General features: G+C 41.7%; 2 protein-coding genes across 3 annotated transcripts; one reads left to right on the forward strand and one right to left on the reverse strand.

Annotated features, from left to right (window-relative positions):
- The first annotated feature begins 12421 nt into the window (after window positions 1-12421).
- On the forward strand, window positions 12422-26530 carry Mettl21a (methyltransferase 21A, HSPA lysine). Its single transcript, XM_059278413.1, has 4 exons — window positions 12422-12849; window positions 13542-13722; window positions 15067-15178; window positions 24584-26530. Exons 2-4 carry the CDS (start codon window positions 13576-13578, stop codon window positions 24979-24981), a joined length of 657 nt encoding a protein of 218 aa, XP_059134396.1. The 5' UTR covers window positions 12422-12849; window positions 13542-13575; the 3' UTR covers window positions 24982-26530.
- A 4379-nt stretch (window positions 26531-30909) lies between these two features.
- Window positions 30910-93688, reverse strand: Creb1 (cAMP responsive element binding protein 1). 2 transcript variants are annotated; one of them, XM_059278857.1, is made up of 9 exons: window positions 93447-93688; window positions 75484-75605; window positions 69031-69177; window positions 68294-68335; window positions 61493-61593; window positions 56813-56955; window positions 51629-51811; window positions 49585-49735; window positions 30910-36826 (listed from the first exon to the last, which is right to left on the reverse strand). In XM_059278857.1, the coding sequence occupies exons 2-9, from the start codon at window positions 75595-75597 to the stop codon at window positions 36682-36684; spliced, it is 1026 nt and encodes a 341-aa protein (XP_059134840.1). In that variant the 5' UTR covers window positions 75598-75605; window positions 93447-93688; the 3' UTR covers window positions 30910-36681. The 2 variants fall into 2 exon arrangements, with proteins under 2 accessions (XP_059134840.1, XP_059134841.1); XM_059278858.1 differs by lacking the exon at window positions 68294-68335 and having other exon boundaries at window positions 93447-93687.
- Between the last annotated feature and the right edge of the window lie 50491 nt (window positions 93689-144179).

The following is a 144179-nucleotide window of genomic DNA, read 5'->3' on the forward strand; positions in this document are numbered from 1 at the left end:
TGCTCTATACTCCTTTGGGGTCTGATTCCTTCTTTTTGTTCTAGAGATTTCATGTGTGCTGTCAAGTTACTAGTATGAAATCTCTACAATTTTTTTTTAATGTAGGCACTTAGTGCTATGAACTTGCCTCTCCAAACCTCCTTCTTCATTGTGTCCCATAAGTTTGGTATGTTGTGTATTCATTTTCATTCAATTTTAGAAAGTCTTTCATTTCTTAATTTCTGCCTTGACCCATTTTTCATTCATTAGTGAGTTTTCCATAAGTTTATAAACTTTTTGTTGTTTCTGTTGTTGTTAATACCTAGCTTTAATCCATGGTGGTCAGATAGGATGCAGGGTGTTATTTCCATTTTCTTGTATCTGTTGAGACTTGCTTTGTGTCTGAGTATGTGGTCAGTCTTGGAGAACATTACATGAGGTGCTAAGAAGAAGGTCTATTCTCTTGTGTTTGGGTGGAATGTTCTGTAGATACCTGTTAGGTCCATGTGGTTTATGATATCAGTTAGCTCCAGCATTGCTCTTTTTAGTTTTTGTCTGAATGACCTGTCTATTGGTGAAAGTGTGGTATTGAAGGCTCCCATTATCATTGTGAGAGTCAATATGTGATTTAAATTGTAGTAGTGTTTCTTTTATGAATTTGGGTGCCCTTGTGTTTTTGGTGTATAGATGTTGAAATTGCAATGTAATCTTGGTGAATTTTTCCTTCAATGAGTATTTAGTCTCCTTCCCTATCACTTTTGATTAGTTTTGGTTTGAAGTCTATTTTGTCAGGTACTAAAATAGCGACACCAGGTTGCATCTTAGATCCATTTGCTAGGAGTGCCTTTTTCCATTTTTTTACCCTGAGGTGATGTCTATCCTTGATGTCAAGGTGTGTTTCTTGGATGTGGCAGAAGGATGGATACTGTTTTGACATCTATTCTGTTATTCTGTGTCTTTTTATTGGGGAATTGAGGCCATTGATGTTGAGAGATATCAGTGAGCATTTTTTGGTGATTCATGGTATTTGTCATTTTTGTGGAGTGTGTGTGTGTGCTCCTCTTTAGATTTGCTGGTCTAGGATTATTTATTCATTTTGTTTGCTTGGGTGAGGACAACCTCTTTATGTTGGAGTTTTCCTTCTAGTGTCTTCTGTAGTGCTGGATTTTTTTTTTTATCATAGAATGTGTTGTTTTCTACATGTTATAACTGAAAATTATATTTTGTGGGTATAGTAGTCTGAGTTGGCATCTGTGGCCTCTTAGAGTCTGTAGAACATCTGTCCAGTCCCTTCTGGCTTTTAGAGTCTCCACTGAGAAGTCAGATTATTCTAAAAGGTCTGACTTTATATGTTACTTGGTCTATTTCCCTTGCAGGCTCTAATATTCTTTCTTCTGTATGTTTAGTGCTGTGGTTATTGTGTGGAGGGGACTTTCTTTTCTGGTCCAGTCTATTTAGTGTTCTGTAAGCTTCTTTTGCCTTGACAGTCATCTCCTTCATTAGGTTGGGGACATTTTCTTCTATGGTTTTGTTGAAAATATTTTCTGTGCCTCTGACCTGGGTTTCTTCTCTTTCCTCTGTTTCTATTATTCTTAGTTTTGGTCTTTTCATAGTGTCCCAGATTTCCTGGTGGTTTCATGCCAAGATGATTATTACTATTATTTAGATTTAACATTTTCTTTGACAGATGTATGTGCTACAGAACTGGGGGTGAGAATGGGAAATTAAATTTGGGGAAATGGAGGGAGAGGTGAAGGTCTTCAATTAGCCTGTGTCCTTGGTCTGAGTGGCCTTTGGACTCCCAGGCAGTTCTTGTTGGAGTCAGGGGCTGGGATAAAATGATGAGTGGGAGGAGGGAATTTGAGAGGCGAAGATCTGTGTGATCCATCTGAGTTGAGGGTAATGGAGGAGGGGAGGTCAAGCATGTATTCTGCTACAGAGCTAGGGGTGAGTCTGGGGAACTGGATTTGGAGGAGAAGAGGGAGAGGTGAAGACCTGAAGTTAGCACACCTGCCCAATGTAGACATGTGCTTGTTAATGCTGTGTGTTTGTGTTTGTGTGTGTGTGTGTGTGTGTGTGTGTGTGTGTGTATAGGCATGTGACCCTGCACCTGTGCACATGCATGTGGTGGCCAGAGCTGGACATCTGTTTTCTTCTCTGTTGCTTCCCACCTTATTGCCTTGAAGCATTTTTCTCACAGGACCAGAAGTTTGCCAACTAAGCATCAAGTAGCATGGGTTACAGTTTGGAAACACCAGCAACTCAAAGATGTCTCCTCACTTTTCTGTGTGTTGGAGATTCATAGCCTAACCAACTTACCTGGGCTTGCACTAATGAAATTTTACCACAGACTAAATTTTCTGGTAACAAAACTAATTTTTGACTGTATACTCTGTAAACAGAGCACACACACAGACATACAGACACACATTGGTTTAAGTAAATTTTTTTCTTATAGCCCACTACAGAAACTTATCACAGCAATGTGATATTTATAATCATGTGACCTTAACATAGAAAGTAAGCTATGGGCTACGGATGCAAAGGATACAGTTTACAAAATGACAGCTAAGATTTGCCCAAGTACACCACAGTGCTTGATTAGGGTTTGATAACAAGGGATTTATTTAAAGTATTCTAAAGTATTTTTAAAGTTCTGACTCTAGAAGACTAAAAACAAACAAAACAAAGCAGTAAGTCAGCATTACCCACTATTGCTGTGAGTTAATATCAGCAAAGTCCAGTGGAGTAAGGAATTGCGGTGGGTAGGTGCTGTGTGGCAACTGACATGTTTTATCTGGTTTGCCCTTACTTGCCAATTCTCCGATCATGGAGATGTTACTGTCATGTTTTACAAATGTGAAGAAGTTGATCTTGAAGATTTAAACCCAGGCACTGGCCCACCCTGTTTACAGTATAAAATTGCGGGGTTCAAACAAATGCATATTTTATGAATATTTTCATCAAATTGTTGTCCTTATTCATCTGTCTTTGCAGTTTGGGTTACTGGCTAGTTTGTCTCCTGGCCTCATGGAGAAGAGTTGAAGTCCTAAGCACCCTGTATCAGTTACTTTTCTGTGGCTGTGACAAAGTATCATGACCAAAAGCATCTTACGGGAGAAAGAGATTATTTGGCTTATGGTTCCAGAGGGAGAGTCCAGGGTGGGGGCGGGGGGAGATGGGACAGCATAGCTGCAGGCAGCCAGAGGAGGAAGCTGACAGAGAACATCTCAGTCACAGACAGGAAGCAGAGAAACCAGACAGGAAGCAGGGCAAGGCTGTAAGCTCACAAAGCCAGCCTCCAGTGGCACAGGTGGCATACTTCCTCCAGCGGGGCTGGACCTCCTGAAGGTTCCAGAAGCTCCCCACACAGCACTGACTGGAGACCAAGTGTTTCAACACCTGAGCCTACTGGGAGTGTTTCTTATTCAAACCACCACACACCCTGATCTGGGAATGTGGCAGTGTCTGCAAATACAGATGTTCCTTAACGTATGGGATTGGCTCCCTATAAATCAATCATAAGTTGAAAATGTTTTAAGTCAAGCATGCATTGAAGAGATGACATGGTGTTACAGGCCTAGAATTCTAGCTACATGAGAGGTTGGGGCAGGAGGGCAGCCTGGACTTACAGAATCAGTCTAAGGCTAACTCTAGGCAACTTAGCGAAGCCCTGTTTCCAAGTCTCCGAAAAGTAAAAAGAGGGCTGGGATATTGCTCAGCGGAGTGCTTGCCTTGCATGCTTGAAGCCACAAGGTTAATCTCTAGGACCAGGAAACAGGGAGGCGCTGAATAGTACTCAGCCTACGGAACATCGCAGCTGAGCAGTATGGTACATGGTGGTGTGTGTATTGCTTCTCCCTAAGATCAAGAGGTTGACTGTGAGATGCTGGCCAGCATCTCGAGTTACTTACCCAACACTGCTAGCCCAGGAAAGGGGGGCAAACAAACTTGGAAGTGCAGTTTCTACTGAACACACACACTGCTTTTCCTACTGCTTCACCGATCCACTGTAAGTCAGGCACCATCTAGACTTATTTGCAGATATAATAAAATAAAGATGAGGTAGTATGGGGTTAGGGTAGGTCCAAAACCCAGTAACTGATGTCCTATGAAAAGAGGGAGCTCACACACAGGGAGAAGATGCCATGTGAAGGTGGCAATAGCCTGGCCTTGTCCTATAGCCAAGGAACATATCCACGGCCACCAGAGGCAAAGGAGGATCCTTTCCTGGCACCTATGGAGGGAACATGGCCCTGCTGATTTGTGACTTCCAAAATTCTTTGTATGTACATGGGCATATTTTAAGCTAACTAGCTTGTTGTCGTGGCAGCCCTGGGAATGAATATAGTGGCTTGCTGGCCTGGAGCCAGTTGAATGTAAAATCTGTAGAATGGGGTCATGACCCTGTCCTGCTGTGGCAGGCACAAGTGGATTCTTCTGGAGAGATGGTCATGGAAAGAGCAGTAGCTAGAATGAACTGAACTCATAATGTGATGCTGTATGACTTTACTGGGGGAGATGTAAACACTCAGGATAGTGTACTGGCAACAGGCTTAAGCCTGCCTGCACCCCTCTAGTGTAGTGAAACGGTGAGTTATTGGGGTCACTTACAGGAGCATGGATGACTCAGAGGCAGCTGCAGCCCTCAAAAGCCCACCCCAGCCTGAGTGGTGAGTCATGAAAGCCACATTCTCAGAGCCTGCTGCCCCGCTTAAAGGCAGCTCTGTGATGTGAGGAGAGAGACTCCTCTCCTGAGAGATTCTTACCGCCTTTGTAACCTTGAGAAGGGGCCGTTATGAACACTGATTTGTTTACTTTTTGAGTCTTCCCCAGTCCCAAGAGGGAATGTTCTAATTTGGAGGAAAGAGCTGCTCAGCATCCGGTCCTGACTCTGAGCAGATTTTAATGGTCTAGTTATGGGGTGAGGTCATTGAGAATGGAGCAATGAGATACTGCCTCAGGTATTTGCTGGTGTAAGGTAAGGAGTGGTATATTAAATTCGACACAATAAGCTTCAAGGCAACGAGGGGCGCTTGAAAACACAGCGGTAGGGATGATGCACAGGCAACAGGGAGCGGTAGGGTCGGGGATGTGGCGGGGCAGTGGTTGTTCCAAGGAGAGGACCACAGAGGAGGTGACCTGGAGGGAAGACCTAGAGAGGAGGAGCACTGACCAATGGTTACGACTCCCTGTGATGCCCCAAGAGCTGAGGATTTGCCCCCTCAGTCACCACAGGACAGTGTTAGCCTGGCCACCCCAGCTGCTGCTGCTGCTGGCACACAGATGTGGCCGGTCTAGAAATAATAGTGTTTGCCTCAGAGGGGGAAGATGGCTTCAGGGAGGAGCAAGAAGACTTCGGCCATGCACGAAGGACCCAGTTCAGACGAAGAAGCCGAGAGTTGGCCAGTGGTTTAAGCCCTTCACAGGACTTTCAGGACGCCATAGCCAGGGCTGCACGAGGCACCAAGGTAAAGGGAGATGGAAGAAGCATGGGCTTCTTTCCTGGGGGCGGCTCTGGCGAGAGTCCCATTGAGGACGGAGGCCACCTGGGATTACAGAAGCTCTCACTAAGCAGATGCAAAATGTTGACACTTGAGAGGCAAGAATGGGTGAAGTGTGACTCTCTCGGGTTACAAATCCGATTTTCTGGGGGAAAGCTGGCCCAGCAGCCAAGGGTGGGGACAGGAGGGACATGGATGCTTATCACATGCTGGGCACTTTCCCAGTCTCCGAGCATGTGCAGATCACCTTCCTCCTCATGTGCCATCAGTACTTGTCCCCACTCTGCAGATGAGGAAAATGACATACAGAAATGCTAAGTCCCCAAAGGTGCACAAAGAGAAAGACAGCCAGTTGTTTAACCGTGGTGCCTTAATTCTTGTTGCTGTCTGAATTAGGATTAGTACATGCTGCACTGCCCAGTGGGCTTTTTCATACAGTACAGGATGGACCTCATCACTAACCCCCATACAGTGCAGGACGGACCTCATCACTAACCCCACACAGTGCAGGATGGACCTCATCACTAACCCCCATACAGTGCAGGACGGACCTCATCACTAACCCCACACAGTGCAGGACGGACCTCATCACTAACCCCATACAGTGCAGGACGGACCTCATCACTAACCCCATACAGTGCAGGATGGACCTCATCACTAACCCCATACAGTACAGGATGGATCTCATCACTAACCCCATACAGTACAGGATGGATCTCATCACTAACCCCATACAGTACAGGATGGACCTCATCACTAACCCCATACAGTACAGGATGGACCTCATCACTAACCCCATACAGTACAGGATGGATCTCATCACTAACCCCATACAGTACAGGATGGATCTCATCACTAACCCCATACAGTACAGGATGGACCTCATCACTAACCCCATACAGTACAGGATAGACCTCATCACTAACCCCATACAGTACAGGATGGATCTCATCACTAACCCCATACAGTACAAGATGGACCTCATCACTAACCCCATACAGTACAGGATGGACCTCATCACTAACCCCATACAGTACAGGATGGACCTCATCACTAACCCCATACAGTACAGGATGGACCTCATCACTAACCCCATACAGTACAGGATGGACCTCATCACTAACCCCATACAGTACAGGATGGATCTCATCACTAACCCCCATACAGTACAGGACGGACCTCATCACTAACCCCCATACATACAGTACAGGACAGATCTCATCACTAACCCCATACAGTACAGGATGGACCTCATCACTAACCCCATATAGTACAGGATGGACCTCATCACTAGCTCCCCTCTACAGAACAGGATGGACTTCATCACTAGCCCCCCTCTACAGTACAGGACGGACCTCATCACTAACCCCCATACAGTACAGGACGGACCTCATCACTAACCCCCATACAGTACAGGACAGACCTCATCACTAACCCCCATACAGTACAGGATGGACCTCATCACTAGCCCCCCTCTACAGAACAGGAAACACCGAGTTTTAGTGAACTCCACCAAGGTTGCTCTATTAGAGAACAGCAGACGTTCAAGCCCTATCATAGCAAATTCTCCGTTCTTTCCATGGCATCACTCTGGTTGCTGCAGAGGACTTGGCTTGTTTTAAGAGGTACCTTTGAATAAATTAGACTTGAGTAAAGTGGCCAAGTCCGCAGGGTTGTAGGAAAAAAATGAAAAGCGAGCTTCCTGGGGAGCAGCAGCCTAGGGAAAGCCTAGAGGCAGTGTTGAGGAAGTAGGACAAAGGCAAGACCAGAGATAGTTGCTCCAAATGTCCCACAAGAAAGCTGTGAGGCCAGAAGGGCCCCTTTGAGTGCTGTAGGAAAGTCTGAGGGTGACGGAGGATGAGGCAGGGCCAGGATCTGGGGGATGGCCGGGTTTGGTCCAGTGGCTCAAGGAAAATATCTTCGCCGTGTTCAGAGAGCAGAGGTAGGGGATCAGGCCACAAGAACTCTGAGGCAAGTCGGGGCCACTTACAATCCTGACCATGTTGGAAAGGAAAAGAGAAGAGCAGAGAGAAGGCTGAGCCTTAAGAGCCTTAAGGGAACAGGAGACAGTTGGTGTGTGCTTCCTTGGGACCAGGGAGGAGACCAGGCTGGACCAGTCTCTAGGGCATTTGCGCTAGTGTACTATTTTGTCCTAGAATGGATGTGCTTCATGCCACAGTTTTGTTTTTTGTTTTGTTTTGTTTTGTTTTGAGACACTGTCTCACTGTATATGTGAGAACTGACAGGTCTGAACTTACTATGTAGACAGAGATCCACCTCTCTGAGTTCTGGGATTAAAGGTGTGAACCATCACACCTGGCCTGCCATGCCATAAATATTTATGGAGCCTATTCTAACCCGAGCCATTTGCTGACTGTGTGGTAGGAACCGGATGTCTGTTAACACACAGTTCAGACTAGCCTTCATCTATCAGGACAAGGTTGCTCTGGCAAATGTGATGACCAGTTAGCATCACTAAGTCATGTATGAGGAACTTACAGAATGTTTGTGTTCTGTCTACATGACTTACTAAAACACAAGAACAAAATCCAAACTACAATTCACCTATTCATTAGGATCCTGGGCTGTATGTATCAGATACTCAAGCAACATTAAGCATAAAGGATACTTTACCCCATTACTCTGGTACCCACGGAGTCCCCGGAGTCCACATGTATCCAGGAAGGGCTTAGTACTAGAAATACTTGGAAGCCTAGCAGCTCTGCCCCTGGGTTTCTGCAGGCATCTGCTTCTCCATTTCCACAGCACTCTGACAATCATGAGCTTGAATTTTTTTTAGCATGATTTTTTATCTTCTTTGTTCAAGGGATCAGCCAGACTGAATATTTTCCTTCTACAGAAAAACAACACCAAAAAAACATCTCAAAGGGCGTAATCTAATTAAAGAATTTAATGGCTCACATAATGGAAAATTCTAGGCTGACTGGATCCAGGTGGTCAGAGGGCAGTAACAGAAACCACCTCTCCCTCTATCAGGACCATTCCCTACTGGTTCAGTTCTCTTGGGAGCAGAGACTGGACCACTTGAAGCTTCCCTCCTTCACCTGATTATCTGAGTGGGCCAAGCCTTAGGATGGGCTCTGATCAAGCCTCGCTTTATCCACATGTTCACTTCTAATGCATGTGTGTTTCAGATGGAAGGAATGTGCCCAACGGCCAGGCCTGGGACCTGTGCCTGGTCATAGAATTGGGTCCCAGGATAGTACACCCCAAATATAGAGCAGGAACAGCAACTACTACATGTGGTGTCCTGTTTAGGGAAACAGTTCTCAGTAGGAACTCAGTACCTTCCTCATTTTTTAATTCAGTCATCTCATGATTCTTATTTTATATACGGAAAACTGAGACATAAGCCCTCACAGCTAATACAATTCTCAACTTGTAATAATTTGACCTTACATCACTGTAAACATGATGTGCATTTAATAGAAACCATACTTTGAGCTTGGCGCTTTTCCCAGGCTGGTGATATACGCAGCACGAACCTCCCTAGGGATGCTGAACAGGGCAGCAAGGTGCAGCTTCCAGTCAGCCGCATGGTCACAAGGAGAAACAATGGACTGTCTGCAGCATTCTGTGTTCCCAAGGTGTATGATGTTAGGTTCAGGGTAGTCTGTGCATTTTCAATGCCCGGTATTTTTGATTGACAATGGGCTTATCTGAGTGGAACCACTTGGTAAGTAGAGGGGCATCTGTAAGGTGTAGACTGGGGGCTGACGCAGAACTTGGATCCCAGAAGCGGGGTTCTGACCATTAGCAGGAGAACTGCTCCAGGAAAACAGGAAATAGACGCTGGGCAGGCAACAACAGCAGATGCCCACAGCAGTTCTGAAGTCTACATAAAGCCTCGGGTTAGGCTCCCACTTGGTGGGAGGTGAGAGGAATAAGTAACCAAGTTGTAGCAAGGTGACTGCTGCTTCTGTGACCTCAAACACGGAAGAACTCCAGAAAACAGGAAGGACAATAGAAGCATCCTCCTGGATTCTTCTTGGAGATGCTGCATGATGGGAGTAGGCAGTTTTTGTTTGGCTGATAAAAACAAGAGGGTGTTGCAGAGCTAGGGGGATGGTTCCGTGGGTAGGGCCTGAATTTGGATCCCCAGGACCACTAAGGCCACGTGTCTGTAATCCCAGTGTTCCTACAGTGACACAGAGAAGCCAGGAGGACTCCCAGAAGCTTGCAGGCCAGCTAACATGGCACCTGCTGCTGCGGACAGTGCCATCCTGTCCCAGACGAGGAAAGTGAAGACTATACACACAAAGGTGCTTTCCTTCCACAAACGTGCCATGGCACACATGCCATGTGTACACACACACACACACACACACACACACACACACACACACACACAGAGCTACTGCAGCATGGAGGGATCTTTCCACTTACCTATCTCTGAAGGTTTAATAATCGTGTCTTTGAGTGCATTGACTGCAGACAGACTGAGAAGAAAAGGCAATTCTATTATATGCAGGGTGAAGCAGAGGAAAGGAAAGTGAATACCTTTAAGCCTCTGAGATCTGGAAACTTAGAGGACCCTGGACTACAGAAAGCAACAGGAACGTGGGCCTTCTTGGGGAAGGCGCTGATACAAGCTGTGAGAGGGAGAAGGGGAAAACAGAGGGGCATAAATACCTTGTTAGGAACAAAAGCTCTCAAGTAATGAAAGCTGTCTCAGGGAGGCCCTGTCAGAAGAGCGGACTCTGTTGTGATGGAGGCCATCTGAGCAAGACAATGACCTCCTGGGGTTCTGTCCTCCCTAGCTGAGGCACTTGCCAGCAGAGGGGATCCATGACCAGTGTTTTCTGTTTTGGAAGAGTTGTCCAAGGAGAAGAAGGACACTCCAGAGAAAGCCCCTAGTAACCTCAGTAGAAAATAGCATCCCCAGCCTTTCCACTTCAGGGTGGCATTCCCCGAACTCCTTCACTCTCAACTAATGGCCTCTGCCGTATCTGAACGCTAGTCTACCCTGAGTGTGCAGGAAGGTGGCCACCCACCATCCTGTGGAGGTGCACAGGGAGGCTGCCCATCTGGAGGAGGCACCAAGCATGTTCCCTGTCTGGTTCTAATGTCCCACAAAGACCACAGACATGAGCCCAAGCCATCTTCCTAGAAGGAAAACACAATTCTATGGATCATTATATTTAAATGCACTTTAGAATCATCCCCAGACAACACAAAGAGTAGACCCTTTTGCATATCCCCAACAAGACTGAAAGTAAGGCCCCCAGTATGGTGGCTCACACATATGATACCAGCATTCAGCAAGCTGAGGCAGGAGGATTGTCATGAGTTCCAGAAAAGGCCAGGCTATAGAGGGAGAGCCTGCCTGAAACAAAACTAAACAATCACGTATTTGGCATTTTCTTTGGGCTGACAACCAAAGACAACCAATAAAGACATGGAGACTTATCGTGATGCTGGGCCTTAGCATAAGCTTATCCCACTAGCTCTTTTAACTTAATTTAACCTGTTTCTATTCATCTACATTTTGCCTCCGGGCTGTTTACCTTCCTTTCATTCGTATATCCTACTTTCTTGTTTCCTCTGTGTCTGGCTGGCTGGCCCCTGGTGTCTCCCTGGCCTCTCCTTTTCTCCCCGCCCCCACCTTAAGTTCCTCCTCCTCCTTACTCTCCCTGTCTATACTTTCTCCCTTGCTATTGGCCGGTCAGCTCTATATTAGACCAATCAGGTGCCTTAGGCAGGCAAGGTAAAACAGCAACACATCTTTACACAGTTAAACAAATAATGGGCAACACAACCAAAACCCAATCAAATGAGGCTGTCAGTGAAGTGCTTTCTCAGTTCTTAGAATTGCAGTTTAATTAATGAGTCCTCCTCTGATGCTGACACTGAGAGTCAAGTGGACAACCCAGAAGTTCTTATATGCCTGGAGAGTCTCCCAAAAGAATTCCTACCTTGCCAAACAGCTCAACACCCACACTCAAACATTTACTTCATTTACACTTCTTTTGTATGCCATTTTTTATTGTGTATGACTCTTTTGACTGTACATATATATGTGCACCATATGCGTGCTTGGGGTCAGAAGAGGGCACTGGGCCCCTGGAACTGGAGTCTTGGGTGTTTGTGAGCCATTAGGTGGGTGCTGGGTACTGAACCTGCGTCCTCTGCAAGAGCAACAGGTGCTCTCAAAGCTCTAAGTCGTCACTCCAGGCCCCTGTACCTCACTTTTGAAGTCTCCTAGCTTGCTCACACCCCTGTTCTCCTGCCCCTAAGTTATGCTGCAACATCCCCAGATGGGCACAATTACAGCAAAGGTTTCTATCTCACTTCTGCTCCAACTGGGGACCTTGTGCTAAAGAGCTCCTGAGTGTAAGACCCAAGTCCTTTAAGTATTCACTTAATAAATCGGAGTAATTAACATTTCTCCCAGCGGAAAAACAGTGTGATTTAAAAATAAGGAAACGAAAGAGGGAAGCTGAGAGGCTGAGACAACACAGACCCATGGAGCAAGTAAGGAGAAGACGTACTAAGAGAAAAATGGAGAGGAAAAAAAATGACCCAGACAGAAAACTCAGTAACTTGAGGAAAGGGATCTTACTGGCTTACTGGTTTCCACAGTTTACTCCAAGTCACCTGTCCCTAGTCCTGCGCGGGCTGGTGCTGGAAATGCGGAGGTCAGGCACGCCGCCTGCCGGCTGGGCGGGGCTAAGCACCCGGAGACCCTCGGGTGGCGGGGTCGGGGACCGGGGTTTGCAGCCGAGGCCGTAGGGCAGAATCTAGAAAGGTGGCCATGTCGGCCGGCTGGGTGTCACAGAGCGAGGCGAGCGCCCGAGCCGGCTGCACGTGGTCCGGCTCCAAACCCGGCCGGGACGCCGCACGGCCACTCCTCCCCACCCAACCCGCGCCCTAGTAAAGAGATGCCCGGCGTGACTTTCCCACTTTCACGGCCACAAAACCGACAGTGACTTCGCTTCGTACCCTACTTGGCCACGCGTCCCCGGGAACCAACTTCACCACGACCTGTCCACTTTGTAAAACAAGACCGGCCCAAGAGCGCAGCCGGTGCAGAGCACCCCACGCCCCTGCGCACTCGCCCTCCCTTCCTGGCGCCCCCCAAAACCGTGGGGCCCTACGAAAAGAGGAACGAAAGAACCGGGCTCAACCCAGTGCAGCGCCATGAAAGTGACGGACCGGAAGCCCGAGCCTACCTTCCCGGAAGCCGCTCCCGCCCGCCTCCTGTCCACCGGCCCTTTTAAGGCGGAGCTTGGCACGCGAGGGAAGGCTAGTGCGCTTGCGCGGCTCGGGGAACCCTCCGGGAAGAGTATCAGCCTTGAGTCGCCGCGGGGTGGCTTGCGAGCTCCGTCTCCTCCCTCCCGCCAAGGTCCCGAAGGTCCCAGAGGGCGGGGTGGATCGCCCCGCCGAGTCCTCTTTCCACCCGCGGCGGGCTCTCGGGACCCTGTCGCGGGCGTGAGGACGGCGCATCTGTGGTCCAGAGGTGGCGGGCGGGACCGGGGTGGGGGAGCCTGCAGATGTGCAGCTTTGCTCAGCGCGGATTTCCGCCAGCGTGGTCGACTCCAGCCTTCAGAGTGACTGTCCACCGCCATAGCGAGCCAGCGGGGATCAAAAGTCAGGGCGGACCGTTAAGATTCAGCCTAAATATCCATTCGGCTCCATTGTCCCAGCTAGACGTGGGGATGTAGGCGGGAAGACCAAGAAAATACCAAAAATATGGAAGTCGGGAAGTGGTGTTCTGTCGTGTCGGGACAGGTCAGATGCCCAGGGCTGTCACTTGGCACTTCTTGCACCTTTATGGAGCTCCAAACCCATGCAGAGTAGCAGGAGCCTGTAGGGCGTCCCTCACGGAGTTGGCGAGGTCTGGGTGTTTTCCCCCAGAGGTATCAGTTGACAGGAACTCAAAGCCAAATTTCATTCCCCCGTAAGACTCAGGAAAAGTTGTCGAAGAAATTGGATGTACTTCAACCTGTTTCTTACTTTGAATTTGTAGAATAGCTTCCATAGCTTTTTAAAGTTACTTAAGATACGACGTCACTCAGGATTCTTTTTGCATGACAGGTCTCAGCAAGTTGCGGAGTTAGACTCAGGAGAAATGGCCCTGGTGCCCTATGAGGAGAGCGCGGCCATAGGACTCCAGAAGTTCCACAAGCCTCTTGCCACTTTCTCTTTTGCAAACCACACCATCCAGATCCGTCAGGACTGGAGGCAACTGGGAGTCGCAGCAGTGGTTTGGGATGCGGTAAGTCAGCTCTGGAGGGCCTCTGGAAATGTCCACCATCGTAAGACTAGACTATATTTTAAAAAGAAAATTGATTGCTTTATTGAGATCGAATTCACATATGCTCTCCGCCAATGTGAAGTATGCAAAAATCACTGGGTTGTTCAGTATGTTCATGGCAGTGCACCCATTACTACCCCAGTTTACAAGCTTTTCATCATTCCTGTGTCCTCTTACACACATCGAATTTTGAAAGCTGAGGGAAGTGAAATGACAGACCAGTGATTGCCCAGTGAATATCAGAAAACTGACAGGAAAGCAGGAGCCTCTTTGTCCTGGTCACTCATTAAGTTAGTTTCTGAAATATCACACAAAGAACGTGTGGAGACAGAGCCCGACAACATCATGCTTTAAGTTTTCCATGGTTCAAAGAGATTCTTGCTTTTCTGCTTCTGATAGTTCTGTCTTTGGCTGCTAAATAAATGATCGGCATGAAGACACTTCCATTATACGCCTAGTATATAGTTGTGAGGGGAAAAAGAGTAAAAAGTATGGGATTGTAAGCAAATGCTCACTGAACATGTGGAATTCTAAAACTTTTGGTAGAAACCTACCTTCTGATGCCCAGAACGTGACCAGGGTCTCTGCTGGGCAGTGACCCAGCAGCAGGGCCCAGAGAACCGTGGGTGTTATAATGCTTCTTTTAGTTTGGCTCAGGAACCCGATATTGCCTTGAAGAAAAGCAAAGATCATTCAAGTCATTTCTTCCAGAATGGTTTCTAAACCTCACGAAATGTGCTGTGACACATAAAACATTAAGCTTTTTAGATGTAGAGCTGTTCACTGGTTAGCATGTACTCTACATAAGGAGTGCTGGGCACACTGTGCCTGTGTCTGCTCTAATAGGTTACCTTATAGCAGCAGGTAAGGTCCTGTTCTTGAGGAATTATACTTTGCAGGCAGGGAGGGAGGGAGAAAGGAGAGAGAAGGGGGGGGGAGAAAGAGAGAGAGAGAGAGAGAGAGAGAGAGAGAGAGAGAGAGAGAGAGAGAGAATATGGATATGGATACGTTTGGTCATTGTTCTTCCTGACAGCATTTGGCATCTTGAAGCCGTATCAGCTCTTTTTTTTTTTTTTTTTTTAAAGATTTATTTATTATGTATACAGTGTTCTGCCTGCATGCCAGAAGAGGGTGTCAGATCTCATTACAGATGGTTGTGAGCCACCATGTGGTTGCTGGGAATTGAACTCAGGACCTCTGCAAGAACAGCCAGTGCTCTTAACCTCTGAGCCATCTCTCCAGCCCCGTATCAGCTCTTTGTGACTGGCTGACCTTAATCATAATCCCATTGTGTTTTTGACTCAGGCCATTGTCCTTTCCACGTATCTGGAGATGGGTGCCGTGGAGCTCAGAGGCCGCTCTGCTGTGGAGCTGGGTGCTGGCACAGGGCTGGTGGGCATAGTGGCTGCCCTGCTGGGTGAGTGCAATGGGCCAGCTCACTCCCTCGTGAGCAGAGCTCACTGAGAGGTACGCTTGCTGTTCCCTGACTGTGTTAACTTCTTCCTCCCACGCTTATGAGTTGTGGGCCACCTGCCGGTGCTCTCCGCCCTGGGGGCTGACAGTAATTTCTTCTCCTGTCATCCTCTTGTTCATACTTCTACTGAGAGGTCACCCTGTTCTCTGATTGTATGATGCAAACAGTAGAACTGGACAACAACCCTGTGCACAGTTTCTTTGGCTTAAAGTGCTAAGTCCATAGACTACTAGACCCGATCCTGTGAGGTAAGGGAACAATCGTTGTCCTTCGTTGTTGAGAAAGTAGCTGGTTTTTCCCTCCTAGGGAGGATGGGTCCCTCAAGTGTACACTGACATCTAATTTTAAGAAATTATATTCATGGTCTGTAATTCTTAGTTGATACCAACCTATCTATCACTCTTCATCTGATATGGGACCGCTGGCCAGGCTGGCCTTGAATTTGTAAGCCTCCAAAGTAGCTGGGATTATAGGCATGTTGTGCCACTGTGCTTGGCTGCTTAGAACATTATTTATTTTTGGGCTAGAACATTTTAAAGTTTCATTTTTTTTTAAACTCGCTGTTGACTTCTTTCTACAACTTCTGACTCATTGTTCAAGTTAACCAGTGATAAAGACACACTAACTTCTAGGGTTTCATCTGTCGTATCAGCCACCTAAGTATTGTCACCTGAGCCTCTTCTTACAGGGTGGTTTCTGGTTCATGGCTTGGGAGGGGGATTCAAGAGTTTGCATTTGTAAAAAGCTCCCAGGCTAATAATCCCAACGCTACTGGTTCCTGGGGGAAACTGACCTGGGGGAGGGGGGATTGTAGTTAGAGTTTTCCTGCCTGGCCCACAGTCAGGACAAATCTCTCTCACCTGCCAGTCCCACAGCCTCTCAGACCCGACCAAGTAAACACACACAGAGACTTATATTGCTTTTATACTGTATGGCCGTGGCAGGCTTCTTGCTAACTGTTCTTACAGTTTAAATTAATCTATTTCCTTTAATCTATACCTTGCCACATGGCTCGTGGCTTACCGGCATCTTCACATGCTGTTTCTCATCATGGTGGCTGGCAGTGTCTCTCTGACTCAGCCTTCCACTTCCCAGCTTTATTCTCCTACTTGCCCCGCCTATACTTCCTGCCTAGCCAACGGCCAATCAGTGTTTTATTGATTAATCAGCAACACATTTGCCATACATAACACAGCACTTCCCCCCCCTTTTTTTTTTTCAAAAAGGAAGGTTTTAACCTTAACAAAGTAAAATTACATATAATTTGGGAATTTGGGCATAGCTTCTCTTACTACTTCCTGCTGGAAGGGGGTGCTGTATCTTATGGGGAAACAAAGAAAATTTTAGAATCATGGAATAGTCCATGAGGCTGTATCGTCTGAGCCAGATGCCTTCAAACCATTCTGGATGTTGGATCATCTGGGCCATGGTGTCATCGGAGACCTTCAGGGGGTCTTGACTGGTCAAACCTGATGTATCTTAATCTTGAACAAATCCATAGCCTCTGGCTTTCTGTGGGAACAAAAGCAGAGACTCTTTTCCAAAGCAACATATCCTTATATCCAAATTTTGAAGTCAAGGTATCTTTAAAATATATATATTGGTTTAACTCAACAGCTTTTACAATCAAATGTTTTTCTGCAGTTAAAAATCTCAAAGACAACACAATCCAGATTCTCTGTGTAATATTCATCTTTATGTGGCTTATTTTTATATTAATTTTACTGTCTCTTTAAAGACTTTATTTTTTAAAACTATGTATTTGTTTCTATAACTCTATATATCACCTTTTTTGTCTCTTTCAAGCCTACGTATCTTTTACACACATTGTAAACTATTACATCTGAATCTGTCTTATTGTGAATCTATTGCTTTAAACTGCAGCAGCTGTGGCTGCTGGCTCTGCCCACCTCAGCTTCCCAACATGGCTATGTTTACCACCAGCTCTGGGAGCTATTGTGGGTCTATGCTTTTATCCAAACAGTGTGTAGTCCAGAAACCTCTTTTTTTTGTTTTGTACCTGCAAAGGCTAAATCCACCATGCAGCTTAATGTGCCACTTGCAGAGGCCTCATTCCTGCCATACTGCAGGTCGAGCACTAGGAACCCACCAGTAGCTCAAACCCACAGCTGCCGCTCATTTGAGAGAGACAATTAGGAACTGTTTTTAGCTCCGTTTTAGAATCTTTTTTCTCAGTTTTTAGGTGGAAACTTTTGCCACCACGTTGGATGCCATTTGTAGCTAGAGTTTTCCTGCCTGGCCCACAGTCAGGACAAATCTCTCTCACCTGCCAGTCCCACAGCCTCTCAGACCCGACCAAGTAAACACATACAGAGACTTATATTGCTTTTATACTGTATGGCCGTGGCAGGCTTCTTGCTAACTGTTCTTACAGTTTAAATTAATCTATTTCCTTTAATCTATACCTTGCCACATGGCTCGTGGCTTACTGGCATCTTCACATGCTGTTTCTCATCGTGGTGGCTGGCAGTGTCTCTCTGACTCAGCCTTCCACTTCCCAGCTTTATTCTCCTACTTGCCCCGCCTATACTTCCTGCCTAGCCAACGGCCAATCAGTGTTTTATTGATTAATCAGCAACACATTTGCCATACATCCCACAGCAGGGGATCATCTGAAGTTGCAGAACATTGAATTATTTGTACTCTATGGGTATTTTAGGCCCAAGCTAAGCCCCTCTTTTCCCACCCTTTTCTCTGATGACTTCTTATTTTTCAGTATTCTCTTTTCTGTTTCCGGTCTACAAGTCTGTATTGTTTTCTTCAGTCTTGATTGGAGAGCAGTGGCGGGGTTAGTGGGTAAAAGTACCCATAGAGGCTAGGAACGGCTCAGAAGTTAAGAACACTGGCTGCTCTTCAGAGGACCTGGGTTGGATTCCAAGTGCCCCCGTGGCTGTCCACAGAAGCCTATGACCTCAGTGCCAGGGGGTCCAGCACCCTCTTCTGGTTCTGTAGAAACTGTGCACGTGGTACACAGACATCCATGCAGGCAGAACTCCCATACACATAACATAAAAACCAAGGTTAAAAAAATTTTAAGGTACACATTAATTGATTGTTCTGTCTGTCTAGAAGCAAAACCATAATGATGTTTTTCCTTTGGCTTAGTGGCTACACATGAATCTATTGATGTTTTAATTGTTGTCTGTGGCCCCACAGCCCAGGGCATCCCACCCACAACACCATTAAGTCATTGATGAGACTCTTGTTGGCCCCATGTCTTTTATTATCCTTAGATGATCCTTATGACATTGCCATGTATGTTATACATTACTTTTAATTTTTATTTTCAACTGAAACTGGTATTTTGAGACATTCAGCCACGTTCAGTGTCCTTATCAGCAGAGATCTGAGACTCAAAAGCAATCTTGTCAGGCACAGGAGCTGGCATTAAGGTTCTTTGTCTGTTACCCTGAACCCCACCCCACAAAACACAGGCAAAATTTTGTTGGCTGGTGTAGAGACGTGTTAGTGCATACATATATGGTTGTAGTTGGAATTAATTTTGATTCCTTGATTGTTGCAGCTGTTTGGTCTTGGGCACAGTGTTTAACCTCTATCAGTGACTTCTCTGTCTGTCAAATGGGGATAGTGACAGTGCTGACTCCACAGTGAGGCTCAGCATGGGCTAGTCACCATCCATCCATATTAGCTAGAGTAGCTCATTAGCCGACGGAAGGTGTACTGTGGGGTGTGCACGTGCGCGTGCTGCTATTCTCGGTGCTTCTTTTTCTAATGAGAAATCTAGATGGAGGGGGGTGAAGAAGTGAGGATAAAGTTTTTCAAACACTATTTCGGAATGAAGTGAAACCATCGCTCATTCTGTGTCCTTGACCCTTGAACAGTACCAGCCACTCAGATACTGGGATACTCATATAGTCTGGGAATAAGTCATGAAGGAACTGGGGGCTAGAGAGATGGCTAGGCAGAGAAGAGCATGTTGTGATGACCTACCTCTTGCACGGGACCTGAGTTTGGTTCCCAACACCCACTTCAGGTTCACAACTTGCCGGGAGCCATTCCCGGCTGTGGATGGGTCCTGCAGAGGGTGTAAGGGTGTAAGGAGTTGGTGGGAGAAGGAAGTGAGCCAGGCCATGGTGGTCAGGAGAATCTTGCAGCCTGACTGACTAGCAGCCAGAGTGTTTATTTATACAGAATTTAGTTAGCAGGGATACATTCATGATGTTCCAAAACATAGATCATATCATTTGTGTTTTTGGACATGTGTTTCACTTCCTTTTGTTCATCTTTTAGTCATCATTAATAAACTATAACAGAACAGAGTTATCATTTCCAATCATTTTTCCTCAAGTTTTGACATCATTAATAAACAGAGTTATCATTCTTACTCTTTAACCCCATAACCCAATTTTTGAGAATCTAGAGGCATATGACAGCCTGTGTTCAGGCTGGTTGTTTTTGTTGCTTCAAGGACATTAGACCAAAACAAAATCTTCAACCACCCTGGGCATTTTGCCATGTCCCAAGCAGTGTATTATTAACTCTTAGTGGTCAGGGTGCCCAGGAAAAACCCTCAGGCTAAAGCTGATGCAGTTATTATTCAAATTCTGGCATAATACGATCAATGTTCACATTTATATCTTTATAGAATTGGTCTATGTGTCTAATCCTGGCATTCTGTTGTTCCTTGGTCATATGACATTATAGTGGCTCTACATGAGCTAACTTCTAAGAGAGGGAGGTCCTAACATCTCATACTTTTATCATCTTTCCACTCCATACTTTACTTATCAATATGTCTCTATGTAGGGCAGAGTTGGATGCCACATAATTGTCTGAGTGTACAGTGGGAAGAAGCTTGTAATATGAACTATGTACAATTCCTCTAGCCCACTGAATCTTGTTGACCTTTTTGAATTTACTTTGTTTTGAATATGTTGTTCCAGTGTAAGTACAGGGAGAGATGTTTCAAGAATGTCTTGGTACCTCATAAAGAGACCTCTGACTTCTTCTTTATGTATCACAACCTCCAAGGCATAAGAAAGACCTTCAAGTAGATAAGGATATCTCCCTCAAAGTGGGGGCGGGGGGATAGTATGTTCAGGACTTTCCTGGGGAAGCTTAGAAGCAGCATTCCTGGGAGAAGGCATAAATTATTCATAAGGAATTTCCCATCAATCCAACATCCCCAAATTGTACAAATATTAAGAGTGCCCCAAGTATGTAACAGGTGGAGATGAAAACCAAAGGTGACATGGCGGCCATCATGTGGCTCAGCTCAACTGGATCTTTGTCAAGCAGCTGTGCTGGCTTTATGACTTCTGCCATTCCATTCAGATACGGCTGTGCCAACAACTGACTGTAACTCCAGCTCCAACGGATCCAGCCTGCTCTTCTGGACTCTGTGGGCACTTGCACTCACACACGCATACACATACATACATACATACACATAGCTTAAAACTTAAAAAACAAGCCGGGCGGTGGTGACGCATGCCTTTAATCCCAGCGCTTGAGAGGCAGAGACAGGAGGATCTTAGTGAATTCGAGGCCAGCCTGGTCTACAGAGTGAGTTCCAGGGCAGCTAGGACTATTACACAGAGAAACTCTGCCTCGAAAAACCAAAACCAAACAAATAAACAAACTTACATGAACCAACTAGATTGATGACTTTTTGGAAATCATGAAAAATAGTAAGACTGATGCAAGTCTATTGCAAAAATAATTATCCTTGCAGCAGAATTCCTATTTGCATTTTGATGTATTTCCTTTCGTTTTCTTTTCTCCATCTGTATTTTCATAATCACAGTGTGTGTGTGTGTGTTTCTTTCTTCAGATGCCTGTCATAAGCATTTGTGTGGCTGCATGATTTTCATACTCACTAAAAAGTATTAGATTGGAGAAATTTTGATATTAAAAACAGAAAAAAAATTAAAAAATAGTAACAGAAGTAAAACATGTGATTTTGAAACATTTTGGAAAGGGATTGGTTATTCTCTCCTTAAAGGTCATGGTTTGGTACCCAGTCATTTATCCCTGAATCCAAGAATTACCTACCAGTGCCTCCTGGGACAGTGTGGGGAGCATAGGGTGACCAGGCAGGAGAATGGGCATCTTAGGAAGCAACTTACATTCTAAGTCCCGAGGGAAGGACTAGATAAAGACAGATTGCATAAAAAGTAGATGATGCTTTGCAGGATGTTAGTATTGGGCGTGAGGCTTCCTCAGAAAGAGGAGCACTCTTGTGTGCGGTTGGGCTGTATCTTCCCAGTATCAGTCTCAGAGTGGACTTGCTTATGGGTTTTCCTCAAGTGTTGACAAAGAGTTAATAGAGAGTAAATAACTTGCCCAAGGTTGTAAAGCTATGGATTATGGCAAGACTTTGAATCTAGTTTTGACTTTCAAACTAGGGTTTTAGTTTGAAAATCTCCTGAATCTTTATGCTACTTGGGAACTATTTATAGATGGGGGTAAAAATCCCATTTTGAAGCTAGGATTCTGTTAGTTGGGTTGCATTAAAAAAATCTCCCATGTGCTTTGATGCCCAGTTAGGCCTGGAGACGCCTCTCCTGAAATACGTGCTCAGGAGGATGTCGGATGGCTTGCTGTCGTTCCATACAGCTGCTGAGCCGTGGACCCGGAAAACTAGCACCACTCCCTGGCTATTTCCTAGTACCTCAGGCAGCACGAGATAAACCCAGCGTTTCCTCCCTTGTTCTGAGTTAGTATCCTTGTCCAGGTAGTCACCAGAGTTGAGGGATAGGTGTATGGTCAGTCTCATCCTGCATGACACGGAGAGCCTATCTGTTCTCTTCATGTGCTATAATGAATGGACCACAGAGTTGATGGGTTGAGGTTCCGAATTCAACAGCCCTGAACTCTGTGGAGTCTGTCTTAACTATTTCTCTACTGCTGACTCCAGCCTTCACCATCTGTCCCCTGCATGACTGCAGCCTCCTCCCACCTGGTCTCTCTGCTTTCTCACTTCCTGGAGTAGCTGCCAGATACTTATCTAAAAGGTGCAATTAATTGACGGTGTGCTCTGTGCCTTTTTGTTGCTGCAGACCACATCCCCGGCTTGTTGGTAAGGCTTTGTCATCTCCTCCTGCACAGCTCCTCAGCTTCTTTCATGCTTTGAGAAGTTCCCAGGACCCGCACTGCTCATGCCTGCTGCCTTTTGCCTTGAAGGACCTTTCTCCTTCCCCAGCTCATGGCCTTTTCTTAGTGTGAGTTCAGGTTTCTCTTCCTTTGGCCTCTTCCTCTCTTGAGGAATTTCTGACTGTGATTCCCGGTGCACAGCACATTCCTGCTGCTCTGCCTCCCACTGCATCATGGTTCTTAGCTTTCTCGCACTCATTAGATTTTGCTCCAGGTGAGGATCTTCTTGCTCAGCTTTGTGTTTCTAGCACATGGTTATGTTTGAATGTTTAATCAAAAGTAAAGCAGTGCTTATAAAACAAAAAACGATGCTAGGCAGTGGTGGTGACGCACACCTTTGATCCCAGGCCTCGGGGAGGCAGAGGCAGGCAGATCTCTGAATTCAAGGCCAGCCTGGTCTACAGGGTGAGTTCCAGGGCAGTCAGGGCTACACGGAGAAACCCTGCCTCAAAAAACCAAAAACCAACCAACCAACCAAATGAAAGAACAAAACAAAAACTAAAAGTGACGACAGAGGTTTACAAATTGTTTTTCCATTCCTGAGTGACAGCCCACTGGATTTTCACTAGGTCCCTTTCCATTTCCATTGTCATTTATGAACAATAGTAGCTTGCTTTTCTACTTGTAGTATATCTCTTACAGGAAACCATTTTATATCTTCTTGTTTGGTCCAACATCATGCCCTTCCTTACCACATCTTATTGACCAGGCTGTAACCAACCTGGGTCAAATGCAGGTTTTCCTACCAGGCCTGTGCTGGCTCACTGGCTAGGGTGAGCACTGTGCTGGGGCTCCCTGGCTGGTAGTAGTCACTTAGATATTTGTAGACCTGGTAGATGTTCAGGATAATGTTCCGTTGGCATTATTATCCTATGCCAGCTCTGGAATACCTAGTAAGTTAGTAGTACCTAGTAGGTAGAGATCCCCAGGATAGGCATTAGGTTTCTCAGAGAAAGTACCGAGCTGAAGCTTAGCTGATTAGATCACTCTGGTATTGCCAGGAGAGTGCTCTGTATCCTGCCCAGAAATACACATTAAAAGTACAAATTCAAACCAGGAAGGCTGCGTGCAGTTTCCCCTCTCAGAGAACAGTCACTGAATTCTGCTTTTTGGGCAACACAGTCTGTCAGCGAATCAGAGTGGTAGGTCCAGGCTTGAAGATTCAGCTTGAGCATTTTTATCGGTGTCTCCATCTCGACCTGTAACCTCAGACTTAATTCCGCACTGCCTTAGTGTTTTATCAAGATAAGAAACACCTGATGCAAGCTGCCACGGGGAAGATGCTGGGATCCTTTGGGAGATTAGGAAACATATACAAAGGAAAGATACTATTATGAAGGAATAAGACACTTAAATTTCAAACTTTCTGATGCCAAAGCTAGACATGATTACACTTTATAGATGAGCTATAATAAGACTAACCTAATATGGTTGGCTGTGGTTCAGTTTTCTCTTTTCCCACATTGGTTAAAAGCAAATAGATCTTACAGTTCACTCAGTAACCCATAAAGACAGATGAATAAATACTGTGCCAGTAATCTCCTCATTGGCATGTGGAGCAGCACGTGGAGAACATGAACTAGCCTTTTAACATGATACCCAGTACATACCAAGTCTGTCCAGTAATTCAGAGGACAGTTTTTCAGTAGATACGCATGGATCACACAAGCAGCTTAGCTGCTTCAGAGAAGCGTGACGGTCCCCTGCAGGTTCTCAGCTGAGCTGTCTCTTGTGAAAACTCTGTGTTGACTTCAGTCCCTCCGAAGCAGACTTTTGGTTTGTATCTTCTCATCTTGATAGTCATGTTCTGGTTCTCCATTTTCCATTCTTGGATTTTATTTTACCCTGAGCCCTACTGATTTGAAGGTTATAACCCACTGATCCAGTTGAATGGTGAATGCTCCCAAAGGTTGGGTCAGCCCCACTTGGAGAATTCAGGAGCATCAGCTTGTGTTACTCTGTGACGCTACAGTTTACTAGAACCACTTTGGCAAACAGTAGGTGTGCCACAGAAGCAAGCTGAAGGTTTACTTTTATTTACACAGCATAAAAGGAGTTTGTTCTGGACTGGTGACCTGCCTATGGAAGGTCGTGGTACTCTGCATAACATCTGGGATGTTTAGATAATGCCTGTTTTAACCAGAGCAGACCCTCTCTGTCTACTATGGTCATAAGATGTTCACCTTACTTTCTGTTTGTCCCACATTGTAGGTGCTCATGTGACTATCACGGATCGACAAGTAGCATTAGAATTTCTTAAGTCAAATGTTGAAGCCAACTTACCTCCCCATATCCAACCCAAAGTTGTTGTTAAGGAGTTGACTTGGGGACAAAATTTGGAAAGTTTTTCGCCTGGAGAATTTGATCTCATACTTGGAGCTGATGTCATATACTTAGAAGATACCTTCACAGATCTTCTTCAAACACTGGAACATCTCTGTAGCAACCGCTCTGTGATTCTTTTAGCTTGCCGAATTCGCTATGAACGGGACAATAACTTCTTAACAATGCTGGACAGGCAATTTACTGTGAGTAAGGTTCACTACGATCCTGAGAAGGATGTACATATTTACAAAGCACAAAAGAGAAACCAGCGGAAGGACTTGTAGTGGCATTATTTTCTAAGAATTGAATGTGTCAGTTAAGGTTTTACAACTAGAACTCCCATGCTAATGTGATGGCAGACTGCAAGTCTGTCCAACCAGAGCTGCTCAAGGAACAGAGAACATGTGCTCTGTGCAGACAAATTCATACCTTGTCCCATTGCCGTCACTGTCTGTAATGATTGGCTCACTGCTGAGCAGTAAATGTGCACGTGAGGTGTGGCTGATGTTCTTTCCTTACCCAGCGTGCCCTCTTGGGAAGCAGTTTCCACTGACGATCTGAAAAGAACGGTGTAAAGGTGTCTTTAAACTGGTGAGATTCAGTCATACACGGGCTGTATAATGTCTCTCGTCTGCTGAGTGTAAACAGGGTTTCTTGCACATACTCCTGAAAGGGTTGTGCTGTTGAAGTCTCTTACTTTTTTGTGAGATAAGGCCTTGCCTTACTCTGTAGCGCTGGCTGGGTCTGAAACTGTGTAGACCAGGCCGACCTCAAACTTGGAGTGATTCTCTTGCCACTCCCACTGAGTGCTGGGATTACTTACAGGTTTGTGCCATGACACCCCATTTACCATATAGTTTCAGGCACCATGAGATGAGGACGAATTTTCTGTTTCTCGTATCATACCTTTTTGCCAGATTTCAGGGGTAAGTATGTAAGCAAAGGAATAAATAAAAATAAATTTTTACATATTACATTACATAAAACTGTGGGCTGAAAGTTTCTTCCACAGGGATGCCAACCGAACATTACCCTGAACATCTACCAGGTCTACAAATATCTAAGTGACTACTACCAGCCAGGGAGCCCCAGCACAGTGCTCACCCCAACCAGTGAGCCAGCACAGGCCTGGTAGGAAAACCTGCATTTGACCCAGGTTGGTTACAGCCTGGTCAATAAGATGTGGTAAGGAAGGGCATGATGTTGGACCAAACAAGAAGATATAAAATGGTTTCCTGTAAGAGATATACTACAAGTAGAAAAGCAAGCTACTATTGTTCAATGTTCAATGTTGTATCTAGTTCTAGGTGGGTTTTTTTTTCCTTTTAATATGTCAGTTTGTAAAAGTTAACTCTCATTTCTTCACAAAGGTTAGCTCCCAAGATACAAACCCTGTATTATTACCTATAATCACTCCTCAGATAGCAGGCTCCCTGGTGGGTTGTGAGCTGCTGGAGGCCTCTTTCCTTTTCCTTCCCTAGTATCAGTAAAAAGCATATAACCACGTGAGCAGGGTAAATTCTATTTAGAGGCCACTGATGTTTTGTGCCGCTAGGGACCAAATCCAAGGTTGTGCGCATACTAGGCAAACACTAACCCCAAGTTATGACATCCCTAGCCAGAAGTTACTGGGTTTTCTCTGAGTAGACTTTATGAATAAAGTTATCAGTACAAGCTTTTCTTCTACATTAAGGTCTAACTAAAAACTTAAGCACTTTAGACCATAGCACATTATGATCTCACAATGGCATTTGGTAATAGAAATTTGTTGAATTTGTTGTATAGACTATTGAAGGCCTCATTTTCTTTTAATAAATATTTTGGATATCAGAATACCTGACATTGTGTCTTCTACATCTATTTAAAATTGTAGTTGTATTAGTCAGGGTCCCCTCTGGAGGAACAGAATGGGGGGGGGGGAGGGAAGAAGAGAGAGAGGGGAGGAGGGGGGGTTATTTGAGTGGCTTACGGGCTGTGTGGTCCACCTAGTCCAACAATGGCTGTCTACTAATGGAAGGTCCAGGAATCCACTAGTTGTTCAGTCCACAAGGCTGGCTGGCTCAGCTGGTCTGCAGTAGATGCCAGAATCCCAGAGGAGGCGGCTCTAATGCAGGTGAAGGAATGGACTTGCCAGTGAGTGAGAGCAAGCAGGCAAAGAGCGAGGGCTTCCTTCTTCCATGTCCTTTATAGGCTGCCACCAGAAGCTATGGCCCAGATTAGGTGGATCTTCCCACCTCAAAACATCTGTATTTAGAGGGAGTCTTCCCACACCAAACAGTTTAATTAAGAAAAATCCTTCACAGGTATACCCAGCCCCTTAGATTTTAGTTAATTTTAGATGTAGTCAAGTTAAAGTTTTACTTTAAGAAAGGTGATCTAAAAGCTATCAGCATTTGGTGATGTCCTGTCTCAACAGTTCTGATAAATGACATGAAATGGGGGTGTACATAGCTTACTGACTGAAATACTACTGTACCATGACATCGAAGCTCTCTGAAACAAATGAAAGCCTGACAGTGTCACCAACACTGCAAAGACAACCCAATGCTGTTGAGATACTAATTGGACATGTGACCTGGGGTTCAGTCCCTGTAAGGTCACAGACTTTGGGAAAAGGTAATGAAGTGAGGTGGGGTGAGCTGGGGAACTGAGACACCTGCTGCTCTACCAGGGCTGCTAAGATGTTACTAGACTTCTTGTGTTCTCATAAATACTAACCAAGTATCAGGAAAGGTTGAACGTAGTGCCACCCCACTCCATGTGTACTACAAATAGAGTGCATATGTGTGTGTGTGTGTGTGTGTGTGTGTGAGAGAGAGAGAGAGAGAGAGAGAGAGAGGGAGGTAGGGAGGGAGAGGGAGAGAGGGAGAGAAAGGTTGGTTATTATAAGTGAAAATCAAGTTCTTTTATTGGTTTGGGGTTTGGAAACTTTTTCCAAGTCAGATTCCCTCAGGGAACACACACACACACACACACACACACACACACACACACACACACACACACACAACTGGCCTTTACATGTGTGGTTTGGCCATTGGTTGTAAGGGGCACAACCTTGGGCTGAAGAAAATACCTGTAGAGGGGTACAATTGTCAGAAAATTGATTCTTTTACATAGAAATCAGAATTGTAATAGTTGTCCAAGTAAATTAATGGAATACTAGATTTTAAAAATTGGTTTTAATTATGTGTGCCTGTGTGCTGGTATATGCATGTTAGTATGTACAGAAGCTGGAGCTGTTAGATCCCCTGGAGCTAGAATTACAGGGTATTGTGAGCTGCCTGGGTGCTGGGGATTGAACTTGGTCCTCTGAAAGAGCAGCAAGTGCTCCTTACCACTGAGCCACCTCTCCAGCTCTGAATGCTAGATTCTTTGGGGGATAGAAGCATAACTGTTACTACATTTTAGACAGCTTAGCCGTGCTGTCCAGGCTGACCAGAAACAACTACCTCCACCTCTCCAGCAATAGGATTTTTTACAGATGTATGCCATCACTCCCAGCTTGCCTGCAACATTCTCCTAACAGATACGATTTATACTGGGAATACAGCATACCACTAAATTTTAAGTAGTCATAAAGACAGCTAGCTCGATAACCCTGATTACAAAAAAAAAAAAAAAAATTATGATTTACCTAAATGGATCACTTCATTTGTTTTTCTCTCTCCTTCCCCAAGGTATATCTCCAAGAAATAGACTCTCAGGCTATTAAAATAACAAAACATGCTCTCAATAATGAAACTGCATGAATGTATATAACATTTACCAATAACCAGTGCCATTTAACTGCTCTAATTTTCTTTGCCGCTTGAGACCTGGTCTCACTATATAGTCCAGGACGATCTTAAACCGATCCTCCTGTCTCAGTCTCCTACACACTTTTCTATAACCCCAGATAACTTTATTGGAAGCATCGTCTACCAGTTCTTTAGCAGAACAAAACTTTAGGGTACTTTAAGACCCACCAATGTACTCAGTATTGGTAACTTGTGACTTGGTAGAAGGCAAGCGTTTGTGTTGTAACCTTTCTGCTGCCCAGGGAAAACAGCTCCCAAGTTCTTTAAAGAACATGGGCAGTCACTGTAGTGAGAAGCTGCACTAGCAAACTAGAGGCGTGTTCTCACACTCGCACAAGCTGAGCAATCTAGGCAGTCCTGAGTTGTGCTTCAACATCAGAAGCCTTGTTAGCCCAAAGGTTCTTAATGCTGTAAAACTATAAACGTTTCTTGGTATAATCAGGAAAGTCTTACGTTTAAAAATTCCGAGACAGTCTAAGCAAAGGAATACTGTCAACATGGGATGCTAATTATGAGGGTAGAAGGCAAAACTAAGACTAGAAAAGTCTACCCATGCCATAACCTTGTGTGGAAGTAGTAGCTCTGCTATTTCAGTTTTTCTTCCCAAACCAACAAGGATGGTGGAGTCAGATATGAAAGAAGTTAAGGGATGCAGTTCAGTGGTAGATTACTTGCCTAGCATGCAAGACTCCAGGGTTTAGTCCCCACATACTTGAAGGTACAGGATGTGACAGAGCACTTGACTAGTCTGAACAGGGTATGGGGTTGAATTCCAGTGTCAGAAACATCTTTAATGGAAAAAGCTAGACACAAAGTCATGCGTGTTATGTGAATGATACTTGAAATTAGTCAGAATTGGAAAATCCCAGGAAGCAGATTGTGGGTTGCCAGAGCTCTGCAGGAAGAAAAAAGGGAAGCTAAGCATTTAGTGTGAGTAGGAGTTTATCCAGGTGCTGGAAATGTTTGTGAACTGTACAGAAATGGTGGTTGCACAAATGTGTGAATGACTGCTACTGCCAGGTGGTTCACTTTCAAACATAATTTTGCTACTCGTATCAATTAAAAAGCAAAAATAATGTTCACTCCTGGAAACGAGCCTGCCCTCTACTTGATGTTAGTCCCCATCTGATGACGTATCTAATGGGCAAGGTGGCACGGATCTAATGGAAAATGGCAGCATTTATGACATGAAAAATGCCTGAAGGGGCAGGTTTGGAGAAATTAGAGGTTCTGTGTTTGGGACTTGTGCTTTGCAGTGAGTGTAGCACCACACGAAGTCTAGAATTCATTGCAGAGGAAAGGGGTGCCAACTATACAGTTATTACAATTATATTCGAGGAATGTTTTAGAATTTGAGAAAAAGGACTGTCACTCCAGTTTCTAGAGGTGTGCCCTCAAATGAATGTCAGGGGACAGCCAACATGAAGACAGGTATTCTAATTATCCCAGAGGTCCACAGCTTACAAGTAGTGTGACCCCAGGATTGAAATGCTTGGCACGACTCTGCTTACACCTCTTGTCCTCATAAAATTGACAGCATCCTTTCAATTTTTTTTCCTGGTGTTTTAAGAAAGGGTCTCACTATGTAGTTCTGACTGCCCTGGAACTCACTATGTAGATCAGGCCTGCCCCTGCCTTCCAAGTGCTGGGATTAAAGGTGTGCACCACCATACCAGGTCCCATTCTTTCACTCTGGAAGTCTGCAAGTCAATGAAGTGTGGTTGTTCTGTAGAAGGGAGAAACATAAATCCAAGTGACTCAAGCTTCAAGACTGCATTCGATGACCAGGAAACATTACACAGCTTAGGACTAAACTGTTAACTTTTTACAAGTTTCAGAACTTACCTCAGAATATTACCGATATCTTTTATTCTTGGTTCTTTGATAATGGTAACCACACCCACCCAGAACCACTCGTTCATACCCTTCCCACCTTCCCCACAGGACCTTACTGGAGATAGCCCAACCAAGCCCTTGGTTCTGCCTCCTGTGGTCAAGAAGTCTGGGGTTACAAGAGCATGCAACTGTACCCACCTTCTGTTGCAATTTGCACAATTACTGATTCAGAATAAAGGCCATCTGAGAGGTTATGTTATCGGTCTTTAATACACTAACTGTAAGCTGCTGTACATGCCTCCATTAGTTACTCAACAGCAGCACTTACAAATCTTTAGGTCATTGCTCAGCATCACTAAAAAAAAAAAAAGTGCTAAAAATAAGTTCAGCAAAATTGACTCTAGACGTGTTGTATGAATTATAATTTTCTGTTGCTAAGCATTACAAGCTTGTGATATAGTCAATACAAACTTTGCTCATTTGACCAAATTAATATACTCAAATCCAAGAAAATGGGTAAAAATGTATTAGCTGGAAAAAAAAAAAAGGATCCCCGCCCAAAAAAGAGACATTACAGCATTTTAAAAGCATGTTTATGTGTCTGCACATAAATGTCTGTGTAAAAAGGGGATTATGACAGTTGATACCACAAAGATCACAGTAAGAAAAGCACTGTATGACAATATTTCACAAATTCACAAGGATCACTTTAATATACAAAGCAACTGCTACCATTCTGAACACAAAGCAGCCAGTATGTACATAGTGTTAATAAAATGCACGGTATTTTAGTACCTTTATTCTTTACACATAAAGCACAAAAAGATTTAGGTAAAAAAATTTAAACAGGGATGTTTCTCGATTGTAGGGAATTTTATTAGAAATGTATTTCCCTCCTCATAGTTATTAGTACTCAACTCCAATAGAAACATCAGAGTTAAAGCTGATACCCTGTTTTGTGCTGACAGTTCTAGGGAAGGTATTCTCTACTCCAGTACTCAAGGAAAAACCAAAAGCCAACAGCATCCTAGGACTTCCCTGGTTAGTTATCTTTTCAGAAGTTTCAAGTGACATGTCTGGGTTGGAAACGATCCCTTCTGCTGGGAGCATTGTAACCAATGTGCACAGATCAGCTGAAGACAGCTTCACACAGAAAACTGCTAACTAACACACTCTGCCATCCTAATAAATCTACACGCACAGAAATGTTGACAAATTTCCCACTTTTAATATAAATAATTTTATTACATACACATTGAAGTGGCACCTGGGTAAAAATACGTCTATAAAGCATTTACCAATTCAATTTTAAAAAACATAAGAAAATAAAACCTCCCAAATATAATAAATCATTTCATGTGGCCAACACAGATCATGATCTGCAGAGACATTTCTTCCCTACTGTTTTTTTTTCAAAAATCTCAGATTTACTCTCATCTCTGAGATGCCCCTCAGACAGAAGCTTAGAAATGCTGTACTTCTATGGGCAAGTAGTGAATCATGCCTGGGAAGCAGGAGTTTCCTGCTGTTCGACCCTCCTCACATACTTCCTATATATTACTCACCTTCCTCTTACTTGCTGGTAATAATTTACACTTACCCACCTGGGACCTGACCCCACAAGTACCAGGATGAGGACCGGCCAGCATTTGCTCCGCCTGTTCTTATAACCACCAACTTGCTTCCCAAACTTGGCTCTCTTACTTATTTTTTTAATTTTTCTTTTTTTAAAAAATAAATTTCAAGCTAAAACACCTGAAATATAACTCCTCCATTCAAATGTTTCTGGTCCTTGTTAACGTTTTTCTGCCCCTGAGGACACATACATTCACTCATCAGCAAACATACCATGAGCAGACGAGTCAGCCGGAACTTCAGCACCCTGTTAATTTGTTTGAAATTCTTCCACACTGACTCAACTTCATGATATGTTCAACCCCTCAAGGACTATATGCCTCTCTCGGCCATTGATTCTAGAAAGTCAAGGAAACCAGTTCCTAGTACATAACAGTGACTGTTAACTTAAAAGTCAACATTATTAACATTGAAAGTAATCAAGACACATAAGCCACCCACCAGAAACTCTAGTTGTGCTTTGTACAACTCTGTGAACAAGTTTATTCTGTAGTAATTCACCTGTACAGGCCTAACAAAGCATACTTTACTTCTCCCCTCATCTGAAACCAGTCAAGTTTAGGCAGCATTTCTCTGAAGTTAACAAAGCCGAATTTAAAATGGAAATACTTTAGTAACAATGATTATTACATGGTTTCCCGTGATGACAATAAGTTATCTGTTTAACAAAGTCTGTACTATCCTGGAAAAATTTTTGGCATAGTCTACATAGAATTAATATTGGGGTGAGGATGAAATTTAAAGTTACAGGTATTTATTTTTCCTTCAATATTTACTCATGATGAAAAAGTCTCAGCTCACTTTTTAATCAACTGGTCAACTCTAATTCCCAGATATTTAGCTTTTATAACATGCTTTAGACCAGCTATGACATTGTAATCACTGAAGCGCTTCCATTAAGGAGTCATGATTTGAAGAGAGGAGGAAGACAAAACATCAGTGGAGAACTAACCCATGAGGGAATTTCCCAAGTTGCTGATACCCAAACTGGGTCATTAAAAAAAAGTGCAAGTTACACCGAACATTTACAAAGAACTAATGTAAATACAACCCCAAGTAAATATACAACCTTTGTATTGGGCCCCGGGGAATGATATGCCAATAGTTTTCAGTGTTACAGAGGCAGAACAAAGAAAGCCTCTGGAAGGGACCGAAACGAAGCAGCTATTGGCAGAGAAACAAACTCGTGCGTGCTACTAGCTGACTGGAGTCGGCAGAGAATGAAAGCTTCTTAACAGGAAAGAAGACTTTGGGTTGAAGTCACTCCAAGTAATTAAAAGCACCCAAGGTAGAGAACTCCATTTGTTTCTAGGCCCCAATCTTTGTAAGATCCCATGTCACCCTAAATGGTGGCAAACAGCAGGGAGGAGTCCTGAGAGACAGACAAACTCCAGCCAGATGACTTGTGACGGGACAGCCTGTCTTGACTGGCTTTGTGCTTTAGACACATGCTTGCTGACCTGCCTTCAAAACACATTTCCTGACGAAAATCCCTGTTCAAATAAAACACCAGAAGTCTGCCCAATATGATTCTCAAAAGAAAAAAAATCTCTTAAAAGCTATTTTCAAAACGTTCTTGCCAATTCTATAGCTGCCAGAAACAAAGCAGGAAGAAACAAAAACAAAAAAGCTTTGGGGGTTAGGAGTTTTCAAGTGACTGGTAACATACCAGAAGTCAAGCCAAAGAAAACTAATGAAAAACTGGAAGAAAAAGAAAGGATAAAAACCAGTTATGAGTGCTGGAGTAATACAGTCACTGAAACCACCAGAAGAGATGCGGGAGAATGCACAGAAGTGTGGAATTTCATCTGACCTCAATATGCTATAATACTCAGCATTCCTGACATAAGAGCTCTCTCAGAGCGTTTAGATGATATACTGTATGTATGTATATATGTACACATATATTACAAAATGCCACTTCCCCACCCATTCTATAACATCTAAACAAGCACAGCACCTATGACAATATGACAATTGCTAATATGGTATTTGCTTTTGATAAAGAACTTAAATTGTGTCTCATATCAATTTTTTTTTAATATGAACATATTGGATCTAGCCCTTTCTAAATCACTTTTCAGTTAAACACTATCAAAGCTTGAAAACTCAGAAGAGTAATATATCAAAAATAAACCCCTTCCCATTTCATTTTTATTAGAGTTAATCTGTCCTATAGATAAAAGTGCCCCCTGGCCCTATATATGCAAAGTGAGCAATACCAAACTTGCTAGTTTCTAGGCAAATCAGTAGCATATGTACAGATTCCTATGACAACATTTTCATTCCCTTTTGGCCAGTATCGAGAAAAACATCACTGGTAATGTGGCCACATACAATCTTGGATATAAGAGTTTTTAAAAAATTATGTCATTTTCTTAATAAAGATTCTCCAAGTAGCTCAAAAACAAAGTTTTTTTTTCTCTAATTCTTATATTAAAAAAACAGCTTGCATTAAAGATGCTTGATTTCTTTCGGTATAAACTGAAAATTTCAAGTCAGATTTAGCAACACCATTTATTTCTCACCTTATTAAATAACCAGCTTCAAACCAGTGCAGCCATGCTCCAGGCACAATGGCCCAGGCCTCTGGGAATTCAAATCCATCCAGCTAGTTAGTAAGTGTGCCTGAGACTGCCTTGGCTTGTAAAGGACTAAGAAGACCATCAATTTCCTTAATTATGTAGAAACCTCAACTTTTGTAGACACCTAGAGATTACAACTTCTACACACTGGCAATTTTTTCACTTGTGACATTTTAAAATGCTCAATCTGACATTTTGACTTAATGTGAAGTAATTCCAGCTCGTCAACGGATTTGTGACTTTGTTTCATTTCTGTTTAACCAGGTTTAGCAAATGATATATCTACATGCTGGTACACAGACAGTTTTTATGCTATCTCTTTCCAGTAAGCTCAGCAGGACAAACATCAAACTTTATAGTTGTTTGAAAGCCTTCTTGAGAATCTGGTGAACTGTCCAAACATAAGGATTACATCACTCAAGTCTTAGAATGATGCTCCTTCACAAACTGTTCATCCTTGAAAAAAGACAATGGTTTGTTACAAACAAGATAAAACATTTACAGATAGTAACCTAAAGTCTTATTTTAAAAAATAGGCCAAATATCTAGTGCTCATATGTATATACTGCCATTAAAACCAACATTCTTAATATCCCATGAGCAAATATAAAACAACCTTCTGAGTTCAAATTCTTTCTCAAACATGAAGTTATCTAACATGGCAACCTCCACCAACCTCATATTTGTCTTTTAAAGAGTAACTTTTAGATTTTATCAGACTTACTGAATAAAATGAGTTATTACTAAGCTTTTATCAGAACATCACACATAAATGCAGACTATTGAGTCAGGATTTAAGTAGGGAGCTTCTTTAGAAACAACAGAAAAGCTACTGGATAGTTAAAGCAGTACCACCTTTTATGGGAGAAAAAGAGTGTTTTGCCAAATGCTGTAGCACAGCAGACACTCCAATGCCTGAAGAAAACTACTTTTTTTGTGTGCATTTAATACTACACTTTAGAATCACAACTTCGCAATTCTTTCATTTAAAAAAATCCCAAGAGATTTTCTGATCAACTCTTCGAATATAGAAAAGGTTATAGATTTCGTCCTTCTCTAAAGCAATCACCCTGCTTGGACATCTTGAAAGTTTTCCTATTGGTGGCACAACATAAATGCAACAGTGAATTACAAATAGCTTTTTAGGTAAATGAGTGACAATATAAGGATTCTGAAAGCAAGGACAAAAGCTTTTATTTATTAAAACCTTGTTATATATAACTCAAGGAGCTGGCTTCCTAGCCAGTGTCTGTTCATTAAGATTTAGTACTAACCCAAATAAGCTTTGCACTTGGATTTTAACTGAACTCGCAATTCAAATACCATCTTGTTTTCACTTGGTTACCTCTTTTAATGTGTTCCAACTGCTGAACACACAGAACTGAGTTCAGAAGTAACAACTGCCCTATAGAACAGCTGTGCCTAATACAGAAGTCTGCTCAGAACCAAGGATGACTTTTAGTTAGTACTGAAGAAAAGTATCCACATCCGTGGACAGTTTACGCCTCAACACTGAACTAAAATCTGTTTTTAGAGGGTATGTCTTTCAACAGTTCTACATAATTCACAATGAAACTGTAAAAACATTGATTTGGCAATCAACACTTCTTCACTGCACCTTACCTACTTTCCTCATGTGCCCCACACATTACTTCAGCTCAAGAGGTTGGGTAATTCTGTCCCTAAGGCAATCATGGAGCTCAGCACAAACCTTGAAATCATTAAAAAGAAACGAAACGAAACAAAACAAAACAAAACAAACAAACAAACATAACCAAACCTAAAACAAAACCAAAAAAAAAAAAGCCAAGATTTCATTTTCCTCATTTTCCCCAACAATTTACAAATAAACACATTATTACTTCTTGAGGAGGGTGGGCGATGGAGAGCAGAAGTCTCTTCATGATTCCTGGTGCTGCACATATCTTGAGGGAGAAGTGGAAGCAGGTGCTGGAACATTCACAGTTTAATGCAAAAGCAGAAATGAACGAGATTCTGTAGTTGCTTTCAGGCAGTTTTGCGCATAGAAAAAAAGAAATGTTTAGAAAATAAATGTTTATTTTGTCTTTCTGTTTGTGGCCAATCCAGTCCATTTTCCACCGTAACAGGTGAAAATTTAAATCCCAAATTAATCTGATTTGTGGCAGTAAAGGTCCTTAAGTGCTTTTAGCTCCTCAATCAATGTCTTGTTTTGGTTTTCAAGCACTGCCACTCTGTTCTCTAAACATTTCACATATTCTTTCTTCTTTCTACGACATTCTCTTGCTGCTTCCCTAAAAATGAAAACACAAAAAATTCTGTGTTCATGAATTCCATTCCACTAGTTTTAGAATATAATTTTTTCCAGAGAAACAGCTGAAATGAACAAGTGGTCAGTGTTGTACATACAATAAACACTCAATAAATGATGTTGCCTGGTGAGATGTCACGTATTGTAATGGCCCTTATTTCCACCCTGAATTTAACCCCTGGATCCCACATGGAAGAAGTTGAGAACCACATGTGCTTGCACACTCACAGATACACACACACACACACACACACACACACACACACACACAAAACGTTAAAAACATATTCTTTCAACTACTTAAAAAATGTTTTAGGGAGCAGAGAAAACAGCTCAGTAGGCAGAGTGCCAGACGTACTAGCACGAGGACTGGATTCCTATCCCTAGCACCCTGGTAAAAGCCAACAATGAGGAGGGACAGAAGACAGAAGGATCCGTGGAGGGAACTGGCCATAAAGCCTAGCTCAATCACTGAGCTCCAGATTTAAGACTGTCTCAAAAATGAAGGTTGGTGGGAAGCAAGTGTGCTAACTGCAGATCTCCCCGCACCTTTGCTCCCGTCTCCACTGATCACATAGCTCTCCCCCTTCCAGCCTCCCTCCCCCACTCATTACTATATCCCAGATCCCAACTCCAGCAGGCACTCCCTGGAAATCCACAGGCCATTCTGACCAGGGATAGAGGCAGGCTAACTGCAGATCTTTACCCATCTCTCCTCTCCTCCAAATCTAATCCCCCAGTCTCATCCATGGTTCTGCAGCAGATCACCTGCTGAAGCCTAGACCATCCCTATTCCTAAGTATCAGACCCCAATACCTACACATACACTTTTTACCCTGAATCCCCAGTGGCCACACCTATCAGAATCCCAGAAGAATTTACTACTAGGCAACATAGAGCAACCACACTCTCCTAAGAACCAGAGAGCAACAGAAACCAAAGAATAAAACCCTCCCAACAAAGCAAGACCAGATACCAGCACCTAAAATGACATTCTTCTCCAAGCAGACCCCTAGATGGCGGCATAGAAACAGCAACAGCCAGGACAATGTCTCCAGTAGAGCCAGCAACCCTAGCACCCTGAGCACTGCAACAGAGCTGAAGCACAAGAAAGAGACTTAGAAATAGCCTTTATCAATAGAACAGAGGTCCTTAAAGACATCTCTGACAGCACAGTGGAAGGAAAGATTCAACAGTTCAAAACTCAGAGTGGAAATAGACTTAACAAAGAAAATCCACACTGAGAGAAAGCTAGAAAATGAAAACTTCAGGAACTTGAACAAGACATAGACTAATAGAATGGATGAGAAAAGAGGATCCTTCCTGCTGCACTCAAGAAACACACCTTGACATCAACTCAGGGTAATGGACGGAAAAAGGAACCCTAGAAGGAAGCTGGTGTAGCCATTTTAGTACCTGACAAAATAGACTTCAAACCAAATTTAATCAGAAGAGATAGGGAAGGACATTATATACTCAAAGGAAAATTCCACCAAGAGCGCATTGCAATTCTCAACATCTATATACCAAACACAAGGGCACCCAAGTTCATAAAACAAACACTACTACAACAGCTTAAATCACATACTGACTCTCGTATCTGGATAGTGGGAGACTGCAATAATCCACTTCGCCAATAGACAGGTCATCCAGAGAAAAACTACAAGAAAACTGTTGGCGCTAATGGACATCATAAACCAAATGGATTTAACAGAGATCTACAGAACATTTCACACAAACACAAAAGAATCTTCTTCTCAGTAGAGAACATGTAATGTTCTCCTAAACTGATCACATATTTGGACACAAAACAATTCTCAACAGATACAAGAAAACTGAAATAACACCCTGCATTCTATCTGACCACCATAGATTAAAGCTAGGAATCAACAGCAATAGAAATAACAGAAAGCTTACAAACCCATGAAAACTGAGCAACTCACTGCTGAATGAAAAATAGATGGAGAGAAATTAAGAACGAAGTGAAAGACTTTCTAGACTTGAATGAAAATGAATAAACGACATATCCAAACATAGGGACATAAAGACGGTGGTTCAAAGAGACAAGTTCATAGCACTAAGTGCCTATATTAAAAAAAAGAAAGGAAGAAAGAAATTTGCAGACATCTACAAGTAACTTGACAGCACACATGAAAGCTCTAGAATAAAAGAAGAAAGGGCAAGAAATAATCAAACTCGGGGCTGAGACCAATAAAATAGTGAAACAAAGATTTGGTTCTTTGAGAAATATCAGTAAAATTGACAAACCCTTATCCAAATTAATTAAAGGGAAGAGAGAGAATATCCAAATTAACAAAATTAAAAATGAAAAGTGGTACATAACAACAGACCCTGAGGAAACCTGGAGACTCATAAGGACATACTTTATTTTTTGTTTTTTTTTTTTCAAAACAGGGTTTTTCTGGGTAGCCCTGGCTGTCCCGGAACTTGTGCTGTAGACCAGGCTGACCTTGAACTCAGAGATCTATCTGCCTCTGCCTCCAGAGTGCTGGGTTTAAAGGTATTCATCACCATTGCCCAGCTTAAGGTTTTTATTTTATTTTTGGTTTAGGACCGACTTGAAAAAAGGTTATTCTACCAAATTGGAAAAACCTAAAAGAAATGGCTTGATAGATACTACTTACTAAGGTTAAATCAAGATCAGATAAGCAATTTCAACAGACCTATAAACCTTAGTGAAATAGAAGCAGTCATTAACTGCCTCCCAACCAAAATAAAAAGCCAAGGACCAGATGATGGTTTTAGCATAGAATTCTATCAGACTTTCAAAGAGGAGTTAATGCCAACATTCCTCAAATTTTTCTATGAAACAGAAAAAGGAACACTGCCCAATTTGTTTTACTCTGATACCCAAACCACATACCCAACAAAGAGAGAGAATTACAGACCTATTTCCCATAATGAACATAGATGCAAAAATTCTCAATAAAATACTTGCAAACTGAATCCAAGAACAAATCAAAAAGATCATCCACAACGATCAAGTAGGCTTCATCCCATTGATGCTGGAATGGTTCAACATATGTAAATCAGTAAATATAATCCATCATATAAACAAACGGAAAGATAAAAACCACATGGTCATCTCATTAGATACAGAAAAGGCCTTTGACAAAATCCAATGCCCCTTCATGATCAAAGTCTTAGAATAGGGATAAAAGGGACATACATCTATATAATAAATGCAGTTTATAGCAAGCCCATAGCCAAAATCAATTTAAATGGAGAGAAACTCAAAGCAATTCCATTAAAATCAGGAACAAGACAAAGTTGTCCACTCTTTCTACATCTATTCAATATAGTACCTGAAGTCTTAGCTAGAGCAGTAAGACAGCTGAAGATCAAGGGCATACAAATAGAAAAGGAAAAAGTCAAAGTATCTTTACTCACAGATGATATGATAGTATACATAAATGACTCAAACAGTTCCACCAGGAAACTCCTACAGCCGAGAAACACTTTTAGCAAAGTTGTTGGATACAAAATTAACTCATAAAAATCAGTATCCCTCCTATACAAATGACAAATGGACTGAGAAAGAAATCAGGAAAACAACACCTTTCATAACAGCCTCAAATAACATAAAGTATCTTGGGTAACTACCCAAGCAAGTGAAAGACTTGAGTGATAAAGATGGGAAGATCTCCCATGCTCATGGGTCAGTAGGATGAACATAGTAAAAATGGCCATCCTACCAAAAGCAATCTACAGATTCACTGCAATCTCCATCAAAATTCCAACACAATTCTACACAGATCTTCACACACACACACACACACACACACACACACACACACACACACACCCCAAACAAAACAGGATAGCTAAAACAATCCTGAATAAAAAAAAAAAAAAAAGAACTGTGGGCGGTATCACTGTCCCTGGCCTCATCTTGTATACAAAGCTATGGTAATAAGAACAGCATGGTAGTGGTACAAGAGCAGACACATTGGTCAATGAAATTTAATTAAAAACCCGGACATAAATCCACACATCTATGGACACCTGATTTTTTTATAAGAAAGCCAGAAAAATACACTGGAATAAGGTCAGTATCTTTAACAAATGGTGCTGGTCAAGCTGAATGGCTACATGGAGAAGAGTCCAAATAAATCTGTGCTTATCACCCTGCACAAAATTCAACTCCAAATGGATCGAAGATTTCAATATAAAACCAGATCCACTGAATCTGATAGAAAAGAAAGTGGGAAATAGCCTTGAAATCATTGGCATAGAACTTTCTGAACAGTACATCATTAGTATAGGCATTAAGATCAACAATTAATAAAGGAGCCCTCATGAAACTGAAAAGCTTGTGCATGGCAAAGGACAGACGAAGTGGCAGTCTACAGAAGTGGCAGTCTACAGAATGGGAAAAGATTTTTACCAACTATACGTCCAATAATGGGATAATATCCAAAATATATAGAAGAACCAAAAAAAAAAAAAAAAAAAAGAAAGAAAGAAAAAAAGAAAAAAGATGTCAAGAAAACCAATAACACAATTAAAAAATGGAGCCGGGTGGTGGCAGTGCATGCCTTAATCCCAGCACTTGGGAGGCAGAAGCAGGTGGATCTCTGAAGGCTAGCCTGGTTTTTACAGTGAATTCTGGGGCAGACAGGGATACACTGGGAAACTCTCTTGAGAAACAAAAAAGGGAAGGGGGTGCAGATACAGATCTAAATAGAGAATTTTCAAAAGCAGAAACTCAAACTCAAATGGCTGAGAAAGACTTATAGAGACATTCAGCATCCTTAGTCATCAGAGAAATGCAAATCAAAACTACTTTGAGATTTCATCTTACCCCTGTCAGTATGGCTAACATCAACAAAACAAATGACAGCTCATGCTGGTGAGGATGTGGAGTAAGGGAAGTACTCAACCATTGCTGGCGGGAGTGCAAACTTGTACAGTCACTTGGAACTCTGTGTGGTGGTTCCTCAGGAGGATGGGAATAGATCTACCACAAGATCCAGCTCTATCATTCCTAGGCATATACCCAAAGGACACTTCATCCTACCACAGAGACCCTTGCTCAACCATGTTCACTGCACTCTATTCATAATAGCCAGAAACTGGAAAAACCTAGATGTTTGTGAACCAGAAATACAAATATAGTATGTATTTGCTTACATGTAGATATTAGCTGTTAAGTCAATGACAGCCAGGCTACAATCTGTAAAACCACAGAGGTCAGGGTTAGGGACTGGGCAGTGGACAGATAGATCTCATTTGAAAAGCAAACTAGAATATAATTTTTGATAGATGGAGGTGTGTGTGGCTGGGATAGGAAGATCAAGTGGGAAGAGGGACAGGAGAGGACAAGGGAGAGACTATGGGGAAAGACAGCTAAAATCAAAGGCCATTTGAATAGTACAGAAATCTGATACTGTAGAAGGGTCCCAAAATACATATATGAAGGCGATCTACATAAAAATCACCAAATAATAAAGTAGACAGAGCCCCAACTGGATATCTCTTGTCACTAAATGAAGCTTCCAGTACTGGAATTGGGTTACATCTAACTGAGTTGTTGGCTAAAGTACTCTCATGGGACCCCCAAACAACTCAGTGTGTTGCCCTGCTCTCTATAAACTGATGGTATTGATCCAATGCTGAAACCAACAGCTACTCATTGACCAAACTGAAGTGAGCTGGTGCCTCCATGGAGTCTTCACGTGTATGTTCCAGCATTTTCTGTTTGTTTTTTATTTTTTTGTACAGGAAGGTACCCTGGAAGCTACCAAAGGAGAAACATTAACATCAACACAGTCACACTTTCGAACTACAATGGTATTCTGAATGCAAGACATGCTAGGACCATGGTGTAGCTGGAGTTTTCCTGCCTGGCCCACAGTCAGGACAAATCTCTTTCACCTGCCAGTCCCACAGCCGCTCAAACCCGACCAAGTAAACACAGAGACTTATATTGCTTACAAACTGTATGGCCGTGGCAGGCTTCTTGCTAACTGTTCTTACAGTTTAAATTAATTCATTTCCATAAATCTATCCCTTGCCACATGGCTCGTGGCTTACCAGGATCTTCACATGCTGTTTGTCATCATGGTGGCGGCTGGCAGTGTCTCTCTGACTCAGCCTTCTACTTCCCAGCTTTATTCTCCTCCTTGCCCCGCCTATACTTCCTGCCTAGCCAACGGCCAATCAGTGTTTTATTGATTAATTAGCAACACATTTGCCATACATCCCACAGCACCATGGTGGCACAAAGTCTGTGGGAGTGACCAACCAATATCTGAACTGACTTTGGGCTCACTCCACAAGATGGAACCCATACCTACACTGCTTTGGCTAACAAGAATCTGAGATCTTTACATATCTGTTTCTATAACACTCTTCACAAATTCAAGATACACAAAAGCAATCCAAGTGTCCCTTGACGGATGAAGAAAATGTGGTACATACATAAATGAAATGTTACTTGGCCTTTAAAATGAAGAAAATCTTGACAAATGCTATAATGTGGATACTGCTATTTGAAATAGGTTAGTCATAAAAGACAAAACTATAGAATTCTACTTCTAAGAGGTAGCTGAAATAGAAATTCATAGGCCTGAATAGGGCTGTCAAGGGATAGGGATACCGAGGGGATTTTAGGGTTCTTGCTTTGAGATGGGATCTCACGCTACAGCTCAGGATAGCCTCACTATGCAGCCTGGGTTGGTCTCAAACTCAGAGCAAACCTTCTACCTCAGACACCTGGGTAGCTGAGAATACAGACATGAGCCATCAAGCTGAGTGTTTTGCAAAATAAAAATGTTCTGGAAATCTATTAAACCATGATGCAAATACATAGCATTACTGAACTGTAAATTTTAAAATAGTCAAGATATTAAATTCTGCTTTTTTGTTTTTTCAAGACAGGGTTTCTCTGTGTAGCTTTGCGCCTTTCCTGGATCTCGCTCTGTAGACCAGGCTGGCCTCAAACTCACAGAGATCCACCTGCCTCTGCCTCCCGAGCGCTGGGATTAAAGGCGTGCGCCACCACCGCCCGGCTTGTTTCATTTTTTTACAGTGATTAAAATAAAGGTTAGAAAAATCTTAACAGATTAAGAGAATAAAAATTTATTCTTTAGTAAGCTTCAACACAAATTCACAAACTCAAAAGCTACATCTATTGTTCAATGATCCTAGCAATTAGAAGTACAGACTCTAGTTCTGTAAAAGACGGAAAACTGAGCAATTTTACAGCCAATCATTTATAATGAAAGCAGATATACATGCCCATTACGAATTATGCAAGGAAGATGTAAAATACTCAGCCTTATTACTGAGTATAAAAAGAGATGACAATGTTATCTACCTCAAAAGTTTTACAAGGAATACATAAACCAATATGTAAAACACATAAAACATGCCTGTTATGTTATTATTTCTAGATATTTCAAGTGGTGATGTGTCTATGACAGATGTGAACATTACACTAACATTGAAGAAATTTTCTCCAGAAATGAGACTTAGAAAATCCAACATCGCACTAGACAATAAGGAAGGCAAGTGGAGTGCTTCAGGGCCCAGAGGAAGGGGCTGGTCTGCAAAGGAGGACAGTGGGAATGGGTCAGGTCAGGTCAGTATTCTGTTCGATTCTTTCTTCAGCATCCTCAGTCCTTCCACACTACCACCTTTTCTCTTCTGCCTGCAAACTTGTACAAGTTTTAACTGGGTATGGTGATACGTGTTTACAAAACCTAGTACCTATGAGGCTAAAGCAGGGAGAGTGTACATCTGAGTCATGTACTGTACACCAGGTCAACCTGTGCTACACAATAACATCCCATCTAAAATACACAGTTTATACAAGTCTTTCCAATTTTAATCTGCATTAATTATTCAACTAAAAACTACGTGTCCTGGGGACTGAGGAGATGGTTCATTTGCTAGTGTTTGCCTTACAAGCATGGAGACACAAGTTTGACCCCAGAGCCAAGTAAAAAAAACCAGGCATGGTGGCCATGTGTTTGTAATGCCATCATCACTGGGGAGGCAGAGACAGAGGGTACCTAGAGCTTGCTGGTCAGCCAGTCAAGCTTGCTTGATGAGCTCCAGACCAATGAGAGAAATATGGATGATACCTGAGACACCCGCAGAGATGTTTTCTGGACTCCACACACAAATAAAAAATGTGTATTGGTTCTGGCTTTTGCCCCAGGATGGAGTGAAAGGATTAAGTTACTCCTACTCTAACTGTTATAAAGAGGGTTACTAAAATTTAAGGTGACAAATCACACCATCACTTGGGATAGAGGCAACTGGATAACAGTAAATGTATTTTATCACTAAAATAGGTGAAATTTACAGGAGGGTAGTTTTAACCTCTGAAGACTATAGAAAACAGAGTAATGTGCATGTTTTTACATGTTTTCTTCTCTAGGCACCCCATCAGGCAGTTAAGGAAAGAATTCTATGTAGTACAGACACAGGTGGGAGGAACAAGAAACTGTGGTGAGTTATACACACGACAGCACATCTCTCCTCCTCCCCAGAGTCTAGCTCAGTAGACCAGGCTGGCCTCAAAAATCTCAGTCCTCTGACCTGAGTGCTGGGATTACAGGAGCCCGCCACGCCCTGGTTGAGAAGATTTAAAGAATGAAGGGAAGGCAACATTCCTGGCTTTAGGGAACTGGCAATGAGCATTCATTGTAGCTGAGAGAAATGTGTGTGGTCCAGCTCTTTGAGAAAGAAGTTTCATAATCTTGAGAAGAGAGAGAGAGAGAGAGAGAGAGAGAGAGAGAGAGAGAGAGAGAGAGAGAGAGAGAGAGAGAGATATGCCTGAGGCTAAACCTTAATCAGAACAGACACCCTACAACTCCTGGAAAATCACTCTAAATATAAATACCTTATGTAAGCCACAGTACAAAAATCCAAATCAAACAGCTACTGCTCTTTATAGACTACTCCTTACCCTAAAAACAAACTAGTTCTCCACACACCTGAAGCCTGTGGTATAGTGACAGTGACCCTAACAGAATAGTCCAACTCCTCCCCTAGGTGCCAACAGTACCCTCCTTCCAGAGAGACCAATGTGCCTACTTCCAGGCTTAAAAAATGGCCCATCCCACAGTTATTTAAAGTCCTTTGCCCTTATGTCTAACTTTCTTTTCTTTTTTTTTCCGAGACAAGGTTTCTCTGTGAAACAGTCCTGCCTGTCCTGGAACTCACTCTGTAGACCAGACTGGCCTTAAACTCACAGAGATCCACCTGCCTCTGCCTCCCAAGTGCTGGGATTAAAGGCGTGCACCACCAAAGCCCAGCTGTCTGACTTTCGAGTACTGAACAGATTTGAATAAGCAAGCAAATTCACAAACTATGACCCAGATGTCGGAAATATTTAATAGAAAATACAAGGTAACTAAAACTAATAGGCTAATGTCACAGAAAAGGTGCATGGCATGCATATCAGAGGGTCATTTCAGCAGTGAGGTGGACACTAACAGCAACAGAGATCAAAAGCCATTGATCTCATCAGATGAATGGAAGTGACAGAGCTGAAGAAACAAACCATCAGTGTGGTTGAAGATAGGCCACTAGAAACTACTCCAAGTGAAAACCAAGGGGAAAATAACCAAGGACTGTACCATGGTCTCAAACACTGTAACCTATGTGACACCAAACTGTTAGAAATGCAAAGGAGAAAACTTCAGAATTAATGATAATAAATGTGGTAGGGTAAAGGAGTATAGTTAAAGGAAAAGGTATAACACAGGCATTTCTAGAACTCACAGGTAAAACTGAAGACAAAAAAACTATCTTAAATGTGATCAAATATTTTCTCAGTGCTGGGAAGAATTCACTGCCAATAGGTGCAAATTTCTGAGAAATAGATTTAAAATTAGTTTTTGAGGTAAAAATAATACATCAGCCTAACCATGGGCTAAAAAAAAAAAACCCTGTAAAGTTGAATATATTAAAAATTTTCAATTTTTAAACATATTCTAAAACAGATGTGTCCAACCCAGGACACATAGGCTGCATGTGTCCCAGGGTCCTTACCCAGGGTAGACTCCATATGTTACAATACCATTCTGTTTGGCAAGATAGCCCATAGGTGTGTGAAATAGTGGCATGACTGTTACATGAGGGGCAAAACCTTTCTGATTGGATTCAAGGCCTGCTCCACAGGAGGAAATTCATGCCTATTAGGGTAAACATGTTCAACTGCCCATGGCCCGGGAGGATACAGTCCCTAGGCACGGACACATGTCCCTAGTATGTGACAATCTACTACAGCTGTTTGGCTGAATGGGCATAGATTGTTAAACTGACTCCCAACTATTTGTTTATACCCATAGATTAGTGCTGTTCTTAACCTTTTTTTTTTTTTTGCAGTGGGCAGCAGTCAATACAGAGGCTCCTAACTGAACAAAAGTGTTTTGACTGTTGAATGCTCTGGCCTAAATAAAACCTCAATGATGCTACGTCCTACAAAGCTCAGGGAGTATCCCAGGCGGGGGCAGGAAGAAAGAGTGAGCTGGAGCATGCAGGAGTGCTGGGAATATAATGTAACCACCGCACTCCTGAACTCCCAACAGTTATAGACACTTGCCTAAGATCTTCCTTAAGGTCGAGCCAATGTGTTTCTTAGTTTTGATAAATGTGCTCTGGTTATATAATAGTTCAAATGACAGAGAGTTGAAGGAAGAGTATTTGGAACTCAATTTTTTTTTTTTTTTTTTTGAGACAGATTTCCCAGTGTAGCCTTGGCTGTCCTAGAACTCACAGACATCCTCCTGCCTCTGCCTCCTAGTGCTGGGATGAAAGACCTATGGTACCATGCTTGACTTAGAACTCATTTTATTGTAAATCTAAAAGTATTTCAAATAAAAGGTTAAAAATTATACACCAAAATGTGTATGTTTATATGTATACACACACACACACACACACACACACACACACACAAGACAAGGCAGGATTTTAATATTGTAGATGGAATAGTCAGAGGCAGTTAAACTTTTTGCTTATGCTTAAATTTATAAAAAGCATGTTTTACTTGTATTTTTTTTCTCTTGTAGTGAATTGCAAAAATAATAATTTTTTGGTAACTGGCCTTGAACTCACAGAGATCCGCCTGGCTCTGCCTCCCGAGTGCTGGGATTAAAGGCGTGCGCCATCACCGCCCGGCCCAGGATAACCATTTCTTAATAAATACTTTGAAACTGAACTTATTAATTAGTAATTTCATTCGTCTTTTCAAATACATTGAAATAAAAGTTAGGCATTGTGAGATCTTCTAAGTTCAGTTTGTTTCATTTACTTTATCAGAGTGTACAGACTCTTGGGGTAAATACAAGAATTTCACCAATTTCAAATACTTCCCATCTTTGTATACTCTTGGTTTTCACCCCACCCTCACCCACCTCACCACATTATTTTCACTTTTTTTTTTTTTTGTTAGTGGAGGCTATCTTCCTTGATGTTACTCCCAGCTTAATCTTTTTGTGACAGGGTTTCTTAAAAACCAGAACTTACAGAAACAGGCAGTTTAACTTAACCGGCTGGCCCTAGGAACCCCATCTCTGCCATCCAACTGGAATTACAGGCCCTACCAAGCATTTCCCATGGGTTCTGGGGGTCTGAACTCCACTGCTCTTGCTTATGTGGCAAGCACTTTAACAAATGAGCCACTTCCCCAGGGCATTTGTTTTGGTTTGTTTTTTCTTAATCATTTCCACATTAATAACTTCCTTTTGTTTTTAGATGGAAAAACCACTGAAAGCAAATAAGTTCCTAAGAAAGGCTTATGTATGATTTATAGATTCTTCTATTGACACTTTAATTACTCACAACTAAAACTAACTGTACATTAAGGCTCTGTCAGGAATACCATATTTTTTAGAATTAATCTATTTTAAAAGATTGTTTGAATGGTAAATTATCATTGTGAGTAAATAAAATGAATGCTCCCTAAAGCCTGGCACGGTAGCACAGACTTGTAAACCCAGCACTCAGCAGACTGAGGCAGGAGGATCAAGAGTTCCAGGCTACTCTAGCCCACCTCGCAAGACTCTAATTCAAGAATACCAAACAAGGGGCTGGAGAGAAAGCTTAGCAGTTAAGAGCACTTACTATTCTTGCAGAGGACCTGGGTTCAGTTCAAATCACCCACATCAGGTGGCCGACAACTACCTGTCACTCTAGTTCCAAGAGACCTAATGCCTTCTTTTGGCCTGTGTGGGCACCAGGTATTAATACGGTACTTCATACACACATATAGGCATTCACAATATGCATAAAATATACATAAATAAATCTTAAGTAAAGTGAATAAAAAATGCAAAAGGAAGCATTCATTAAAAGAAAAAAGGCTACCATACATTTACTATAAAGAAACTTAATGCAAATAAACTATGACACTTTAATGAATATTACGTTTAATTGAAATTTAATTATGAAAAAAAGTTTAATTGACCTACCCAGTTGGTTGGGATAAAGTACAAATTCATTAAAGCTATGTATTAAATCTCTTGTGGAATACTATTAAAAAAAAAAAAAACAACTTTATGATTGAAGTTCCATTAGCTACCTTATAAATGTAGTTTAATAAATAAAGAAGCTTCAGCAAGATCCATTAGTTCTACCAGAAAGGAAAAAAAAAAAAATCAATGTACAGAACCTACTGTCAGTAGATGTAAAGGCACCTATGGAGGAATTTAGAGACATACTTGACCCACAGCAGCATTTAAGTATCTGGAGTATCTATACCTGTTCTTCATTAGACGAACCTCTCTCTTCCGTGCTGCTTCTTCGGCAGGCTGTGTAGGAAGTGCTGGGGAGGACGCCATAACAACTCCAGGGGCGATAGTGCTAGTGGGTGCTGTGCGAATCTGGTATGTTTGTACATCGCCAGAGGCAGCTGCAAGAAAGAATGAATGACGTATAAGACACTAAAACACTACAATTTAATTCAAGTGTGTGTCAATCAATCTAAACATACTTGGATTATGAGGGAAACAAACAGATGATTCTGGCTAAAAAGAAGATGCCAATTTACTGTCCTATCAGTACAGGTAAGGATGTCTTAATGTCTCTGCTGGGTCTTACATTTACGTTTTATTGGAATGGAGATCTAGTCTGTGGTTAACATGCTTACCAACCTTAAGTCTAAAAGGAAAGTGAGGCCCAGCATAGATGATCTTCCTAGATATAGTCCTCAGTGTCTTCCTTTGATTTGGATAAATTCATATTAAAAAATTTCAAGCAGACTCTTGCCACGACATAAAAACGACCATGACTTTTCATAAATAGCAAAATGAAAGAGAAAATAAGCATATGGTCAACTATTATAAATTTCTAATTCAAATAAAACTCAAAGCATGAAAAAGTGGACTACTGGGTGCCAATCATGGTTAATGTAAACATTATTTTAATGTAAGTGATAATAAATAAACTCAAGCTGGATTTTTTTTTCTTTTCCTTTTTGGTTTTCTGGGACAGGGTCTTACTATGTTGTCCTGGCACTCACTCTGTAGACCAAGCTGGTCTAGAACTCAAGAGATTCACCTGCCTTTGCCTCCCACGGGCTGGGATTAAGGCATCCACCACTTTGCCTGGCTTTGGGTTTTTTTTAACCATACAATCTACCATATGTGGAAAGAAACATAATCATAGTTTGTCAATTATTTGCTTCTAAAAACAGCTTAATGACATACTGTCCTAATAAGTAACCTAACACTATGTGAGAGATTTTGAAGGTCTTGATAAAATCATCATATCAGTTAAAAATATCAATTGTATCGTTTGAGTGACAAAGATTTATATACTAAACATGTTACCATCTTCAAACTGACGTTGAGAATTCAAATTCACTGACATCCTGCTTTACAATTTTTTGAGTACCTGCATGTAAAGTGAAAAGGTGTTTTACTCCCATTAATAAGCAAAATATTTTTTCAAATATCATTGGTCTAATAACAGAATATATTGTATAAATATATTAGGGATTTCTACTTGGTGTTTTGGTACCATTCAAAATTATCCATGGTGAAAGGATGTAACTCTCATTAACACAGGCAACATTCGTTATTATTAACAAAAATATTTTTAGAAGCAAATGTTATTATTTCTCAGCCTATACATCTTTAATCTGGTATAAACTATGAACTGTTCAAATAATTAATGGAGAATAGTTAACACTCTCCAGACTCCTGAAATGAAGGGAAAAATCCCCAAATTCTTTAGTCCACTGAGGATGTAAGAACAATTTCCAAAGAGCAGAAGATTTACATAATGATATATGTTCTTTGGAATGTTTTTATCTAAAATCAAAATTCACGACTTTAGGGAAAAAAAACTAAGCTTCTTTTAAATAAAAAAATAATAATAATAATTTAAAAAAAACCCAAGAGAGAACAGTCCACTAAGTCACTCTTCAATAGTGACTTAGCACACATGAGGTAGGGCCCACAGTAGTTGGGTGTTACTTGAGTCATATAGCCTAGTTGGGATTGCCTCAGTTTTCATTTACGCTATTTCTCCTAGCCCTGAATACTGAAGGTATTAAAGACAGGTATTTCCCCTCTAAAGCTCCGAGATAGTTGTTTTTATGCCATGACATTTTCGTCCAAGTGAAAAAATAGAAAATTTCACAAGAAATATTTATGTATTAAATGCATACATAGCTAATCTTTAATATCTAAATCTATACTGAAGAAACTCCTTTAATAGTGCTTTGCAGTAAGTATACTTACTTTTCCTGAGTGTACACACTAAGTTTTAAAAGAATGGATCATACTGTGTACTCCATTACCTTGAACAACAACTTGGTTGCTGGGCACTAGGATCTGCTGTCCATCAGTGGTCTGTGCGTACTGTAGAATAGTGGTACCCGGCTGAGTGGCAGCTGCATTGGTCATGGTTAACGTCTGAAGGCCCTGTACCCCATCGGTGCCATTGTTAGCCAACTGGATTGCTCCTCCCTGGGTAATGGCAACTAAAACCCAATGAATTTGATTGTTACAAGTTTAATTACTATCATGTAAGACTTTTAAAACACACTAAACTCATGCAATTAGCAAAGCATAATGTAGGGGAAATTATTATAGACAGTAACATCACTAAGAAAGACTTGTTATATTTAAGTAAATGTGTTCTCAGGAAAGTATATCCAGTTTTTATAAGAGAAATATACTCTATGAACTGTACTATAATAAATAATGTGTGATAATAATATAAAAATTAAGTGAAAAATTCAAATTTGTTTTTAACGTATTTAAACTCTTGAGGAAGTCTTCCTTCACAATGATACTTTACAGCACCGTTAATTGCCTCATCTATTATTTAATATCTGTTGCCTTAGTCATAAATACATTTCTTGTAGGTAGGAAATTAATTAATTAATATAGGAGGCACCCAATAAATGCTCATTAAAATATAATTAATAGAGCCATCTATCAGTGAATTACATTTTCTAACTCTCAGGGCAATTTATAAAATCTGTCGGTAGTGTACTCAAACATCCATGTGAATGGCAGGAAACTTCTTAAGGGGCTAAGGCACAGAATTCACTTGAGTTAGGAGTTTTGAGACTGGCCTGGGGAAAAAATAGTAATATCTCAACTCAAATAAATAAACTAAATAAGCATTTTTTTTAAAAAAAGAAAAAGAAGAATCCAGTAATACACTGCTTGCCATGAATGTTTAAGGTCTCGGGCTCAGTCTCTAGCACATGCTACCAATCATCTTTTTTTTTTTTGGGGGGGGGCGGTTCAAGACAAGGTTTCTCTGTGTAGCTTTGGAGCCTGTCCTAGAACTCACTCTGTGGACCAGGCTGGCCTCGATCTCACAGAGATCTGCCTTCCTCTGCCTCCCAAGTGCTGGGATTAAAGAAGTGCACCATCACCACCCGGCTGCTACCAATCATCTTCAGCAAAAATTTCATCAACGAAAGAAATGAAATGGCCTGGACCTTAGTCATTATGAGTGTCTTATAAAATTTATGATCATCAATATCACCACTTGGATAAAATATCTCACTACGTTCTAAGCTCCATCTCTAAGTCCTCATACAAGGTCTTCCATTGATTGTTTGATGAATAAACACATTTGCCACTACCTGGCAAATGGAAATTAATGAATACATACCTAATAGATATTTCATACATACCTAATCTAAGGTTAGATTCTTAACCTAAATCACCTTTATACAAAAGCACATAGGAAAAGCTAATTGACACCAAAACAATACAGAGAAACCCTCTCGAAAAAAACAAAAACAAACAAACAAACAAAAAAAGGCTAATTGAAAGGTAAATTATCTTATTTGGAAGACATAATCCTTTAGATACCAGAGTTGGAAAAAAAAAAAAAAAAGGTTGAATCCTTCTCAGACAAATCTTACTAAGGATCAAGTTTTCAAAAAAAAAAAAAAAAAAAGACTACCTGAACAACTCCATTGTGTGTATGTGTGCACATGCAGGGAATCAAACCCAGAACCTCACACATGGCAGAAATGCACTCTATCAACTGAGTTATGTTGCCAGCTCTCCATAAGCAAAGTAAAAAAAAAAAAAAAATGTGGTATCAATGTATCTGACTTAAATATGTTACCATTTATCAGAGGGGAGTTAGTTTGGGATCAGTAAGCTCTGGGAAACTATATCATCCTGAGTAATGTGCACATAGAAAATTCTTAATTCACTGCGCAATCAAGAGATATTAGTTAATGATGATTATTTGGTTACTTTAGCAAGATGGAAAACTTGTGGAAATTAACACACTAGCATATACAATCCTTCTGTTAGCTAAGCCAAGACTTGACTATCTTGGATGTGAAAAAGAAGTCTTAAGAATTATTCTACAACTAATTTTTTAAGATTCCTGAAAGTGGCTGGAGAGATGGCCCAGCAGTTAAGAGTACTCACTGCTCTTTCAGAGGACCTGGGTTCTATTTCCAACACCCACGGGGAGGCTCTCGGCCATTTGCAAGCAGTTCTAAAGGATTGAACACTCTCCTTTGGCCTCCGCAGGCATACACACATATAGTGCACGGCAAAATATCCATACACATAAAATAAAAATACATAAAAAAGGTTTACTTGAGCCAGGCGGTGATGGTGCACGCCTTTAATCCCAGCACTCAGGAGGCAGAGGTAGGCGGATCTCTGTGAGTTCGAGGCCAGCCTGGGCTACAGAGTGAGTTGCAGGAAAAGGCGCAAAGCTACACAGGGAAACCCTGTCTTGAAAAACCAAAAAGTTTACTTGAAAGAATCATAAAGTTAACAGAATCAAATCTTCATTTGTCATATAGAGTTAACTTGCAAATTCAAATGTATTTAACACTCCACTTTTTTCTTAGTTACAGAGCAATGAGCTCAAAGTGAAAGGAAGGAACCATATATGAAAAGGTATAGACTCTTGTCTGTAAGCAATAGTTTGATTCTGTTACTTTTCTTGGAAATCTAAAGCATCTGATCGTAGAGATGTTGTTGTAAACATTAAATAAGGTCACATATATATAAAATTCTTTGAAAATGTTTCATCTAAGACTTAAACATGTTTTTTTAACTGTGTAATATTTACTTGAACACTTGATTACTTTAAAAGAGTAAGATAGTTTCAACAAAACCAAATTCATTCAAACAAGAATAGAAGACAATCATAACATATCTCTAGGTGTACTTTAATGACTACCAAGAATACAAACTAAGGAAATATTATATTTTAACTTAATCTAAATACAATTAAATTGTATTAGCTGAGATTCTGTACATGTATAGGACAGCATAAGTAAAAACTAGAATGAAAAAAAGGAGGGATACAATCCTTTCTACTGGGAAAAGATGAGAGAGGTTTAGAGATTATAGATATCATAAAGCTCTAAACCTTAGATTTTGGTAACCATGTTAATTAGGTTAAAAACACAGGGCTGTAGAGATGACTGAGAGGTTAAGAGCACTGACTATTCTTCCAAAAGACCCTAGTTCAAGCCAGCACCTACATGGTAGCTAACAACCACCTGTAACTACAATTCAAGAGGATCCAACGCCCTCTTCTGGCCTCCATAGGCACTGCATACATGTGGTGTTAACATACATGTAGACAAACTACTCATACATATAAAATAAAAACAATTTAAAAATAAACAAGTTACAAAATATAGAGTTTGCTATATATGTGAGTATTCATTATGATGTTTCTTAGGGGAAAACATCAAGAACATAATACTACATCAGTTTCATCAAAGGCACACGTGTGTGTGCAAAGATGATAGTGGATAAAATGAATAAATCGTAAGAAAACTCAAAGAACTAGTATAAGTAAACTATAAATATTCAGTTGTTGGAGGGGTTTGAAAGGTAAAGTATCTAAGAAATGGCAGTAATTCTATACTTTACTTCTTCCTTTCAGTTTCTGTATGGTTCTTCTGAAAATCCTCCTTTCTAGTTCACGTGAGGTCTACGGCCATACCACCCTGAACGCGCCCGATCTCGTCTAGTTCACGTGAGAACCTGCAGTAGTGAATCTACTGCAGAAAAGAATGTGTTATATCCTTCAGTATGTTCATGCTGGGGGAGAATGAAGTCTTGTACAATGTCAGAGAAGAACCATCTAGAATACTGAAAATTATCTGGATATGAAATTATCTTAAACTAAACACAGGGAGAGGGATACTCTTTTACAGCTGCCAATAAAGAATTTAAGAAAGAAAAAATTCATGTTATGCACATAAATTCATTCAGGCACACACACACATAAATAAAAATAATAAATCTTTAAAAAAAAAAAGCCCTTCCTTATAAATAACATCAAAAGTTTCAGTGTTGGAAAAGCTAAAGCTATTGCTTTAGGTATCTATTTTTAATATAGCAGGAATGCAAATTGCAGGCAGGCAAACCAACATTATGCTGAAATTAAAAAGCTAGTAGTTTGTGTGTGAATCATGTAAGAGATACAGTGGAAGGCAAGGATGGGGGGGGGAGAAAGTGACATTTACACAAATGCCTTTTATCAAAAGTACTTTCTAACGACTCAAGTAAAAGACGAAACAAAGGAAGAGGAGAGGTAAGACAGAATTAAATGCAGGACAGATATGAAATGGAAACTAATGTTGTCAAAGTCTTTCCTTTCAGAACAGCACAGCAGGGCTGGCAAGGCGGCTCACCAGGTGGAGCACCTCTTGTCCTTTCAAAGGGCCCTGACCAGTTCCCAGCACCACACGGTGACTCAAACCATCTATAACTCCAATTCCAGGATTCTGACTCATCTTCTGACCTCAGGAGGCACCAGGCACAGCCATGGTGCACAGACAGACATGCAGACAAAACATTAATATACATAGTATTTTTTTTTTCTTTTCTTTTTGAGACAGGGTCTCTCTATACAGTCTTAGCTGTCCTGTAACTAGCTATGTAGACCAGGCTGACCTTGAACTCACAGAGATCTACCTGCCCCTGCCTTCTGAGTGTTGGAATTAAAGTCGTGCAACACAATGCCTGGCACACGCGGACTTTTGCTAAAAAAGTGTCAGGATCTGTTGGTTTTAGCAGTTCTTATGTTCATAGTGTCACAATTCACTACACTGACCACAACAATAGACTATAAGCAAGCCACACCTACCCGAAACACCAAACACAAAGATTGTTAAGTGCTATTTTTAGGAGGTAGGATTAAATAAAAATAGTTAAAATAATGGAACTACTTTTGGTCTTCATCATAGTGTTTTCCTTATCTGAAGAAAACATATCTTCACATTATGAAAATTAAATCCAGATATTTGGTCCTTCAAAAACTTTCAGACTGCATCAGGAATCTATACTAAACTGAAGAAAACATAACTGACTTACACTTACGTATTCCTAGCACTAGAAAGGAAAGCCTTTTCATTACCGATTTCTGATAATACGGCAAACAACAATGGCAGCAAAAGCCTTGGCATTTGCCATTTCTTTAGCGAAGGCAGCAGCTTTTCCCAGCAGAGAGAGTTATTACTCACTGTACTGCCCACTGCTGGTCTGGTAAATCGGAGTCGGCACAGTCACAGTGGTGATGGCAGGGGCTGACGTCTCCTCTTCCGACTTTTCTTCTTCAATCCTTGGCACTCCTGGTGCATCAGAAGATAAGTCATTCAAAATTTTCCTAGAAAAATAAGGAGCTATTTTAATTAAGAAAAAATCCACTAAGTATAAATAATAAACATTAGAAAACTGCTAATGTATATGACAAAAGTTTAAAACACATGCATTATATAGGTAAACTTCAAACAAAACAGGGATTTCAAGCACAAGAAGTAGGTGTGTGTGTGGGGGGGGGGGCTAAAGTAAATAAACTACCCAGGGTTTTGTTTGTGTCAAATGTTATGCCTTTGGGTATTTTGTCTGCATATGCCTGGTGCCTACAGAGACCAGAAGAGAGTACTGCGACCCTATGACTAGAGTTGGACGGTGTGTGTTCGCCGTGTGGCTCTTTTGAAGAGGCCCTGCTACCAAACACTTAACCGAGTTTATGAGCAGCATGTGGCACGCTACTCGGTGGCAGCATGGACCAAAAACCTTCTCAGAGCTGGAGCAGTAAACATGGCTTTCAGAGCTGGAGGTCAAAGTGCCTCTGCCATGAAATTAGTTTCTCAAGGAACCAAGGACTGGGGTGGAGCCAGCAACCAAAGCCACAGCTTTATTCCTAGTCATGACTGCTTAGCAGTTTAAACGCTCATGTGGTCAGAAAAAGATAGAAATATGCAGTAAAGACAGATTCAAACAAACAAACAAAACCTCTAAGTGGGTTACAGTGTGTTTAAAAATATATGTAGGCTTGGGAGAGTAAAGAGAAAGTATAGACAGTCATAAAAAATATAGTTTTAAAATAATAAAGTTAAAGTCTTTAAGGGAGTAAAGTAATATAAAGAGCCATGTAAAGATGGAAAATACACAGTCTGGGTACTGTAAGCTATTGTGTTGTCTTTGAATTGTCTGACAGCTGAGGAAGGAGCAACAGCTGCTAAGAGACATTTGATTATAAATACTGCTGGATTAATCCAACCTATGTATTTTGAAAATGTCTTGACTTCAAAATTTAAGCAAAAAGATATATTACTTTGGGAAAGAGGCTCTGCTTTTATTTCCACAGGAAATGAGAGGCTGTGAATTCATTCTGTGTTAAGAAAAATCAGCTTTGGTCGAGGAAGACCCCCTGAAAATCTCTAATGGGAACAGATGTTAATCTTACATATTTTACATCAGTATAGATTTTAGTTTATTGATACAAATTTAAAGTTAATTTTGTTACACTGTATGTATATTTCAAACTCTTGTTTAGAGTATTATGTTTATGCAGCTCATTTAAAAATGAAATATACAATCAGGAAATACAGACTAGCAGTCATCTACAACAGCAAACTTACAGTTATGTTAGTTATGTTTTCAAGGTCATACAGAGATGTATTTCAGATAGACAGGCAATCTTCAAACACTTCAAAGACCTAAGAATATGGCATTTAAAATGTTTTAAGAACTTAGACTTTTCTGGACAGTGAGACATGTCTGCTTCTGGCAGCACCAATTACTTCAAAGAGGATGACGGGCATCAAAGAAACTCCATATGGCGTTTGTTTTCTTTATGGCAAAAGCTAGCCATGTGGGCAAAGAAAGTGCCCTTGACCCGACTGCTGACAGTATGCTGTACAAACTGAACAAGCAGGACATAAAGAAAGTGACTGAAGAACTTTGTCAAGACAAGGTGGATAGTCCTTCAAAAATTCTGCTTCAAAATAAGTCTGTCAGCTATGATAGGCCTGTAAGCCAAAGATGGATGCCCCAACGTTGCAGAGGAACTTTGGGTGACTGTCCAGGCAGCCTGATATCCCTGTCATTAGGTAACATTACATCCTTCTGGAGTCTTTGATGGAGTTGAAGACTAGATAGTTACAGTTACAGTTTTCTTTAGTTATAATAAAAGAGAAAATAGACATAAAACTTTAGACTAACCAAGATAATTATTTTCTCTAATTTTGCCAAATGCAAATGGATTAGTGTTACTGTAATTCTTACTTATTAGCTGTCTTTTTTTTAATATATAATCTTACTTTGTTAAAGTTAAAACCTTCCATTTTAATTAGACAAAAAGGGGGAAATGCTGTGGAATAATCCTCTTGTACACTGTAAAGATTTGTCACTCAAATTGGTTTAATAAAACACTGATTGGCCGGTAGCTGGGCAGGAAGTTAGGCGGGGAAAGCCAAACTCAGAATGCTGGGGAAAAGGAGGGTGGAGTCAAGGAGTTGTCAGCCAGATGCAGAGTAAGCAAGATGAGAATGCCTTTTTGAGAAAAGGTACCAAGCCAAGTAGCTAAACATAGATAAGAATTATGGGTTAATTTAAGTGTAAGAGCTGGTTAGTAATAAGCCTGAGCTACTGGCTGAGCATTTGTAAGTAATAAGCCTTGGAGTCAATTACTTAAGAAGTGGCTGCCAGGTATTTGGGAACAGGAGGTGGGAGAGAAACTTTCGCCTACAAATTACTGGTAAAAATATCAAGTCAAATAAAACCAAATGGAGCACCTTCCTGCTGCATACAAATCAACTGCTTTTTAAGGATCGGTTGTTCCAATAAAAACCTATTTTATATTATCAATCAATTTCATTTTTCCAACATGAAAGCATGTTATAAGCTTCTGTTAAACAGTTTGCTGTAATAATAGATATAAAGGCTACTTTTCAGGGACTCATAAACTTCATATAAATATTACCCCAGTGTGAAAGTCTCATTATAAGGCAAAGTAATAACCATTATATTCCTTTCTTTACATGTTTTGTCTCTAGAGTTTTTGTTTGATTATTAAAAGCATAATTTATTAAAATAACATTTGCTAGGATTTTGGCCAGAAAAAATTAAGGCAAATTTTGTCTTCAATATAAAGCTGGTATCTTTGTGGTTTGTTTTTTTTTTTTTTTTTTTTTTTTTTTTTTGTTGCTGTTGTTGTTGTTGTTTGGTTGGTTTTTTTTGAGTGTGAATATGGTAGGAGGCATGTGTGCGGAGGCCACAGGACAAATCTGAAGTTGGTTCTTTTCTTCCACCCTTACATGGATGGAACTCAAGTCACCAGGCTTACGCAAGCATGTTTACTTGCTGGGGCCATCTGGCTGACTTGCAGCTATGATTTGCACAGGGTTTACAGAACTCATGTGACTTATTTCTTAATACTTTGTTGTATTTGCTTCAGGATCAATGGTATTATATACTAACATGAGATATACTTCAATGTCCTCAAAATCTACCACCTGCTATATTTAAAACAAAAGAAAAGGGCTAGAGAAATGGCTCAGCAGTTACTAGCTTCAACTCCCAGCAGCAATGGCAGCTCACACTGTTTATAACTCAAGTCACAGAGGATCTGGCATCTTTTTTTAGTCCCTCCAGGTACTTCATGCCCATGGTGCACAGAAATACATTCAAACACTCATATAAACAAAATAAAAAACTTAATTATACATATTGCCTATAATATATATCCCACAACATAAAATTTCTTAAGACCTCAAAATCAATTGACTAATAATATTGAGAAGTCATAATTTGTGAGGATAGAAAAAGAGCTTAGTAGCAACTAGAAGTTAAGTCCATGGAGGAAGGTGAAGTATCAACTATGCTTAAAAAAAAGGAGCAAGGCTAGAGAGAAGGCTCAGTTGTTAAGAGCACTGGCTGCTCTTCTATAGGACCCGGGTTTGATTCTCAGCATCCACAGAGCAGCTCATAACCATGTCTAACTCCAGTTCTAGGGGATCCAATATCCTCTTCTGACTTCTGTCGGCACCATGCATACAACTGGTATATAGACACAGGCAGACAAAACACTCATACACATAAAACAAAATAAATCTAAAATAAATGGCAAATAATAGGAGCTTAGATAAATAGGCATAATTTAAACTAACAGGGAAGGTAACTGTCAAATTCTGAAGTTTTCTGAATTCTAAAGTAAGCTTAAGAGACTGGTAGGCATGTTGTTTCTAGATATACTTAACATGGAGCCAACTGATATACATACTGTTTTTGACTTTCCTTTGAGGAGGCAAGGCATAGACAAGGTTGAACCCTAACTAGAGGATGTGAGCAAAGCACTACCCTGAAAACTGTTAAATACAGGTGTTTGCTAAGTACCATGACATAGAAAACACCTGTAAATGTATAGCTAAGTAGATCACTAGTGTATACGCAGAACAATGCTATAATTCAAGTGTATCCCAAACTTCAAAGGGAGAGCAGCAGTCAGCACAGCTACAAAAACAGAATGAGGGAGAAACTGTCTTCCCACAACTATTGAGAGCAGCTGTTCTCAACCTTCCCAATGCTGTGCCCCTTAAGCTGTGAGGACCACAACCATAACATCTGTTTCAGTGCTCCTTCATCACTGCCATTTTGCGAGTGTTATGAACTGTAATGTAAATATCTGAGTCTTCCAATGGTCATTTAGGGGCTACGACCCCCAGGTTGAGAACCACTGGTTTAGAGTAAGAAGTAGTCTTATTTTGTACAGTAGACATCAACTTATATGAGAAGTAACTCCAGAGAAATAATCTACACGGTACTGGCCTGAGCAGTTTTAGCGGTGTTCTGACACCCAATATCTGCCAAGTCCTAAGCCTTTCTGCAGGTCTCTGACTAACTGTTAAAGTACATACCTGTAGGAAGGCCTCCTGGAAAGGATTTCCCTTCGCTTTTGGGAATCCGTTACACTATCCACAGACTCCTGTGAATCTTCACTTTCTGCAATAGTTGAAATCTGAAAACAAAGAATAACTTTATCTTGATTATCAAATTTAGTTCCCATAAAATATTTAAGTCCAATACAAAGAATGTATATATAACTCTTATATATACTTTAGTTTTTAATGGAAACAACTACACCAGTAAAACACATTTCCTACAGACTAAAATGACATGGAAACATTTGTCCTGAAAACGACTTTGAATTTCTCCCAAGCCACCAATCCTGAATATATCACTAACAGCAATTATTTCTTGCAGTTGTTAGAACAGAATTGCCAACCAAAGTAAGTTTTCTGACATGAAAACAAGAACAAATAGTTAGCCCTAAGTCTCTAACAATATGTTTTCCTATAATTGTTATGCGAACACATATTTACAGATGTACAACTAAATCAGTGATTCTTTATCACACTGTAGATTGTTTGTCCTGGCTAGTTTTATATCAACTTGACACAAGCTAGAGTCATCAGAGAGGAAGGAGCCTCAACTGAGAAAATGCCTCAAAAAATTGGGCTGTAGGCAAGCCTGTGGGGCATTTTCTTAATTAATGATTGATTTAGGAGGGCTCAGCTCACTGCAGGTGGGGTCACCCCTAGGCTAGTGGTCCTGGGTTCTGTAAGAAAGCAGGCTGAGCAAGCCATGGGGAACAAGTCAGTAAGCAGCACCTCTCCATGGCCTCCAGGTTCCTGCCCTGTTTGAGTTCCTGTCCTGACTTCCTTTGATGATGATCAGTGATAGGAAAGTGTAAGCCAAATAAATCCTTTCCTCCCCAAGTTGCTTTGGTCATGGTGTTTCATCACAGCAATAGCAATCCTAACAAAGACACTGTTTTCCTGCAAGTCAGTAAACATCCTCTACTATACATAAACATACTTCAAAGTTGGCATTCTACAATTATTTTTGAGTAAAACTTCAAGGTAATGAGCTATGCATTTCTGTTAAGGGCCCTTAGACTGGAAAACGAGGATTAAAGACTATGTGAGGTAGCAGAAATTAGAATTTACTAATAACTTATTATGTGCCAGATATTATGCTAACACATCTATACAGTTCATTATCTCATACAGTAAACACCAGGTCTCATGCTCATAGAAGATAGAAGAACTGAGACACAAGCAGAGCACGCAACTCACTGTGGCCACCAAACTAAGGAGCGTGGCCCCTGCTCACAGTCAACACTTCCACTTTAGACTTTACCAGCATAAAATCCTGGTGGTCCCAGAGTCAGTGTTGTTAGAAGCAACAATCTTGGAGCACTTTAGACCACTCTAGATTCAAAGTCCACTCATCTGTGGATGCTTGCTTGTAAAACTTATATTATCAAGTGTTTCTAGCCTATACTGTAAGGGCCTCATGTGCTTACTTCCATGAGTTACACATGATGCTGTCACACTGAGAAGCAGACTTAAACAAGACAAGAGGGCCTGTGTGGGTTAGTACCACCTCAAAATAGTCAACAGCAGCAATAAGGAAAACTATATTCAGACAAAAGAGAAATTGCAAAGGAACTGCACATGCAGGCTGGCCCCAAACAGACAATTCTCCCAGCCCTGCTTCCACATGCTGGGGTTATGGGTATGTACCACCATGCCTTGCTCTTAACAGCTATCAAGATCTTAAGGACACACACGGACACAGAAGACCTCACTCACGTTGAAACTCATTAAAACAAGCTTGATGAGCTAGTTACTTACATACTGGGCTTGGGGATGTAGCTCAGTTGGTAGTGTTTGCTTAGTATGAACAAAAACCCCGGGTTTGATCGCCAGCACCATATGAAAGTAGGTATGGTGGCTTATGACTGTAAACCTAGCACTGGGGAGGTGGAGGCAGGAGGATCAGTAAGTAGTTCAAGGTTATCCATGCCATATAGTAGGTACAAAGCCAACCTGGGATGTATGATTCAATAACAAAGTCAAAATATATAAATAAGTAAACTAAGCACACACTGGGTTTGAAGTGAAATACTGCTTTTTCAGTTGTAGCTTTGTCCCTTACACCAACTCAGTGGATTTTGTTGCCCTTCTCCAATCTACAAGATTTTGCCAATTTTGACAGAAAAGAATTAACTCAAATGAGAAAACCCAACCACATGGCTATAAAATGTACCACCACTGAGAGAAGCCTGTGTGCCCTCTTTACACTCGGAGTTAGAAGAGGATGATGCAGTTGGAACACGTGGAGCAATCTGCTGTGTGGGGTGTTAACATGAAAGAGCTATGCACGGGGGCCAGGACTACATGGGAAAACTCAACTCTCAAATTCAGTAGGAAACAAGCTGCTCTTGAAAAATGAAATGGGGGGGAGGACCCACACAGGATCCATGATTTCACACTAATAAAAATATCAAAATCCAATTTAATAAGTATTCATAAACATATAAAAATTAAAACCCAAATACTGACTCCATGATTATCACACTCCAGCAGCAGAACTCCTCCTGACATGTCCTCACCTCCTGACATGACTGACCATTAACGTCTGTCTCCCAAGTTCCTTAAACAGGTCTTTAGCTTTGGCCATCTGTAACAGTCTAGACATTTTAAAAACCCAAACTATTATTTATTTTTACAACTTGACATTTCAAAACAACTACATAGTGGTTATAGAAATAAAGAAATATTAAAACTATAAAATCCTTTTGCAAACTTAAAAGTGTTTTAATTGGCTACAGTTAAGACTCCTGGTTTAGATAATTTTTCATTCAAAAAAGCTTAGTAAAGCCTAGAATACTGATCTTAAAATTTGCTCTGCTTATCTCCCTTACAAACAAGGAAACTGGGGTTTGGAGAAATGGCTCAGGTAAGAGCACCAGCTGCTCTTCCAAAGGATCTGGTTCAATTCTCAGCACTCACATGGCAACTCACAACCCCCTGCAACTCCAGTCCCAAGGATACCCTCTTATGGCATCCACAGGTACCAGGCATGCGCATCTTGTACAGGCATACATGCAGGCAAATAAGAAAATCTCACATAAGGATATATATTTATTTGTAAATTTTAAATGTTATTTATAAAAGTTCTTAGGATAGGCATAAATACTAAATAATTTAATTTATTCACTAAAAGAACAATGTCCTTTTAAATGTGCTTCATTGATATATCATTTGAAAAAGAAAGAAAGAAAGAAAGAAAGAAAGAAAGAAAGAAAGAAAGAAAGAAAGAAAGAGAGAGAAAGAAAGGTCATTATCGTCTTTCTTTCTTTTTTTTTTTTTTTTTTTGGTTTTTTTCGAGACAGAAGGTTTCTCCGTGTAGTTTTGGTGCCTGTCCTAGATCTCTCTCTGTAGACCAGTCTGGCCTCGAACTCACAGAGATCTGCCTGGCTCTGCCTCCCGAGTGCTGGGATTAAAGGCGTGCACTACCACCACCCTCATTAACGTCTTTCAACAGTGATTCTGGTCAGGTATGGATGTGTATGCCTTTAATTTCCAGCATTGAGGCAGAGCCTGCGAGAGCTGCCTCTACAGCAGTACTTACTTATACCCTGTCCACCTAGGCTTAAATTTCTGGAAATGTGATTGGATATCTACTAGTTTAAAAGAGAACTCTAAATGTAGGGATTAAGAAAACTAAGCACCTTTTAGCTGTGCTTAAATTTTTTTTTTCATTCATTTCTATCAATGAGGTAAGCTGTCGATGAGATTTATCCAGTGTATTTGATCTCTAGATCTAAACTGGTTATTTTGCTCTAGCAAGAAGGTATGGCTTTTTTCTTGTTTGTAACAGGATCTCATTATATATAGCTCCGGCTGGCCTGGACCTTGCCTTGTAGACCAGGCCTGCCTTCAACTCACAGACATCCATCCCCCTTTCTGCCTCCCTGAAGCCAGTGTTTAAGGTGTGGTCTCCATGCCCAGCTAGTTTCATACTTAACAGGGAAGTTCAGCAGCTACTGAGATTGAGACTTCTGGAAAACTGAGAAAAGTCTAAGGTTTTAAAGTGTATACAGTTTTGAATTGTTAATCATGAAAAAAGTTAAGAAACCATCTTCAAATTTCTCTCCACAGTTTAAATTTCTTCTAAAAAGTAATTATTCTTTCATTTGTGGCTAACCCTCTCCCCACCCCCAAGAAATGATAGTATAAATGGCTTTAAAAAAAAAAAAATCTACCAGGTAAAAGATCCCTTCAAAGACTTTGCTTGCCATTAACAAAACAAAAGCCCCCCACAGCCCATTCTTAAATCAGAGGACAGCAATGCTGTATACTGGCCACAGAACCACTATGTTGTATAAGGTGTTTACCGCTGTCCCCATCACATCACAAAGCATTAAAGAAGAGTCTATCAACACTGAGTCTCCAGCCGTTTTCCTCCTCCTTACTCTACTTAGGGAACCGGCAGTTCTAATCATGCTATTCTTTCAAATTCCAAACATATCCATTTCCACATCTTTGGACTGTTTTTATCAATGGCTTGGCTCAGCTGCCTTTACTGCCTCCTGGTGTCTACTCACTGGGTTCCCCAGCCACCTTAAATGAATACAGCACCTTCCCTTCACATCTTTCCCTACCCTTTCCCCTGTTTTATTGACCTCTGAGCACTGATCCTCACCTGACATATTTTATTTTTTCATAGTCTGTCTCTCTTCACTCAAATGTGATCTTCATGAGAACAGAGATGTACTGTTTGTTCACTGCTGCCTTTGATAGGACCTAGAACAATGACTGGCACATAGCATGTCATCAATAAACATTTGTTGAAGAAATGGATGTAATAATTTAAAGTAATAAAATAAATAAATTCTTTCTGGTACATTTAGACAGCACTATACTAAAATGTGGCCCAAACTGGTAAGTGCCACTACCAACCCTGTATACACTGTGAAAGTGCCATTATTTTTGCAAGGATTCTCACTTTATCTGTGAGATGTGATTTATACATGTAAGAATAAGTTAGGGCAGCAAAGTGGAGCTGTACACGACATATTAGTACAGCTCAGTTTCTGATATTACTATATTAAAATATATCAACCCAAGTCCCCCTGTTCTTATTCTTCCATTAAGAGACATATAGCTTGCATATTTTGGGAACTTTGTTATATAACACTAACATTCCACCGTCTAGAAGTTTGAGGGACACTTTCACTCTCTGTTTAATAACTTCTTATAAACCACTACTTCCTAGTTAACACTAACCATTGCTAGCTGGCTCAAATAACCATCCAAGTTTAACATATTCTCCTGGTTTAGAGTATTTAACAAAAAAGAAACATATATATATCTCCACATAGTTCAGGCTTCAAGGAGTCCAACTTTCCTCTTTTAAATATATATATATATTTAAAATTATATACCTCATTGTGATGAAAATATTCTTGAAAAGACAAATACATATTTCTAACAAAGTTAAGAACATTTACTACCTGGGTTTAAGTTATGTTGCCTCAAAATTAGATTAAGAATACAAGCAACAATCAAAACCACATTTTCTTTTTTTTTTTTTTTTTGGTTTTTCGAGACAGGGTTTCTCTGTGTAGCTTTGCGCCTTTCCTGGAACTCACTCTGTAGTCCAGGCTGGCCTCGAACTCACAGAGATCCGCCTGCCTCTGCCTCCCGAGTGCTGGGATTAAAGGCGTGCGCCACCAACGCCCGGCAAAACCACATTTTCTTAATTAAAAATTGTAATATACATTTTGTGGCCTAGTTTTATTTTTAATTAAAGTAAAACCCTCTGTAAGTGAAAAAGAAAGGGCCAATGAGTTCAATGTCACTTGACTTATTACAATACAAAGTAGGTCTGATCTCTAAAACTCTTGACTAGCAGACCAAGTTCTCTCCATTATGTTCTAGAGAAAAATTCAGTATGGAATTAGTAATGAGATAATATGGAGGATGACAAGGTAGCATTCAATGAAACAAAAACTAAGTCAAGACTACTTCTTATCATTGTGGTTTCTAGAAATAGGCCTTTATTTAATACTACTGTCATGAACTTGTTAATAAAGTCCATTCCCAGTATCTTCAGGAAATTGGTAACTTCAGGATTTCACACGACAACAGTTCTCTACCCACGAAATGTGAAAGCCAACCACAAGCACAAAGGAAAGAAAAAAAGGACAAAAGGTAACAGCAGCTCAATACCACAGCATACAGCTGACAAAACTTGACATGGGTTTTGATGACAGTGACAGAACGGTTCCAGGACAAAGGAGGACGCACCCTCCCCCTGCCAATGTCAATCAGTTCTGGCTACCACACAAGGAAAAGCAACAGCTCTCATCAAACATTACGGCTGAGCAAGAGAAATCAAAGGTACACCATATAATAAACGCAGAAAAAAAGGAGAGGCTTGTTGACTCTGGAAACTTCCTTTCAAGTGGGAAGGGTGTGGGGAAGGAAGGGAGACGAAGGAGTTCCACAGGAAAGAATCGGACTGCTTAGTTCTCAGGATCACCAGGTCACAGTACCAGAAAGGCATACTCTGGCTAGCCACACAGAATTTCAGCAATCAGGCTTCACCTCTAACTGTGCAGCCCCCAGGAGGTACGGCTTCCTTTTTTTTCAAAGTGTTCACGCAATTCTGGACTACCAGTGGGAGGAGAAATAGTATAGAGAAATTAAGCAATAACCAAGCAATGAGTAGGTACAATACTCAGGCCGAGAGTTTGACTCAATCTTGAAATTCCATGTTCATAGAGAAGGACAAAGACATAGATAATTTCTCACCTTCCTTTCTAAAAACAGTTTTCTTCAAATCTAGGACCTAGGACTCACCTGAGTTCCGGAGAAAAGTCTTTTTAAGTCCTTACAGGAAGACTGTGAAGTAAAAAATATGAAACGGGAGGCTGGGGTTATGGCCTACTTGCATGAATGTTCAGTCTTTGTTTTTTTTTTCTTCAATCAGCTGAAGTGCAAAGATTACACTGCTACTGCTCTTGGGCCCTAGACCTATGCAGTCACCTTCAGAAGTCTAGAGTGCCTGAATTTCCTTCTACCCCAAAGGAATACACTCTCCAAAGAATCAGCTAGTACATGTGATACAATTAACATCCTTACAATGTACCTCCTGAATATATTATTATTTAAAAGTTATATACTCTACCTAAAAGCTCTAAATGGCCAATATTATGTCTGATGTGATTTCTAAGTACAAATTCTATCTCAGGTAAGGTTATCAATTTTTATCAAGTCTTTCCCCATACAAACTTAGGTTTATGTTCCTTAATTGAGGTACACCAGTACAGTAAGTCTTTCCCAAATATTTCCATTTATCACATGTATTTGCTATCTCTCTAAATAAATGCTTTTTCTTCTGTAGATTAAAAAATAAGGTAATTTCCTTTAGGTCTGTCCTTACATATAAAACATCTATACAGATATAACATACTCCTTTACTATGAAGTAAAATAAATCTAAACTAGATGTGTCCTTATTTTCACAAGTAATAAAAGGAGACAGAAATGGCTATAAACAAGTTATTAAAGTATATGTAGAACTTTTTATGCACATACCTGAACTGTCTGGACTTGTGGAGACTGAATAACTGATGGCTGGGCCGCCTGAATAACTCCATGAACTTGGACTGTCTGCCCATTGGGCAGCTGCACTAAGGTTACAGTGGGAGCAGATGACGTCGCATGAGCTGTTGGCATGGATACCTATAGAAACAGGGAAAGCAATTACCATCACAGAACCTGCCTGAGACTACTCAGGCTCAATATTAAGTAACCTCTAATTAGCAAAAATAGGACTTTCCTGCTTGATAAGTATTTCAACAATGTGAAAGAAATCAGTGAAAAAAATGAAAATCCTATATAAATCCTTCTCCCCTTCTACTTTTAAGCCTGTCCCAGGTGACAAAAAAAAAAAAAAAGCCAGTTATCTCCTGTAGCATCAACACATGCAACCCAGTCATTCTCTGAAGGCTACTTCATTCACATGGTGCTCTACATTTTCCTGCCTGCTTTTATATCCAAATTTTCTTTCTTTTTTTAAATTAAAAGCTGAGTAGTAAGTATTATTTTCACTTAAAAACAAAAACACGCTAAGAGATTAATTCACCCAAAGTCAACAACAGACATGCTGGCCTAAGTTTTCAGAATACCCTGGTGTTAAACAAACCATGTTTTAAAACCTTAACTTTTCAAATTTGGGCAAATAGGACACATTCTAAAATATATATATTTTAATAGTCTACTTTAGACTAATTATAAGCATGTCTTTTCATTAACAAGAAAGTACATGAATTGTAATTAATAATTTCAATTCCTCCCATTCAGAAAAAAAACAAAACAAAACACTAAACTGGTTAATAGGCGGTATTTTAAGACGCGTGCCGGTGCGCATGCGTGTGTGCAAGAGAGGGAAAGACAAACACCACTGCTCAATGTCCGAAGCAGAGATACAGAGGTTCAAAGAGGCTTCAATGGTCTAGTCATAAAAACCTCTTTATATGTCACCTTAAAAAGCTTTCAAGCCAGGCACAGTGGCACATGCCTTTAAACCCAGTACTCAGTAGGCAGATGTAGGCACATCTCTGTAAGTTCCACATCAGCCAAGGGTGCAGTGAGATGCTGTCTCAAAATAAACAAACAAAAATCTTACATTTTAATCAGTCAGAGTGACACCTGCTCATATCAATACGAAAGAGGTTGAGGCAGGAGGATTGCTGCAAGTTTAAGCAATGCCAGCCTAAGCTACCATTCGAGCCCTGTCTGAAAAACAAAACAACTTTCATCTATTCTGAGAATATAGGAGGAATGCTGCGTTTTTGTTTTGTTTTGTTTTTTTAACCAAATAGCATGTCGAAGTTTCCATTTTAGATGAATCGCTTTAGTGGCTGAATAAGAGACATACATCTCAGAGGAAGAAAATGGGAGGTGGGGGACCATGAGAAAGCCTATACAGTGGTCAGGGTAAGGTGATAAAGGCCAGAGATAGGGTAGTAGGTGGTAAGGAAGGGTTTTTTGAAGGACTAGCTGAAGAGAGGAATTCAAGATGATAGAAGTGGGAAATATGCCAACTGGAAAAGAATGAAAGCGAGACAAGGTTTGGGACAGCTGGGGTCCAAGTGAAAGGTGTAGTGCTGAATGTCAATTTGGAGAGACGCACAGCAGGAAGTGGATGCTCCGGTGAAGCTGGGGACAGATCTTTGGAAGACAAGTTATCTTTAGCACATAGATTAAAACTAGAAGTTTTCTTTTCTGAGATGGCTACACCACCTTTCTTTATTAGTCCTATCCTCTCTGGTCACTTTATGGTATGTTTACCTGGTTTTCTAAATGAGGTGCCAGACTATCTGCAGAGTCACACAGGTTGTCCTGTTTATAACATCAGAATCTAAGAGGAAACTAAGGAAGGATATTGAAAGGTTCAGCCATAAAGTTACTATGAGCTGAATGTCTCATCTTAATTCCATCGAAAGCTGTTTGAATATCTGAAGCAATTAGAGAGTCAGGTCTTCTTCCATGCATCCTTTAAAGGCAAACATAACAAGCTAACTCAGTGATTTCTACCCTAGTTATTCATAAGTTTCCATAGACATGTAAATCTAACATAAAGTACTATATTGCCTGACCCCTTTCTTGTGTCTGTGGGCAGGAAACAGACAAGTAATCTAGCATGAGACGTATCTCTAGCTCTCCTTTTTTCACTTTTAAGACAGGGTCTCACTTGATTACCCAGGCTGACCTTGAACTTGTGGTCTTCCTGTCTCAGACTCCCAAGCAGCAGTTACTACGGACCTGTCCTAAAGGCCTGGCCAAAAATCCCATATATTCTTATCACCCCAACTTCCACAGTATTTTTGCTGTTTTTCATCTTATTTTTCTAGCTATTTTTATTCAATGCCAAGGATTAAACTCAGGACCTGTGCCTGCTAGGCAAGCACTCTATCCTGAGGCACATTCCTATCACAGGTGTCCTACTCTCTGACACAGTGATGCTGCCATGTACAAAAGTGTTGGGCCACATTCACAACTATCTTGGGAAGCATGTGGCCTGGTCCCAAGTGAGACATGTTTTAACAGATGTTTCTCAAGACACACAGATGCATTCAATTTTTACAACACATACCATGGAACCTATTTTTCAGTTTTAAAATCTATTACAAATATCTCTGCATAGTCTTACTAAAAATATGGGTACACAATAGAATGTATTATAGAATTTGTTTAATAAAGTCCTATCATTACTCTTTAAAGTTTTACATTTTCATCTGGGTGTGGTAGTGAATGTCTGTAATCCTAGGACTGAAGAGGGTGAGGCCAGCCTAGGGACACAGAGGTGCACTGTCTAGTAAACTAAAATTGTACATTCTCATCATCAAGACCACAGGTTTCTTTCCACTTTATATTCTGAAAGTAAAATAAGTATATTTTATGTTGATTATCTTTCTTCTTCTACTGCTTGGACTGATTTTGTTTTCTTACCCCTCCTATTCATTGACAAAATTGTAATCATCTTGCCTTAGCTTTACAATGTTTTCCTAGTATTCAAAAGTTGTCTGGAGTCAGAATTAAGAGGAAGTTATGTTCAAATCTATGATATACACTTCCTTCGAAGGCTCAGGGAACACAGAGAATGAGGAAGTAGAGAGACTAGATGAGTCAGAGGATGGGAAGGAATGCTGTGAAACTCTCTGCTCTGGGCATGGCACTGCTGTCACACTAACCAACTCAGAACAGCTCTGATGACCTGCATAGGGTATGTGCAAGATGGAGCCTGGAATGTTCTAGCATGGAGAGAATTGGGGTAGGGCTTCCTAAGCTCCCTGAGGAACTATTAGCAATTAATTGTTGCTGGGAGAGGGACAGACATTTTCTTTAGCAGTATAGCCATTTGCAAATTGTCCATACTTCAGTAAGTAATTCCCCACTCAAGTTCATGTAAGCAGCCATAATTAAACTCAGTGGATCACAACAATAACAACAAAAGACATCAGAATAGAAGACATTTGGAAAGAAAGATTTGGTGGGAGTCAAAGGGTAAAGAGGTCATGAACGTGACTCAAATACATTATAGGAATGCATCAAACTGTCAAAAAAAGAATATTTTTTAAAGTGTGGCATATTTGTTAAGGAACTTGGATGATCAAATAAAAAATACAACTGTAACTAGATAATAAAAAAGGAGAAAAGATACACTTTCTTAAAGTTCAAGTTTGACTACACATTCTACTTTAAGTAGTCAGTGCTGGAGGGCTGCCTAACGATAAACTGAACATGTTCCCTTTTGAATTCTGAATTACATTTCATGAAATTAATTTCACTTTTACATGTATAATCATATGAATGTGGAAACTAGGAAAGGAGGCAACAGCGTTTTGTAGGCTGGAGAGCAGATGGATCAGTAGTAACAAACTAAGAGGACCGCAGATGGCCAATTCATGGAGGAAGGGAAAGCCTGATGTGTACCACAAAAATCCAGATGCTTAGGATCTCCAACACTGCATAGGTGGCATGAAGAAAAGGGCTGAAAGTAAATAAAAGGGTGGGTTGGTGGAAGCTCTTTAGGAGCAGATGAATCCTTTCTCAATCCCTGTGGAAGAAAAGTCTGGCCCACTGTGAGAGAATAGTGGAGAACTACTACACATAATGGGTCTTAACCACATAACACCAGGTTGACTGAAAGTTACCATTAAACCCCAGCCCTCTTCTCTCCCTTGGCACCCAGGCCCTTTCCATATAAATAGGATGAGTGAAACCTCTAGGGACCTGATCAAACTCAAGAAGGCCCAAGACACTAACAGTTAAGACCACCACTGTCCTACAGTTAAGTTCATGGTTTGGAACTGTTGGACTCCAAACATATCCATGAAGCTTCCAAAGTAGCTTCTTAGTCATTTACACCTATCATTTATCATTTCATGTTTGGGCATAAGCCCAGGGCTTTACATGTGCTAAGCGTGTGCTCGACCATTAAGCTACAATCCTACCTCCTAGTCTCCTCCCCCATCCAGAGTGTTAAGAATTTGGTGAAAGCCTCTACTAGGAAAGACAGAGATTAAAACAAATGGAAATGGAGATGAAGAGCTATATGGCCTGGTGAAGAACAGGAACTCAAAATAAACACCAAAACAAGGCAAAAAACGAAAACAAACCCTCAAACAAACAAACCCCTTCCCCTGAGGATAAAAGAAGACACTACTCTATGAAATGGAATACTATGAAAACACCAAAGGACTACCCAGGGAACAAACAGAGCTCTTGGAAACATGATAGCAAAATAAAAATTCAGCAGGCAGAATGGAGTATGTAACAACAGAGCAAAAGGATGAAAAACAGCAAAGAAAATATGAGGAAAATGAAGAAACAAACAAAAAACGGTCCCAGAAGCAGAACATCTGGATCACAAGGATCCTACATGAAAAACAAAACCACCAACTAATTGAAAGAAATGCCCCCAAACTGAGGATGTGAGTTTTCACTATAAAAGGTCCACTGAATGCAGACTAGAAACCAACCAATCATTCGTATTCATTGTAAGTAGAGACCTAAGGTGTTTTATAATACACCAGGTATGAGAAATGAATGTAATCTCCTTAAATTGTGTAAACACTAAGTCAACCATAGAAAACAACGGAAAATTTCCAAAGGAAAAGTCTTCTGACCAAGAATTCTTATCCTAGTTAATCTTTTCTTTGCAAAGATTCTGTTAGCTATATGTTCTACCTTATCAAGAATACAAATTCCCCAAGAAAAAGTCATGAGAGCAGAAAGAATTTCCAAGATGACTCTATACAGCCAACTGAGGGAACAACCAGGCCAGAATAACAGTGACCAGGCTACAACACATGCTGAAGGCTGTCATCATCAAGGGACCTGCTCAGCTAAGCTCAGAGGAGCCCCAATTTCTCTGTGCGGGTTGTACTAAGCCTGTACTGACTACGTGCTGCCTCATCTGATATATTAACTTATCTCCGAGTATATCTGGCTTGTCTTACTCAGGAGATCTACAGGGAAACCCCATTTTCTTAGGAGAGGACACAGGCAGCCTGCCTACTCGTTCTTGTTCTATTCCTGCTGGAGCTCCAGCCTCTGACTCACTCCCACCCTCATCCCAGCTGTGGTGAGCTCTGTATTTTCCCAGGACTTGGGCTGAGCAGCCATCTCCATCTAGGAGTCTTAACTCTTAGAGAAACTGAGCTAGGCAAAGCCAAGCCTCTCAGGACTACTCTTCTGGGGAGCCTTCCAGTTAAAGAGGAACCAGCCAGGCGTGGTGGTGCACGCCTTTAATCTTAGCACTGTGGAGGCGAGGTGGATCTCTGAGAGTGTGAGACCAGCCAGGGCTACACAGAGACATTCTGTCTCTAAAAATGAGGAAAGAAAATATCAGTCTTATCCTACACGTTTCTATGCATTTGGTTTTTATATTAAGCACGTTTTCACTAATATGGAGGTAAAGATTTGTTAATACAGGAGAAACAGATGAGAACAAAACAGTAAGTGCAGAGATGATGGCCTTAAGGACAGGATGCTTCAAATAAAACCAGACTAAACTTCTGTACTTCAAATGCAGAGGGGAGAAAAACTGCTATCGTTCTTAGGACTGATTCACACATCAATTTACTTGCTTAATCTGCTTTTTAGTATTAGACTGTAGGAACTTAGGCTTTCAAATATATCAGCACCTCCAGGTCCCAAAATAAGTGTGTGCAGTATTAAAACAAAAACAAAAACACAAGGCAGCTGTCATCAAGGTTTTATCACCTTGAGAGGCCCATTAATTTATGTTAGTAAAAAAGTAATTATTGCTGGATCATGTCACTACATACTATATTAATGTTTAATGGTGCAGTTTACTGTTCATTAATCATTACTATCATTTCTAAACATAAGCTAATACTACCAATGAATCGGAATTCTGATAGTCTTAAGAAAATTTCCATCATTTTATGTATATTTTTATTAAAAATGAAATTCTCTTGGAAGAGACACAGCCTGGAGTCTCCGTGGACTTTATACCTGGGCTAATGTGGCAATCTGTGGTTGGGCTTGAGCTGTCATTTGTTGGTTTTCAGCTTCTGTTACAGCAGCATCTCCACTCTGCTGGTTGTCTGCTCCAGATTCCATGGTCATTTAGTTACCTACAATAATATGGAAGAGCGTTACGAGCACTACAGTGCCTTGTACTTGCGTGACTTTAAAGGCAAACTTCAAGTCATAAATAGGTCTATGTGATGGTTAGGTTAGTAAATGCACTTAGAAATCTAGTTAAAACAGAAGAGAGCTGACCTTTTACTCAACTTGTTCAAATCTGCTGAGCTATAAACCCTAGTACCTTCAAAACACAAACAATGGAGAAATGCAAGTCCTCCTTTGGGTGTTTCTTGCTAACAGGAAATAGGAACGGTCCCTCTCGTGACTTCCTTTACTAACGGGGAGGGCAGGTAGCAGCAACGCTGACTTTCTCAAGCTGCACCAGTCAGGTTCAGAAAGAGGCAGAAAGCAGGAACGAGCGTCAGGTCTGAGACACTGGCTTCAGATCCCTCCTCTAGGCATTGCCTCCTGCCAGAGTAAGAAGCAGAGCAACTGTAAGACACTCCCTAGCAGATAATGGTAACAAGGCAAATCAGCCCAAGTGTCAGAAGCCCACATGGTGGGACATGGAGGTAAAAAGGTAGTAAGATTAAGGCCAGAGCCTAATCAAGAGACTCCAAATACTGAGAAAGTCATGGTGCTCCACTCCCCACCCATGGCAGAGCGCAACATAGAAGCAAAACACCTTTTCATATATTTGATTATAAGCTCTAGATAAGTCAATACTGGACTCTTGTACATTTTAGACCCTGTTTGGCTAAGTGTTCTGCGTATCTGTGTAGTGCTCTGGCACCTCACAGCAGCAAAGTCAGTGGAGAAAGCTCCTAGAAGCAGGAGTTACATGCAGATTAGTACAGTTTCAGATAACTGGGGAGGCAACCCTTTCTAAATAATTTTTTTGGTGGGGGAAGGGAATACTTCTGGTGTATCCCTCTTCTAACTCAATGCCTACATATTACCAGAAAAAAATGAACTTATTATAAGCAGTATCTATACTCACCCCTCATGTAACAGAAATCTCAATGCTTCACCAAACTCTAAAACTAAGAATCAAAATTGGCATCTATCCTCATGATCATTATATACTATCAAAATGTAACCAATATTTAACACATCATTATTTATAAGTAATAGTTTAAATTGAAGATAAAATGTTTCTTCAGAAATTAATATAAAAAGTTAGAAGTACCAGCATCCACAAAACACAGACAACAAAGTAAAAAGGTCACCAGACTTGATAACATGGTTATTTAAAACAGTCATAAAGCTCCCAAGACACTGGGAAAAATAACTGCCATGAATGCCACAAAATCATCTGAAGTGCAAGTATGAGTCAGTATGAAACTCAATGTTTAGTTTACAAAAATGCAGTTCAAAAGTATCTGATGTCGAATTTGATTTTTAATACCATAAAACCATCTTTAGGAGGGCTATGGAAAGAATTACTTCAGTAAAAAGAAACTTGTCTACAATGGAAGGGAATCCCATTCATGTTAAAAAAAAAAAAAAAAAAAGGAAAACAACAGCTGTGAAGGGGCATGCATGGAAAGAGTGTGGGGTGCTATCTCAGAACTTCTACAGGATGACAAGTCTCATCATCTGGTGTTCTTTTTACATACTTTACTATTAGTACTGGCTGATTTTCTTTCCTTCTAGGGATTCAAGAGTGTTTGTACAGCTTAAAGAAAAAAAATCATCAATATCAAAAGTCATGAATAACATTTGTGAGCTATGAACCCAAACTATATTTCAGTAGTGATTTGAAGATACCCATTGACATTTTCTCAAATCTCACTTGTTTTTGGCTGTTTGCTCTGTATTTACAAATGGGGGGAAAACCTGAAATAACCTGGTGATTATCATTCATGAAAATTTAAATTATCATAAGTTATACTCTAAGATTTTTAAGAAAAACATACTATGTAAAAATAGAAAAACAATTGATCTATATTTTTGACCTGGAGGAAATGGCATGTGGTACAAAGCAGTCCTTTTGGGAGCAATAAATGAGTACTGGAATACCTCCTTTGCAGATAAAATAGACACAATCATTTATAAGGACTACTCAGCCCACACATATTCTCACAGCTACGCTGCCATCCACACACAGTTTCCCTCTACCATTTGATCAAGGCAGTCTACAGTCGGGTCACCTTTTTTGTTTCTATTACAACACACTCAGACTACTTTAAAAAAAAAATAAGGTATAAGGCTTCTTTATGAGATTTTGGTTCAGAAAATAAGATTCATTACTAAATCACAATAAAAGATGAGAAAATTTAATTATAGCCACAGACACTCAAGACAGGGCTATGATTTTCTTTATTTCCCCCCTCTAAGTAGATAATTTTCTTTCTCATTGGAAGCTACAGTTTTTCCAATGGTTACAAGCCCCCAACTAAACTGCCAGTATTTTATTACCACTTCATTCAGATGGCTACCAACCCTTATTCAGGGTAGAGATCAGCCTTAAACTGTTAACTTTTAGCTTAAACAGACACCAACCAAATGGGCAACAGCACCAACAGTGTCTTTCATAAGCAAACAGTGCTGGTAAGAATTACAACGGCAGATGAGAAGGTTCCTGGACTCAACCACAACAGACACTCTTCGTTTGGTTTTCACCTTGAAGGCAATACAACAGCAAACTGCCAGTTGGACTGAGCTGACATTTGAAGTGGGATCATTTATGTCACACTTCAAAACTTGTGCCTGTTTATGTCCTCTAGTATGGGAAGAACAGACTGTGTAGCAACATGTGTAGAGTCTTTAGTTTTATCATTAATCCAACTGTCGGATCCAGGCATAGACTAACCTATCAGAAACAATCTGTGGGATCTTGAACAAGTAAGAACATAAAAATTAGCCTCCGGGGCGGAGGCAAAGAAGGTAAAGGTGCTTGCCATGCAAGCCTGGCAACCTGCATTTGATCCCTGGAAGCCTCAAGGGAGAAACAACAACAAACAAACAAACAAAACAGACTCCACAAAGTCATCCTCCAAATGCCATCCCTACCACTCCATCACAAAAACAGTAATATTTTAAAAATTCTAACTCTCAAAGTTACTGGACTTGGAATTTTTAAAGTGCAATGGGCTAATTCACAACAAAATAATTCCCTTTACTAATATACTTTGCTAACAATAGTCTTAAATTTTATGAAATTAAGACGATACACATTATGCTTATATGAAAACACTGTATCTAAACATGCTGGTCATTGTTGAAGCAAGAGAAAACAAAGAACAGAATGAAACTTTAGATAACTTTTCCTTATAGTGCTTACATTCTGCTGTACAGGAGCAGGGCAAGAGAGCAGGCAAATAAGATGTCTACCATGTCAGAGGGTGGAAGTGTGTAGGAAAATCAGACTAGTAAAAATAGTGGCAATATTGTGTGGCACATTAGTCAGTATTATGAAGGCCGACCACTGGATCTGTCCTAACAAGGTAGCATTAAATTCCCTAAGTAGCACCCACACAGAAGTGTGCTGAATCAGAAATAAATCTGGCAGTACTACCTCCCTATCTGTCTACATCAAGTTAACACAAACTGTCATCAAACTGCAAATTAAAGCTCATCAAAGCTAGCCAAGCTGCCACTGTGACAATCACTAAACGAAAAGGAGGTTGTGAACCTTCACTTCTTCTTCCTGATTTTTATTCTTTTCCTAAGAACCTCAGTCCGTAAGATCCTCAATAGTCTACAAGTTTTTGAAAAGTAAATCCATCTTCGGGGCTGGAGATGGTTGAGCAGTGCAGTGTACACACTGACTGCTCTTGGAGAGCCCCAAGTTTGGTTCCCAGCACCCCTATCAGGAAGCTCACAAAAACCTGTAACTCCAACTTCAGGGGATCCAAGGCTGTCTCCTGGCTTCTGCTAGTACCTGCACAAACAGGCCTAGTGTCACACATGCAGACACATATTTAAAATGAAATAAATTAAAAAAAAAAAAAAAAAAGAACAGATCCATCCTTCTCATAACCTGGCTATTTAAGCCCCTAAACTCACAAATTTAATTATTTTAAAGATGTGAGATAAGAGTTCAAAGAAATGCATTTCTAACTAATGGAACGCACGCTGATCGTTAAAATGGAAACGACCTCAACTAGACATGAGAAAAAGGTTCCCCAGCACAAGAACAAGCTCACAACTCATCTTCAACTATTCAGACTCCAGGGATTTAAGGAAACCACATAAACAGAACTCTGAAGTTTCCAGGGCAACTCTGGCAATAGGCATATTTGGGCACATAATTTAAAAGCTGACTAGGGTTAGAGATGACTCAGCAGTTAAGAGTGTGTGCTGCTCATTCAGAGGGGCTGTGCTTATTTCCCGGCAGTCACATGACCAGCAGCTCTAATTCCACTCTAGGATCTGACACCTCTGGCCTCAGCACGGACCTGCACTTACATGCACATATCTACATACACACACACACACACACACACACACACACACACACACACACACACACCCCTTAAAGATAAATCTTTAAAATAAACCTTACAACTCTGTTGTCCTAAATACATTACAAATGTTCTGCAGAGGTACACCCACTCTTACACGGGATACAATCATTTCTAGTTCTTTTGTACTTGGTTTCAGTTTTCTGAAGAGTCTGAAAGCCTTGTCAATGCATCCTTCCACCTCTGCTCCGTGCTTCTTTCTGAAATGTTACTAGAGAGTGGAAAAGCTCAGCTTCTGTGTGGCACAAGTTATTTCACAGCCAATAACCACGTGGCACTGCCTGCACTCCTCCACCTTCACCCCTGCAACCTTCTTTCTGGCTGTTGCCTTGAATTCACATTTGCCATTCGTCTATTTTGATATGTCTAGTCTATTAGAATTGAGATGTATGTAATCAACACTCCAAACCGAGCAATGCTCCAAGTTTCTGAGACTCGTAATAGTCTCTTGGTGGTAAATACAGCATCCCTTCACTGAAAGCAGGTAATAAAGTCCTATTTAGTCATCATATGCATACCATTTTAGACACATACCCAACTCAATACTTATTAACCCCAACTGTCTAAACCCAAGATTTGGTCAGAGTGTTTATATTCTAAAAAAAAAAAACAAAAAAAAAATCAAAAGTGTATTGATTTTGAAAGAATGAGTCAAGACAGGCAATGAGATCAACTAAAATAAATAGCTATCTACACCAAGTTGATTAAATTCTGTTCTAAAATTTCTGAACCCTTACCAAGGCCCTTTTCAAACAGAGAATAAATCTATACTTAAGTCTCTTCTCTAGATAACAGAAGACAAGAAAAGTTGCATGTAACATGAAGGTGATTGTACTATAATGACTTAAATTAATTCTAGGGGCTGGAGAGAGAGTTTATCAGTTAAAAGTGTTTGCTTACTCTTCCTCGATCAGAGTTAGGTCCCAGGACACCATGTGGTTTACAATTGCTTGTCACTCTTGTTCTAGGAAATGAGACACACTCTTCTTGATGCTGCAGGTACCCAAACACGTGTGTTATGCTCTCATGCTCTCATGCTCGGTCGCGCTCTCTCTCTCTCTCTCTCTCTCTCTCTCTCTCTCTCTCTCTCTCTCTCTCTCACACACACACACACACACACACACACACACACACACCCCTTATAAATAAGTAAATACTTGAATAAATTCTAGAAAGGCTTTAGTTTTCATACTTTCATAGACAATCTGTACCAACAGTAAACACCAGTATAACCTAACCACCACTCCAAATGGAGACAGAAAATAGCAACACACTGCAATATTACTTAATAAAGTTGGATTTATTTGCTTAACTCAGAGAAATTTTAATTTCAGTATTTTATGGTTTACTGCAGTTTTGTAATTACCATGCTATTGGAAAGCCAGTTTTAAAAAGTTGAACATGTAGTATAGCTTAAGAAAAGGCAGTTCTCAAAGCAAGCATTCAGCAAGAGTGAATTGGGAAAGTGTTATGTGATTTGTGTAAACACTGTGCGACTTATGGCAGTCATTTATGAGTATCAAGTATACAGTTCTTTTAACAAGAAAGCTGAGAAATCCAAGTTTCTTATCTTCTTTTTCAACTATAGGCAACATTCACATGCCTTGTTTTCTTTCAGGTGAGACTCCACAGGGCTCTGAGAACAAGCTTTCTGCTATCTGGTCACCAGGAGATAGTGTTGCCTGGCAAGCAACTGCAACTGTGCAGCATTTGAACAGTAACATTTTTAATGATGGTATTAGTGCCTTTAAAGAACAAACATTTATTTACCATGTGCATGCACAAGTACGGTAGTCAGAGGGCACTCTGTGGGGGTTCTCACCTTCTGTTAGTAGGTCCCTGCTACTGAACTCGGGTCATCAGGCCTGGCAGCAAGCACCTTTACCCACTCAGCCTGGCCTCGCATGGCAACATGTTTAGCCCGCCTCTTCCCAGTGAACTTTCTTTGCAAACACTCACCTCATACAGCTTTTTACACTGAGCCTTTCAAAAAGCTGACACCCTAGGCAATGTCTACATGTAAAGTGCTACAAAATGGACCTGGAAGCTTGTTTCTTAAAAAAAAAATAATAAAATAAAAAAAAAAAGGACTAAACACCTTCAAAAAGCAGTTACTTTTACAAAAGTAGTTTTCACATTGAAGGAGAGTGAAACTGTCTTTAAATTTTAAGTTCTGCTCTATAAACTAGTCCAATTCCCAAACTGTAAGGATCCCAAAGTGATGACCTGAAGTTAAATATTTAGTATTCTATTTGATGTGGTTAGCAAAACCTAAGTGACTGTGTGAGATCACTACATTCAATGGACACTGAATGTCCACGTATTTTAACGTAGTTTAAACAGCATCTTAGTTATTTTGAACTAAGTCTTGAAATGCTACCCTTGGTGAAATGTTTACATGTCAGATACAGAACAGTGAAAACTCAGCTCCCCGAGGTGAGGCTGCATGCTAGGGCAGGGGTCATAAGACACACATTCTGGCTTTAGCTCTAACCTCACAGACAACTACAGATGCTGAGAGGTCTGTAAGGAATTTATAGGTTGCAGGGCTATCCTCACAGCCATTAATATTATAAAAGTGGAAAACTGTATGTATAGTAAACATTGAAATTCTACAGACTAATGAAATATGCGAATCATAATTATATGTTGCCTACCAGTCAGTCAACAAGTGAAAAAAAACAACAACAAAACCCAAAGATATAGTAGACTATATTTAAAAGACATGGATATTCTAAAAAGCTGACAAATGGCATGCAAACAATGGCACACATTTTTATTTTTATTTTATTTACTTATTTTTTTACATTAGGGTTTATTACTGGTGTAACACACTGTGAATCTGGACACATATATAATGACATGCATTCACTATTAAAGTAAGACATGGTTCAGTATTTTTATCTTTAGTCTTGAAGTAATCAACATCAAGTCTAACCTTCCAGGTAGACATATGTTTTTATTATCATGATATTGATTTCTCAAAAAGTCATTTTGATTAACACAATTTCAATACCATTCTTAGGTTTCAGAGGAAGATAATACTATGTAAACCATCAGAATTAATGAAAACTCAAAGTACAAAACACTTTTTTAATGCCACAAAAAATAAATTTCCTCTTTAGGTTAAAAAAAAAATCTGCAATTAAACCAGGCCTGGTGGTACACACCTTTAATCTCAGCACTTGAGAGTGTGTGTGTGTGTGTGTGTGTGTGTGTGTGTGCGCGCGCGCGCGCGCGCGCGCGCGTGCACATGCATGGCAGAAGCAGGTGGATCTCTGAGTTAGTTCCAGGGCAGTCAGGGCTCCACAGAAAAACCCTGCCAGAGTTGTGTGAGGGTGGAAGTGGGGTGGGGGTGTTCTGTGCTTCCTGTACAGTGGATGTTCTGCTAAAAACCAGAAAGGCAATGGATTAAAACACACAAGAACATTTTCTCAAAGAGCTTACAATTTAGAGATGAAATATTATATCAAAGGAGGCAAGTATATAGTAAACTTATGATCTATCTCCCTATAAATATTCCCTCTAACAAATACTACTATTTAATAAGCTATTTAAAACCACACACTTCTATCTGGAAATGATGACTGGGATATGAGAAATTGGGGGGGGGGGGGGTACATGACCTGGCACGTATTGTAATCTCTCCACTGATACAGATATAACTGAAAACATAATGAAATTAATTCATTTTTCCATGACCTACGCTAGAATATTTCCTCCAAGTGATCAATTTATAAACTAAAACTGATACTTCTTAGAGACAAACTTTAGCAGTTATTAATAAAACAAGAGCCTTGAAAACTTTTTCACAGAGAGAAAATGCTACAAAAAACAAATGCTTTCCTATGACAGTGAGTCCATCATTTACATTCCAAAGGGCCAGTTCAGTCTAAAAGAAAACGAGCGCACTATCACTCACCTCATGTGTAAGTTTAAAACGGAATTTCCCAACTAGAATAATGTATAATACACGGCATCCACACTAACACCATAAATTCACTCAAAAAGTAGCCAATGACTACGTTATGCTCAAAACTGTCACTTCTTCGCTCTTCATTTTCATTTTCTTTCATCAGTCACTTCAAAAAAGGCTATGGACACAGATTAATGGAGAAGAGCAGGAAGTAGGATACAGCTCCACATACATTAGAGACTTCAATTGTTTTTCACTACAGTGGTATTGTTTGCTAGGCTTTCAGACTTATTTGGAAAATGTGACATTAAAAAAAAAAAGGAAACGAAAAAGATTCAGCTAGGCAGTGGTGGCGGAAATCTTTAATCCCAGCACTTTGGAGGCAGAGACAGGCAAATCTCTGTAAGTTTGAGGCCAGCATGGTCTACAAAGTGAGTTCCAGGATGGTCAGAGCTTTTACACAGAAAAATCCTGTCTCGAAAAAATGACCCCTTCCCCCACAAAAAAGATTCCGAAGGCACAAGCAAAAAAGAAAAGAACTGATGAACTAGAAATAAAAATGAAACTATTCATGCCTTAAATAATAATATCAAGAAAGTGATGGATGGGGCTCAAGAGATGGCTCATACAGAGGTCCTGAGTTCAATTCCCAGCAACCACATGGTGGCTCACAACTATAACAGAATATGATGCCCTCTTCTGGCGTGCAGGTCTACATGCATGTAGAGCACTCATGCATAAAATATAAATACATAAAAATAATTTTTAAAAAAATGATGGAGCAGGGTGTAGTGGCACACACCTCTAATCCCAGCACTTGGGAGGCAGAGGCAGATGGGCATCTGTAAGACTGAGGCCAGCATGGTCTGCATAGTGAGTTCTAGGACAGCCAGAGCTATATAGTGAGACACTGTCTGGAAAACAAAACAAAACAAAACAAAGAAAAAAACAAAGAAAAAAAAAGAAAATGAAATGACAATCGATAGGAGAGAGAAAAATGTAAATTATGTAACTGGTAAGGCACTTATACCCAGAATGATAATTCAATTTAAAAACAGGCAAAGGATCTAAATAGATACTTCTCAAAGATATATAAAGGACCAATAAACATGTTTGAAAAAATGTCTGATATCATTAGGGAAATAAAAATTAAAACCATATGGCATAGCTTTCTTGGCACCCACAAGAACAGACACAATGGGAAACTAGAGTAACAAGTGTTAATGAGGACATGGAAACACCAAGACCTCATACACTGCTGGCTGGAATGTAAAATACATGCAGTGACTTTAGAAAACAACCTGGCAGTTCCTCAAACAGCTACAACAGGGTTAACACACAGTTCAACACTTTCCTGGACATCTATGCAAAGTAAATGAAAATGTCTACATTAGTATCATTTAGTCAAAAAGTGTCCATGAACTAATGAGTAAATAATGAGTAAATATAGACTATTATTTGGTAACAAAAATTAATACTGATACATATTATATGAATGAACTTTGAAAATAATATGGTAAGAAGCTCATCATGATTAAGAATACATTGTATGATTTTATCCATATGAAATGTCCAAAACAGGTCATTTATAGAGCACAAAGCAGATTAGCAGTTGTCTAGGGCTGCTATGCAGGGAGCTTAGGGGGTGATGGTTTCTATCTGAAGTAATGAGTATGTTCCAGGGCTGACTATGGTAACAGATGCATACTTTGGTCACATTACAAACCACTGAACTGTATCTGCCAAACAGGTGAATTATACATAGCAGTAACACTTCATAAAGCTGATAGAGAAGCTATGATGTCCTTTACAATACACTAGAGGTCAAGAAATCTACATTTTAAAATAATTCATTGTGTTTTCCAGCTGTATGTATGTATGTATGTATGTATGTATGTATGTATGTATATGTGTGTGTGTGTGTGTGTGTGTGTGTGTGTGTGTATCTTGCTTCTTACAAAAACTTAAATTTGTGCTTCATATTCAGGATTCCTTATTATGTCAATCTCCGGTTAATCTAACACTCTCTTCACCAATGTGTACATATATCAAATTCACTGAACTTCACTGTCCTCATTTTGTAGTGTATTTTGCTGCCTACTTCTACAGATTCTTCAATATTCCATCTGAATGCTGCCTGCCCACCAAGACTTGCCACATGAATTTTCTTCTCTTCTAAACTCCATAGCTCTTCAGGACAGCAGTGAGCAAGAGTCCTTGCATCAGCACCCCTCCAGGATGTACTGCAAGTTCTTTGTGGGCAGGAGACACATATGGATACTCTACTTACAGCACCTAAACCTTCACTTCATAACTGGGAATTATTTTCTTAACTACTTGAATACATTTTCTTGTGATTATTCCACCAAATGTTCCATGAACAAATTAGGCTGATAAACAGCAACACGTAACAGCAGAATATTACTATTATTATTTGCAGCAAACTATAAGGCTTCTACTGATTCAAGACAATGATACCCCTTCAAGAGTAACAACAGCTGTTGGTGGTGGGGCATGCCTTTAATCCCAGCACTCAGCACAGGAGGTGGAGGTAGGTAGATCCTGAGATCCAAGGCCAACCTGGTCCACAAAGTGAGTTCCTGGCCAGCCAAGCCACAAGGGAGACTTTTGTCTCAAAACAAACAAACAAATCACAAGAAAAGAAAAAACCCTAAGAAGAATATAAATGCTTCCAAATAAGCAATAATATCACTTTAGTGATGAAAATAAGACGCCTCCAAGCTTCTTCCTGTCAATTGCTAAAACAAGCAGGGGATAAATTTTTCAAAAATGTTTTTATTATATCCTGGCTAAATTAAACAGTGTTTGTTACATCTATATCATAATTGCAACCAGAATCTCACATGCAAATAATCAGCTTATTAGGATACAACTAAAACTGATTGAACAAATCCTAGTTTCAAAGAAGATCCATTAGCATTTGGGAAGGAAACCTTCCATCACTGCTGACATTAGTTAACTTTCGGATCCACCCTTTATTTCTGCATCAAGGTCATTACTTAGCTATTTTATCTTCCCACTCAACTTACTATTCTTCAACTAAGGATCAATCTTTTCTCCTGTCAGAAAAAAATTCTCTGTCAATCTCCTAGATTACCACCTCCCCAAACCTTGCTTCAAGTTATTTAGATCAAGCCCTTGTTCATGATAGGCAAGTGCTCTCAAGGAGTTATATGGCCAGTTTTAACTACTGTTTGGAGATTTATGTAAACAGCCTCAGGAATTAAGTACTTAGTAGTTCTGGAAAATGTTTCATGACTAGAATGTCTAATGTTCGAATAAATAAAATAGTATTAGGGGAGTTACCACTTTATATTTATCTGTTAAAAGTGAATGAGAATATGAAAGACATTAATTTTTTTTTCTTTAGTAATCCAATAGATAATAAAAAATCTGGGCAAAATATAATAAAATATATTTTTCAATGGATTTGTCTGGAAGAATTAAGAAACGAGGAGAACATAAGACAAACAAAACCATAACTTGAGATAAGAGTGTGCACAAATTAAGGGAAGAATTGAATTTTGAATGTTGGAAAAAAACTAAATGGCTGCCCTTATTCAAAGTTTTATTTCAAAAATCCACATTTATAGATGTAATAAGTTTATACTTAGTTTAAAACAATGATTCTAGCCGGGCAGTGGCGGCGCACGCCTTTAATCCCAGCACTCGGGAGGCAGAGCCAGGCGGATCTCTGTGAGTTCAAGGCCAGCCTGGGCTACCAAGTGAGTTCCAGGACAAGTGCAAAGCTACACAGAGAAACCCTGTCTCGAAAAACCAAAAAAACAAAAAACAAAAAAAAACCACAATGATTCTAAGCCAGCCATGCCTTTAATCCCAACATTTGGGAAGCAGAATTCAAGGCCAGCCTGGTCTACAGTACAAGTTTCAGGACAGCCAGGGCTACCCAGAGGAACCCTGTCTCAAAAAAAAAAAAAAAAAAAGACAAGACAAGACAAGAAAAGATTACACTGGAGGAAGAACGTAACAAAATAGCTATTTTCACATTATCAGCTTGTTGTACATCAGTGAGCTCTGATTCCACACCAGGAAACAACTCAAACACATTGAGAAAACATTTACCTTACTGATAGCTTGCAAATACTCACAAGTCATCTGCCTTCATTCTTACCAAATCTGTACAAATGCTTTGTGCACACCTTAATTATACAGCAGGTAAAAATAGCATGTTAATATTTTACAATACTAAGAACCTGCAAGCAACAGTAAGTCTTATAAAACTATAGCGTGCATGGCCACAACACTTTCATTCTCAATTTAAGCCCTTGTACCTACAAACAATTAAGTCTACCATGACAGCTTTAGTAAGTAAAGAAAAAAGTGGGATGCACTGTTTAGAAAATCTGTCACATGTATACATAAAATGCACTACAGCTTAATGCTGCTCTGAAGAGCAAAGGAAACAAAGAGCTATTGAAATTTGTTCTGTGCTTGGGTTGAAATGCATTTTACTTAGTCCAGCTGACTGACTAGGGGCTTTCAAAAAAAATAGTACAGTGTGAATGTCAGGAGACAGACGTGAGTCAAGCTATTCACTTCTATTTAAGCAAGAAATACAAAACTTACTGATTAGTTACACTAAATAATAATAATAATAAAAATACAAAAAACCCATCAGAGTATTATAATCCCGGTACCCAAAGGCTACAAAAAGCTAAAGCTGAATGATTTCAAGTCTGAAGCCAACCTGGGCTACATAATGAGTTCTAGAAAAGTTTAGACTACACAATAAGACCCTCTCTCAAACAACCAAAATGAATAGAAAGAAAAGAACCATCCTCCCTTCCAAACAAAACAAAACACTAGACTAAATGAAACACTCTTATTTTATCAATAGAGAAAACTGCTGATACTTTTTTGGTCAAAATAATAATAGAAAGTTCAGGATGGTAATGAAGCAAAGTTCAAGTCAGACTAACCTCACCTTTTGAGTTAACTTCCTACACATCTTGCTTGTCCCTAGAGCCATCTTAGTCTTTTAACTAAAGCAGCTAAAACTAAGGCAGTTTAAATGTCAACTTCCTTTCACAAACTACCCCATTATTTTTCACTCAAATGATTCTTGCTTAAATAAGTTTCTGTTTATTTGTTTGAGACCAAGTTTCACTAGGTAGCCCTGGCTAGAACTTACTTGACTTGTAGACCAGGCTGGCCTTGAATTCAGAGATCCATGCTTGGTACTACTACCAAGCATGGTGGCATTACAATTTAAAAGGTCATGTCCTAGAATCAGTTCACTAAAAGGTTAATAGATTTAAGCATATCCATATAAAAAATGCTGTTTAAAAAAGGTCCAGGCTGGAGAGATGGCCCGAGTGGTTAAGAGCATTTACTGCTCTTGGAGAGGACCCAGGTTGGGTTCCAACATCCACATGATGGCTCACAAGTGCCTGCAACTCCAGTTCCAGGGGATTGAGCCAATGTTCTCTTCTGACCATCTCAGGTTTCTGAACATGCACAGTGCCCATTCATACAATCAACCATACACATATATACGTAAAGATCTTTATAAAAGGCCTTTGTGCGCTTATACAAATCAACTGCTAAGCTATTATAATTAGCCTGGGAAACAAGTGTCAGAGGGACAGACAGGTAAGGGAGAACAGAGTTTAAGACAGTCTGTATTGTGTGCTATTATTTGTATAAAGTGGGAGATACAAATACATATTTACTTGTATATGGATAGTGTTTCTGAAGACACGTGGGCAACAGTGGATAAGAGAATAGAGGCAAATATTTTGTTATACTTTATGTTTTGTACTATAACCATCTGAATAATTAATTTAAAAAACAAAACTGAAAATACAAAAATGGGGGGGAGGAGGGACTTCTTTTTACTTCACCAAGAATGTTCTTTTTCCTTTGATTGTTTTCTAATGATAAATAACTGCTCCCAACAGTTCCTTGAGAGTCAAGACAGTGAAATTCCTCAATGGATTTGAGGGACTTTTCTGGCCTAGTGTATTTTGTTTGTTTGTTTTTCTGTTTTATTTGTTTGTTTGTTTGTTTTCGAGACAGGGTTTCCCTGTGTAGCTTTGCACCTTTCGTGGATCTCACTCTGTAGACCAGGCTGGCCTCAAACTCACAGACATCCACCTGCCTCTGCCTCCCAAGTGCTGGGATTAAAGGCGTGCGCCACCACTGCCCGGCCTGGCCTAGTGTATTAAACACAGTAAATCTGGAGAGATTAAGACACCTGTAAGAAGGCCTCAAAGGTAGGAAAATTAAAGCTAAGATGAACAGTTATAATTTGCTGCAGGCCCACATTAGGGAAAAAAAAAAGTACTTTCTATTTATCTAAAAACACCAGAAGTACACGCTATTCTTCTAATTGTACAAATGAGGAAGCTAAGGCAGACAAAGTAGACACTTTCCCTTGGTCACAAAATTCCCAGTTGCAGGCATGTGAAGACTGGCAATGCTAGGATTCAAAGCAGACTTGTCATGTTTCCAAACCAGATAGATGCTCTTTCACGGCACTGTCTGTCACAGGAAGTGTTGAACATTCAAATCACCATGGACTGTAGTCAAGTGTTACAACAGTATAGTCAAGTTCACACATGCACAAAGAACTAACTGCTGTAATTATCTACTTTCTGATATTATCTGCTATAGTCTTAAGCTCAGACTTGAGCTCTAACTATTCAAAATACAGAAGCCAGTGCTGAAGTAACACAGCAAGAAAGATGGTTACATGAATGTGTAACTGGAAACTTTATATGGCGGTATCTGCCAATCTACCTGTTTATAGAATTATTAACATTTTACTTTTCAGTGACATAGCGAAATTATTGTCACAAGTAAACAATGTAGCGTAAGCACTGTCACAAGTAAACAATGTTCTCTGCTGTTTAAAAACAAGGTATAGAAGGTAAGACTAAAAAAAAAAAATACAACTAAAAAAAATACAACTACCCACAACCAACAAAAACAAGTGCCTTAGGAGAGACACTGCTACTTTTCTAAGAAAATTAAAACTTCTCCTAATTTAGAGCTGATAAATGAGTTTCTGAAAGTGGAAAAAGGAAATTTATGTATCAGGTTTCTGTTTCTTAGGGCTCTTGAGTATTTGAAATTTTGTTCAAAAGTGATTAACACTAGTTTCAAATTCCAAAAGAAATGTTCATTTAGTATCCACTAGATAAATTCTTTCAAATAATTCATTGGCTTTCTAAATGCACAGGTCCATCCATAAATAAATAGATAAATAAAAGCGAGGAAGAAGGAAGGGGAGAGAAACAAACACAGCTGTAATTTTTACTGGCCCCTGAGAGAATTACAATTTAGTGCCAGGTTCTAGGTGAATGCTTGAAAATTAATGTAGACAAAAAGTGTTCCAAGTTTTACTTGCAATTGCTGAGAATCAGTCTGATTCTCCATAAATAAAATTTAAAATATCTTTTGGTCAAGACTGAAGAAAGGACTCATCAGGAAAAAAAATTTTATTCTCAGAAGGGAAAAATTCATCTTCATATATCATCTCTACTGGCTTGTAGAAAATCTCTGGGAAAAACTATTTTACTATTATCACCATGTATAAAATTTCACTGGGTGGAAATAAAACTGTCTTCTCAATCCTATGGAAACATTATCTCTATTGCATCTTAATTTTCTTGACAATGGCAAATTGCTGAGTGCTAAAGACTAGCAATGCAACAAAGTTTCAGAGTTCTTACTGACACACAGGAAAAACAAACAGTGATTCTATTGTCAATCAATGTTTATTCCTAACCAAAACCCTTGTATGCATCAGTCACAATTCAATTGTAGAGTAACTGGTTGTTTTAAAAACAAACTGTGCACCTTTCAAAACAGCAAAAATAATGATTTGAGGCTTTGCTTTTAAGTTGGGAAATGATCACTAGGTGCACAAGATTTTAATAGATGGCCCCAAAGTATCTTCTGCTAAACCTTTAGAAGGCAGAGGGGATGCAAACTGAGACTAGAATCAAACTGTAACTTTTGAGAAAATACGGCAGGTTTAAATAGGTCATACTGCAATGCTCTTTGAAAATCTTTCAATATTTAATGTGTCGATGACTTTTTGACAGTCCCGTTTGCCAACATTGTAGGTGAAGGAAAGGAACACCACAACCTCCGCTGGCTTAAATTGTCACCAACCTCAGACTGGGATTACCTGCTGCATAATACATAAATAATGGGCCGTTTCAATGACTATTTTTAGAGTGGGAATTCTATCAATCTTCTATTAAAGTTTAGGCAGAAGTGTGTGAGAAACATGGTAGTGAGTGAGCAAGATTAAGGGGAGATCCGATGACTCAAAAAACCTTGGCAAGACTGCCTCCCCCCAATGATATAAAACAAAAAGTACCTCAGCTAATATTCGTTTCTAAGACGGGTTTCAGAATGATTGACTTCAAGTGATTATTATCTTATTGAAGAGTTAAAACCGAAACCGTTTTCAAACCCCAGCTTCCCTTTTACAAGATCCCAACAGTTTCTGTAAAAAGTTATTACAAATATGTTTTCTTAGCACCCCTTTCCTTCCCAAAAGAATGCATTTCCATGACTACTGAGTAGTTAGTTGTCTTTTTTTTTTTTTTTTTATTCTTCATCTTCAAAACCGAGGGGTGAGGGACATAGTCAAAAATCCCCCCTTAGAGCAGCCGAGGGCAGAAAACAGCATTTTCTCCAACCGCGTGGGAGCAGGGGGAGAGGGGCAAGAATGAAATACAGCACCAGAGAAAACCTTGGGTTTCGAACTTTATTGCACAAAGAGCGGAGAGGAAAAGCAGGTCGGACGCTGCTGCGGCTCCTCGTCCGCTCGCCGAGCCCGCACCGCCGCGAAGGCGGCAGGGAGAGCACCTTCACCTCCTCTGCCCTCAACTGTCGCCTTCTTCTTCTTCCTCCTCCTCCTCCTCCTCCTCCTTCTCCTCCACCCCCCACGGGCACCCAGGCGGCGGCCCGGGCGGCCAGCCCGGCACAGCCGGGGCGAACGAGCGAAAGAGCGGGCGGGCGGGCGGGCGAGCAAGCAAGCAAGCAGGCAGGCGGGCGGGCGGGCGGCCTCCCCCGGGGCGGCTGCACTCCGCTCCGGCTCCGGCTCCGCGCCTGGCCCGGCGGTGGCGGCGGCGGCGGGAACGCGGGCGCCAGCTTGCCGCGGCCGGCCGGCCGGCTGCTTGCTTGCCCGCCCGTCCGCCCGTCCGCCCGCCCGCCCGCCCGCCCGCTCGCACCCCGCCCCGGCCGCCCCCCGCCATGAGCGCCGCCGCTGGCTGCAAGGCAGAGTCGCTGCCGCCCGGCCGCCGCTGGCTCCAGTCCGCCGCCATTATTCTTTGTTCGCTGCGAGCGGCGGCGGTGTTGTGGGGCTCGGGCGGAGGCTCCATCTTTACCGCGGCCCCTCCTGCGAGGGGAAGGCCCCGAGCGCGGGTGTCCGGCGCCTCCCCGGCCCCCCTCCGTCCCCCCGGCTCTCTCGGGCTCCTGCCTCCTCCTCCTGCTCCTCTTACCGGTGGTACAAGCTCCTCCGTCACTGCTTTCGTTCGCGGCCCGGATCTCGCTGGAGTTTTATTCTCTCCCCCACGTAACACACCGCGTCAAACTACACCTCCGCCGCGTCACTCACCAACACTCCGCTTCTCCCAGCCGCCCGGGCCACAGGCAGCAGCAGCCGCCGCCGACTGAGGAGCCGCAGCCAGGGAGCCAGCCAGCGCCGCCCAGTGCCGAGTGCGCAGCGGCCACTCACGGAAACAGCCGAGCTCGGCCGGGAGTCGCTCGACAGGCCCCGCCCCCACGCGCTGGCGGCGGAACCTGCCGAAGGCCTTCGGCCTCTTCCGGGAGCCGCGAAGGACTCGGATGGTGGCAGGCAGGTGTAGGCGGGCTGAGACCGGCTCTGGAGGAGCGGGTCCAAACCTCAGTGCGGCGTGCGGAGGCTTCAAACGCCGGCTGAGGAAATTTGGAGGAAGCGGGGTTTGTGTGTGGCCAGATGGGGGGGATTCCCGGGGTGGCGGGGACTTGATGGAAACCCCCGCGCGCGGTCTGATCCTGCGGCGGATGCAGACCGCCCGGGAACTTTGACATGCCGCAAGAGCCCGGAGCCGCCCGGGCGGCGCTAGAAGGGCAAGCAGATACCGGCCACTGGCCAGGGGAATCTGCAGAGAACGGTCTGCAGCGGGCCGAGCTGGTTCTTTGCAGGGATGAAAGCTACGGAACACGTAGCGCGTGAGGTTCAGCTTTGCTGCGCGTACAGCCAAAGCCCTGGGGGACGTTGTCCTCCCTCTGAGGCTGGAGAAGTGATCTGCTCTGGCCGATGCGGCTGTTAACACTCGAAATAGACTCTCACCCTACCTGCCTGCTTTTTTTTTTTCTTTTTTTCTTTTTTTCTTTTTCAGGCAACATCCTGTGTTGCCTTTTCTCAGCCATTTCTGCAGCGGTGGCATGCAGCCGCGGCGCGGTGGCGCGGCTTCCATCCTTTGCACCCCTGGAACTTGACAGAGTGTGACTTCCGTAGCCAGCCAGGGCAGCTGCTCTCTGAGGTTACCCCTCAGCACCAGCTCTCCACCCCTCTTTGTTGAACCTCTCAGTCTTCTCCCTATAATTTTTTCCTACTGGACTCTGGCCCTTATTGACATTTTCTAACACTGAGTTTGTCTCCGTTCTGTGTCCTACCCCTTCCTGCTTTCCCAGGGACATTGCACTGAAGAGTATCTTGGTTTTCCTTTTGGTTCTAACCAGAACTGTAAACGTGCTAATGCCTCTTCCTTTCTTTGAAAATATTCTCCTGGGACCGGTGAGATGGATAAAGACCCTTGCCACCTAACCCAGCCTGTTAATCTGGGATTACTTGCCTGAACCCACATGGCAGGAGGAGAGAACCCACGCCCATAAGTTGCCCTTTGACCTCAGCACTTATATTATAGTACACAGTAGTAGTATATGTGGCCAATAAATAATGTAAAAAAAGCTTCCTCCCTCAGTCCCTCTCAGCGCTCCGCCTGTCCCTTACTATCCCTCTCCATTTGCAGTGGCTCTGAATAGTCACATTCTTCCTGTCTATCTAGTTTTCAGTCTTCCTTTTAGAAGACCACCCCAGCATTTGACCTTGTTGGGTGTCTTCCAGATACTTTCTTGGCTCTTCTCCTGCCAGTTTTCCCCTTACTCCAACTCTTCAACAACTAGCTTCTCCCTGGGCTGGAATCATCTGAGCCCTGAGCTCCGAGAGTCTCTCTCCTCGGTGGATTCATCCTCTTCTGCGACGCCCTCTCTCGGAGCTCCAGTCCTCATTTAAGCCTTGCCCCGGAACTCTAAATTCATTTTTGCAGCAGCCTCTGCTTCAGGTCCACATGGATGGATGGCCAGAATATGTCAGCTCTCCTCAACAGTCCTTCCTAACCTCCCTCCCACGGTCCTTAGCTCAGTAAAGGGTCGGGACAACCATTCAGATACTCTAGAAACCTAGCACACTCCCGATTCGAGTTAGGGTCGCCTGGATTGTCTGCTTCCTGAAGATGTGGGTGTATGACCTCTGTCGCCACGTCATCCATTCCTTTGCCGCCACTCTCCCCGCTAAGCTGCCTTTCTGTCTTGCCTGTAGTCCTGCAGTGGCCACTGTCCCAGTTCTCCAAAATTGCTCTTGCCTCACTCCAGTCTGTTTACCACTCTGCTGCCAAATGAACTGTAAGGACACAGATCCAGTCAGGTCACTGTCCTTCCCAAAGCCCTTCCGTGCTTTCATTTTGCTTAGTATACACCGGCTAAAGCTCCGTTATCCGGACTTGTCTCTCCCACCTTCTCCAGCTGCCTTCTTTACTCTCTGTTCTCCAGCCATGTTAACTAGTCTCTGTTTCTCAGGCTCTGCTTTGCCTTTCCCTTCTAGGGCAGGCTCTGACCTCGGGGGTTGCGCTTGCCATCCCCTTCCCCCAGAATACTTTTATCAAGTTGTAATCTGTCACTTTCTTTTCTGGTTTGTCATAGCTGTCATTTATTTGTCCATTTTCCTTGTAATGTGTGTACAGGGCAGGATTCCCTCTGTCTTTTTACTGCCTGCTTTTCTTCCTCCCCATCCCTAGCAACGTGATATCTAGAATATAGCAGTGCTCATTAAATATTTATTGAACAAACTGGATTTCTGTGTGGTTCCAGATCTTTTTTTTTTTTTTTTTTTTTTTTTTATAACATCTTTGGGGTCAAATCCTATTCTTAGTGAATTTGAGTTGTTGTAAAAAGCGTTTAGATTTAGTGGTTTACAAACAAGTTTCTTCCAATTCTGGAATCTGGAAGTCTGAGAGCAGACTACCAGGATGGCCAGGCTCTGAACTTATCTTTTCTGGGGTGCAAATGGCCATTTTCTCCTTGCAGCCTCCCAATGTGAAAAAGCGGTCAAGAACTTTCGGGTTCCTTTTTTAAGGGTACTGACTGGGTGGAAAGATGGGTCAGCGGTTAAGTGCACTTGCAGAGGAACCGGGTTTATTGCCAGCACCCACATGGCAGCCTGCAGCAGCCTGTAACTCCAGTTCTTGGGTATCTGTTGCCATCTTCTACGTTAACCTGCATGGCTTTAGAGTTGACCTGTGTGGAACAACAGGGAATGAAGAACTGGCAGGCACAAGTAACGTAAAGCTGGGATGGGCTAGGCCTTGCACTTGGATGGAGAGGCACCACCAACAGCCAGGAAACAGCATGTTCATTATATGTAACACAAAAGAGGAGGCCAGCAGGGGAGCAGTCTGAGGCTGCAGGCCTGGGGATGAGGGAGCTGCGGTAGGTACTTTATGCATGTTCTGGCCTAAGCTAAAGGACAGTCTTTCATCAATGAATATCCATACTTGGAACAAAGGGAAAGCCTTGCTGTTCCCATGGGGCTTTGGTGTCCTTGACATGGCCGTGCTCATGTCAACAACACACATTCACTCAGGACTTCATCCACTCTTCACTCTCTTCTAGTCTCCATGGGCACCACGTGGTGCACATACATACATGTATGCAGCCAAAGATACACTAAATAAATCTTTAAGGATATATCCTGGTTAGTTTTTTTACCAACAACACAAACCTAGACACACCCAGGAAGAGAGAATCTCAGTTGAGGAATTACCTCCATCCGACTGGTCTGTGGGCATGTTCTTGGGGCATATTTTTATTTAATGACTGGTGTGGGCGGGACAGCCCACTGTGGTTGGTGCCACCCCTGGGCAGATGGTCCTAGGTGGTAGAAGAAGGCAAGCTGGGCAAGTCATGCAGAGCAAGCCAGTATGCAGCATTCCAGCATTGTCCCTGCTTCCGACTCACCCTCCAGCTTCCTGCCTTAGCTCCCCTTGATGGTGATAGGCTGGGAGCTGTAAGATGGAATAAACCCTTCCCTGCCCAAACTGCTTTGGCTCAGCACTTTAGCACAACCACAGAGAAGCCAAGTAGGAACCACATTCATAGAGGCTCCGCTATCATGACCCATTTACCTCCAAAAGCTCCACCGACATGTTGGTGGATGGGATGTCAGCAGGAGCACAAAGATTTCATTCATTGTACTAGCTCAGCCACTTAGCTAAGGACTCTGGGCAAATGGCTTACTCTTGTGACTCAGTATCCCACTGTGTAAAACAAGGAGAATAACACCTGCCTCATAATGCTGTTGTGATGAAATGAGGAAATAAATGTGAAGTGTACTAGGAGCAGTGTTTCACACATCTTGAATTCATAAAAATGTTGGCTACTACTAGTTTTATTTGGATCACTGTCCTTATGTCAAATGCGTTTTTAAAACTGGGTTTGCTATCGTCCTGCTCTTTTTCTTACTCTGTCCTTATGTATGATACTAACATCTTAGAATTGTTTATCCATGTCATATATTCCCCTCTGTGCTCATCATCATCATCATTATTATTGTCAACTTGACACAAGCTAGGATCATCTGGAAAGAGGGAACTTCAGCTTAGAAAATGGCTCCATCAGAATGGCGTACAGGCAAGTCTATGGGACATTTTCTTGATTAATGACTGAATAGGGGGAGGGGCACTGTAGATAGTTCCAACCTTGCTCAAGTGGCCCTGGAGTGTATAAAAAAAGATACCTGAAAGCCGGGCGGTGGTGGCGCACACCCTTAATCCCAGCACTTGGGAGGCAGAGGCAGGTGGATCTTTTTGTGAGTTCGGGGCCAACCTGGTCTACAGAGCGAGATCCAGGAAAGGTGCAAAGCTAAACAGAGAAACCCTGTCTCGAAGAAAAAAAAAAAAAAAAAAAAAAAAAAGGAACCTGAACAAGCCATGGAGAGCAAGCCATTAAGCAACATTCCTCTGTGGCCTCTGCTTCAGTTCCTGCCCTGAAGTCCTACCCTGCCTTCTCTTAGCTGAACTATGACCTGGGCGTTGTAAGCTGAATAAACTCTTCTGCTCCAAGTTGGTTTGGGGCAGTGTTTACAGCAGCAATGGAAAGTGTGCTAAGACACCTGCCAAACATTTAAACTTATTTTTGTGTTCTCTTTTCCCTTTCATTCACACCGACCTTCATTTAGACCTTATTTTTTTTCCCCCACATTTGCCAATTCTAAAGTGCGTTCAAACAGCAGGCCTGTTTTGTCGTTTACACCCGAATCAGACTACCAGACCAGTGGGACTTAAGTCATGCTTTCTATCCAGTGGCCTCTTCACCCACGTAACTTTGCTCATTCGTATCCATTCATTCAACGCAAGTTATTTGGCTGTACTTGGGCATAATCTCACTTTGAAACCCAGCCTTGTAATGTACACTCCGCTTTAGCTTAAGTCTGTGCACCGGAGATATAAACCAGGAATGCCAAACTTTCAAACACACAGTTGGTGTTTCTGGGACTTGAAGTCACCTCCATTATTTTCAAATCCAGTCTCTATTGGAAGGTAGGGTCCATCCTGGGGGTGCAGAAAGAGATGGAAGTCGGCCACAGTCAAAGATGCAGTTATCTTCAAAGAGGCCCAGGTGGGGGGCGTCCCATGAGACATCTGTGAAAGGCTTCAAGCAGAAAGTGTGCTGGAGAGCTGTTCTCTAACCACAGCTTCCTTTTTCTGTTATTTCCTCTCTGGCTTCTACTGTTAGACCTACTTTTCACCGTCACAGGGTGCAAGTTCCTTGAACCTGCTTATGGAGGTTCATTACTTCTCATGACTTGACTTCCTTTCCTATCTAACCCCAAGGCTCCAGTGATCTACTTCATTCAACCTAAGATTTTCTGGTGAGCACCAGCTTTGTGCCATGCACTTTTCTAGAAATCGGAGTGACAGCCGTGAATAGATCTGATTGTCTCTGCTCTCCCAGGGACCAAAATCTTCAAATTGTCTGTTTTTGTTCATTCCTTTGTGCTTTCAACCAGTATCGTGATAGTCTCCATTGACCGTAATGTCTACTAGTATCTAATTCACAATACACAAATTTTCATGGTCCTAAATCACTCTCCCAAACTGAGACTCATTTAAACAGCTTCCTCCCCACGTATCCACTTAGATGTTGTCTTAGCTCATGCTCTTTCAGAAGGCAGACCTGAGGCAAAAGTATCTGTACTATTTTCTTAGAGAGCAGAATCTCAGGAAACAGGAGGAAAGGAGAGGTCAAGTTTCAGTCAAAGGCTTGCTTACGCCACTCTCCCTGCATCTCAGTAACGCACACATACTTCCATATTGTGTGGATGTTCAGCTCTCTAAAGATGTGTCACCTGGGCACAGGGCAGAGTGCTGTTGGGTCTAAAGCCTGGGGTCAGTTGTCCAGGAGCAGTAGTACAGTAAGTAGTCAAAGGCCCTAGAGAGCCACAAGCAAGGCTATGACATTGTAAGGTGGAACAAATGACTACCAGACTTCACATTCAATCCATCCAAAATGGATGGTTTGGTTCCTGTCAGACAACTTTAACCTTTCCCATCTTAATTAGTGAAGTTAAAATGTTGGCCTGATTCATAGAGTCCTTTTTTATCCCACATCTATTCCAGCAGGGAACCTCATTGGTACCTGAAAAATCTATCTCCAGACTGACTCTCTAGTACAAGTGAGCCTGGTCCATACTAACCTTCACTCTTTACTGGATTGTTACAAAGCATCTTAAGAAACCTGTCATGCCATCCCTTACTTCCTGCTTTTGGCACCTTGGGCTGTTCGGTTACTCAAAAGGTCTGTTTTTCAAAGAGCCAACACTGTTCTATCCTTCAGATCTTTCCACTGAGGAGGTCTGAGGTTCTTACTTTCTCATACAAATTAAAATTGCAACTTGACACCCCATGTGCCCTCACATCAGTTTTCTGGAATCTCTTTGCCTTGTTTCCTCTCTCTCTCTGTCTCTCTCTGTCTCTCTCTCTCTGTCTCTCTCTCTCTGTCTCTCTCTGTCTCTCTCTCTCTCATGGGATGTGACATCAAACACACTTTTAATTTACTAAGTTTTATGTTTAATGGTGAGTAGTCCCCAGTTAAAATTCTAAAGGCCAATATCTGGAACCGTTCCCTGACATAACAAGTACTCTATACGTTGTCAAACGAATTTGCAACTTGTCTGTTTTGAGTCTAGGTTTATTTTCTTAGTTACTCCACAATCAAAATGAAATGAAGTATGTAAGAGATATTTATTTATTTATTATGGTTTCCTTAAGACTTAGTATGACAATTGAAATCCTAAACATTTTTCTTTAAGAGCCTCAATACCATAAATGGCCCAAATGTCTTTACTACTGAATAGTAAATCACATAATTCACTGTTGCCTCTTATATGTACAATGCCTTAGTTACCTTTTTATTGCTATTAAGAGACACCATGACTAAGGCAACTTATAAGAGAAAGTATTTAATTTGAGGCTCATAGTTCTGGAGACCAGTAGAGTCCATGACCCATCATGATGAAGAACATGGCAGCAGGCAGGCAGGCATGATGTTGGAGCAGTAGCTGAGAGTCTTAGTCACTGTTCTATTGCTGTGAAGAGACACCATGACCACAGCAACTCTAATCAAAGAAAGAGTTTAATTGGGGCTTGCTTACAGTTTCAGAGGTTTGGACTATTATTATCATGATGGAGAGCATGGTGACATGCAGGCAGGCATGGTACTAGAGAAGAAGCTGAAAATTCTTCATTCAGATCTGCAGGCAGAAGGAAGAAAGACACTGGGCCTGGCTTGGGCTTTTAAACCTCAAAGCCCACCCCCAGCGACATACTTCCTCCAACAAGGCCACACCTCCTAGTTCTTTTCAAATACTGCCACTCCCTTATAACTAAGCATTTAAATATATGAGCCTACGAGGTCTATTCTTATTCAAACCACCACAGAGAACGTACATGTTGAGACAACAACTATAAGGCAGAGAGAGAGAGAGAGAGAGAGAGAGAGAGAGAGAGAGAGAGAGAGACAAGCTAACTGGGAATGGTATGGGCTTTTCAAATCTCAAAGCCCACCCAGTGAGACACCTCCTCCAATAAGGCCATCTTCTAATCCTTCCTAAACAGTTCCACCAACTAGGGATAAAGCAGCCAAACATGGGGCTCTGGGAGTCATTCTCATTCAAACTACCACATACATGTATATCTTTATCCATTAAAGCATCCTAATTACACGTTCACTCACTTGTTCTTATTGCTCCATAAGCTCTTTGAAGGCAAAGTGTTGCATGACTCCTAATTGGTCTTAATAAAAACCTAGAGTCAGATATTGGGGTAAGTGCTTAAAGATCAAAGGAAACAAGCCACAGCCACTTCTCACCTCACCAGCTCCTTAGCCAAAAGGGGAAGAGCCTGTCTCCACGAATCCTCGGACTGAATGTCCTAGTCCTCACCGAAAGGGCAACGAACTCCTGTCTCCTCCCGCCTTATATTCCTTTCTCCTCCCAGCCATATCACTTCCTTTCTCAACCTTTCTAGTGCTGGGATTAAAGATATGTAAACTCCCAAGAACTGGGATTAAAGGTGTGTGTCACCACTGCCTGGCTTCTGTGGCTAACTCTGTAGCTAGCTCTGCCCTCTGATCTTCAGACAAGCTTTATTTGTTAGAGCATATACAAAATATCACTACAGCAAAGTTTCTTTCATTGAACTTGCCTCACTAGTCACTGGTACATAATAGATGTTCAATATTTTCCCCCCTGCACTGGGGACTGAACTTAACATCCCCACATCAACACTGTTTCGTGAATGAAAGAATGAATGGATGGTTAGAGTTTCTCTGGGAGGTGTGCCCTACCCAGCCATTTCAAACATCTGGTCCATTCATTACTTCTTTCCCAGCAGTGTAGATGGATGCTTGAGACTATTCATAGTGGAAATCAGCACAAGAAGGAAATGTTATAAATGCTGACTAAGGCATCTGTGATTTTGACTTTCTAAAAACAGAAATCACTGATGTACTCATGACTATTCCTGATCTATTTACCAGTTACACTTGCCCACGTTAATTCATATGTTGTGTCTTAAAAATCAGTTTATGAGAGAGAGAGAGAGAGATAGAGAGATGGGGGAGGGAGGGAGAAAGAGGGAGAGAGAGACAGACAGAGACAGAGACAGATAGAGACAGAGGCAGAGAGAGACAGAGAGACTCAGAGAGAGGATGGGAGATGATGAATGAGAATTAGAGTTAAAACCCCCAGAGAATCAAAAGCCCTCGACATCCACCTCCCCTTACAGCTCCAGTACCATTTTTCTATTCTTTATAGTGAATTTGTTGTCCCAGTTCCTTTTTCTGGAGTTAAATCCTCAACCAGCTTCACGCCCAGTGTTCCTACTGAAACTGCTCTCCGTGGTACGGAACCCCATGGCCAGTTCCCATATCTGTCTTGACCTATCAGTCATAAGTGTCACAGTTTCTTAATTGCCCCTCCTTGAATGTTTTCTTTGCATAGCTCACAAAGACACTTCACTCTCCTGGTTCATTCCTGTGCTACTGTTCTTAACCTTCCTCGCATATTGACCAATTCCTATTGGAGTATGTCCCAAGACTCTGCCCTTGAACCGCTCCCCATCTCTTTCTACACTCCCTGAGTGCTCTCGATCTCATGACTTCAATTCATGAGCTCCCTCCAGACTTAGTTCCACTTCTTTAATACCTCTGCCAGGATGTTTAACAGTCCTATCTGTTTTTTTATATCCTAAGCTAAATTCCTGGCTGACACTTTCCCTCAAGATCTTTTCTACTTGTAACCTTCACTATCTCAGTTAACAGCGAGTCCAACAGTTGACTGCTGGGGTGAATTCAGCAGCTGTTTTGTTTTTCAGGGCTTCACACATGCTAGGCAAATGCTCTACCACTGAGTCTCATCTCTACCACCTCAACCACTCTTCCATATCCTCATACAGTTCATGACCAAATCCTGTTCTCTCTTCAGAATAGATGACCATCTCTTCTGAAAGCCTGCGGCTCCAGGCCACGGTTACATATGACACAGATTTACTAGCCAGCCTGAACTTACGTTCTGTCCTCAACATAGCAGCCAGGACGGTTATGTTAAAACAAAAGCATGTGCTGGCAAGATAACTCCTAAAGGTAAATTGCTTTAGAAGCCTGGCTGCCTGGGTTTGATCCTCAGAAACCGTGTAAATGTGGGTGGAGCAAAACAACTCTCCAAAGTTGTGCTCTGACTTCTGCCTGGGTACCTGACATTCCCCTGTTATTAATAAATAAATGTAAAGCACTTACACATTATACCGTGACTTTTTAAAAGTTTCTAGCAGCTCCCCTCTATATCCAGAGTAAGAGCCAACAGTCTTACATTTGATCCTTTAAGACCTTATTATCTCCTCATTTTACTTCTTGCTCTTATTGCCCAGCCAACCTCCATTTGGCGGTAAAGGCCTGGTAACTCTCCTAGGTCTCTCCTCTAGACTTTGCACATGCCCTTGTTTCTGCTCTGACGGCTTTGCTCAGCCAGTTCCTTGCTTCTTAAATGCCCCCATCCACATGACACCTATACCAGCTACTCAGATTCACCGTTTATCTTAGTTAGGGTTTCTATTGCTGTGAAGAGACACCATGATCATGGCAACTCTTATAATGGAAAACGTTGAATTTGGGGATGGCTTACAGGTTCAGAGGTTTGGTCCCTTATTGTCATGGTGGGGCATGGTGGTGTGCAGGCAGACAAGGTGCTGGAGAAGATGCAGGAAGCAGGAAGAGAGAGAAACACTGGGCCTGGCTTAGGCTTCTGAAACCTCAAAGTCCACCCCCAAATGACACACTTCCTCCAACAAAGCCACACCCACTTCAACAAGACCACACCTCCTAATAGTGCCACTTCCTGGTGACCAAGCATTCAAACCTATGAGTCTACAGAAACCATTTTTTTTTTTTTTTTTTTTTTTTTGTGGTTTTTCGAGACAGGGTTTCTCTGTGTAGCTTTGCGCCTTTCCTGGAACTCGCTTTGGAGACCAGGCTGGCCTTGAACTCACAGAGATCCGCCTGGCTCTGCCTCCCGAGTGCTGGGATTAAAGGCGTGCGCCACCACCGCCCGGCTTTTTTTTGGTTTTTCAAGACAGGGTTTCTCTGTAACTTTGGATCCTGTCCTGGAACTTGCTCTGTAGACTAGGCTGACCTCGAACTCAGAGATCTGCCTGCCTCTCTGCTTCCTGAATGCTGGGATTAAAGGCATGCGCCACTACCACCTTTCTGAGTGCTGGTGGGCATAGCCCCGAGAACTAAGGAACCAGATGGCCAATGGTCAACAGATTCACCCTGAGCCAGTGGTTCCTGAGTTTGTTGTCTCTCACTGACGTGAGACACAGCAAAGTGAAATTGGGTTTACTAAGGAAAAGCAAGAAAGACTCCTGAGTAGAAGCGATCCCAAGAGAGATACTGCTGAGTGTGTGGTCCAGCGGCCTTTTCTGAGTACTGTGGCAGAATGGACAGAGACTGAGGCATTTTTTATTAAGACTGGCTAATTCTCGAGCATATTACTGGCTAAACCAATGGGTGCATGTGCGCGCGCACGCGCGCGCGCGCGCGCGCACACACACACACACACACACACACACACACACATTGTGCATGTCCCTTGGCTGTCCATCCAGTAAGGGCATCATCATGTTTTGTGGGCATTTCTGTTTATATTTTTGACCGTGGCTAGATCTGTTAGCTGTTCATTAAAATATTCTCTCTTTATTCTCAGGTTTTGGGACCAACTTGTACTCTACCTGAGACTCTTGCTCTTACAGTCTCTAGGGAGGTCATTCTTGCTCCACTGCTTACTCCCAGCTCAACTCCACCTCCACCTTTCTGTCCTTATCTCTCTTTTCCCACTGTTATGTGACTTTTCCTGGAAAAATGTGAACAGACATCTAATCATCCCTGATAAGAGCACTGAGGGCAGATGAGTGAGCGAGAGAGAGAGAGAGAGAGAGAGAGAGAGAGAGAGAGAGAGAGAGAGAGAGAGAGATTTCTGTGGTGATTTTTTTTTTTTTTTTTTTTTTTGGTACTCTAACAAACAAAGCTTGCCTGAAGACCAGAGGGCAGAGCTAGCTGCTGGAGGCCAGGCAGTGGTGGCATACACCTTTAATCCCAGCACTTGGGAGGGGAAAGCAGGAAGATAGGAGTTCAAGGCTGCCCTGGGCTACATGAGATTGTATCTGTCTAAAAGAGAAACAGAGCCAGGCCAGGGTGGTGGTTCACACCTTTAATCCCAGCACTAGGGAGGTGGAGACAGGAATATAAGGTGAGTGGAGACAGTATCTCAACCCTTTCAGGTTGAGGATTTGGTAGAGGTAAGAAGTCTCTCTCGTGGCTGGCTCAGGAAAGCCGAGTCCCTGGAGCAAGTTCAGGCACCTCCCCCATACGTATTGGCTGCTTATATAACCTTGGGGAGCAGCCTTGTGGCTCTCAGGATTTTTGAGTTTCTCAAGCCTTGTCTTGAGTCTCATGAGCCTCTCTCCTGCTCTGGGAGGCTATGTTTCAATAGCTACGCCACACTTGCTTTCTTTTCTTTCATAGTACCATTGCTTTCTGGTATTCTATGTGTTGATTCAATTATTTTTTATTGTTTGCATTCTCCAGGACAGGCACTACCCCACAACCCCTACTTTATCTTTCCTATCTAAAAGAGTGACGGGGACATAGCTGATTAATCAAATATTTGTTGAATGAATGCAATTGAGATTCTAGTTTTAACCTTCTGGCCATTTGGTGCACACAGCAAGTGTCCCTCAGATGGACCATGCTTAGGTGCGTCTGTACATTCTGCATTGCAGCCAGAATCCTGTTGGTTCCACTAAGGTGTCACTTTCTTGAGGACCTGGTTTCGACACAGCTGGTTGTATTTAGCAGCTTTGTTTCTGTCCCATAAAATGTGAAAGATGGGACCTCACTGAAGCCTTTTGGATTTCCCAGGTCTCAGAGTCAGAATTGCCGAAGCGATCAGCAAGATTCTGGTTGCTTTGCATTATTATTTCAGGTACCAGATGGTAGTGTGCTGTTGCTGTTCTCCACTGTTTCTGCAACTGAAAACAATGCCTTAAGTAAACTCAAAGGGTCCATTATCCTTCTTGAAAAATTTTTGAAAGGCCAGTCATTGGCAATTCAAAACAATAATAGTAACAAAGAGTTACTGAATGTTTCCTTTGTGGCAGCCACTGCTCCGGACACTTTTAAATGCATTATCTAATTTATTCGTCATAACAGCGCAGTGAGAGAAAATATTGATATTGGGAATACTTTACAGATGAGGGACCAGAAGTCATAGGGAAAATATGTCTGGGTCCTTAGAGTTGGCGAGTGGCAGTTCGTCCGTCTATGCACTTCACTCTGTGCTCCAAGTCCTGCCTGTTAGCTGCGGCAGGGATGGGGGAAGGGGAGCTTGCTTTGAAAAGCAAGCAAAGTAATCCCAAGACTTGGAGGAACCATAGCAACAGAAACACTGTCTTCTCGAGTGAGCCCTGTTGCTATTTCCCTGCTTGACACCAGAATCAGATAAAAGACCTCCAAGAGACCCGAGCAAAGAAACAGAATGCTCCAGACTCTTGTCCCAAGTTCTTCCTCCATCTTGCCTGCAGGAGCCCTTGCTCTTTAGCTGAGTTCTGAGAGGTGTCGGTGACAGTGAGGCCCCTACCTAAAATCCTTCCCCTGGCCCCCTGCCAACAGGCAGTTTACTTTGGCTTAGGTGCCTGAACTCTATTCCCATCAAAGCCCCTGCCACAGTTGCTTTTTACTGATTGTTTCATGTGTAGTAACTCTAACCTCTGTGTGGGCAGACATCATATCTTATTCATGCCTTGTTCATCATATCCTTCATGCCTAGCATGGTGTTAGCATGTAGGAAGAGTTCAGCAAATTCTTTCGAATGATTTGACGGGGTACTTCTGTAGAGTATCTGCAATCATAACCCGTATGTTACACATTTTCTGTGTCTAGACTGGGCCATCCTTTTAGAAATAGTGAAGCTGTTTTTCCTTTAGGCTGCCTTCTAGCTATTGGATTGTCATGTTGTGATCTCACTGCCAATGTCTGTCTTTGGGCTTCAATTTCCTCTGCTATATAATGAAAATACTTAATGGACTTGTGTGAGATCAAACTGTGAGTTTGAGAATTAAGATCTGAGTTTAGAACTTGCAGCTATAAATTATGGGATTTTTTTTTTTTTTTGGTTTTTCGAGACAGGGTTTCTCTGTGTAGCTTTGCACCTTTCCTGGACCTCGTTTTGGAGACCAGGCTGGCCTCGAACTCACAGAGATCCGCCTGCCTCTGCCTCCTGAGTGCTGGGATTAAAGGTGTGCGCCACCACCGCCCGGCTATAAATTATCTTTTTAAAAAAGATTTTTAAAGTAATTTTTATGGCCGGGCAGTGGTGGCACATGCCTTTAATCTCAGTACTTGGGAGGCAAAGACAGGAGGATCTCTTGAGTTCAAGGCCAGCCTGGAGTTGCAGGATAGTCAGGGCTACACAGAGAAACCTTGTCTTGAAAAAAAAAAAAAAAAACCAACAAAGAACAACATAATAATTTATGCATATGGGTATTTTTCCTGCATGTATGTGTATGCACTGTATGTATGCCTGGTGCCTGTGGAGGCCGAGAGAGGGCACAGGATTCCTTAGACCTGGAATTACAGATGGTTATGAACCACCATGTGGATGCTGGGAACTGAACCAGGGCCCTCTGCAAAAACAGAAGGTGCTCTTAACCATTGAGCTGTCTCGCTAGCCTTCTAGATCATCTTTTTTTTTAATGTATTGCCTCACTCTTTCCAACTTTCCCCATCCCTATCTACTGCTTCACAGCTGGCACTCAAGTTATTAAGTAAGTGACATATTTTTCATAATATTTATATGCACATCTTAAAAACACATTTTGTCTCCCCTTATTTCTTTCTCCGCTTTTACTCATGTTCTTCTCATTTTTACTGTCAGCTTCTTTCCCAAGCACTGGTGGGATTTACAGAAACCTTTTTAAGACCAGTCATAACCTCGTGAATGGCTTGCAGGCTTTCTTGAAGTTGGGTTATTTCTATTATGATGTTTATGCTCTTGGTATGTTTATATCAGAAATAGAGTCTCAGTGACTGGAATCAGGACATAAGCTATTCGGGCTCCTGGTCAAACAAAGTGATTGAGCATATGCTTCTGCTCTGCTTTTTCCTGACCCTCTGCAGTAAAGGAATAAAAGACCTTATGTGAGGCAGAGCAATGGTCTCCGCAAAAATACTCTTATACAAACACAAGGCTTCAAAAGCCCCAGAGTGTCCATGAAGATACCAAAGAAAGAAGTTGGAGAACCTCTTTAATCACTTATGCAGTCTTCAAGGCAGCTGGGAGACAAAGACCCTTGTGACCCTACAAGCAGCAGCAACATGACACAAATGCAGACCCAAGGGAACAGGGTCCCAGTGTCAGGGTGTAGCTGACTATTAATGGATATGCACTGTCTGCCGGGCCTTATCTCTCTACTTGCTCCACCTTCTTCAAAGGAGAGAAATAGCCAGTCATCCTCCTCCCGCACCAGCTTACTCTTCCAATCTGCAGAACTCTGTCCAAGGAACAAGGTCGCTGTGGCTGCCTCAGACGCTGACACTGGAATGTTTCCCGCAGATGACCATGTCCTAATTGTCAAAAACTTCTAAATGTTCATATCATCCGGTAGAAAGGATTTTTGTATATATGATTACGTAAGGGATTTGAGATGGGGGAGATTCTCCTGGGATGTGTGGCTTGGTGATCACACTGATCCTTATAGAGAAAAAGGGAAGAGGGGCGTTAGTCAAGTCAGAATTTGCTCTCCTGCTGGCATTGAAGATGGAGGATGAGGCCATGAACAAAGGGATTCCGACAGCTTGCAAGGGCTAGAAAAGCCAAAAGAAACGGTGTCTGGTAGAATTTCCAGTGTCTGCCACTTACTATCTGGACTGTTGCATAATGAGATGGATTGAACTCCAAACCTCTAGGACTGTAAGTATTAAACATGTTTTGATTTAAGTCATCAAGTTTGTGTTACTTAGTAACAGTGTCCATTAGAAAATAATGCAGCACCCACCTTCACCAGCATGGGGGCAGGAAAGGAGATAATAGCAGCTGAGATAATTTATCACCTTTGGAAAACAGGAAGTGGATGGAGGTCACACACCTGACCTGGCAGAGTAGGAAGCCAGGACCTGAGCTTGTGGAAGGAACTGGAGGCCACACCTTCTCCAAACTAATCCCAGATTCAGGAAAAGAGTATATAAGGAGTATACAGAGCATTTAGCTAGATATTTGAAAGTTATGAATCCAGCTAGCAAAGTATTGATGAGTGGACACACTCTCTCCTCCTGTCCTGAAGGAGACAGAAGAACCGTCTTCCAATAGCGGCTTCCGCTCACTTCCCAGTTACTCTCAGTGATTTCCAGTTGCCAAGTCCTGGTCATGTACACAGACCTTCACTTGGTCATTTTAGTGCCTTGTTCTTTTTTTTATTAACTTTTAAATTCTATTAGTTTTTATTTTATGTGCGTGAGTGTTTTATCTGTGTAACAGGTTCAGAAAGGGCTTTGCATGGAGTGGGAAAGAGAGCACAGAACTCTCGTCTACAGTTCTGCCAACAAACATGGCTTCCACATGGCTGCCTTTCTGGTGGGTGCTGGAAAGACAAGGCAAGGGTGAGGTAGGAGACTGCCATTTTCCAATCAGCTTTCCTTTTCATTAAATGAATTTCCATCTCATCAGCTGCATAATACTGCTGTGGATGATTGATTGGTAACTAAAACACTGATTGGCCAGTAGCCAGGCAGAAAGGATAGGGGGACTAGAAGAGAGGAGAATTGGGAGAACAGAAAGGTGGAAAAGAGGAGATGCCAGCCTGCCATCCAAGGAGCATCATGCAAAGGCAGCAGGTAAAGCCACAAAACATGTGACAACATATAGATTAACAGAAATGGGCTGAGTATTAGAGTAAGTGCTAGACAATGGTAGGCCTGAGCTAATGGCTGAGCAGTTTAAATAATATAAGCATCTGTATGTTTATTTATTTATTATTAACTTTATTTTTTATTCATTGGTCTGAAGGTGTCAGATCCTGGAGATCTGAACTTACAGACAGTTGTGAGCTGTCATGTGGGTTCTGGGTATTGAACTTGGGTTCTCTGGAAGAGCAGCCAGTGCTCTTAACCATTGAACCATCTCTCCAGCCCCTGTATGTTTATTTTATAAGTGGGCTATGGGACTGCCGGGGTTTGGCGGGACCTGGAAAGAAAAATTCTAACTACATAATACAGTTATTCATAACATGCTTCTCTTCCTCCACCCGTTGCTAAGGCATCTGGAAAGAAACCAAAGAAAGCGGTACTGTTTCCTAAGAAGCCAGGAGCAAACAGTGTTGGTGACTCTGAGATATTGAATTATGTAATGATAACAAGTTTTCTGTTTTATAATCCTATTCAAATTCTGCTTCTGACTGTGCTATTCTCATTCTGATACTGGTAGTCAAATCACCTCAGCCTGCTAGTAATCACACAAAGCAGGAGAGGGTCTTGCCTTCCTGAATGGCTCTCCAGGGTTTTGTTCCTTTCTCTCAGGCTTTATCTATGCCACACAATGTTTACTGAAATAAAGCAGAGAGGTAAGTCCACACTGATGACCGCTTAGACCAATTTATCGTAGGATGAATCTCAAAAGCACCAGAGAATATTTAAGAATACTTGAGATTTCTTTCAGTATATAAATAAAACGGATCAAATGGTCAGTAACTCAGTCTTAGCATAGCAGTTCGTATGCATCCAGACAAAACCGTTCTGTGCTAGGTTTCGTTGTCATGGGAGATGTCTTGATAACACTGGAAAACATATCATAGTGGATTCATTCCCTAATAGGTATCCTGATGACCCAAACCCAAGTATGGGATACCATGTAAGAAGCTGCAGCCAGTCTCTGCATTTGAAAAGGGTAACAAAATGCTTAGCCTGTAATGTAGAGTTCCTATGTGTCCCCCCAACTAATTATATTGAGGTATCTAACTTACATGTTCAGACACTTAAGAAGACCTTCTCAGGTTTTCTTTTTCAGATACATTTCCACCAATAACATCTACAGATAGAGCAAAGGGGAGGATCGCTGTATTTAAAACTCCTCCCAAGACTTGGTCTCTCCACACATTCATCTTGGTGGGGATTTAAGAGACGTTTCTTATTTGTATGTAATGATAATAGGAAAGGAGAAATACATTGTTATTTGTTACTGTTTTGAAACTGAATTTCCCTTGATAAGACTAAAGCATTACATCTCTATTTGAGATCTATCCCCTTCCCATCTTTGTGAAGATATAATTGACAAATAAAAATTGTGTATATTTACAAAGCACAGAGTGATGTTTGGATGTGTGTGAATTGATTCAATAAGTTGTTAGCATTTTGATCACTAAACGTTCTTTACAAAAATTGTGGTGAGAACAGTTAAGATTCACTCTGCCATGTATGACATTGTTATTAATTCTATTACTGTGCTGTGCAAAACATTCTCTAGAACTGAAGTATTTTTAAAAATAAGTGTTTTTATTCATTTTTATTTCATGTGCATTCATTTTTTGCCTGCATGTATGTCTGTGTAAAAGTGTCAGATCTCCTGAAACTGGAGTTAGAGACAGTTATGAGTTGCCATGTGGGTGCTGGGAATTGAACCTGGTTCCTCTGGAAGAGCAGCCAGTGATCTTAATTGCTGAGTCATCTTTCCAGCCCCAGAAATAAAAGTGTTTTTAATCTGTCCACTTTCCTACAAGTGAGAGTAAGTGTTGGTGGATTTTTTATTAGAACTGTTGGCTTCCCAACAATGACATGGAGACTTATTATTAATTATGAAAGCTTGGCTAATAGCTTAGGCTTGTTTCTAAGTAGCTCTTATAACTTTAATTAATCAATTTAATTAACCCATTTCTATTAATTTACTTTCTGCCTCATGACTTTATTACCTCATCTCCCCATAGTTCCCATCCTGCTTGCTCTATGTCCCTGGCATCTCCCCCTTCTTCCTCCCAGCATCCTCTCTGCCCTGAAAATCCTGCCTAGCTAATGGCCATTCAGCTTTTTATTAAACCAATCTGAGCGACACATCTTCACAGTGTACAAAAATATTATTCTACATTTCCCCCTTTTTGACTAAATAAAAAGGAAAAGGTTTAACTCTAACATAACATAGTAAAATTATATACAATAAGAACAGTTATCAAATAAGAATTACATTCACAATGTCCAATCCATTTGTATTTGGCAAATTTAGAGAAAATACTCCATTACCTATCCTCTCTTGATGAGTCCAAAGTTTTGTATCTAATTTATTTTTATCATAACTAAGGAAAATTGTAACTATAACTATCTCATCTTCAACTCCATCAGAGACACGAGAAGGATACAATATTACCTGAGTAAATAGCAAGTGCAGAGCAGACAACTTCCAAAACTATGAAACAAGAGAGACATCTGGCTGCCTGGAAAGTCACTCCAGGGTTCCCCTGCAATGCTGGGGCATCCATCTTTGGCCAATGGGCCTAAAATATCTGGCAGACCTTTCTGTGAAGCAGAAATTTTGAAGGACTGTCTTACCTTGTCTTGGCAAAGTTCACCAGTTGCCTTCTTTTGTGTCCTGCTTGTCTAATTTGGACAGCATACTGCCAGCATTCAAGGCAAGAACAGTTTCTTGCCCAAATGGCTAGCTTTGCCACAAAGAAAGCAAACTCTGTGTGGAGGTTCTTCCATGCCTATCATCCTTTTATGAAGTAGATTGGTGCTGCCAAGAGTAGACATGTCTCACTGTCATGAAAAGCCTTGTTATTAAAACACAAAAATGCCATAGTCTGTAGGTCTCTGAAGTGTTTGAAAACCTTGTAGCTATTTAAAATATGTCTCGGATTGACCTTGAAAACAAACTATAAGTTTGATTGTTACAGATGATTAACTATTAACCTGTATTTCTTTATTATCCTAGATAGCTTTCAAGAACTAGAACTTTACATTTATAAATGAGCTACATAGATACAATACCTCAAACAAGAAATAGAAACATAATACAGTATAACAAAAATAACCTTAAATTTGTATCAATATACAAAAATATCTTACACAAGAGTAGAAACATACATACATTGTAACAAAAGTAACTTTAAATTTGTATCAATATACAAAAATACCTTAAACAAGAATAGAAACATATATACAGTATAAGGAAATAACTGTAAATTTGTATCAATATACAGAAATCTATACAATGTAAAATACTTAAGACTAGTAGTTTCTTTTTTTAGTTTAAAAGTAGATTCAATAATCTACCCTTGCTGGCTGCAGTGGCACACACCTTTAATCTCAGCACTTGAGAGGCAGAGCGAGGCAGAGCTCTGTGAGTTTGAGGCCAGCCTGGTCTACAGAGGGAGATCCACGACAGGCACCAAAGCTACACAGAGAAACCCTGTCTTGAAAAACCAAAAAAAAAAAAAAAAAAATCTACCCTTTTATCCTAACATTTCTATATCCCCCCTTTTTTTTTCAGATCCCTGAATCTAATCTCTTTTGTTTAGTTTTTTTCCTGATCGTGACCAATAACAACTTGTAACCAACCCCCCTAAACAATGACAAACATCCATAATCCACCAAATGACCAAAAACACCCACTCTATCTCTTGTGGGCATTTTGTTCTCTAGACTGTTTCCTGTTGTCTTGGGGCACTGACATCTTTGGGGGACCCTGAGAAAATTAGGATAATGGACAAGTCCTGATTAGAATAGTCTGTGAGCCTGGATCATCTCAATTAGTAGCTTTGAAGTTGTTCTGGATGCAGAATTTTGAGGAAACTGAAACAGAGGTATTCTGAGGCTGAATCACCTGGGCTGCTTGTTTTCATTGGTGTCTGGTCCCTTTGTTCTGAAAACACATAAACTTTTAAAGGTAACATATATATCTGCTTTAACACAAGTATGGAATGTGTGTTGTGTACAAGACAGCTAAAGATGATTTTTTTTGCTTTATTTTTGAGCAGGTAAAAGGCATCTGTCAACTTTGTAAATTTATTTGGACTGTATAACCAAACCTCTATCCATGCCATATGAAAGAATAGCTTGTAATAATAAGTCATGAGGACTCTATAACCAACAAGATTTATCATGTTTTATCTCATTTCTGAGCTGTTTCCATGTAGAGGGATCAGCTTACATGTCACCTGTTCTGTAGTTTTTCTTGGCTTCCTCCCGCATATCTATAGCCAAGATACTCAGGAGGTCTCCCCCTGTCAAATTTGATCTTTATTACCTGGAAGGAATCCATAGCATTTTATTTCCTGTGGAAACAAAAGCATAACCTCCTCCTTCCTCAATGTAATACATTTTCTGACTTCCATTTTAATATTAAGACATTTTAAAAATATATAGGGTGGTTTAATTTAGTAGTTTTTATATTTCAATGTCTCTCAGAAGCTATTGTCTGTTCATTAATATTCAAAAAATTCAAAATTAACAAAGCACCATATAAGGTACAAACTTCTTGTGTTATAATATATTTACCATTTTTATGTAGCCTTTTTATTACTTTACTTCTCTCATTAAAGACTTTATTACTTTTAAACTTTTTTTTATGACTGTCTTTATCCTTTTTCCTTTGTTTTCCTTAAGCCTATGCATATTGTTCAACACGGTGTTGCTGTGGGATGGTTTTTCTGTATGCTGTGAATATGTGTTGCTACCATTGGTTAATAAAGAAGCTGCTTTGGCCTATGGCAAGGCAGGATAGTGCCAGGAGGGAAAGCCAAACTGAATAGAGAGAGAAAGAAGGGCAGAGTCGAGGCAGATGCTATCCAGCTGCCCAAGGAACAAGACACCAGCAAGACCGGTAATGCCACAGACACATGTATAGATTAATAGAAATGGGTTAATTTAAGGTGTAAGAGCTAGCTAGCAATAAGTGTGAGACACAGACCAAACAGTTTGTAATTAATATTAAGCCTCTGAGTGATTATTTTATAAGCGGTTGTGGGACTGCGGGACTGAGAGGGACAGAGAAAAGGCTCTGGTTACACTGTAACCTCTTTAGAGGGTTTTTTTTTCCAGTCTGAACCTGCTTTACTGCATATCTGTAACCTTTTCTGTCTGCATGAGCAAAATCTTAAACCACTGCACAGCTTAGCTTATGGCACCATGGCGGCTCAAGCTCACAGATAGTGTCTAAGAGATGTACCTCTGTACCGCAGCCCATGTGAGAGACTGCAAAACTATGAAGCCACGTTCAGCTCCATTTTTTTTTTTTTTGTGTGTGTGTGTGTGTGTGTGTGTGTGTGTGTGTTTATAATCCTTTTTTTTTTCCAAGCTTTCTTGGGTATCATGGTGGAAATATGTGTCCCCATGTTGAACACCATTTGTAGGCTGACTTTTCATCAGAACCCTGGGCTCCCCAATAATGACATGAAGACTTACTAATTTTGAAAGCTCTGCTGATAAGTTAGTCTTGTTTCTAACTAGCTCTTATAACTTAAATGAACACATTTCTGTTAAATTACTTTCTGCCTCGTGGCTTTATTACTTCGTCTCCATATTGCCCATCCTGCTTGCATTGTGTCTCTGGTGTCTCCCTCTTCTTCTCTGCCTTGAAAATCCTGCCTAGCTATTGGCCATTCAGCTTTTTATTAAACCAATCAGAGTGACACATCTTCACAGTGTATAAAAAGATTATTCCATAACAAGTAAGAACCTTTACCAACAGAGTCTTGAGTATGAATGTCACCTTTTTGTGCAGATTTTTCTTAGCAAGACATCTGCTTAACAGATTTCTGGTTTCTGCTATTTGCTGTTTTTTTAAAGGAGGCCTGCCCAAAATAACAGTAATTTGGTGTATGATTTTGTATATGTTGTGTAAACTACAATGTTGTCTTCTAGGAAATGTCTTCTTAACAACCAGACATAGAGGAGAGCATGCATGTCTATGCCTCCTCAGTACAAGGGACTTTTCTATCTGTGAATCAGACAAAAACAATTCTGATGAGATGGCCAGCTGGTAATAGCACCTGCTATCAAGCCTGAATCTAAGTTCAAGTCCCAGGGTCCAAGTGGTGGAAGGAGACAATTGACTCTACAAACTTATCCTCTGACTGACTGCCACGTGTTCACTGTGGCACATGACCTCATCCCTAGATAGATAGATAGATAGATAGATAGATAGATAGATAGATAGATAGGTAGATGGATGGATGGATGGGTAGATAGATGGATGAATGGATGGATGATAGATAGATAGATAGATAGATAGATAGATAGATAGATAGATAGATAGAAGATAGATACATAGATAGATAAATAGAAGATACACAGATAGGTGATAGATAGATATATGTTTTAAGAAGTCTATTCCATCACAAGCCATTGGTTGGAGCAGATACACCCTTAGTTCTGAGGTCCTTTTAAGATAAGATACCCATTGGTATAGCTAGAGTTTTCCTGTGTCCCACCTGGTCCACGGTCAGGACAAATCTCTCTCACTCGCCAGTCCCGCAGCCACTTAGACCCAACCAAGTAAACACACAGAGACTTATATTGCTTAAAAACTGTATGGCTGCAGCAGGTTTCTTGTTATCAAGTTCTTATATCTTAAATTAACCCATTTCTATTAGTCTATACGTTGCCACGTAGCTCGTGGCTTACTGGTACCTTACATCTCACTTGTCATGGCAACGGCTGGCAGCGTCTCCTGACTCAGCCTTCCTGTTCCCAGACTTCTCTTCTCTGCTTGTCCTGCCTATACTTCCTGCCTGGCTACTGGCCAATCAGCATTTTATTTAGACAGAGAGATATCCACAGCACATTGGCATACATATTCTCAAATATGAATGAAGGTGATAAGCTGTCTTAACAGAACTGTGATCATTCAATGTGGACTATTCATGGACCAAACCTGCAAATATATTACTGTCTAATGTGCTGTAAAACTTACTTTCTCCTATCTAGTCTATGGCACTGTGCTAAGTGGGTTTTTTGTTTTTTTAAACTGAGGTTTTGAGCTAGACCAGTAGAATGCTTTTGTAATTGTGTGTCAGGATTTCTTGTGCTTTTCACAGGAAGCTGGAACTGAATCATCTTCAGAACTTTTATATAACCTGGTCTACCATCTTTAGTTCAAGATTAAACAAATACCATATGCTCTCGTGGCCTACATCATATGAGATGTGAAAAGCTATAACTGAAACACTCCGTAAGTGGGTCGCTACAGTCAGCGATTCTTGCTTGAAAGATCTGTAATACAAGGTGAAGCCAAAAGAGTTTGAAACACATTCTTCTCTTTCCCCCAGGGCTTGCCTTGAGTTGTCCCTTTAGTGCCAGAGCTTACTGCATCAGAGGCAAGGCACCTGTCATGGGTTATTTACACTCTGTTACCCATTCATGCAATTGTTTAGCCTATAACCTTCAAGTACCTCAAAACCAGGAACAAAGTTTTATTCATTCTTCTAGCCTCAATACCCTCTTTGGCTCTGATATAGCCTTTCTTGCTTATTGGCCTGGGTAGAAGGGAGGAAAACTGCAGGACACAGAAGAGGCTGATTTGGAGCAGAGAGAGCATCCAGATGTGGGGTGACAGATGAAATTGGCAGGGAAGGTCCTCATTAAGGATTTTGTTCTCGGGGTTCTTTTTTTTTTTTTTTGTCCTCGGGGTTCTTAAAGGAGAGGAATTACAAGGATGTTTAAGTTTAGTGTTTTGCAGATCCCTCACCCTCAGCCCCTCAAGTTGAAGGTCTGGGGCAATTCTGTGTCGAGCAAACATATCAGCTTACTTCTTGACTATGGGTCACATTCTGGTAATTCTCACAGCATTTCAAACTTTTTCATTATAATTTTTAATCTGTTGTGATGAACTATAGTCAGTGATCCTTGAGGTCAATGTCACAGTTGTTTCAGGGTGTCATGACCTTACTCATACTGGTCAACTGAAATCCATCGTGTTCAGACTGTCCCAAAGATCAGCGTTTCCCCATATCCTCCTCTACTCCAGCCTTTCTAGTTCCTGAGACACAACAACACTGCAATGTTGCATGAATCCTAAATGGTCTTATAATAAAAACTCAGAGCCAGATATTGGGGTAAATGCTGAAAGATCAGAGAGACAAAGGAACAAGCCACAGCCACTTCTCACCTCACCAACTCCACGAATCCTCTGACTGAAAGCCCCTGAGACCTCAGTCGAAAGGGCCTCTAGTTCCTGTCTCCTCTTGCCTTATATGTCTTTCTCAGCCCAGCCACTCCACTTCCTATCTCAACCTTCCTAGTATTCGGATTAATGGCGTGTGTGCTTCCCAAATACTGGGGTTAAAGGTGTATGCTACCACTGCCTGAATCTGTTTCTCTTTTAAACTGGATTAATCTCGTGTAGTCCAGAGTTGGCACAGCCATCACTGAATGGAATGGCAGAAGTCATAAAGCCAGCACAGCTGCCTGACAAAGATCCAGCAGAGCTGAGCCACATGATGGCTGCCATGTCACCTTTGGTTTTCGTCTCCACCTGTTACATACTTGGGGCACTTTTAATATTTGTACAATTTGAGGACATTGGATTGCTGGAAAATTCCTTATGAATCATTTATGCCTTCTCCCAAGAATGCTGCTTCTAAGCTTATCCAAGGGAGTTCTGAACATACTACCCCCCCCACCACTTTGAGGGAGATATCCTTATCTACTTGAAGGTCTTCCTTATGACTTGGAGGTTGTGACACGTAAAGAGGAAGCCAGAGGTCTCTTTATGAGGCTATGAGACATTCTTGAAACATCTGTCCCTGTACTTACATTGGAACAACATATTCAAAACAAAGTAAATTCAAAAAGGTCAACAAGATTCGGTGGGCTAGAGGAGTTGTCCACAGTTCAGATTATAAGGCTCTTCCCACTGTACACTCAGACAGTTACATGGCATACAACTCTGCCCTACAAAGAGACATATTGATGAGCAAAGTGTGGAGTGGAAAGATGATAAAAGTATGAGATGTTAGGACCTCCCTCTTTTAGAAGTTAGCTCATGTAGAGCTACTATAATGTCATATGACCAAGGAACAACACAATGCCAGGATTAGACATATAGACAAATTCTATAAGGATATAAATGTGAAAATTGACTTGATTATGCCAGAATTTAAATAATAACTACATCAGCTTTAGCCTGAGGGTTTTTCCTGGGCACTCTGACCACTAAGAGTTAGTAATACATTGCTTGAGACATGGCAAAATGCCCAGGGTGGTTAAAGATTTTGTTTTGGTCTAATGTCCTTGAAGCAACCAAAACAACCAGCTTGAGCACAGGCTGTAATATGCCTCTAGATTCTCAAAAATTGGGTTATGGGGGTAATGAGTAAGAATGATAACTCTTTTTATTAGTGATGTTAAAACTTGAGGGGGAAATGATTGGAAATGATAACTCTGTTCTGTCATAGTTTATTAATGATGACTAAAAGATGAGCAAAAGGAAGTGAAACACATGTTCAAAAACACAAATGATATGATCTATGTTTTGGAACATCATGAATGTATCCCTGCTAACTAAATTCTATATAAATAAACACTCTGGCTGCTAGTCAGTCAGGCTGCAAGATTCTCCCGACCACCATGGCCTGGCTCACTTCTTTCCCCGCCGACTCCTTACACCCTCTGCAGGACCCATCCACTGCCGAGGAATGGCTCCCGGCACAGGGTGGCTTTGAACTCACAGAGATCCAGATGGATCTCTGCCTCTGAGTCCTAGGATTAAATGTGGGTGCCACCACTGCCTGACCTCTGTGACTAAATCTGTGGCTGGCTCTGTCCTCTGATCTTCACGCAAGCTTTATTAGAGTACAACAAAATATCACCCCACTGAAATTACACCAGTTAGTAGCCCTCCCCTACCCTGCATGTGTCCTAGAGAAAGGAAGAGTCACACGTCTCTCGCTTTAAATCAAAACCTAGAAATTGTTAAGCTGAGAGAGGATGGCTTATAGAAAAGCCAGGCAAGGCTGAAAGCTAGACCTCTTGCATCAAACAGCTAAGTAGTGAACATAATGGAAAAGGTCACTGAAAGGCTACAAAAGTGAAATGTCTTATTGATGATACAAAGACTGAATGGTCTAGGTAGACCAAACCAGTCCGATATTCCCCTAGCCAATGCCTGTCCTCAGTAAGACCCCACCTCTCTTCGATTCTACAAAAGCAGAGAGAAGAGACGAAGCTTCAGAAGAAAAGTTTGAAGTTACTAGGAGTTGGTTTATTTTGGGCCAGGCAGATGGTCTAGCAGCAAGAATGGATGCTCAAGTTGGGTTCCCAGCACCCACACTCACAGCTACCTGTAACTCCAGCTCCAGATGGAGATGTACACAGAGGTTCATGTAGTTTTCATGTCTGCTAACACAACAGCTATTCTGTAGCCATAAATCAAGGAATAATTTTGATCTCAACTCTTACTATTTAAGAGACATATTTCACATGAACTATATAGACAGTAATTCCTCTGATGATGTTGGACAATAACAATGAAAATTTGTATGCTTACTAATAACAATTGTAAAATTTATACAACAATGAGAGTAAAACAGGGTTGCTATATTTTGCTACTCTTGGAGGTACACAAATATGAAAATAAAGGCCATGTGTCTGCTATTGAGCACATATTACTCTTATAAAGGAATAGAAATGCCATGGGTATTTCATTTGGATTTATTCATGAAGGGAGTATGTATGTCCATGTTGTATACTGTGTCTTCTAATATTTTGTAGTCAAAACCAACCAGTAGTTTGACAGACACAAACTGTACTTCTTATCAGTTTTTTTGGTTTTTTTTTTTTTTTTTTTTTCGAGACAGGGTTTCTCCATTTAGTTTTGGTGCCTGTCCTGGATCTCACTCTATAGACCAGGCTAGCCTTGAACTCACAGAGATCCACCTGGTTCTCCCTCCCGAGTGCTGGGATTAAAGGTGTGTGCCACTACCACCCGGCTTCTTATCAGTTTTGATGACTTCAGTGTCAACAGGATGAATCAGTAACTTGTGAGGTCTAAGATAAAAAGCCAATGAAAAAAAATCATCAGTATTAAGGTGAATTTTAGTCCACTAACATGAGGAAAATCACCACAGATGTTTGTGAAGTAGTTGAAGTTTCAGGGGAGGAACCACTACAGACGCAGTGGGAAGTAGCAGCAGATGTAAAGGCCTGAAAATGGAACTGGGTTGCTGCAATCTCATGAGAAAACCTTAGTGGATGGGATGTTTCTTACGGATGAGCAAAGAAAACAGTCTGAGCTTTATCTCAAGTTTATTCCTGGTGAAGATGTTGAGATGACAACAGATTTGAATATTACATAATCTCAGTTGGCAAAGCAGTGATGGATAGGGCTTGGCAATATTGGCTTTTATTTTGAAAAAATTATATAAATCTAAATATCTGTATATACATCCATCTATCTATCTATCTATCTATCTATCTATCTATCTATCTATCTATCTATCTATCCATCTATATCTGGGGGTGGTGGCACTCTCCCATAATTCCAGCACTTGAAAGATGGACAGTACAATCAGGGGTTCAAAGTTGTCCTTAGCTATTACTCAGTTCAAGGCCAGCCTTGGTTATTTGAAAACTTGTGTCAACAAGCAAACACATGCTATCAAACAACCTCACAGGGTACAGAGAAATACTTTGTGAAGGGAAGATATAATACTGTGCAGACTTTCCTTATGTCTTTCTTATGTGAAGAAGTTGCTGTATCCACCCAACTTTCAGCAACCAACACAACCAGTCAGCAGCCTTTAACCACCCAGGCAAAACCTTCACTGAGCAAAAAGATTACTACCCACTAAAGACCCCGACAGTGATCAGCGATTTTGAGCAATGAACTACTTTAAAATTATTAAGGTGTCATACTAACAACTTGATACTCTGTGAAAAAAATACCTGGCCAATGCAACTTAAGTGGGGGAGGTTTGTTTCAGTTCAAGCTAGAGGGCACGTACAGTCCACAATGTCAGAGAAGATGGCATGGATAGAAGCAGGAGCAGAGGGTGGCAGGTCACAGTGCAGTCATAGCCAGGAAGCAGAGAGAGATGAATGTTGGTGCTCAGCTCACATTCTCCTTTTTTGAATTCACTCCAGGACCCTTACCCAGGGAATGGAACAGCTTGTGTTAAGGGTAGTCTTTTCAACTCGGCTCCCCTAATCTGGAGAACACCTCACGGACATGTCTAGTGCTCATTTTAAATCTCATCAATCAAGATTAACCATTACAGGCATGTCCACTTCTTATTTTTAAGACATAACAAATTGACACACTTGTGTAAACATGACTCCTACATGAGGAAACAGAAAAGTGTGTGGAACTTGCTTTATGCAATATTAACTTTAAAAGCTTTAATGAGGTGGTTTGAAACCAAACCTGCAATATCTGATGTATTCTTCTATTAAATAACAACTGATTTTTTTTTTTTTTTTTTGGTTTTTCGAGACAGGGTTTCTCTGTGTAGCTTTGCGCCTTTCCTGGAACTCACTTGGTAGCCCAGGCTGGCCTCGAACTCACGAGTACAAAGATCATATGGACATGCAGACGATTTTCTCCACGTCTAAATGTTCTCAAGGGGGAAAATGATGACAATGGCATCACAGGATTGTTTTGAGGATGAAGTGGAAAGACCTATATACATCACACAACACTGACCCACTGGAAAGGATAAGGAGAGTGGGTATTGCCATTACTGCTGTAGCCAGTTAAATGGATATTTTTGTATCAAGACAAAGTGAATTGTCTTTTCAACTATGACCTGAGTTTTTGTCAGTGAAGTTATATTTATTGATAAACTTCTAGAATTTTTTGTGTAGAATTTGAAAATCATAAACATGTTCTTGTGCAATATATAAAAAGACAAATACAGGCAAATCATTTTAAGCAGTTTTGGGAGTTTAACATCTTCAGAGTTTGTCTTTGTTTGTTTGTTTGAGACAGGGTTTCTCTGTGTAACAATCCCAGCTATCCTGGAACTCACTCTGTAGACCAGGCTGGCCTCGAACTCACAGAGCTCTGCCTAGCTCTGCCTCCTGAGTGCTGGAGTTAGAGGCGTGCCCCCCATGGTTTTTTTTTTTTTTTTGAGTTTTAGTTTTTAAAAATCACTTTTAGCTTCAGAGACGTTGGTTTGGGTGCACTTTTTTCTTCTTGCAATGTTGCTGTTCCATCAGGAGTGTTGGAAAGAAGCACTGAGCATATCTGAAATGAACCCCTCCGCTGAACTCAGACTTTCTTTCAGTTCACAGACACCTACTCTCCTTGTGCTCGCTCTGTCTTACCAGAAAGTGCCAATGGAAGGTTGCCAAGCAACCACATTTGTATTCTTTCCTCAAGTCCTGCTATTTGCATTCTTAAGATTTTTTTAAAATTATAATATAATTACATCATTTCCACCTTCTTTTCTCTCTCTTCAAATCCTCCATCCATGTAGCCCCATCTTGCTCACTTGCAAATTTGTGGCCTCTTTTCCCTTAAGTGTGTGTGTGTGTGTGTGTGTGTGTGTGTGTGTGTGTGTGTGTGTTCCTAAATATTTATACAACATGCTAAATCTGAATAATGTTCCTCGTATGTATATGTTTTCAGGGCTGACTACTCTCTACATTCTTATGCCGTCATCCTCTCTCCTCAACTTATAACTCCTGTGTCGTAGCCTCTCAGAATGAAATATCTGGCATCGATCTTGGCTCCTCTCTGTCACTTACACCCCATATCCCACCCATCAAGGGTCAGAATCCAGGATCTGCCTCCCACTGTTCACACTATTCTGGCCAGCAGCCGCATCGTCCCTCACCTATAACCCCCCTTAACAGATTTTTCTGCCTTTGTCTCAGCCATACAACAATCCTGTTCTCAGAATTGGCTAGAACAAATCTCAGGACAGCCAGATCGTGGCTTTCCTCTACTTAAACTCCCACTTCCTGTTTCACTCAGAGGAAAAGGCAATCAGGCCATGGCCCGCCGGCCTTATACATTCCATGCTCCTTGCTTCCTCTTTCTTCTCCACACCTGCTGGCCCCTTGGCCATTTCTCAATCCTGCAGAGCACATTCCACCAGAGGGTCTTCGCTCTGGTTCTTCTGTCTTCCTGGACTAGTTTCCTTCCAGCACCTGTAGAATTAACTCCTGCCCCAGTGTGCTTCCTGTTGCTGTGAACAGTGCCATGAACACCATGGGCACAATCAACTCGGGGAGGAAAGGGTTTATTTCAGTTTACAGGTTACCGTTGTTTACGAAGGGAAGCCAGGGCAGGGGTTCAACGCGGGAGCTTGATGCAGAAACCACAGGGGACACGCTGACTGAAGGGCTTTGGAGCTCTTGTTCGGCTACCTCTTACATTGCCCAGGCCCACCTGCCTCGGGATGGCAGTGTCCACAGTGTGCTGGGCCTGCCAACATTAATTAGCAATTAAGGAAATGCCTTACGGGTACCGGCCATTTGATCTAGGCAATTCTTTAGCTGAGAGTCCTAGGTGACTCTAGGTGTGTGTCAGGCTGACAGCTGAAGCTATGATAGTCTACCCTTTGTCAGTTTTGACATACGAACACAGCACTTTTCCTTTCTTGTTTGTCTATAAGATGTCATACTAATAATACAATATAAAACATAACTCAGCTTTAAAAGCCCCTTCAAAACTTCAAGGTCTCCTTAAAAATTCAAAGTCTCTGCCGGGCGGTGGTGGCTCACGCCTTTAGTCCCAGCACTCAGGAGGCAGAGCCAGGCGGATCTCTGTGAGTTCGAGGGCAGCCTGGGCTACCAAGTGAGTTCCAGGAAAGGCGCAAAGCTACACAGAGAAACTCTGTCCCGAAAAACAAAAACAAAAACAAAATTCAAAGTCTCTTAACTGGGTTCCTGTAAAATCCAAAATAAGTGACATACATTTTGGGGAGAGGGGTGTGTTTCAGCTTATCATCACGAAGCCCATCATCAAGGGAAGCCGAGGCAGAGAGTCAAGGCCGGGACTTGAACGAAGAGACCACAAGGAATGCTGCTTACTGGCTTGCCACCAAGCTTATTCAACCACCTTTCTCGTATAGCCCATGACCACCTGCCTAGAGATGGCACTGCCCACAGTGGGATGGACCCTTCTCCATCAATTAGCAATTAAGAAAATGCCTCACAGACCACATGACCACAGGCCAATCTGATCTAGGCAATTCCTCAGTTGAGGTCCCCTCTTTCTGGGTCACTCTAATTTGTGCAAATTGACAGCTGAAGGTAACTATGACAACTCCCCCACTTTCTTCTAAAATTTGCTTCTATCTCATGTCTTTCCTGAAACATACTTTAACCATCTTATTAAAGACTGCAGCCTGGGCACTAGCGTATCTCCCTGTGGGTAAAGCGCTTGCCTATGCAACCGCAAGGACCTAAGTTCAGATCCTCAGCACCCATGCAAAAGCCAGGTGCCATAGCACACACATGTAGCTGCAGAATGGTGGAAATAGGCAGATATCTGCTGTACATGGGAGAGTATGAAAATGGTCCACACAGAGAAGGTAAGAAGGATTGAGTGTGCTTGGGTCTCGGTTGAACTTTCAAGAATAAAGTGAAGCAGGTGAAAGGCCCATGCAATGCAATGAAATCATAGATGTAAATACTTTCCTGCGCCTTGGTTAGTTTGGGCTGTTACTACAAAATATCAAGAACTGGTTGACTTAAGACTTTAATTCTCCAAGTTGTAGAGGCTTCAGGCAGCTCAAGGCCATGAGATCCAGATCTGGCACCTGAGAGTAAATGCCCTTTTCATTGTGTTTCCTGACAAGCAAAGAGAGATCTCTGGGGTCTCTTAGAAGACAGCTTACCCATTCACAAGGACCCCATCTTAATGACCTAATTACCTCATTACCGTCTCATGCTATCATATGGGGGGAGGGGCACAGTAGGACTTCAGCATATGATTTTGGTAGCAGGATACATTCAGTCTATTACACTTGGGTCTTTTTCCAGGTGGTTATTTAGCTTGAATACTGCTCATTGATATTAATTCAGACTTTGGAAGTCAAACTCAATGAAAATACCTTTTGCGGAATATGTCTTCGAAGTACAATACTAATGCCCTTCTGTATGGTATACATTACCATTATAGAAAAATAGCGGGAATTTCAGCTTGACCAGTTACGGTGCTGCATGTTTGTTTAGGGTGGTGGCTGGTAATGAAAATGCTATGTCCTGCCAAAATATGTTATTTTGGCTGGAGAATTGGCTCAGCAGTTAAAATACAGATGATGAAAATTTACACTGGACTGGAGAGATGGCTCAGCGGTTAAGAACACTGGCTGTTCTTCCAGAGGTCCTGAGTTCAATTCCCAGCTCACAACCATTTGTAATGAGATCTGGTGCCCTCTTCTGGCCTGCAAGGACACATGCAGACATTATACTGTATATATATATAAAATAAATAAATAAATCTTTAAAAAAAAGAAAATTTACATTGGGTATTGTTAGAGGGAAGTTCTATGGCACATTTTGCTAACTGAAAGTATTCTCTAAACATAGAAAAAGGATGTATTTGGCTTTTGTTATATTGACACATGGGATAAGACAAACCCTTTCTTGAATCAGCCTTTTAGTTTATAATGTGTGAGCTCTCTGTTCTTAACAATAGGTACTATCTGTTAGTTTCATTGTAAATAATTATCCAAGCCCAGTCGTTTTTAGTTGTTGAAGGATTGCATGTACTGTCAACATGCAAATATGACGTTTTAGAATTGCACATGCTTGAAAAAGTTTGCCTGTGACTCTTAAGCTTCAGTGGACAAGTGCATTTTGACTCTGGAAATTTTGCTCATAAAGTCACTGAAATTCAGTCTCTTGCTGGCACATAATAATCAATTCGCATAATTTAAATGACTGGATCAAATAAATTTGATTCAGACAAAATGTTTAGGCATGTGCCTCCAGGACATAGATTAAGGTATCTGTGAAATAGGATTCGTCATATATTGGTCTTTACGAAACTATACATTTATACAAGTTAATTATGTAATAGTAGTCTCTGGCACACTTCTGTTGTCAGCACACCAATTTTTTACAGTTATTTGTTCACTGGTGTGTGCAAGCACACATTCATGCCAGAGCATGAGTGTGGAGGTTAAGGAACAAATTGTGGAAGTCGGCTTTCTCCGTCTACAGTGTGGGTTCTGGGGAATCAGACTCGGGTGGTCAGACTTCCTGGTAAGTTTTTACATGCCGAGCCATCTCTCCTGCCCCAGTAAACTATTTTCTAAGAACAGTTTTAAACTTGCTGAGCAAGTGAGCAGGTACTATCTAGATTCATAGGTCCCCTCTCTGCCCCATCATACCCAGTTTCCCTATTAATAACAGACTTCATTAATAATAAATACTTGGCTGGGCGGCAGTGTTGCACGCCTTTAATCTCAGCACTCAGGAGGCAGAGCCAGACAGATCTCTGTGAGTTCGAGGCCAGCCTGGTCTACAGAGCGAGATCCAGGACAGGCACTGAAACTACATGGAGAAACCCTGTCTCGAACACCCCCCCACCTCCCCCCACCCCCTACAAAAAATAGTAATACTTGTTGCTGGGTGGTGGTGGTGGTGCATGCCTTTAATTCCAGCACACGAGAGGCAGAGGCAGGTGGATCTTTGTGAGTTTGAGGCCAGCCTGGTCCACAAAGTGAGTTCCAGGACAGCCAGAGCTTTTACATTTTTTTTATTATTATTATTATTTTTTGCAGGGGGGAGGTTTCGAGACAGGGTTTCTCCATGTAGTTTCAGTGCCTGTCCTGGATCTCGCTCTGTAGACCAGGCTGGCCTCGAACTCACAGAGATCCGCCTGCCTCTGCCTCCCGAGTGCTGGGATTAAAGGCTTTCCTTGTTAAGAACCTCTGTCATAGCCAGGCAGCAGTGGTGCACACCTTTAATTCCAGCACTCAGGAGGCAGAGGCAGGAGGAGCTCTGTGAGTTCAAGGCCAGCCTGGTGTACAGAGTGAGATCCAGGACAGGCACCAAAACTACACAGAGAAACCCTGTCTAAGAAAAACAAAAACAAAACAAAAAACAAAACAAAACAAAAAAACAAAAACAAAAAAAGAAGAACCTCTGTCATGTCTATAAAGGCTATTTTAAGGTCTTTTTCTTGTGTTTTGGTTATGTTGCAATACTCAGAGCATGCTGCGTTGAGAGCCATTTTATCCTGGCTGTTACTGATGTGTTTCTATGGTGGCATTTCGGCATCTGGGTTGGGAAGATTGTAATTCTAGGTGCTGATATCTGGTGTTGTCTTTGTTAGGTGGGTGTTTTGTTGCTTGGTTTCTGTTTCCTTCTCTGGTTGTTAGGAGACTGTGGTGGCTGTGTGTTGCCTGGTAGGGAATTCTTCTGGGATCCTGAGAGGTGTGGCCACTGAGAGTTCCATGTAAAACGTGTTTCTCGGAGCTAACATTTAGGCATGGGGATGGCTTAGAAGGAGGGGTTGAGGTGTTCCATAGGAGAGAGGGAAGCAGGGTGTTCCACCAGGATCTTTTTAAGTCTCCTGGAAATGGGTCCAGAGAGTGAGGAGAGGCCACAGCTGGTGGTCTGCTAGAGATCTGGGGATGAAAATGGTGGACTGAACTTGGAGGACAGGAGGGAAAATGAGGATCTGAAGCTCACCTACCTCCTTTGCTGGCCTACTTGTCTCTCTGTCAGGCTTGGCTAGCCCAAGCTGGGCTTGGGATACAGCAAGGAGCAGAGGGAAGGGAGGTGAGGAGGGGAAGATCTGTGTGATTCATTGGAGATGGGGGCAGGGAGGCAAGGGAGGCCTGCTTGTGGTAGAGCTGGGGATGAGCCAGAAGGATTGGATTTGGGTGAATGAAGGGAAAGGTGAATGTCTACAGTTAACCTGTCTATGTCCCTGGCTGCAGTGGTCTGCTGGTTCTTAGGGAATGGTTGCTGTCAACACCAGCTGGTTGGGGTAAAACAATGAGTCGGGGAAGGAGGTTTGGAGGGAAAGGTCTGTGTGATCTACTGGAGAAGGGCGCTGATATTCTCTTAATTGATGTTACATTACAAGTACATTCTTAACAAGATATGACAGAAACACTCATATCAATCATAACCCTCGTTTCTGCAAGTGGTCATGTGGCCTTATCCAGTTTATCATTTTCATCGCCAGCTCTGTAGCAGACCTGCTGTGGCCTCTCCTCACTCTGTGTCTCCATTCCCTAGGGACTAAACAGACTCTGGTAGAATACCCTGCTTCCCTCCCTCCTGTGAGCCACCTCAGACCCTCCTCCTAAGCCATCCCCATGCCTAAGTGTCAGCTCCCAATAACTAGAAACACATTTTACCTGTAATCCCCAGTGGCCACACCTATCAGGATCCCAGAAGAATTTCTTACCAGGCAACACAGAGCAACTACACTCTCTTAAGTACCAGAGAAGGAAACAGAAACCAAGGAACAAAACACCCACCCAACAAAGACAACACCAGATATCAGCACCTAGAATTACAATTTTCCCAAACCCAGATGCCTAAATGCCACCATAGAAACATATTGGTAACAGCCAGGACAATATGGCTCTTTCCTGGACTACCTACCCATTCTGTATTTCCTCCACCCTCAGCAAGCACATCAGCAGGTCTTGGCTCTTTTCCTGGAGAAGTGGCCCATGACTTCATTCCTGATGGGTCTGTGTCCTTTGACATTCTGCCTGGATTAAGTTGTTGTAGCCGGACGGTGGTGGCGCACGCCTTTAATCCCAGCACTCGGGAGGCAGAGCCAGGCGGATCTTTGTGAGTTCGAGGCCAGCCTGGGCTACAGAGTGAGTTCCAGGAAAGGCACAAAGCTACACAGAGAAACCCTGTCTTGAAAAACCAAAAAAAAAAAAAAAAAGTTGTTGTAGTTTCCCATTGACTTTAAACACAGGGTATGGTAGCACCAAGAGACACCCTAAAGATGTAATCTTTCTTACCTCCACTCTGGAGAAAGCAATGCAATTTCCCCTTGATAATCTACCTGGATCAATGACCCCTCCTAACACTGTTATTTTTTCCTTCACTTGTTGGTTTATGGACATTAGAAGCCCAAAGTGACCAGGAGGAAGTCTGATCTTCCAATTCAATGGAATGTTTGCCGTGGCTCCTACTCTAGAACCAAAACTTCTAGGTCAACAGAATTTAAGATGGCAGGAGCAACCGGGTGGTGGTGGTGGTGGTGGTGGTGGCGCATGCCTTTAATCCCAGCACTCAGGAGGCAGAGGTGGGTGGATCTCTGTGAATTCAAGGCCAGCCTGGTTTACAGAGTGAGTTCCAGGACAACCGGAGCTACACAGAAAAACTCTGTCTCAACAAAACAAAACAAAAGCAAAAACAATAAAAGATTGGAGGATCAGGAAACAACTTTTTTCCTAGTGGAGCACTATGGTCACTAGGAACCATTCCATTTTCCACCCTTGATTCCTGGACCCATGGATCTTGGCTAGGGGAGAAACTTTACTATATATTGGATGCTGATTCAAAGCATATACCACCTTCTGGAGACCTGTGTCCCAGCTCTCCAGGCTGCTGCCACCTAATTAGCACTATGCTGTGTCTTCAAAAGACCATTCCACCTTTCTATCAGGCCAGCTGCTTCAGGACGGTGGGGAACATGGTAGGACCAGTGGATTCCATGATTGTGCGCCCACTTGTGGCTGTGAAATGAGTTCCTTGGTCAGCAGCAATACTGTGTGGAATACCATGTTGATGTACAAGGCATTCTGTAAGTCCACAGATGGTGGTTTTGGCAGAAACATCATGTGCAGGAAAGGCAAATCCATAACCAGAATGAGTATCTACTCCAATAAGGATGAAGTGTTATCCTTTCCATGGAGGAAATGATCCAGTTTAGCCAACCTGCTACCAGGTCACTGGTTGGTCACCCCAGGAAATGGTGCCATAGCTGGAGCTCAATGTTGGTGTTTGCTGTTGGCAGATACGGCACTCAACAACAGCTCTAGCCTATCCATCTGTGATGAGTAGTATCCATGTTGTGGAGCCCTTCATCTCTGCTACCATGGCCCCTTTGTTCATGGACCCATTGGGCAATGGCAGGGATGGCCAGTGAAAGAGGCTGATTGTCCACAGTGTAAGCATTACAGCCCGGATGGAAAGGTATTCTGGCAGCCAGGAGCCAAGGAATACCATAAAGTCACACTGCACAACAAACCTCACACAAGAGATTTACTGGGAGGGAAAAAAAAACCCCAGAAGGGTGTCTGCCTCTGCCTGAGCGAGAAACACCAGCAAACTGAACAGGATACAGGGCTTATATAGAGTTTCTTGGGAAGTGGGTGGAGCTTTCCAGGGTGGAAATTAGTGGGATTTCATGTCCAGAGATTTCGATTTTTGTTCTGTAGGATGGGCAGAGTCCAGCAGTTAGGGCAGTTAGTGTTCTGTGGGTGGAACCTGGCAGTTAGAGGTCCTTGGGGGAGGGGCCTGGCCACCCATGTGACTCAAAGGGCCTACATGCCCCCCCTTTTTTATTATTGATAAACAGTCAGGTCACGGGAAAGAAGGTGATGTCACCATTAGATTACTTCCTGCTGAATCAGGGCGTGGAGGTTCTTGATCTTCATCGTCAGGATATAACCAGGTGCTGCAGGTCTCTGGCTCCATAGCTAGGGGCTGGTAATCCTGTAATAGTAACTGGCTAAAAGTCTGATTAGAAATCTTTTGGATCTGTTGTTGAAGAAATCTAGACAAGACATTTATAAGGCAGGGTATAACTAGTAGGATTAAGGAAAGCAAGAGAAGGAGGTGAAGAAGGGTAGTATCCAATTCCATATGCTGGTAGACAGGCTATACCTGTAGGTGTTACAGCTCCTGAGGGAAAGGTATCCTTGCTCTCGGGAAGTCAGGCTATACTTACAGCTCTGAAGGAAAAGGTATCCTTGTACATCTGTGTGGCTTTTGCAGCAAAAATAAACAAAGCAGGGAGCTCCATAAAGACACCTACCCAGGAGAAGGGGAGAGACCAGTGGTTAGAGCAGGTAGAGGCAAAAATAGCTGGAGAAGTGCAAATGTCTTAGTAAGTAGAATTGCACACAGGGTGGGGCCTAAAGGGCATTGCAGGGAGTATGCCCATGTGGTGGGTAGTCCAAAGGGCATAGAAGATTCTTTCTTAAAAGGTCAGAGATAAGAGGCTTAAGACCCCTGAGGCTATGGAGAGAGAGAGAGTGGATATTGATCCTGGGTGATATAGTTGGTGGGGTTTGATGAGGCTGGTAAAGCTGTCACCCTACCCTGACAATAGGGGAACAAGAAGATGTAGGCCCCTAAAACTCTGTCAGGACTAAATAGGTGGCCCCAATGTCCAGAAAGAGAGAGATACTTCACCCTGATACTGTGATGTATACCTGAGGCTCCCAGTGTGAGATGGCAGTGAATGACCCCATGCCACGAGGGACATGGGGTCAGTCAACACCCCAGTGCCCTTCTTGATGACACTTTGAATATGGTTTGGGTTGTTTATGAAGGATCAGACAGGCCTGGGCCCAGTGACCCTCCTGACTGCATTTGAAGCAGAGACCCAGAGGTTCTCAGGCTTTTGGAGACCAGGGAGCCTGGGCAGTTGCTAAAAGGCCTTTGCTAGCAACAGGTATTTTTGTTTTCAGGGTTTTTTTCATCTCTCCCATGGTACACTCAAGACACCACTAAGACTTCTGCCTGTGAAGTCAGGGATCCTTTCTCTAGACATTTGATTTTGGTGCTAATATCAGGGAAACTGGGAAAAGAAGTAGGTCATAAGGAGTTGCTTTCCATCTGGGGTCTTGGGACCCAGATTGGTAGATTATAAAAGGGCCTTTGCAAGATCTAGGAATTGCTATGGGTCATCATGTCTGTCCTGATGACCTCTTGGAGTTTTTCATAATTTACCTCTTTAAGGGTGGTCAGCTAGGAGGCAAGTTACAAACTGACCCCCAGCAAGGATTCCCCCTGGGGTATTGTAATTTCATTCAGAGTCCTGGTCAGGTAGTGTCTCAGCCTTGACTGGGTGGGCAACCTGTTTCTGAGATGGGAGAAAGGGAAACTAGAGAGACTGGAGAGGAAGAGAAGGGACTGTGTGTTGAGGTTTGTTAGCATGATTAAAAATAGTGGAAGAATCATTCTCACAGTTAGGAGGAGTTATTTTTCCTTGGATGGCTTATATCATGTGGTCACTTTTATCAAGATGGGAGTAACATAGATATATTTCAATTAGGTAGGTAATCTTCAAACACATCAAAGGCCTCAGAAGGATATAATATTACCTAAGTGAATAGGAAATGCATTGTAAGAAACTTCCAAAATTCTGGAAATGACAGAGACAGCTGCTTGCCTGGACAGTCATCCAAAGCTCCTCTGTAACGTTGGGGCATCCATCTTCAGCCAATAGGCCTAGAGTTTTTTAGTGGCTTCTCCCTGTATCCTGTAGAATATTTGGCAGTCTCCTCTATGAAGCAGGAACCTGAAGAATCATTTTGTCTTGCAAAGTTCAGTGGTCACTTTTCTATGGATCCTGCTTGTCCAGTTTATATAACATATTATCAGTAGTCCAGGCAAGAACAGTTTCTTACCGAAATGGCTATTTTTGCCAAGAAGAAAATAAATTCCATATAGAGTGTCTTCAATGCCTATCCTCCTCTCTGAAGTAAATCGGTGCTGCCTGGAGCAGATACGTCTCACTGTCTAGGAACTCTAAGTTTTTAAAACATTTTAAATGCCATATTCTGTAGGTCTTTGAAGTGTTTGAAGATTATCTACCTAACTGAAATATATTTATGTATACCTAGAAAACTTAACTAACATGACTGTAAGTTTGACTGTCATAGAAGACTAATTATTAATCTGTTACTTAATTATCTATTACAGTCTAAATGAGTTACATAAACATAATGCCTTAAATTAGAGTAGAAATATATATACAGTATAACAAAATTAACTTTAAATTTGTATCAATAAACTAAGATCCATAGCAATGTAAAACATTTTTAAACAAGCTGTTGCTCTTTAAAAGTAGGTTCAATAATCTACCATTTCATCCTATCATATCTATATTATCCCCCTTTCTTCTTTAGAAAGAGATTGCATTTATAATCAACCCCCTTTAAATAAAAATAAACATTTATAAACAATATTTTGGGAATTTGGGCATAACTTCTCATACTACTTCCTGCTGGATGGGGGTGCTAGCAATCTTATGGGGATCCTGAGAAAATTAAGAATTATGATCAAATCCTGACTGGAGTAGTCTGTGAGGCTGCATTGTCTGAATCAGTTGTCTTGAAGCTCATCTGGATGTTGGAACATCTGGAGACCTCTTGGGGGTCTTCCTTGATCAAACCATCTCAGCTTGGAAGCAATCCATAGGTTATCATCTTCTGAGGAAATAAAAGTAGAACCTCTTTTCCAAAGCAACACATCCTTCAACACAAATTTTGAAGTTAAGATACCTTTAAAAAATATATATTAATTTAACTCAGCAGCCTTTACAATCAAATGTCTTTCTGCAGTTAAAAATCCCAAAGACAACACAATCCAGATTCTCTGTGTAATATCCATCTTTACATGGCTTATTTTTTATATTACCTTTACTGCCTCTTTAAAGACTTTATTTTTTAAAACTATTTTTGTACATAGCTGTCTATATTCATTTTCTTCTCTCTTCCAAGCCTACGTACATTTTTTACACACACTGTAAACCATTTAAAGTCTTATTCCATCTGAATCTGCTTTATTGTGAATCTACTGCTTTAAACTGCAGTGGCTAGTACTAAAGCGGAAGCCTTGGCTGCTGACTCCACCCACTTCAGCTTCCCAATATGGCGGTGGTACATTTACCACCAGCTCTGGGAGCCATGAGCACCACCATCTTTTGGAAGCAGTGAGTCTATGCCTCCATCAAAGCAGCATGTAGCCCAGAAACCATTTTTTTCTTTTTCTTTTTCTTTTTTTCTTTTTTGTCTGTACGAGCAAAAGCTAAACCACCACGCAGTGCACTGCACAGCTTGGAGAAACCTCTGTGTAACTTGGCGGGAATCTGCCATGCTGTAGCTCCAGCCTGCATGTCATGGACCCACCACAATTAGGGAACACATCACTTACCTCGGCCCACCATGAGCAACATGAACTAGGAAGGTGCTCTTAGCTACATTTATAATCTCTTCTTAAGCTCACTCAGTTTTAGGTGGAAATTCTTGCCACCACATCTGAGTGCCATTTGTAGCAGGAAGGTTTCTCTGGTCCTGCCAGGAGTGAGGTCACATGGCAAAGTCCATCCTTTCCAACCCTAGCAAAGATGGTTGTCAGCCACATAGCTGCCTCCATCCCAGTAGGGGGACAGCAGCTGAGATGGCAGCAAGCCACATATTTCCTTTAAGATTACCTATGTATAGACTTTTAGCTATCAATCCTGCTGTTAAGAGTTTCAAATTAATCCTTTTGTTGTAGATTTTAGAGGGTTTTAATTATACCCAATACGCTTACAAATTTTGAGGTACAGGACGTTTGTACAATAGTTTTCAATAGTTTTACGATTCTTGAGATAAGATTTATACTTTAGCAAAAGTTTTAGAGAGTTAAACCAAAAGCAAAAGTGTATGGGATGAGTAGCAATAGTTCCTATTGGGAATAGTCTGTCTATTTATTTCTTTATTTATTTATTCTCCTTTCTCTGTTATACAGCAGGTGGCTCACCTGATATGGTACCGAGATTTTTGGAAGAAACATTTAAACAAGCATGCTTGGGTCTAGAGAAGAGGGAGCCATACCCTAACTCCAGAGCTAGATTTTTTTTTTTTTTGGTTTTTCGAGACAGGGTCTCTCTGTGTAGCTTTGCGCCTTCAGAGCTAGATTTTAACTGAAGTGGGACAGCATAAAACAACAGTCTAATGCCACTCATACTTAAAAGACACCTGAATCCCTGTAAAACTGACTCTAGTAAGCTGAGAACAAAGAAGGCTGAGAGATAGGAAAGTTTTGAGTCCTGGCTATAGACAAAGGATGATGTAGGAGGGAGCTGAGAGATGCACCAGTCAGTGAAGAGTGTGTGCAGGGTGTGTGTGCACAGTGCAACTGGCCTACTCCTTTGTTTTCTCCCCCTCCTGCTAGGTCTGGCTCCTAGCTCCCACTTTGCAACAAACTTATCATCAATGGTAACTTAAAAGATAGGACATTTACACAGTGTGTGTGTGTGTGTGTGTGTGTGTGTGTGTGTGTGTGTGTGTGGAGTAGGGAGACTAGACGAAAACAAACAGGGCTTGGAACAGAGAAACAGGGAATAGGCAAATTGCTTTCCATTTCCCGGATTGCTCACAGTATTTGTAAAAGTCTCAAATAATTTTAGGATCTAAGATGCCATTAGGTGACCCTTTGGATTGATTATCTAAGGGTATTGAAGCCAAATTTTATTGCAAATGTGGATACATTGAGGGCCCTTCAGGTCAGGTATCAAGCAGAGAGGCTGGAGGTTTTCTAAGAGGCATCCCAAGGGGGAATGAGAGGATATGGAAGACACTTTACCATGGATGAGAGAAAAGGAAAATGTCATTGTAGTCATAGATGTCCCCAGGAGGATTGAACAAGGGCAAAGCCATTCAGTGGGTCATTACCATACTCAACAGGGGTCAGTACTTAGCCTGACTAAACCAGTGGAGAGACTCAGTGCCGGATAACCAGGGCTTTCATAGAGATAAGAAGGTAAGAATGAAAACTGAGTTCTAAGAGGTGATCTCATCCATAGGAAAGGTTCCGAAAATGGAGTCACAAAAGCCGGGAAGGCCTAAAGGAGCTGTGGGATTACAGGCAGCTCCAAGGGGAAGGTGAGAGAAGAGGGCAGGAAGGGGCACAATAGCTTGGTTTGACCTAAGGAAACTGCAGGATTGTAGCTCCAGGGATTGGGGCTGGGGTCAGGTGAAGAGGGCCAGCCATAGCTTTAAAGATCGTAGCTGGGGGTACTGAGAGGGCCAGGCAAATATTATGACAGCCTGCCCTAATAACTCAGTTAAGAACTAGGTCTCAGTTCTTGTTTTTTGGAGCCAAGCAGTTTCTGAGGAAGAGCCACGAACAAAGAACAATCAATCACCAACACCTCCCGACGGCAAGGATGGGCGGCCTGGAGGCCTGAGTCATAAACAGCTCAAGATGATAACCAAATAAGGACAAAGTCTGGGACTTGTCCAGGCCTGCTCCCAAATGGAAAAACTAGCCCTGACCAGCCCCTGACCAGCCCTGGCCAATTAAAATGTACTAATATGAGCCCACACATCCCTCTTGGGGTCGTCACCATTTTGCTTTTATGTGGGATGGCAGGCCCCAGCATGCTGGAATAAAAATGCTCTTGCTGATTGCATATGTGGATGGTGGTCTTTTGTGAGACTTCTTCAGGACCCTAACAGGTACCTCCACCTCCAAGAGTACCAAGAGGGGTGCCAGACACTCAACAGTCACTTTCTCAGACTCAGGGAAACATTTATACTGACCAAAAGAGAAACTTACCTAATTGCTACTGGTGGATGGGATGGTGGTGATCAGTGAGCCAGATGGTGGTGAGTCTGTTGTGGGTGAACTGGAGATGAGGTATACGGTCCCAGAGCATCTTAGACCAGGAGAGGAAATACAGGCAATAGGAGAGCATATCTGAGTCTCAGCACCAAATGTAAGCATTACAGATCAGATGGAAAGGTATCCTGGCAGCCAGAAGCTGAGGAATACCACAAAGTCACACCACACAACAAACCTCACACAAGAGATTTATTGGGAAAGAAAAAAACTAGGAAGGTGGCTGCCTCTGCTCAAGTAATAAACAGCAGCAAACTGATCAGGATACAGGGCTTATACAGAGCTTCTTGGGAAGAGGATGGACCTTTTCAGGGTGGAGCTTTCAAGGGTGGAGTTTGGTCAGATTTCAATTCCAGAGACTGGGCTTTTTCCTCTGTAGGGTGAGGGTAGGGTACAGCAGTTAGGGCCGTTAGAGTATTCTGTGGGTGGAACCTGGCAGTTGGAGGTCCTTGGGGGGAGGGGCCTGGCCACTCATATGGTTTGAGGGCCTTACATATAGAAGGAATCATCTTATCTACTTGGTTATTAAACTCTTCCTCAGCTGAAGTCACCTTTTCGATGACCATTTATATCGGACACAAAAATCTTCATGTCCTTCACCTATTTGGAGATATCCAGCCACATACTTCTTCCCCAGATGGCTTTCTCACCAATTTTCCAATTATGTTCTTTCCAAGTCCCTGACCATCCAGCCAATCCATTGGCTACAGCCCATGAATCAGTTAACAATTGCACATCTGGCTATTTCTCTTTCCAAACAAAATGTTTGACTATGTATACTGTCCAAAGTTCTGCCCACTGTGAAAACTTTCCTTCTGGGGTCTTTCAGGGTTGTCCCAGAATGGGGCTGTAATGCTGTAACTGTCCACTTCTGGGTGGCTCCTGCCTAACAGACAGAACCAGCTGTAAACCAGGCCCTCGTGTTCTCTTCCTCAATCAACCAATCCCAGGGCACCTCCACGAAGCTATCGAGGCATACTTGGCAGAAAATAGCATTATAACTGGAGTAGAAACCATAGGCATTTGGGCAATGTCTTCATGTAACTTGCTTGTGCCTTCAGGACCTGCCCGAGCCCAGTCTCTCTCTCTCTCTCTCTCTCTCTCTCTCTCTCTCTCTCTCTCTCTCTCCCTCTCTCTCTTACACACACACACACACACACACACACACACACACACACACACACCTTCCATTTGATAGTGGATTGCTCCTGTACACTCCCTAGTTTGTGATTTTTTGGGTCAGATAACACCCAGCACATGATGGGAACCTCAGGTCCCTTGTTAAACGTTCAGTTTCCACTGAAGTCCAATAGCAGGCCAAGTGCTGTCCGTCAAAGGGAGAATAGTTGTCTGCAGATGATGGTAGAGCCTTGCTCCAATATCCCAACAGTCTCTTCTGTGATTCACCTGTGGGGCCTGCCAATGACTCCAAACAGCATCCCTATCGGGTCTGCTGGATTATATGGTCCAAGTGGCAGAGTAGCCCGCACAGCAGCCTGCTGTTAAGAGCCTTCTCCTGTTCCAGGCCCCACTCAAAGCTATCAGCTTTCCAAGCCACTTGGTATATGGGCCGGAGTAACACACCCAAGCAAGGAATGTGCTGTCTCCATGTCTTAGGGTTTCTATTGCTGTGAAGAGACACCATGACCACGGCAACTCTTATAAAAGGAAAACATTTAACTGGAGCTGGCTCACAGTTCAGAGATTTAGTCCATTATCTTCATGGTGGGGAGCATGGCAGCATGCAGGCAGATATGGTGCTGGAGAAGGAGCTGAGAGTTCTACATCTTGATCTGCAGGCTGTAGAAGCAACTGTGTCACACTGGCCAGACCAAAGTTTATAAGACCTCAAAGCCCACCTCCACAGTGACATACTTCCTCCAACAAAGCCATGCCTACTTCACCAAGGCCACATCTCATATATATATATATATATATATATATATATATATATATATATATATATATATATGTGTGTGTGTGTGTGTGTGTGTGTGTGTATACACATGTGTGTGTATGTATATATATATGTATATATATATATATATATATATATATAGAGAGAGAGAGAGAGAGAGAGAGAGAGAGAGAGAAAGTGGAAAAGTGGAGGTGTGCATATCTTATGGTCAGAAAGGGAGGAAGGGGAAGAGGAAGAAGAAGGGAAGGGCTTTTCTTTAAAGAAGGTTCTATGTCAAGATGCAGGTTGGATCCCCACGGGGTGGGCCAGAATGCCAACATTCCTCCATTTTGATTATTATAAAAAGGTAAGTTATGGAAACAAGTGGAGGAATAAGGGCGCTTAATTCTTGAGACTGCTTCCTGCTGACTTGAGGATGAAGTGGGAGGGGGAAGTTGGAAGTCAGGGTCATTCACAGTGGGAGGTGTGAGTGAAGAAGCATTCAGTTGGCTGTCATCATGGAGACCTCAGGCATGGAGATTCAGGCGTCTGTTCCTTAAGGAGCTGAGAAGGCAGGTTGCTAGGAGAAAAAAAAAATAGATTGTTGTCATTGGCCTCATGAGTGGGGCTAGCCATGAAAGAATGGGACAGAGAAGTACCCTGGCTGTACAGAAGAGGCAGGGTGAATGAGTGAGACATGAGAGCGGATATGTCCTTTATTGGAGCATCTTGGAAAACCAGGTTCTGGTTGCTGGGTAGGTGCCTGCTTGAGCCTGGTGGGGTGGTACCAGCAGTGAATTGAGGGATGATGTGTTCTTTAGGAGTACATGAGCCATCACATCTGCTGTTTCTCTGGAGGTGGGGGTGCATGCATCCCAATTGGCATCCTCGGTTGGTGGTGGGCATCCTTGGGGCTGGTGCAGGGGCTGGAGTATCTGGAGGACCCTCTGTGGGTTGGCCTTGGCTGGGGCAGGAGGAGTGAAACTGCAAAATGTGCTTGAAAATGGGTGGGGTCAAAATGGACTCCGGAGACGGTTAGTTTTCATCAGACCAGATTTCTTGATACAGTAGCAGAACTTTTCCCAGGAGCCTGCAGGTATCCATAAGACAGCTGGAACAGATTTACATCTTGATGTCATAGCAAAAGGGTTAAAAATCCATAGAAATTTAAGGACTCTTAAGAACTGTTTGTAGTCAATGCTGTATCAGTTTATCAAAACTGCATTTATCAATATTAAAACTTTGCACCTCTGGAGTTATATCTGAAACCAGTCTATCTTGTACCATGAAGTCTGTGAATGAGACATACCTGTCTGTATTTTTAACAGGAAACTTATTAATGAGCTATCAAGGTGCTTGTAGTCTTGAGATTGGAGCTGTTAAACTGGTACCCTAGTCATCAAACACTATCAGATCGGAGAAGGATAAATTTAAGAAGTGAGACAGCTTTCCAGCTAGCTAGGGCAACTATCCCAGGTTTCTCCATGGTTGTTGGGGGATGGAAGCCCCAGAGACAGCACTTGCTCAGCTGCTAAACCCAGAAGATCTGACAGATTTTTCTGCGGAGTAGGAATTTGGGGAGATTGACCCACCTTGGCTTTGCAGTATGGGGCAATCAGTCCTCTGTTGTTCCACTTATTCACAGTCTGGACAGGATCTCAGCTTTTCTCTGCATGGCCAGCCTTGCTATGAGCTTCTGGGTGGAGGTTCTTCTGCAGCCATCCATCTTTTTGGAGAAGATACAGGATGCTGCCAGGAGATGACATGTCTCTCTATCATAAAAAGCTTTTACATTAAATGCCATATTCTCAGATCCCTAAAGTTGTTTGAGGACTGGGGGAACAAAATCCACTAGGTATGTCTAAATTAACTTTGAGACCATATATAAGTTAAATCTGGATATACAGTATTTCCAATTAGTTACAGCTGGTGAAGGTAAGGAGGCTAGACATACATTCTTATATTATTATTTTTTAAGGCCCTATAGCTCTGATCTTTGAGTACAGCCAGATTATAATCCTGAATGATTTATATAGAAATAATAATTCCTTATGGTCATAATGCTTCTTTGGTTTTACATAAAGAAGATCAAATGTCTTATCTTAGTGTAGAACCATTTTAGTTAATAAATCTATCAATTGACAATTTTGGGTCCAGTTTCATGGTGTATCAATGGGCATTATAGATAGACATTTCATTCCCAATGCCAGGGAGTTTCTCTTTGACTTAGCCCTTTAGCCTGTTTGGAGAGGGGGGGCAAGAACGATGTTCTCTCTTCTACAGCTGCTTCAAGCTGAAATGGGGCTCAGGTGGTCAGAGCCCAGGAAGGCTGAAAGGCCAGTCAAAGGTAAGGAAGGAATGGGGTATTAGGCCATGGGGTATTAATCAGAAGCATCTGATTTGATCCAGCTTGAAACATGGAACATTCATATCTGATGGCTTGGTCCATATCAGCTTTCAGCAAGTCCATGTCTCACAGGTTGAAGTTAGTAGCTAATGCCTGGATATGTCAGTCAGCCAAATGGAAGCCAACTGAAACAGACTAGAGACAAAAGTTAAAATTTATGAACTTATTTGGAACCTTTAGGCCCACAGCCTTAGTAATTGGGAAGGGGAGGAGTTTGAAAATTCAAGCTGTACTGTTGTACTTATCTGGAGTCCTTTTGACATCTGTGAAGTAAATACAATGGCTTCTTCTGATCCTCTGAGGCTTATATGAATACTTATTTTCTAAAAGGATATAAAAGTTTTAGATATATTAGTATTATCAATCAGCATTGAAGTCTGAATTGTAGAAAAGCAGGTAATGGGTATCTAGACTTACACCTTTGAGTCCTAGCAAAATGACAGATTTAAGTTAAAAGGTTTGTACTTTTGTTGTTGTTGTTGTTTAGAGAGAGTCAGGTGCAGACTGGACAGATAAGTCTTTGGCCTGATGAGAAGTTTAATTTTATATTTAGAAGACAACCAAGGAAAATTTAAAATCCTGAGCTTGTAACCCAAATAGTATCAAAATTCTATTAATGTTAAAATCTGAAATTTTAAAATCTTAATATAATAATATCATAGAAGGGGAAAGTAATCTGAAGCATTTAAATCATTTATTTATGTCAAGAGACCAAGTAGCTTTAGGAAAGTAAGGCTTGTTATTTTTTGTTTTTGTTTTTGTTTTTATCTATGAAATGAGCTGGCACGTTGACCATATCACTAGCATGTGGCACCTCTGACGCCCAGAGCCCGGGAGGGAAGAGGATAGGTCTCTGGGCCCTACCCACATGGGCTTGCAAGCAGCACGGGAGGAATGCCAGGCCTCAGCTGGAGGCTTGAGTCCTCAGCCCTGCATGCGCAGCAGGAGACAGAGCTTTCCTGACCCCTGCCCCAACAGATGGCCCCAGCGCCAGGCATCCCCCTCATGCTTGAGCCACTGACAGGAAGTGACTTTTTTGCTGCCCTTAGTAAAGATGGCCCCTGGCCACATGCTTGCCCTTATCAAATATGGCCACATAGCCATAGGACCTGTCTATCTTTGATCTTAATCAAGATGGTGCCTGCCTGACCACATGATGGCCCTCTGGTGCCTGACCACGTGTTCACATGGGCTTATCTTTTTCTCAAGACACACAGAACACATACGGGACACAAAAACTCAAGCATTCAAAAAGTCAGTCAGAAACACATTCATGTGGCCACCTCAATCACACATTTCCATCTGCACATATGAAATAAACTTTTTTTTTAAAACAGAATGATGGACTAAACTTTCCAGGAAACTGTCAGCTGACCAACTTAAAAAGCCAGAGATAAGAATTCACAGGACCTCAGGTGCAGACTGAGAGACAGCAAGGTGGGAGAAAGCCAGGAAGGAGCAGAAGATAAGGGAGGCATCCTGGGTCTCCAGAGCCTCCGTAGCAGTGACAGAGGGAGGGTGGGCTGCAGGGGGTGAGGCATGGGGACCTCGGCTACTCGTGGCTCACCCTATCTACCAGTGGCTGTGGCGGCAGCAGGAGGAGGGAGAAGCGTGGGAAACGGGGAGCAGACAGAGACAGAACAGTAGGAGACAGTCTGAGTGAAAGCATGAGGGAGCAGGTGGTAAGGAAGGAGTCTAAGGGATAGGAGAGCAAACAGGACAGGGATCACTGGCAGAAGTTATAAAGATAGAGGTTTGGCGGGAGGATCATTTTCCACGGGTGAGGTAGACTAACCTCCAGTCTCCCAGAGGGTCATCAAGGACCAGGGACAGCTCAAGTTAGCCAGTGGATCGTCATCCAAAGGCTATGGGCCATGGAGTGAATGGGCGCAAGCTGTGCCATATGCCATCATACAGGTATGGGGGCTGGATGGCTGAAAGCCTGAGACACGTGATGCCCGGTACTGGGTCTTCTGGGCGAGGCCGAAAGGCGAGAAACCATGGTCAAGAAGATACAAATCC

Source organism: Peromyscus eremicus, chromosome 13 (genome assembly GCF_949786415.1).
Source record: "Peromyscus eremicus chromosome 13, PerEre_H2_v1, whole genome shotgun sequence".
In the NCBI taxonomy this organism is placed as follows: domain Eukaryota; kingdom Metazoa; phylum Chordata; class Mammalia; order Rodentia; family Cricetidae; genus Peromyscus; species Peromyscus eremicus.

Coding starts and splice junctions, on each gene's coding strand:
- Mettl21a (XM_059278413.1), top strand. CDS start 13,576: ATGGCCCTGGTGCCCTATGAGGAGAGCGCGGCCATAGGACTCCAGAAG. Junction 13,723..15,066: donor CAGCAGTGGTTTGGGATGCG/GTAAGTCAGCTC, acceptor TTTTTGACTCAG/GCCATTGTCCTTTCCACGTA. Junction 15,179..24,583: donor CATAGTGGCTGCCCTGCTGG/GTGAGTGCAATG, acceptor CCCACATTGTAG/GTGCTCATGTGACTATCACG.
- Creb1 (XM_059278857.1), bottom strand. CDS start 75,597: ATGACCATGGAATCTGGAGCAGACAACCAGCAGAGTGGAGATGCTGCT. Junction 69,178..75,483: donor AGATTGCCACATTAGCCCAG/GTATAAAGTCCA, acceptor CTGTTTCTATAG/GTATCCATGCCAACAGCTCA. Junction 51,812..56,812: donor GACCAGCAGTGGGCAGTACA/GTGAGTAATAAC, acceptor ATTGGGTTTTAG/TTGCCATTACCCAGGGAGGA.